Below are 124,053 nucleotides of genomic sequence, written 5' to 3' on the forward strand. Positions count from 1 at the left end.
TATTCGATGTACTAAAAGGTCCAAATGCACTATATCATAAACAACCGGCAATACTATTTGAAGCTTTCTTATGACATCAAAACCAATAATCAATCCAATCCAATTGGATTTTAAAATTTTCAATAAAATCTAATCTTATTAGATTAATTCAAAAAAATTAAATATTGGAAACTTCAATGGTTAACATCTTTATCCGTACTATAAAAATATGGATTCGAATCATGGACATAACAGATATTTGGGATAATTTGTAATTTTCAAAAAAACAAAATTGGATATTGGACTGTGTAGAATTGGTTCGGTTTTATTGGATTTGTTATAATTTGTATATCCCTAAAATGAACTAGAGCAACAGTATCCTTTCAGGATTAGGATTACGAGGACGTTTGATGCACAATCGCAGCAACCTCTTCACCACCCAAATGAAAAAGCGTAGAGTATGGAGAAACCCAACGATGCATAGCAGCCCAATCCATGCAACAAACAAATAAACAAAAATGTTCTGCAGCGAATTTCTTTTCTGATCCATAAGATGCAAGAACCAGTCCCTAATTTCCTCCTTGGGGAATACCGAGTCCTTAAGAATTTCAGTGGGTGTTACCAAAAACCAAGCTAGAACGAAAGTGAACGCCAAGAAAGTAAGAGTGACAAACATGGCAATTCTAAAAACCCACATAGAAATCCTGTTCTTCAATGGAAGTCCGCTAATCAGCAAAAGAATCACGCTGAGAGATGCAATGAAACATACAATATTGGCAACCATGAACAACTTATAACTGATCTTCGACCCACGGGCTAAGATTGCAGTGCCTGCTTGACATATATCTTGTGGGCTGCAATCGAAGGGATCAGTTTTAGTGTCTACATTTTGGTCCCAGATTCCACCTGGTGGGGTTATGGCGGTTTGGAATGTCATAGTGGAGATGACAGTTGCAACCACCATCATTGTCCCTCGTGACTCTTTCAACCAATCATCGCTTTTTATCCATTTACTCGCTTTCTTCTCAATTACGAACACTCCTCCTCCTCCTCCTGGTGAAGATCTTGATTGATGATGATGGTTGTTTTGATAATTGGATATTGATTGGTTTCTTTGTGTTCCGATGATGCCAGAATCCATGAAAAGGCGTTGGATTTTCAGGCTTGTGAAGTCTCTTTCAGAGTTCTCTGCAGTGTCAAAAGCTGTAAACCCTTTCTGATTCAACGTCTCTGCTTCTGCTGCTTTTATTACTGGAATTGACAGCAAGTATTTTATGGTCTGCTTGCACCAACTAGCAGTCAGTTTTACCAATTATTGTAAATTAGCAAGTGTGTGTATGTGTGTGTGTGTGTGTGTGTATATATATATATACATATTATGAAAACTCACTTATCTAGGATCCTGTACTAGTTCATAAACAGCTAACAAGCGCTTATAGGCGTCCTTATTAGCACTTGAAGGTGCTTATTTGTGCTTGGAGACTGTTTTTGGACTTTTAGTTCAAGATTGTAGATAAGAGGTGTATATGTATATATAAATATATATATAATAGTTGAGTAAGGAAACTTGCCTCAATTTGCTTCAGCATCACTGCTAAATGCAAAATAGTATTTCCACCATGATAGTCCTTCATGTTGAGAAACTCTTTGTTGTTATAACCCAATGATTCCACAAACACCTTCATAGCCTCCAATTGGTTATGTTGAACACACAAGTGAAGAATTGTTCCACCATCTGCGAGCTTCTTCGAAATCGATTTACGGTTTGCGCTGATTAGCAGTTGAATTACTGCAATACGGCCTCTCATAGCTGCATAATGAAGAGGGATCTTTTCTTCTTCATCTTTAGCCAAGCACATATCTTTATTAGCTTGCAATAACACTTTGACTATCTCTTTGTGGCCCTCAGCGGAGGCCAGGTGAAGTGGTGTGCGTTTGTGGGAATCCAACCCGGCAGCAAGTCTAGAGCCTTTGGATTTGTGAGCAACAAGTTGTTTGGTGAAATTAAGGTGGCCAAGCAAAGATGATATGTGTAAAGGGGTTTCATCAAATGGGGTAAGTGAAATCTTACTGAGGATTAATGGATCTTTTTGGATCAATGAATTCAAAGTGGATACACATCCTTCCATTGAAGCTTCATATAGCTTGGTCACTGTGTCATCCTCACCAGGCCTCATTTCCTTTCTTTCTTTCCTTTTTTTTTTTTTTTTTTTTCCCTTCTGCGCCAAGATTTTAATTCAATAAGAAATGCAATAAAGCTCCGATTCTGAATATGCATCAATTGCAAATTGTGTTTGTTCTCATAAATAATATGTAGGAATTTGAGAGGGAGGATACCTGATTAAGAAAAGTCAAAGTCGTTTGGGGAAAAAAAAAAAAAATCGAGAGAGAGAGAGAGAGAGAGAGAGAGAAAATTAACTAAGAAATAAAAAATTGGATACGCAAACAATAATTAAGTAGCAACGATGTGATAGAATACATATTAATATTTTCATTAAAAAAATGTGGCATTTATTATATATATTAAGGTTCGAGTATGAAGTTAGCTAGTAGCTTCATGAAAAGACGTTTTAAGATGCACTGAAGAATGATTCATTTTGAGATTTGACTCCTTGGCTGGTTAGCTTCCCTGAAAGTACATTTTTTTTTTTTTTTATTAAATCAATGTGCCATGGTGGCCTTTCTTTTTGGACTATAACTAATGTTGATGTCATGTGTAAGTTTGCCATACCTCAAACCCAAAAGCTTAGAGGGATATATCTATATATATGCATATATAGTTAGGCTAAAATAAAATTCATTTTAGTAGATAAGATTCATTATTGATAATTATTAGATTTTCATTGAAAAGATAATGTCCAACACATTGATAGAATATATACATGTATAAACTATTACCAGAAGGTGGGCGTATTGGTAACTCTCATTGAGTACAACACCAATGTGCTACAGCCACTTGATTTCAAAGAGAAACAAGGGAAGTTGAAGAATAAGACTCTGTTTGGCTTAAGCAAATTGCAATTGGTGGAAGTTTCTTAGATGATTTTTCCTAATAATGTTTGACAGTGTCAGTATTAGTGTGAGGTGGGTGAAAGGAAACAGACGATCTTTCAATTGTATGTCAACGCGTTCAAGGTGGAAATGCAACCTATTTCCGATATGACCATATGCTAGCAAATACTAAAAACAAGCATATTTTCATGTAAAATTTCTTAATGATGGTCAAGTACAGTCAACTAACTATCTTTTTTTTTTTTTTTTTAATTACAAAAATAGGGATATTAAATTTTCATCATGTCGAAATTTGAACCTTGAATATAAAATGTGTATTTTTAATGGTTTTATCACTCGTCTATACATATAAATACCTAAATTCAGGAACTTCCCCAATGTATTGGTATTTGGTAACGGCATGACTTCCATTATATCAATATAAGTACTCAAAACAGAGATTTTAATTTTAAGTGAAAAATAATGATGAATAAAGATTACTTGGTATTTTACATGGAATATATTGATGAGAAAACCAGGAAAGATACTACCCTTCCTAAATCATCACCTGTGAAAATGCTATGCCAATTAATGAAAAAATTGCAATATTTGCAGTCCATTTGGGATAATCTAATAGTAAAACCATTATTTTTCGATTCATAGTTCAAATCTTCGTCTCAATAATCCACTAGTAGACTTTGTTATTTCTAATATGAATGCGTTGATATTAATGTAAGGTATGCACAAGTGCTTTACTCTAGCTGTATTATCATGGTTTATTAACTCAACTCCAGTTAATCTAATCATTATTTTTGTTTATAGAAAAATATATCGAATGGAATAGAAGAGCCAGGGTGTGAGCTCTCTTGTTTTCGACAATTCTCAACAAGTTCCGACAAACTTCGAAACCATTCGAAAGCCTCCTTTTCCCTTGTTTTTCTTATTGATGAATCTACCTCTATTTTAAAAACTTGAATTCTAGCAAATATATTTCAGTTTCTATGTATAAAAATTAAGGTGCGGTTACTGTTATATATATATATATATATTGGAGAGTGATATCTTCCATTGCAGGTGATTTTCTGTCAAGAATGTCTGCATATATAAATATTCCCCTACTTGTTAGGCTTTGTCATTTCTGATATGAATGTTTGCATTTATAAATCAGAAAATCCGTCCAAGACATAACAAATGTCAAAGCTGTTTGAAAATGTCAAAGTTGGTTGAAAATGTAGAAAGAAGACCATAGTTGATGCTAAAGCATATTGACATGCTTAATGTAGTTGTTAGATCTAAGCAAAGCTGATGCTGAAGCTATTGGAGGAGCACAAATACATTGATTTTGAATCCTTAAAATGATCTGTATATATATTTCTCACTACTTTTTTAATGTATCTACTAATCTAAGCTAGCAGATATTGCTTCTAAAAAGTATAGTTCAGAGACTTCCATCACATTCTCTCTACTTTTCAAGTTTCATATTTCTTTTCAAGGCTAACAAACTAATAACTTGAATAAACTATTTGTTTAGATCTGAATTTAATAGTTATTACTATAATTATCTTACTTCTAATATTATAATTGTTGACCTGTCTAAAAGATCTACAGAATTAGAAGTCTGATAACACATTTTACACTTAATTTCCAAAAGTAACAACTAATTATATACATATAAATAAAACTAACATACTTGTAGCATTCAACCATATCTGGAAAGTACAAAAAGTTGATATCTTTCTTTTCTTGTTTTTATTTCTTTTATAGTTTTCAACTTAAACAAACAATCAAAACTAAAATCATATATACATATATATATATATATATATATATATATATATATATTCTTCTTCTTTTCTTTCTTTTTTTTTTTTTTTTTTGGGTACTTTGCCCTAGCCATACATTCCAAACATAAAACCTATAAAAACTTTCTTGCAAGCCAAACAATGCAGCGAAGTAGACAAATTGCAACAAAACCACCGAGCAAGCCAGGCCAAATGACAACAGCTACACCATGCTAACACAGTAGATATAAGTAAGCGCCATGAAAGTAAGAATAGTGGACACTGCAAATGTCAAAACCCACATGAAACGCTTGTTTCTGAGAGGCATCAACCACGAACAAGAGTATCACATTCAGAGAAGCAACGAAGCTCACCGAGTTGTATGTTATAAATTTTAGGAAACGTCTTGCGTGGTAAGCAAAAACTGATGTTCCAGCTTCACATATGGTTTCATTGCAATATGTACCTCCTTTTGTGGAATTGAATATATTTTCTTGCCAAACTCCACCTGGTGGGTTATTTGCAGCTTGGAAAGCAACTTGTGCTGTTACTGTAGCCACCACCATCAATGTGTTGTGCATCTCTGACCCATTCCAGTACTGGCGTTTCGCTTGAATTCCCTAAATACTGTCTGATCCATTTGGGCCACCATATCTGTTGCACATATCTGACCCATTCACCTCCTAGGAAATTGCTGGCATTGTTAGCTGTTAATAATGATTGGTTAATGGGGGAATACCATTTTGGAGGTCGCTTGCACTGCAATTGATACCAGCATTCATTAAAACTTGTCCAATTTCGATGCTTTTGAAGTCTCTTGGACTATGCTCTATAACGTCTAAGGCCGTAAAACCATTGGGATTCGAGGAATTTGCTGCTTCTGCCACTTTTGGTATTGTAAGCAAGAATCCTATAGTCTGCATAATTGTGTAATTAAGGAGAGAAAAAGGTTAAATTTAACTTTTCAAGCTTAACGTTTTTTTTTCCAAAATGTTTATATTCTTGAGCAATAATTAATACAAAGAAATTAAAAAACACGCCTCGATTTGCTTGAACATTGCAGCTAAATGCAACATTGTGTTTCCAGCAACCTCATCTTTTTGGCTGAGGAACTCTGCATTGTCACCCTGTGATTGAACCAACATATTGAGACATTCCAACTGGTTATATTTAACATATAAATGTAGAACCGTCTCTCCTCCATCCACGGGCATCAGAATTGATTCAGGACAACCACAGATGAGACTTTCCACTGCACCAACTCATCCTTTCATCACTGCATAATGCAGAGGAGCTCTGCCATGCTGGTCTCGGAACGTGCATAAATGGTGATTCAACCTCAACAAATTTTGGACAATTTCTTTGCAAACCCTCTGCGGCTGCTAAGTGGAGGGGTGTGCGTATGAAGATCTCCAATTCGGTAGCAAGTTTTGGTCTGACAGTGAGAAGGATTTGAGTGAAAGCAAGGTGGCCAAGCAAAGCTGAGATATGCAACGGAGTTTCAGTGAGGGAAGTAAGTGAAAGCTTATCAAGAATGAGAGGATCTCTTTGAATCAAAATGTTCAAAGTGGAAACACAACCCCACTGAGATGCCTCAAATAGTGCTGTTATATCATCCTCATAGGGCCTAATTTCCATGATTGCCCTTTTTTTTTTTTTTCTTTTTAATGGCTTCTTTTGGGATTATACTAATCTGCAGCTGTATATTTCACCTTATTCTATCCGCTTATATATATATATATATATATGAATGTGAGAATTGGCTTCTGGCATATGCTGATAGCCAAGTAATAATTATGAGAACAAATCTATTGCGTAGGTTCGAAGAGTTCCTCAGTGCTTTGAACGACATTAAAACCCTACCAAGCTCCCCCTTGACCATTCCCAGGTTGTGGTCCCCCCCTCCGGATGGTGTCATAAAGCTAAATTCAGATGCTTCTACTGGAAATGGTTTTGCAAGCCTGGGAGTGGTGGCAGGAATCATACTGGAACTATTGTTAAATTTCTAGTCACCAGGGAAAACATCGATTCTGCTGAAGCGGATGAAGCCACTGCGATTCTTCGAGTGATGTTGTTGGCCTTGGAAGCTGGTTATACGATCATCTGCTGCGAAAGTGACACAAAGCCATCGTCCAAAAGCTTAACAACCTGGGATGCTGTTCTGTTCACTGGACCACAGTTGGCTTCATCAATGAGATTCTAGACCTTTGCCCTATGTTCCAATCTATTACTTTTGCTTGGACTGCAAGAAATTGTAATCAGCTAGCTCATATAGCTTCGAAATGGGGTACCTCTAGTAATTGTTTTCTTCCTATTTCCCTTTTGTTAAACTCGAATATTTTTGTGAACACTTGGACTCAGGATTGTGGTTCCCTTTCTACATCCTGATCTGATAGGCAGCATGCTTTTACATGTGCGCTTGCCTTGTTTGTTTGCCTGCCTTTTTGGTTCATACAACACTCCTTTCAAGCCAAAAAAAAAAAAAAAAAAATTCCATTGCGTGTGGTCCTCTAAAATTAGAGTATCTAGTTTAGTTGGTACTTTTTTATATAATGGCCACATTGCTTGCTTGTTGTGAAGTAATTCTTGACATGTACCATTCGTCCTATTTCTTTTTGGAGTCTTTTATGTACTTTTCCCCAGTTGACATATCTACATCCTGTTCTACATTTTTTTTTTTTTTTTTTAAGATTTTGTTCTACTTTTGTACTACTCCGTTCAACGTATCATTTAAATTATTTTTTTCCTATTTGTTTTGAAATATTAATTTATTTACATCTTCCTGTATTGTATATTAAACAGCCTTTTTTCACTTTATTTCTAGAAAGAGCAACTAGATTAAATTATCAATACGCATCAGCATATAGAGATTAATTATTTATTAAATATATATTATAATAAATGGAGACACTTTTCTGCCCACGTTGGATATTCCTTGGTTGTTGCCACTTTGCAGGAAGATAAACAATTTGAAAATAATAAATAAATAAATGAATAAAAACGCATCTCAACTTGCAGTGAGCATGGTAGCTAAATGCAAGATTGAATTGCCACGGACACATTCTTTTTTAGCTGCGAAACTCCGCATTGTCACTCAGCTGATGCACCAATATCTTGAGACATTCAAACCTGTTATACTTTTGACACATAAAGGCACAACAGTATCCCCTCCATCAAGAAATATTAGAGTTGATTCCGGACAAACCAAACTTTTCCACAACCTCAGACTCATCCTCTCATCAGTGCATCTTCCTCTTCGTCATGAACCATGCAAACATGTTTATTTACCATTAGCAACTCTTTGACAGTTTCAGTGTATCCCTCGGCTGAAGCTAAGTTGAGGGCCGAGCATTTGAAAGCGTCAGAACTCTGTAAATGAAAGTGGGGTGCTAGAGTAAGAAGGATTTTAAGTGAAAGCAAGGTGGCCAAGCAAAGTTGATACAGGCAATGGAGTTTCAGCAAAAGTTTATTTGAGAATTAGTATTTTTGTACTAGTGCTCCTAAGTCTGAAACACATCCCCTATGAGATCCCTGGTAAAGTTTTATAATATCATCTTGCTTGGACACTATTTCCATATTTGATGTCTTAAGTCTTTTGCTTCTCAACATAAGCGAGGTGTGCTCAAATGTAAATAAAGAAATATTATTTCTTTTGCAATTGAGCGAATGATGATGCATTTAGATGCATATGATCTATTGCTTTTTGTCCATTAAAATGAGTATATTATTGCATTAAAATGCCATTGGAAAATAAATAAATAAATAGGTATAATTCTGATCTTGTACATATGAACAGAAAGTTTAGGGTAGTTTTTTTCCATTTACGACTCCAAAAAACAGTTCCCTTATTTTACTTCATCTTTTTGTCTATATTATTTTAGTTCTTATCAATTGCGCCATGGTACGATAACAGGGTCGCTGCTTATAAAACGATTTGCAATAAACACCAATTATATATTATTAATATATATATATATATATATATATATATAGACACACACATGAACAATTTTATACATTTGCAAAAAAGATATCTAATCCTATACAAAGGATCTTTATGCTGTTTCGGCCGTGACTATCCAAAATATACAATTAACAACGACCTCTTTTATTTATGGGAAAGAATGCTGCGAGTCCCACCAAAATTTTCAAGCAAATACAGCTATTCTCTCGAGTTCTGCATAAGCTCAAACCACTGCAAACAGGAAATGAAAATCACGAGAATTAAGAAACCGAGCTCAAGCACGCAAACAAAAACGTTTACACACCAAGGAAGAAAAATGTTACCTGTCTCAATAAATCAGCAAGGGTTCTGGGAAGTGCATCAATGTTTTTTAGAACAATGTAGTACGGGAAAGGAAAAGAATCCAAATACTTAGAGAATTTAATGTTACCCCCCTGAAAAGACGCTTCCTGGGGACCAAAAAAGACACATAAGAAAAAAATAAAAAATAAATAAATAATTCTGGAAGCAGATTTTATTTTGTTTGTTAAGGGAGTAGAACATATAAAGAGAATTACCATGAGATCCACAATAGACTCTTGTGGACTATCTAGAAGCAAAAAAGCAACCATACGCTTCCTACTTAAGACATCCCTAACACAGCGCTTCAAGCGTTCCTAAAACACATAAATTGGAAAAACAGAGAAAAAAAAATTAAAATTAAAATAAGAGAAAAAGGTTGCAGCTGCACTCAGGGAACCGTAAAGCCATGCAACAAGCATTTGCAATTACTAAAACAAAGTACCTTCTCATGGAATCGGCCATCTGCAATTATCAAAACAAGCTGCTCTAGTGGGTTCTGTCCGGATGGGAGTCTTGCTTTTGCAACTGCTGTATCCAGCTTTTTGTTCAGATATTTCAAGAGATCAACAACAGGTTCATCAGCAATGGTATTCTCTTGCTTGAATGTCAAACTAGAGATCATCTGCTCCAAAGACATTTCTCATCCAAATCAATTAACAGATCTTATAGGCCATATATATCAGGTGATAGGAAACAATACTAAACCAGTAAAACTAGATATTTGGGTCTCTGATGGCACCAACACTAGACAAACAATGACAACAATATTACAAGTAGAATGTACACCGAAACAGCAAAAAGAAGCAGGCTTTTGAAGCGTGCATTAGAATGGTAGTCAAACCTCCTCCTGTACCTGCACACTAATAGAATTAATTTGATATGACGATCACTAACCTTGATTCCAGCCTCTCCAGTAAAGGGCTGATCAAAATCATGAAGTAACCTTATATTGCCCTTCTTTCCGAAGCTTGCCACAGCCAGGTTTCCCATTTCTAGTTGAGACATGGCACGGCAAACTGTCACCAAAGCTTCAATAGCAACACCGCCACATCCACTTTCAGACATACTACGGGAATCATCAACTGCAATTACAACTTGATAATCTCGTTTGTTTGGTCGAGTCCGTCTCAGCCATATTTTATCTTTCCGGTAATTACTTGCTATATATGGAATCACCTAATAATTTTACAAACAGAAGAAAATTTAGTAACATGAAAAGAAAAGACCAAGTACAACTACAATACAGTTTTACATTGATTATATTGCCCTCACCTTCTTCATGCTTATTCGCTTCCCAGTCTTGTAATCACCTTGAAGCTTGCTGGCCATAGTTGGCTCCATAACAAGACGCAATTGTTCTGCCATTTCCTGAGACAACCTAGTTGTGAGCAGCTCGTACCTTCTCCAGAGTGCAGTAGCATCATTCACATAATTTGAATTATCCCCAGGATCCTGGGCCTTCCCTAAATCATTGTCATCTATGGAAAGCTTACTAAGCTGGTGTATGTCCTCCCTCAAGTAAGACTTCTTGACAGATACCAGACTATCTGAGAGGCCTCTTGAATCACCATCATCATTACTTGGAGTTTCTTCCAGTTCCTCATTAGGCAATTTATCTGGTTCAAAATTCATTTGGTCCTCAGTCTTATTTTTGCGAATTGAAGCACCACTTGTATGATGAGTTTCAGATCTTTGCTCCCCAATTTCAACCTTGGTGAGATCATCTCCATGTTCTGAAAGACCAGCTTCATTTGGCTTATTGTCACTGACATTTTTGTCAACCTGCTCAGACATTGCAGGTCCCAATGCTTGAGCTGTGCCCTTCTCAAATTCAGAAACATATCCAAATTCATTTGCATTCTCATCATCGATCTCAACCTGTTGTGTATCCATATCATCTGCTTGAATATCAACAGACACATTTACTCTTTCTTTCCACTCCTTCAGCGCATCACCGACGCTACGATAAGGATTTGGTTGGCTTTTCCTAACAGATGATGATTCAGGCTGAGGTAAGTGAGCTTCTGGTTGACCATCAATGTTTTTCCCAACATTTGCTGACTCAGATGCCATTATATCCAGCTCAGATGAATTGCTAGAAGGTAACCCTCTTGAAGGAGCAAGGCCATTATGGAAATCCTTGCTATTTTCAAAGTTCAACTCTGGTGCCACATTTCTCGGATCTGATGCTTGCAACTCATAATCTGGTTTTGTCACAGATTCTGAATTGAGCAAATCATCACGAACCAGGTCATCAGATCCTGGTTCAAAAACATCTCTTTTCGGTCCCATTAAATTAGGCTCATCATTCTCTTTACATTCAGTACGTGGTTCGTCCCCTTCGGGATTTGCATCCAGTTGATCTGTCCCTGGCTCAACCATGGTTTCATCATTAGGAGATGGCTTCTCTTCATCAAGATTTCCATCCCCAGCAGATTCATCCTGAACTTCAGGATTAACTTCTTCATCAGAATCTGCAGCCTCTTTTTCATCCAAGTCCATACCTTCTTCAGAACTTTGATTCATTTCATCAAGCTTTAAACCTGTAGAATCCACAAATGCTTCTTCTTTGTCCAGGTTCATATCTTCCAAATTCTCTCCATCATCAAGATCATCTGTGTTACCAATCTCACTATCTGATTTATCAAGTTCATGGGAATCAAGTTCTCCAGGTTCATCAGCTGCAACAGTGGAATCTTCCTTGGCTCTAAGCTCCCTAGAACTTGCATCCTTATCTGTAACAGAAGGCCCAGATTCATATTTCTCTTTCACATCATTGGGATTTTCATCTTCATTCTTATCCCAAAGTTTCTCATCAACTACTTGACCACTTTCTCCAGTTTCTCCAACGGCAGAGTCTAACTGCTCTTCCTCACCATCTTCATTTGTATCTTCTTCAGAGTCCTCACTAACACTAAAAGTATCAGCTGCAAAATCCTGCTCCATCTCTATACCTTTATCATTATTACTTGGGGCTTCACCTGAGGCATCTTTTTCTTCACCTTGCTGCAGATAAGATTATGACAATCACATGTCAAAATAATTTTGCGTAACATAACAAATTTGCAAATTTGATATAATCATGCTATACCTTTTCAGATGCCCCAAGTAGCTGATCTTCATCAGTTATCTGGTCACTTACATCATTCATTCCTGCACCTTCCCCCATACCTGTTCCCTCTGCATCTTGGGATAAATCAGGGGCAACATCATTGGCCTGGTCTTCAGCAGAGATACCAAACCCTTTTGAATAGAGAGAAGCTAAAATGCTTGCAAGTACATGGATCATCAAAGACACCTGCCAAAGTAGTAATATACAAGCTTCAGAAATCACAGCCACAGATAATTTTCAATTTCCCAACTCCACAAATTTTAAATACTAAGAAAGATAAAACATTAATGAATACTCCTTCATTAGTGAATACTCCTTCAGTGGAAAAGCGAGAACTTTATTTAGAATCTCCATGTTCAAGTCTCACAAATGATGGCATACCAGCCTTGTTCACAGTGAAAAGGTCTATACGTCATTATATGCATTCAATTCAATTAAAAATCTAGCTTTATAAAGGGTTCCATTTGATAGGGAATTATTTGTTTGTTTCTCAAAATGGAAAGCCTCAGTATAATTGTATCACTGCAGCATCTCCGGACTGCAATTGTGATTTCAATACTCATGATTGCAAGGTTAATAGGCTTTGATGGTAGATAAGATGCAAGATGGTGGCAGTGTTCATTAGGATATACAGATTTTGATTGATAAAACTAGCATAAGTATTTGGTTCACAATGAAGTCATAATGAAGATTTTAGTGGTTCCACCAGATCAGAGATATGAAGTGAATTACATTAACGATGAAGATTAAAATGGTTGACAAACACCAATAATGGCTAGATAGCAGTGTTTCCCGTGGAAAGTGTTCATGGTGTAGTGAGAATGCATCAGAGTAAAGAAAGAGTGACAAAGAAGAAAGGAAGAAGAAAAACAAATAAATAAAATAAACAGAATGCAGCATAATACACGCCTGATGTGGAGGATGAACCAACTTACTCTTTCATGCATGGCTAAAAATTCTTGCAGGAGGCCATCACTGAAGTCCAACAAGAGGCCCAGAAGCAAATTCAGATGATTAAAATGAACCCAAAATTGGCAAGAGATATCATCGCATTCGCTCACCAGTTTTTTCTAAACAAAGAACATTAGATCAAATATCAAGTATTTACACAGGATAACTGAGAGAACTAGACATTAATTAAGACTGTCAAAACTCACCGCACAAGAGACTGTTCTTAGAAGCTTATCGCATAAGTGTTCCAAGCTCAAATTTGTCACTAATGAGTCAAATAGGAATTCCCAAGATGTAATATTCCCTGCTGATTCATCTGATAGAACTTGACCATTACATGAACATAACTTTTGCATTGTTTCCAGAACATGCTCAAATGTGTTTTTAAAAGCCTCAACAAATTCAGTATTGAGATCAGAATAGATCCTGCAGCAGGCGCCTCCATCAAGTGTATCAAAAGAATATTCTTTTTCTTTCATCCTAGAACTAAACTCTTCTTCCACTAGTCTTGCCTGAAAATTTCCAAAAATTTAATGTCAAAAAATTCCCAGCTTATAAAAGCCTAATTCTGCTGGAAAATATTTGCATATAGCATAATTGTGAAATTGTGTAACTCATTCTCAGAATGTTTTAATTTAAGAATGACAAAATAACTGAAAATCACAAGACTTGAGAGTTTAACTGTATGGTAAACCAAAACATGCAGTACCTTGATGAATAAATCTTCAAAATGATTGAACAAAGCCTCTATTACAGAACTTTTATTAACATCCTGCTTGCGAAGAGAAAGGAAATGTTCCTTAAATTCCTTTATAACAAGGAAGTTTTGGGAAATCAATTCTTCCATTTCTTTTGAAACAACAAAAAGATGTGGAGGAGCAGCCAAATCAGTTATATCTCTATCTTGCCCAAGAAGATTATTATCCAATTGTTCCTGAGACAAAGTACACATGAATAGGAGAGCGATAGAACTGTATTTGAAGAAAAAGAAATGAAGGGCAAGAACTGCACCTTTGAATTCCAGAAGACTGGAAGAAACTTCTCAATCAAAGCAATGAACCTATTTGATGCGGCTTTGACGGTTTTACAAGTGCTCAAATGTGTAGTTTCAAATTTTTTAAGCAACACCAGTTCGTCATTTGAAATGGAATACAAACTATCAAATAATTGCTGCAACAATGAGAAAATCATTACTACCTCAATCCAGAAGTAGAAGAATCAAACATAATGTGAGATTCAAGATAACTTACCTTCTGCTGCCACATGCATTTAATGACACCATCTTGATTTTTGATAATAGAAAACTTGGCACCATTTCCATCATCGTAATTTGTGGAATTTGAATATAACAATTTGAGAATAGAAACACATTTCTTAAAGCGTTTCAAATTCTTAGAAAAAACAATAGCAGTAGCCTGTTGTTTCTGTTGTATTTCAACGAGATGGTGGAGAAAAGAACATGACCTATCAACCTACAAAGAAGTAAAAATTCTAGTGGTTTAACCAGGATGCTAAGAATCTTTGAATCCAGATAATCAAATTGAAAAGAAAGGGACCTTCAATTGAGAAAAATGAATTAAAACTACCTGTTCCCTCATAATATCTTTGTTACAGTTCAGGCAAATCTGCTGCAGAAGTAGCAGAGATGCTACACTCTTGAAGTAGTATTCGTTGGCTGTTGCCCATTGAGTAACCAATTTCCCAGAAGGGAAACTCAGCAATTTGTTGGGATCAGCAACATCAGAAGCCCCACACATCAATCTACTTTGCGTCAATGGCAAATGCCGCAAGTCATATGATGGCTGCAGGAACCACCATGATTTAATTTGATCCTACAACAGAGAAAGTCATTAAAGAGAAAGCTAAAATTATTCCACGTGGCAACATAAGAAATATATAATCTAGTGAACACGGAAGCTAACATCTAAGTTCATGATACCTTCATGTATATAGGCTTATGCCTAGACAATCCACTGCTTTCTAACAGCTTTAATAGGTCAGATAGGGCCCTCCTCTTTCCTTGGCTTTTCTTTTCATCCTTCCAGATTTCACCACAATCTAAAGCAGTCCTAAATATTCTCTCGACTTTGCACCAAACAGCCTGCCATTCAGCCTGGTAAAGAAGGCCACTAGAACGGGAAGCCATGTATTCTGTGAAGATATCTGTAACATCAAAATTTAAAATTAAATTTAAGTTGTTATGACTTCTTATGCTAAAACAGTTCCAGCACAGCAATAAAAGAATAAACATTTATAAGAACTCAGATAGGAAAGTAAAGCAAACTTCAGCACCTTTATAGTGTGAATATAGAACATCAAACTCAGTTGAGACATCAAGCTGGAAATTTCTCAGAGCACAATCTGAATTTTCTCTCCATTCAGGATACCACATAAACCTATACCAGATGGATGATGTAAAAATTCCATAATCATGCCTTTAATAAGAAAAAAGGGAAAACTTACCTGTCTTCATCATTGAGTAGTTTCTGATTAAAAGTAGCATCCATCATCCCAACATTTCTGTTCACAAAATCAATGAGGGACTCTTGACCATGTTGAGACTGAGGTTTGCTTCTTTTCAGCGCTGTTTCTTGATTAAGAAAAATCATTACAGGTTCTTGCAGAAGATCCTGCCCCAATAAAAATAATTGACATATAGATTAATAGTTTTTACATGTAATAATGTAGATTGAACACATAACTAAAAGATTTAAAAATGGTAACATATGACAAGGTCAGTGACCTTGGCCATGCAAAAAATCTGAAAGATAAATGAAAAAGAGCAACTTTGTGTACTTAATATCAGTCTCCATTCATTAAACACAATTTTGATCACATTGCTTTTGCATAACAAATTTATTGACCAATCCATAAATATAGGACTACTTGCCACGAACAGACAACACAAGGACATAATATATCCATTTTCCATACATTAATCCAGCAATCCCTATTGTAGATTTTCCACTGGCTTTATCACTAATCAGCTGGCTAAGACAAATCTAAATTAAAATATCCAAGCGTAGCTAAATTGGCCATCGATTCACCTAAATATATTACTAAATTTATAACTAATAAACCAAGTAGACCATATGTTTCTTACAGTGTACTTCTGTATGAGCTTCCTGAGTTTCTGCCTTTTCCTCTTAAAATTTTCAATGGACAAGAAACTCTCAGGACGTTCCCATGAACATAGTTTCAAAAGCTCCTTCAGTTCCCCCTCAATATTTCTTCTGCGAGTTTCTATGTGCTCCAAAGTTCTGAATAAAAGTACAGTACGAAAATGAATTATATTTTCTTTAAGGAAAAATGTTTAAAGCATTGCAAGCTAAAGGAACTCACGCTGGCAAAAACTGCACATAATACCCAAACACATTGTACAAGATCTTCAGATTCTCCGTCTCACAAGCACTGCATGAATTATTCAACATCAATAAACCTTATAAACCAAAATAGTTCCACATGCATAATAACAACTAAGAACTAACTATGAGAACATTTCACAGCTGTGCAGTTTAGGAACAAAAGATTAAGAATATATTATATTTCTTTCAGAAATAGACCGGAAAAAATACAGAGATGACTCCTAAAAGTACAATTTATATATCCTTTAACTCAAATATTGCATAGTATTTACATATCCTACCTCGAATAAAATTTCAGGCGGATACCCATGTTTATTTGACCAAGAAAAGCGAAAAGAAGTTCAAGGCGTTTTCTGAATTCACCAATGCTGGATGTGTAAATGAATTCCTCCAAACTGCAAGTAATAAGGTGTGTCAGACAATAACTTCAACCCCACCCCCACCCCCCAAACCAAAACCCAAAAAAAAAAAAAAAAAAAAACACTAAATATTCAAGCAAAACAGATATTTTGGGCATGCCTTAGAGTAGTAGATTCATTATACTCAGCTAAATCAGAAGAACATCGGTGTCGAAGAACTGAATAAAGAGGAAACCACAACTGAACAATAAAAGGGAAAAATGTCAATAGCAAACAAAAAGAACATAGTGCTTCTAGATTCAATAGTCTTGGAATATTAAAACCAATTAAGAGAACAGAATGATTTCATGCGACCAGTTCAAATTGATACTTTTGCATAGGCTGGATCCGCAACTGTAGTGCTATAGCATATGAAAAAAATTCACGTGGTAACTTCATTTATGAAATATGCTAGTTGCCTTCACTGATCCAAGGACGAAATTTGGGAAGTTCCATTGGAAAGAAACAGAGGATTTTCAAGAATTTCATAATATAAATTGCATTTGGGACTCTCCTAAAGATTATCCATGATATAAACAGAGGATTTTTTTCAAGCTCTTGGCTTCTTTTTCAGCATTGTCTCCTAAAGAATTAAAAGATTATCCATTTTTCATGATTAATTTATGTTCAAAAGATGTTCATGTTTGAAGGCAATCATTAGTTTTTGTTTCATGGCTGTTCTTTTGTTTTGCTTATGACCTTTGAGGAATTCACATCCTCTATTTATATACGGGGTATGGTTTTATATAAAGTTTTTTTCCCCCCTATAAAGAACGATATAAAAATCCAGAACTGATTTTACAACCATGAAGTTGACAAATAAATTCATGAATAGCTGAAACTAGTAATATAATATTAATCGTTCTTATATTAATACGAATTGAATAAATTTGCTTTCTGCAATGTTAATATACTCCAATACACAGACCCACGCTATTTTCTACCGCAGAAATTCTGAGCTTCCCCCAGAATGCCTTACCTCCAGAAGAACATTTAAAAATGACTTACCTTTCCAGCATTGATATCATACTGATCCTGCACCTCATCGAGCAAGGCTGGCCAAGACTCGAACTCCATCTTTTGCCATGATGACATCAGAGCAAGAATAGGCTCTAGTTGATCTATACGCCATAAGAGAAATTAATCACATAAAAAGAAGTACCAGAGATCCCCACATAGAGAAAATAGTAGTAAATATGATAGTAATAATAAAACATCCATCAAAGAAAAATTACCTGAGGCAGAAACTTTTGAGCCATTTTCTTGTGACACCCGAACACAGTTAACTAGAAAATGTAGTCCTGAGAGAACCTACACAGAAGGAAAAAGAAGTTTATATAATGTATATCTTAAAACCTTCAAAAGGAATAGATGTGCGTGCTTGTATGCATAGACAACCAGAAATATGATGTGAAAAGCTACCACAGAAATGTCCTTAAAAAGGAAAGACCCAGTTGAATGAATAAATTCACTAAGTTAAAGTTAGATTTGTTTGAAGATATAGTGTCAAATGTCAAATCCTTTTTTCCATCAATGATTATGTAAATCATTCCCTTTCCTTTTTTGATGAGAAGGCATTTTTCATTAAAAATAAATAGAAATTGAAGACCTAAAAAAAATTTTCTCAATAGAGACGGAAGTAATCACTACCTTCGCAAGAGGGGTGCTCAATGGCATATTCAAGAGCATCTCAATCACATTTGAGATTTTCAGGAGTCCATGATCATCTTCCCGCTCATTTAAAAGGGAATGAACACAATACTGAAGAGGAGCAAGCACTTTCACCATTTTAGACATCTCTGAAGCATTTGAATCCTAAGCAAAAGGAGAGGAAATAAGCTCAAATATGATCCAACCAAAACAAAATATTTTCATAATTGGACCCAAAGTTTTTAAAACCTTGTAAAAATTATATCTCTGTGATGACTTGCAAGATGAGATAAATTTCAACTCATGCTCCAGACAAAGTCGCAGTAAGTGCTCTGGTGCTAGTTGTGCATCCAAACCAGACAAGAATGACCCTCTGAAACCTGGAAAACCAAAAGGGGGAACAAGAAGGTAAATAGGTACAAATAACAAAGATCCATCAAGAAGATCCAAATGATCAAAAAAACCATCACCTTCAACCATCACTATCCCAAGCATATATGAATCAGTAAAGGAGAGTAATCTGTCCACATCAGAGATATGGAAAGAACCCTGTTGAGTTGAAACAATATATCAGCAAAGAAAATAGTATGATGTACAAAGGAACTGGTACACATGCATACAACGATATTTGAATGATTGCATGATACTAGGTAACATTGTTTATAATGTAAAAATATTAACTACCTAATAAAACAGCATTACCAAAAGTTCTCAATCCAAGATAAGACTTATTAAAAAGTTGACAACACATGCATAACATTTGAACTGCACATTTTAATTGTTTCACATTCTAGCCAGAAATTCATGGTTATACTACCAGTAATACGTACATTTTACCATCACACCACTGCTAGAACCAGAATCCCAGATAGTGTTACTCAGTTAGCACAACTATGGGTATAGCTGCTGCAGCCACTATTCTACAATTGCTCAATTTAAAATGCAATATTTCACACAGCCAGAGCATTGTGAATCAACAAGAGTTTCTACCAACAAGATAGTTATAACTCCTAAATCAGCAAATACAGGCTAATAGTAAGGACTTCAAACCAAAACATAAGCAATATACAGTAGTAAAAGTAGAAGTGAACGTTCAACAAACTTTACAGTCAACTTACAGTTAGAGAAAAACTATTTAACCCAAATAACTGGTTATGAATGTGGACCACACTATTCACAATTGATTCCTCCACAAGATTCCAATCTTCCTCTGAATTTTCTTGTTCCTTAGAAGCTTCCTCCTGAATGGATAAACATTTTGTCAGGATAAAAATAGGAGTCTAGAACAACAAAGGAAGGTCATGTACATTTGTATCTCAAACCATCAAACAGAAACTATAAAGACACATGCATTTTGCACTTTGAACAGTTTAAAGTATTACCATTACAGCATCTTCATCAACAGAGTGTAATTCCTTCCATTCCAAAAAATTCTCATTTGCTAATGATTTGCCAAGCATTGATATGTCGAGTTCAATAATGTTCTCAATCTCAAGTATACGAGGCCTAAATTTATACAGCTGAGAATCATAGTCTTCCTTCGTTTTCGCTTGAATCTTCATACGCATCCAGAAATTTGAAAATTCATGGAACATCATATCCAGGAGCTGATCAGAAAACATTATTAACCATCAGTAACAACATTATGAATTGTCAGATACCGGTAACAGCTAGTCACCATGGGAAGTCACATACCCTTAGGGATGCAGAATCTATCAGCCGTACATTAGCTACAGAATGTGCAATGCGAATAAGAAAATTCTTATATAGCGAAACTTTCAGCTGTCTATCAGAGACCTGCTACAAACAATTTGTATTTCAGTTAGAAAAAACGAAAAAAAAAAAGAATACCTTGCAACTCCATGTAGATTTGTATTTTAATCTACAGATTAAGAACAGAAAAAATTTTCCTTCTCATGAAAGACAATTTACCCTACAAAAAAATTTAAGAAGATGAAATGCATACCATTTTCTCAGTCATGACCTCACTTGAAAATGAGAACAACTTTTCAAGAAGATCAATATCCCCAACATCAAAGTTTGCAGCGATTTCTAGTTCACAAGAAGGAAATTCAGGCACCTCGCTATTCATGTTAACAGAAATGGTTTTTGATACAGATGCCCAGGGAAATCTCATAAATGAATAGATTGTTTCCTACAAGGTTCATTAAGTAATGAAAGTTAAAAAACATAGTTGAAATAAGTAACTTATTACAAACGAAAAGCATAAATGATGAACAGATGTCGCAAGAGTACCACAACAGCATTGATATTGTCCATCTTAAATCTAGATAAAATAGCTTTCTGCATCACGCTTGAAATAACCAGGGCCAAGCCTAATTTTATTTCATAAACCGCAACCTGAACTGGTTGAATAAAATCAATATAATCGGTGTACTTCTCTGCTAGTGTTTCAATGAAACTGGTAGCTATTTTCTGGAAAACAAAGACAGGAAGACAAATGAAAACTAATTTAGACAGCTTAATATGAAAACATGAAACATAAATGTTATCAATTATATGTTCAACAATGTTTTAATTGCTGAATAATTTTACCTGCCAGTTACAGCCTTCATCAAGAATCTGCTGTAAGCTCATTGCTTTGATGTTACCCCAAAGGAACTTTGAAAATTTAACTCGTCCAAGAAACTCATCGCATTCACTTTTCAAGGCCTTAAATTTCCCATGATCAGAGCGAAAAACCATCTAAGTGCAGGAAAAAACTTGCTGTTAGATTCATTATAAAAATAAAAATAAAAAACAATATAGGAAGAAAATATTCAAGCAAAAAACCATCCAAACACAAGAAAAGCCTTGCTTTTAGATTCATTGCAATGGTAATAGTAATAGTAACAGTAATAGTTATAGTAATAGTAATAATAATAGTGGAGAATATTCAATATAGAAACATAAAGGAAGAGCAACATTTCCATCCAGTACACTCCAACTTTCAAAAGAGTTTTCTTGCAAATCCTACATTTATTTTCTTGTTGACAACATTTCTATAGTAGTTCAAACCCTTCTCATGTAATTAGGAAAGCATGCGTACCAAGGTAAAAGTGTTGTTTGGCATCTTGTGCATGTAATGCTAAATACATATGAATTAAGCTTTCATCACTCACTACTACAGCAGATTCTGGACTGAGGATTATTAACAGTCAATAGTCCAAGACAAGAACGAAAATTAAAAAAAAAATACAAAAACAGACTGCCATTAATTGATCAAGTAGCATTTCATAACTACACTTTGCAGAAATAACAAATAATAACAAAATGCAAAAGAAAGTTATTACCTTCCGTTGCAGCCTTTTCTGTTCTTTTTCAAGGTTTTCCAATTCCTGTGCCCTTTGTTTATCAGCCTCACGTGTAGAAGTCCATCCTGCTAAATAGTCACATTCTTTACGCACCTACAAGAAATCATGTACAGAGCAATTAAGCCATATTAACTCACAAATAGAGAATTCTTGATCATGGAAACTAGTGAAAGAAGACATAATCGCGTGTATATTTGTATTACAGCTGATATATGCATATAATGGGATTTAAATTATCATAAGGAATTGAGTAAAAGAAATGCATAAATGGGAGGTACCTGCATTTCAAGTTTAAGCAAGGTTATCCTCTCTGCTAACCGTGTGTACTTGATATTGTATTTCATGGAAGGATCAAGATCACCACAGCCAAGCAAAAGGTTCAGACGTAAGCCCCCAAGGCACAACCAAACACGACCAAGACTTGACATGGGGTCTTTAAGGAAAAAAAAAAAAAAAAATTAAAAATACAGAGCCAAATCAGCATACTCAGTAGAAAATAGGCAAAAGTAAAAGAGAAAAGAGAATTGCCATGGAAATTTCTCGTAATGAAAGATCAGTTCCAGATTGATTAAATATCTTAATCCAAACAGAGCATATGTAGGCACACTTCTGAATTCCATAAATTTCAATTGTCTTAGCAAAATACTAAAATTCAAATCTATGAATATGTGAATAAAATATAAACAGCATACAAATATCTATAGCCCCTCAAGAAATATTGTGGATATTTCAACACATTCTTCCTAAGCAAAAAAGAGTTAAAGATATATAGTCACCAGTGGATGAGCAACGAAGATAGAGCTCCTCAAGCAGTGGCTCAATGAACATATCCACTGACTCTTTCAATCTTTGATGGCTTGATGACAAGATGAGGGATCTCATATGGTGCATGTTATCAAGCTTGACACTCTCTTTCTGTCAGAAATCACCAAAATAAAATATAAGAATAAAGCAATCGATGACACAGAACATGGGAAAACATTATAGAGTTTGGAAATTGAAGATTAGTAAATTTTTCTTTCAAATAAATTTATAATACACTTCAATAAAAGACCTCAATGTGATTTTACAAATGTTAAAACTACAGTAGAAATTTTTGCTGCTTATGTGAAGACTTTACATGTTCTACCTCCATCTATTCAAAAACCAAAACAGTAAATCGAGTAATCGCCTTCTGGGTGAGCAAACTGCCTTTGTTTTTAGGATAAAAGAAGGGAACCTTCTTTGGACTTGGGCAAACAATGGCCTTGCAGTTGACAATTTGGTTCAAAAGAAATGGAAGGCTAATCTTATGTCTAAAGGAAAAATAGAAGGCTATTTGAAAATAAGTTCCATGTGATATAAATAAGTTCATAGCAGCTAACTTTCCACCTAAAAGGAATTAAAGGGTACCCACTTTCATATTTTTATTCTCTATGTTAGAGGATTTCTCACCATCCATATTTATTATGCATAACAACAAATCTTTGTTTACTATCAAACACACACACACACACAGAGAGAGAGAGAGAGAGAGAGAGAGAGAGAGAGAGAGGAAGAAGAAGAAGAAGAAGAAGAAGAAGAAGAAAGGAATGAGCAAAATGTTTGTTCTAATATTATTGTCTTTTAAGTCTACGAGATGATCCACTAACATTCACTACAGTCCATCACATTCATCTTCAATATTCTGTACTAAAAATATGACATACCTCAACTGTATTTATCTGGAAATCACAAAGAATAGACTTGATTGTAGAAAATTTCTCAGCATCAAAAGCTTTCCGGTGAGCACTAATGATCTGAAAGTAGAAGAATACAGCAAGAATAAAAATACAAATTATAGATAAATTACATTAATCTTCACTTTATTTAGCTAGGGCTTTTTTGTATCTTCAAGAACTATAAAGATCTGCTAGTAAGTTATTTTTGTTGCAATCGTTAAGTTACCAATCATACCAAAAAGCTTAAACTGATAGGAAGTGGACACAACTATCTATACCAAGCTAACACATAACAAATATCAATTCTCCCCTTCACTATAGACCTGCCAATTAACAGACAATCAAATTGGGCCTTACATGTGTCAAAACAATTGCATAACACAAATTGGGTACCAAAAACACTAGACTGAATTTTTTCACAGGTCATACAGCTCTAATACCACGCTAAGCTACCACTAGTCCTGAAAACTTAAATGGAAAGGATGTGGACCCAATTATGTATGTCAAGCCAACATATAAGACATATCAACAGCAATATCATCCCACAAAATTTTTAAAATTTTTACCTGTAAACTTTCAAATGACAAATACAATCATAGTAAAGGAACATTTCCATACATCAAATCAACATGTAAAAAATTCAAAAATATGCATAGTGCAGACGATAGTACAGCAAAAAAAAAAAAAAAAAAAAGAGACTCGGAAAGAGGATGCTGTAATTTCTCAAAACTCAGCCATATAATAATGACTGAAAAACCTGCAAACAGAAGGTGGCTAAATGTACTTATCTGATAAAGAAATAATAACTTCACTACTACCTCAAAGAGCAACTAACCTGCTCAAAAAGATAGCAAGCAGCAGACAAAAGAAATGAAGGTAATTTTGCTCCAGGTGAAAGGCTGTGCCAAAGGTTTAATGATGCAACTCTAATCTTCAAAGATCCGACATGATAATCCTTAATAGCAATTGTATTTTGCCTGAGAGAAATTGTAAATATGTCATCAAAAAATGTCACATCCAAAATTTTTAACGATACAACGAAAATAAAGAAACAGACAAATACGTTAAGGACAAATGCAAACTGTTCTTAATTCTATATTTGCATGGTAACATTGGATAAGCTTTTAACTTTTTCCTAACTCTTCAATTTCCTTCCACGTTTCTGGGTTGTTTAACTTTTGGATGCGGAACATAATTTTTTTATTAAAATGAAATAATATAAAATCCATAAATGGAAACATATACTTTTTATTAAAATGAAATCCACAAATACAAAACATGATATAAACTATCCAACAGCGATGAGAACAGCGTAACTCATGTTCAATAGAGAAATGGTGAACCATTTAACCCTTTTGCCAGAAAAACAGAACATGAAGCATATGATCAACCTAGATCTCGAAATCTTCTGTCAAAAACTTTTCAGTTCCTTCTTTCTCATTGCTAATGAAATAACCATGAAGTGGTGGCATTTTTTTATTTTATTTTTTTTATCAGACACTCTGTTGACATCTAATAGCAACTAGAGAGGAATTTTTCATAATATAATGATGAATGCTATTCTATATCCATCAAACCAGGTTTTGGTTTAGAATATATAGAATACCACATTCAAATATCAAATTTGAAGCTAACTGTTAACATGAAAGACTCAGCAACCCTCTAAAAAAAGTGACCAACTTACAGCATCTGGAAATTAGTTGCCATCATCACAGGACAAACAAGCACATCAGGTACAGGAATATCATAACCTGGTTCCCTTGAGAAGTTCTGCGCACACAAAATAATAAAAAATGCAGTGTCAATACTGCAGTCTCAATATAGAAAACATGTACCCTTGCAACCAAACCAAAGTCTATCTCCATATATCGATACCTTGACAGACGCAGGGACATAAATCCATAAAGATTGATGCCATCTAAACCACATCTCAAGCAAAAAACTGGAGATTTTTCCATCCACTGTATACAACGAAATAAGTAAGCAACATTTAAAGTCAAAGGAGAAAAGCTTAAGATAGAATTGTATCTACCTGTATCTACTAGAGTCCATGCATCAAGTATCCACAATAGTTTCTGATGTGGCAAAAACATTTGGGGAGGTCTTGATGAGAAGGCCAAAGAGAAATTCAGAGCAGACTCCAGATGGGTAGATACATCACTTAATGCCTATTATAGAAATAGAAGTAAACAAATAATTAAATTATGCAACAAAAAAATGACAATATCAAGTGAAAAATACTATGGATGAAAAGAACAGACAAAAATAACAAAAGGAGGCAAAAACATGAAAACATATATGTTTAAAACAAAAGCAAGAATAGTGATCCACTTTAATCAATTCCACAACCAATTACCATGTTATTTGGAAGCCAAGATTGTAAGGAACACCTAACCATTGGCAAATTTTAACGTGGAAGTGAAAAACTATAAAAAATAAATAAATAAATATTAATAATAATAACAATAAAGTCAACAGATTGATTTTTTACATTCATAGTATAGTAGTGACGCATCTATATCAATAGACATAGAGAGTGGACCAATATAAGTATTAACCACATTGCAGTTTTTCTCTAAAAACACCTTAGCAAACAAATTGTAAGCATTCCATCAACAAAACATTTTTGGGTATTTAATACAATGAGACCAATGTATTCACTGCCAACTTTCAATCTATTCAGGCCAATAATGATAATTATTCATCTTCAAGACATCCTTTCTACTTTTTACACTTGCAAAATATAGCATACTATTTTACCCAGAAACTGTAGAAAAGATACAGGTAATTGACCATCCTAAGAACTCTCAACATAACATCTATTCCCCCTCAGTTAAGATAGCAAAGGCACACAGTGGGTATCCCTGGCCTCCACCAACCAATACAAAGGACGCTAACAAACCAATTCCAGCAAGTCTAAAAATAATCACTTTACATGACCTTTGGAAATTTTCAATTTTAAGCATCTTGCAAATTTAACATTCTAGGATACTGAGCTTAAAGATCAGTTATTTCAGATGTTCTAATACATTCAAACTTAAACTAGGGGAGAGAGAAATCATCACAACTAGCTATGTCATGAAAAATATCTATAATTATTTCATTCCAAAGAAAGTAAAATTATGTATAAGAACAATTTTCTGCCAAAATCCATGAGCTTACTTGCTGCAACCCTTTGGAATCAACCAAAACAACAGATGATAGCTTTTGAAGCAACTCCATATCCAGGGAGAAGCTCGTGATGTCAATTAAAGGAAGAGTCTCCTGCCAACTATCAAACCCAGACTTCTGACACAATGTTTCAGTAGAATAAGAGCAACAAGCAGATGAATTTGCTTCAGAAACAGCAAATTTGTCACACCCCAATTTTTTCTCCACACCACGTTTAACTTGTTTAAACCGCTTCTCCAGCTTCTGTAAAAAATAAAAAATATTTCTTACCTTCCATTAAATAAAGATTAAACAACTGACTGCAAGTGACAAAGGTGAGTACCTCATAAATGTCCTCCAACTGCTGAACAAGGACTTCTTCCTCATCATAACCAAATTTTCCTGTGATACTTGATAACATGGAAATACCTACAGAAAGTGTATTGTATAAATCATATTAGTGATATTGTCACCATAAGCCATATCATTTAAGTGCAGATGAAGAAAATGTGAAAAAAATACCTTCCAACACCAAAAAGCGAAATTCGGAATCAGAAGATGCAACAACTCCAATCATGCAATCATCTTCTGTTACAAATACATTGACAAAAAAAAACAATTTCTTTAAGGGAAACATCCAAACAAAAAATAACTCAACAACAATGAAAATGATTGAAAATACGTGAATAATCATACCAGTATCAGACAATTCTCTCTCTGATGGCCAAACCAACTCACAAAATTTCAAAAGCTGAAGCTGCTTCTTGAATAAACAAGCAGAAGAAGGCAAAACAGGGTGACCACCGTTAACCCAAAGCAAGGGCTTCTCCAAGTGAAAATTCAAAGAACAAACAGTGTCCAGATTCTTGCTATTCCTCTATACCACCAAAAACATAAATAAATAAACAAAGAGGAGATAAAAGTGATCAATCTTGGAGAATATTAAATACAGGTAATGCAGAGAAAATATCAGCTTACCAGCAGATTATCAACTGCTTCAGGAGAGAAGACCTTCAGTTTTGTGGCTTTCTTCAGCAGAGAGCGCCAAGAAATTAATAACTTCCCTGGGTCCGATGACATAACACCATTCCAAAACAATATGTGGTCCTCAAGAAGATCAGCATATAATTGAATGAGTGCATTGAATGATGAAGTCTCAACAAGCTTATTAAGCAATTCCTCCTCCAACAAACGCAGAGATGACAACACTGGTATAAAATGTTGAGCTTCCTCGCAATCATAATGCTTGCTTTCATCACTCCATTGTTGATAAGTAAGCTTTAACGGGCCTATACAGCTAATAGCATTCTGAAGAAACTTACAGTTCCTGTCATTTGCTTCAATCCCATCAACAAATTCAAGTGACAAAATCGGAATTGGATGCTTTTCAAAATCTACTTGGTAAAGCTGACGATAAATGTAAGTCAAATATTTCCAAATGGGATGCTCCACAACCAATTTAAATAAATCAAACACCTGAGCTAAGGGTTGCAATCGAGAACCAAACCACCTAAACCATAAAAAATAAAGCTCAAAATCACTTCCAGTGGCCTGTTCAATGGTCCAGTTAGCAGCAAACCATAACTTCTTTTTAGCCAATTCCAAGTCAAACCTTTCCCCAATGTTCAAATCCTTCATATTGAAAGCCTTAGGAAACATAATTTGATGTAACATCCTAATATCCATCAAATAATTCCCTGCAAAGCCACCAGCAGTTGAATCTTGGTACACTGAGCACCTGCTTAACTCATATGAAGCACATTGAGCTGCCAAGAACTCAAGATAGGAGCAATTTCGCTTCACACTAGTCTCTTTTGAGTAAAACACAAAATCCCTCAACTTCAGAGGCATTGGCCATCCTCCAGGCAAACATAAAGAGGATGCCAGTGATGAGCCAGATTCGGACAAACTCATCACTGACAAATAAGCATGTTTTACATGACTTATAGTACTGCCACCATCAGCCACACCTAAAGAAGAATAGTATATATGCTCCCAACTTGTTTGAAGGCTCCACAAAGGCTGATTGCCATTCATGATAAGTTGCTGGAACAACTGAACCCAGCGTGCAAGCTCAAGATACGTAATGGAAATATTAAAACGTAAGCCTTCTTCTCTGGCATAAATATGTGATTTGGCCATAGAATGTACCAATTTACCAAAAGGAATACCTGATAAAACAAGAAATCTTTTCACATCATTTAATGCAATGTCATCACAACTGTATCCACAACTATCATCCAGCAGCCAATTTGGCTGCATCAGAAATATTTCAACTCCTCTATTTCGCATTGCTCTAGAAACCTCACCATACTTTGGGTTCACTGTAAGGAACATTCGAAAATTTGGGTGTGGATGGAGAACAACAGGCTTCCCATCAACAATCCCACACTCATTAATCGTAATGGATCCAGATGGCTCCACCAAAGAGTTGATCCTATCAAGAACCTACATATAAAATTTAGTTTAAAAAAAAATTATGTATTGAAAACATCATGAAATGGAGATTTATAGTACAGCAGAAATAAAGGAAACGAAGTCACGGATTTAGAAAAATTCACGTACTGTTGGATTACAACAATTTGCATTTTCTAAAACAATCCACTCTCCACGTTCTACAGCCTTTATCAGCAGGCCTGTAATCCATTCAAACTTCACAGAAAATGACCTCTTCTCATGATCTTCTTGCAACTTCATAGTTGTCTTCACGATTTTATCCAGCTCTTTGCTTGACCAAGGTAGTGATAAATTGTTTTTCTCCTGAACCAGCTTTAGTTCTTGTATGATTTTAATTAACATGGAAAGAGAATCAACAAATCTCTTTCTATCATCCACATGCATAGAGGTAAAACATGAAACAAAATCATTATTCATGCTACACAGAAAGGCAAGCCATTTTGTCATAAAACCTTCTCCTTCACTCAAAAAAGGTTCCTTGAAAGTCTCAAGTTGCAAGCTGCAGTACTCATTAATGTAGCACTCAACTTGAGCAACAATAAAGCGAAATTTCCTAAAGGCATTATATTGCTCAAAGCATCCGAGTATTTCAGATATGTCAGTGCCAGATGAAAGATGTAATTCATTAATTACATTTCCAGTAAGCTGCGCCAGTAACCGTATCAATGAAGTCTTACCAGAAGATGCAGGACCAATCAGGATACACAACCATTCATGCTCTAAACACTGAGCAGCAGCTTCCAAACTATTACAAATTCCAGGCAAAATTTTTAGTGGACTGTTAGGAATTTTTGATGACTGCACATTGTTCCGTCTTATTGCAGTATTCCCAACTATAAAGTATTGGGAGTTTAGTTGAACTCGTGGATAAGGATTTATATAGGGTTTCTCCTCAAATATCTGCTCATAGAGTTGTAGCACCTGTCTGCGGTCAGATTCTGTACGCATTCTCTGAACATAAACAGTGTCAAGGAAGCAGTAGTTCTTCGACTTCTCTGGTGAACCTTAAAATATAAAATTGTGGACCAGCATTATCATCTAGAGTAAAGCTACTTGCAGGGCAAAGATTTTTTCCCTCCACACAAAAATTTAAAAAAATAATAATAAATAAATCGAGAAAAAAAAAAAAAATAGGATAGAGATCAAACCCTGTATGATTTGGCATGATCTAAATATATCTCTGAGATTAAACTCCCATGGAGAACCATCCTGCGCAAATTTGTGATAAAGCATGGTTTCTTCATACAATTGCTTGTTAAATAAAATTAACTTTGAGAGTAGAGGCCTAGAAATCGATGGATATTTTGTGCCACAAATGAAAAGATAATCATCCTGAACCAACTCATCCACATAAACCTGAAATGAATAAAGAGAAAAAAGGGCATTCATGAACTTGCAATTTAAATTTTGAGGCTATTATAGTACTTTATACAAATACCTTCGTAAAACGGTTCAGAAATGACTTTGGAAGGCCTTTCCTACCACCACCTTGATATGAAGGATTTTGACAAGCAAAAATTTTGAAAGATGATGGACACTTGAATGTATAACCCAGCTCTGGGATAAAGACCTCAGCTCGATGATCGAGAATAGCATTCAAACCCTATAAAGAGAATTCTTTTCACCGATTAGATTTTGCATTAAAAATTAAAACAAAACAAAAGAGGAATAAGCTAGCACAAAAATTATATATATATATATATAGAAATAAAATTAAAAATTAAAAATTAAAAAGAAAAAGAAGAAGAAGAAAACAGCAAAACAATTGTAGACAAGTAATTAGAAGGTTAATGAAAATGCCTCTAACACAGATTGTGGAGCAAGATTAAGTTCATCAAGCAAAACCCAACAGCCTTCCTTCAAGGCCTGCAAGTAGTACCAAATAATACAACTTGAGAAGTGAAACTCGCATACAAAATAAAAAATCAAAATTTCAGGATATGGACCTGTAGTAGGATCCCATCTGACCAAGCAAACTTTATTCCGTCCTCACTCTCAACAGGTAAGTCCGACCCCAACAAGTCCATTATATCAGTCTGCACCGTAAGCATCTTTTCAGTATTACTAGTTGCACAACAGGGCAGGGCAATGGAGTGAGAGAAGAAGATGAGTAGGGAAGGTGGGAGAGAGTGTATAAAAGAAATCAGACTAAAAATTAGCTGGACTAATAATTGAAATCACGAACCTGCTCAGACAAGTTTATCCTTACAACCTTATGACCAGAAAACTTGCCTAATGCAACAATTAAACTAGTTTTCCCGACACCTGGGCTACCTTCCAATAGAACTGGAACACATGAGCAAAATTAAGGAAGTCAAATATTGAGATTCCAGAATATATAAGCGGCAAAATTTTGAGCCAAACAAAACCATACAAAAGAAGCACCAACATCAAAGCATACCAGGCTTCGGAAGCTGCATAGCACGCAGCACACGCAATGCATTTCTGCAGGTAGTTGGTGCAAAAATTTCAAATTCTCCATCCTTGCAATTTTCACAACCTACAAAGATATAGTCGAAGTCACTGAATACGATTTTCACAACTTCTACACATAGCCAAAATCACTACCAGCTATTTAAGCAATAAAGCAAAAGTAAAAAGGTGTACTCCCATATCAATTAAAATTCCTTTTTTTCTTTTTCTTTTTTTTTTTTTTTTTGGGGGGAGAAACAACCTTTCATTGATAGCAAATCAATACGAAAGGTAAAGGAGAGCATAAGAAATCCTCAAACAGAAAAATCTGTTAAGAGATGCAACAGCAATAAAGACTATTAAGATCATGAGCTGCAACATAATTACCTTTCTCAATGTAGAATGGATCCACACCAAATATATTGTCACATTGCATCTTGTTGTCAAGTGAAGTATCCATAGACGTTTCAAGATCGCCCCAACCATAATTTTGCAATGTCGAATGTTTTGAGAACATCACATTTGCATCGCCAACCTGGGTTAGCAAAATATAAAGCATTATTAGTTCATCACTTCCATTGAAATATTAAACATGCAGATTTCACCCCACCTTTCCTTAATTCCAGATCTTAAGATATCCAAAGATGTGGCTTATGCGCTTACTCTCATATTCATTTATTTCCCTCAAATTTTAACATACATAAATAGAATAAATAATGCCAGTTTCTAAATACACGGGTCATAAAGAAATAATTTTACTAGAAAACATTAATGCAACCAGCACCCATTAGGCTTAGAGCATTCTCTGGGAAAAGATAGTAAAAGTAACAGTGACACATGCATCCATGAGAATGAAAGCTAAATATTGTTAAAATAAAAATAAAAATAAATAAATAAAAAACCTTAAGTTGTTCTAGGAAGAAGGACAAGCTACTCTTCCGCAGCTCTTCAGCGTCCCTTTTAGATATTCCAGTCCCTGAATAACACATAGGAGGAGAAAAATGGCAGGGAAGTTAAAAGACAACAACACACCTCAGAAGTTGAAGACAAATAGAACTAAGTACTTCAACTTAAGGAAGGTGAATAGCAAACATGATATAGCCCAAGAACATTATCTGCACCCAAATTTTGCTAACTCAAATTTTTCTAATTTCTCAAAGTTAAAAACTATTAAGTCAAAAAGTAAATATTAATAAACAAATATGTTAACTTCACTTTTCCTCCCTCTCAAAGCCTACTGTACCAAACGTTAACAATGAACCAACTATTTACTTTGCACACAAGGAAAAAGGAAGTTGAAAAAGCATAAGGCTACAATAGAAAAGCAAGAATTAGTAATTTAGTACAAGAAAGCATTATATGCAAATATACTCGATCTAACTGCCGCGGTTTTTGCCACATACTAAAACCTGCCACCATAAATCTACTTCTCTTCCTTTGACCTCAAGAAGAAGAAAACAAAAGATTTAACTGAAAGTTCTCTTCTATATAAAACAAGGACAACCCTCCAAAAGAATCCAAACATAGAAATGGCTTTAGATAATCAACATGGGATTAAAAAGACTTTCCACATCAATGAAACTAAATTTTGATGAAATAAAACAAATAATTGAAATATTAACATGCATGATACAACATATGATAATTACAGCAGCATTTCATACTCAAGTTGTGTGATAAATCAATAAGCACTAAATACAAATATTACGATAAGATGGTCATTTTATAGGGAGAGCAGTTAAAGCAAGAAACTTACCTAAACTTAGTCCATCAAGCAAAACAAGGAACATCCCATGAAGGACTGCATATTCAGGTCCTAATCTGCTCTCTGTTACATTAATAAAATCAATCCAAGACAGCAGATCTCTGACAGTAAGCATTCTACCTGTCTGTAGATGGCTGAACCACTGTAGAATGGTATATTAAAAAAATGTTCAGTGAAGCAACTAATGAGATCCTTAGGCAAAAACATACCAAAAATTTATAAGTGATCCACTAAAATATACATATACATTAAAAGCAAATGGAGGGACTTCAGCATTTTTCAACAACATCCAATTGAAAACCAAGAAATAGCATGTGGAATGTACTTAGACTGACATCCCATCATATTTAATAAACAAATAATATCAACCACAATCACAAAATAAAACTACAACGTAGAATCATGATACCCAGGAGGTGGAATAAGCAAACCAATTTGCACAATAACTTGGATTTTACTTCATAAACAAGTGAGAAAGAGAAAGGTGACGAAGGAAAACAGGAAAAAGATAAGAAAAAATTACAATACAAATGTTGTTTCAATAACTCTAGAAGCTATAAAGAACGCTAAGTTTATACCACAAATCAATTAGCATAATTATATATCAATACAAATAAATGATTAAAAAGAGAAAAAAAAAATCATCGAGACCAGTAATCACATTGTTGAATTAACCTGTCACCATCCTGTACTATATATACACATATAAACCAACAAATTGCAAAGTATAAATGAAGGATTGGAATAGAACATACCTCCCAAAAACTGAGCATGGGATCCACAATGTATGAGAGCTTTGGGGAGAACAATCTATAAATGTAAATAAAAGGAAAAATCAAGAGAGACAGTGATGACCTCATTTCCCTATCACCATAAAAATTTACTTCGTAATATTCAGATTAAGATACCTCCGTAAAGCAATACTTTTAAGCTCATTTGAATCATCAACAGGGGGAACCCATATCTCCGTAAACCGATTACGAAGAGCAGGAGATAATTCCTTCTTGCCAAAATCACCACCGGGATTCATCGTTCCAAGCAAAAAGAAATTAGGATGGGCAACAATCTTCTCCAGTTCAGAGCCTCCTTTCTCAGCCAATGACTACAAAAAGCAGATAAATGATAGCACAATACGTCAAAGGTGCACAGGTGATAACAGGCCATTATACCGAAAGAGATACAAATATATTTACATGGATTATATTTGTCCACATCTGTTCACATAACAGGAAGGAAAAAGCCTTAAACATTGAATATGTGTTGTTCTAAAGCTAGCAAATGCACATGTAAGGATACATATGTATGCCTACAAGTAGGCAAATATTTCTAAAAGCAAAAAGTCATCTTAACAAACACAAGGCAAGACACATAGGCAAAAGCCATTTGAGAATCTAGCTTCGTAACTACTATATAAATAAATAACCAAAGAGTCAACAAAAATTAAAAATAAATAAATAAATAACCATCATAAAAAAAACTAAACTATCATGTTTACCATCATAAACACATACAGTAACTCAGTTATCTTAAGTTAGCAATTTTAACTAAGTCCTAAAAGCCAACAACAAAAAAGCCAAATCATATCAGCATATATATTATCCACCTCAATGTCATTATCATTCTCATCCAACAGGTCTTTCTCAATCAACATGTCCGATAGAAGTCAGTGAAGCTATAAAGACAAAACTCCAAAGATGTAAAAATGTGAGAAGTGTCAAAAGCCCTATCTTCACATTCAAGTCTGCATGTTATTTTATTTTATTTTATTTAAACCTCAGGTTGCTCTTTGATCTTAATTTTAGATCAGTTTTTTTAAATAATTATAATAAACGAATAAGGCGCATATATCTCAACGTGTAAAATGCCTGCTACAAGCTGGTTGCACATATGCAATTACCAAATAGATGTATGCATTTTTAGAGTACAACATAATCTTCATTTCAAGCACTTTGTAGAATGCCCTTGGGCTTCACAGGAGTGCATTACCCAACAGTGTGCCTATGCTTTTTCAGTATGTCCAATCTAATTTCAAGAATAGAACCTCAAAACATTATTCCTCATGGTATACAGAAAAATAATACTATTTTGATACCCCCACGTGGCAATAAAATAACTAAATCCCACCAAATAACTAGAACAGCAAAGCTTTTTCAAGCTGCATAGCTGAAAACAGGTTCCTAATAAAAAAAATAATAACCCACCAGTGTTCTTTCTGGCTCCAAGACACTGTTCAGTCTTTCAAGTACACTATCATCAGCCAAGGAAATCTCATCTACCAGAAATAGATCACCATCTCTCATTGCTTGAACAAGGGGCCCATCTTGCCACATAAAAATAGTCTGCCACTTCTGGTGCAGCTCAGAGAGATTCGCCACCATAACTTCCAAAGTCCTCAGATCTTGATCAGTGACACCAGGACACGACACCCGATCCTTTTTGTATGTTTTCATCATTTCTTCCAGCATATACAATGTTGAAGAAGCTTGACTTATGTCTGAAGAAAGAGACTACAGCAAGAGAGAGGTATGAGAAAGCTAACAATATTATAAGGAATAGAATTTAACATCAAAGGGGCACTTACAAAATCTGGATGGAAATGGTCAAATGTGTCCAATGTCACAATTTCTTCAATTATTTTTTTAAAATCTAACATTAACCTCGACCTCTCTCGAATAGGATAAAAACCCTATAAAAGTGTCAAGCCTCGTTACTCCAAATAAACATTTAACATTTGCAGAATATAATACAGAAAGAGATAAACAACAAATAGAAGATAGATATATAACCCACCCCAAGAAAATCTGATGTTTCTGTGTACTGATGACAGTTTAAAATGTGTAACTTTGAACCCAAAAGAATACTTAGTAATTGACAGACAGTTGTCTTCCCTCCCCCTGTTTCACCAACAAGGAGTACAGGTTCCTGCACTCTATGGCAACGTTCCACGAGAAAGTACAACCTCTGCATACTTTTAGTCCAAATAACACTACATAGAAAATTATCATAATTGTGAGAAAAATGACAAGGAAGATGAGTTAAAACCCAAGGACCAAACGAAACCAATTGATCAAGCACATACTTTTTAGGACCGAACAGAACTTTATCGCCATTAGTGAAGTTGAAAACAGGATTTTGTCCAACTGATTCCTGAATAAAAAAATACAGCGCTTCAGGATACATTATTCTTTTTTTCTAGGACACAAAAGGTTTCATTTTAAAGACAACCTAAGCACGATGGCTTCATCTGCAGTACAGTATAATAAGTGCACTACTTGCTTAAGAAAATGAAATGTTAAGCAGAAGAAATTTTAATGCAAGGAATATTAAAATCATGCAACCCAGGTTTAAAATCATGCAACCCAGGGTTAATAATATAAGTGAAATAAAAAATAATAATAAAAAAATACAACTATACTAAGACACTTTTACCAATTTAGCTACCCCACTTTCCAAGCAAAGTAACATGCATTCAGAAAGTACCTGCTTGTACAGGTCATCTTTAAGAAGTTTAACACGGAGATGTTTCTCCAAAACTTCTTGTACAACATGTTTCTCGCCTTCATCGCGCAGCCTCTCTGCCAAGAGAAAATAACCATCTCTGGCCAGATCTTCATAAGACCTACCCTCGAGTTTTCTGAAACGATCAGCCCAACGGAACAAGTCACGCGGAGTTATGAACCCATGTTTTCCAGCAAATACTTTGCTTCTCTGCCTATTCAATTGCAACTCTTTCATGACTTCGACCATCTTCCTAGCATAACTTTCGGGTATCTTACACCTATTCTCTATTATAGTGCTCAACTCATCTTCAGGAATTTCATCTACATGAATCTCTATAAAACGATTGCGGAATGCTCGAGAAAGCATTTTACGCCCACCATAAAAAGTAGGTGGATTCTGAGTGGCAAAAAGCATAAAATCTGGATGTGGGCGAATAGTTTCCTGCAGCTCAGGCACAAAAAGTTCTCTGTTGTCATCCAATAATCGATTCAATGCTTCCAGCACATCAGATGGAGCCAAGTTAAGCTCATCCAGAACTATCCAATAGCCATTACGGATAGCCTTAACCAAAACACCTTCATGAAATACAAGCTTGCCACCAGCATCAGTTATGTAGGAACCAAGATATTCCTGCAGATCAGTGTGTTCATGATTATTGATCCGTACAAATTCATGACCTGTTATTGCTGCAAGATACCGAACAAGGCTAGTCTTCCCACTAGATGTAGGTCCCTGCAAGAGGACAGGATATTTTTTTATCCAAATGGCACGTGCCAGGCTACTTAGATGTTCCCTAACACTTCTAGTTAAGATATAATTATCTGTAAATTCATTAGAGGTACTTATAGAGTTTAAATAACCATCAAACGGTACATGACGTGGAATCTTCCCCCCCAACAAATACGATAATATCATTTGGTCCATTATCTTGGCACTCGGTCTATCCAACAAAGTCTGAAAAAACATGCAGAACCCATCGTATATGGCCTTTTGAAATCCGAAACTCCGTTCAGACTTCCTGGTATATTCTAGTGCCCGATAAAGAGACCTTAAACTATACTGTGGCTTCTGATTAGCTCCATCCTGCAGCCTTTCTTCGGAGTCTTTTTTCACTGCTTTGTAGAAACGCACAATTTTATTCACTAATTCCGAATCTGATTTGTTGTCACCCAAAAATTGATTAACAAATAGAGTTAGATCTTCATCATCTAATACATCATCTACGAAGTACTCAGTAAATCTGCTCCTTATAGAGAAGGGCAGATCCCTCTTTCCAGCATCAGTTGCAGGATTCATACAAGCAAATAAACGAAAATTAGGATGTCGACGTACATGACTAACATCCCCTCTTTCAACTAAACAAAGTGACCCACTCTCTCCTTCCAAAACACCAGTAACTCTCTGCAAGGTCTCTGGAGGAGCCAAATTCACTTCATCAAGCAAAATCCACTCACCATTTTTCAGAGCAGTTACAAATGCTCCTTCTACAAATGAAAATATCATTCCTGAAGAAGCAGCAATTTGCTGACGAGCAGTTTCAAGATTCAAAGAAAAGTTCTCCCAAGCTTTGATTTTTTCCTCCTCCAAAGGTTTCTTCCTCTTTTTTCCAGATACAGATCTTCCCTCTTCAACCGATCTCTGGAAAAAATCAAAACCTTTCTGAAATCCACGTAGTAACATTTTCCATTTCTTGTCAGTGAGATACTTTTGTAAGCGCGAAAGAAAATCAAAATTGGCCTGAAAAGCACAAGTCATTAGTACAAACTATACATAAACAAACTAGCAAGACAAAGATTTAAAAAAAGTAGAATACCTTGACAGAAAATGTCTTCGAGAATAAATCCTCAAACTCTTTATAAAGTGGAAAGCATATGAACTGAGCATCCATAGGCTTAAATCCCCCTAATAAATCGGCAACATCACTTTGTTGACTTAAGTTCTATAACAAAAAGAGAGACATTCAGGAAAATCCATCCCAAAAAAGATGTCTGAAATGTGCAAGTGCTATGACCAACCACAAAGTGTGATAGGGAAAAGACACATGGAAAAATGGATTGGAAAATAGATGGAGAGAAACAGTGACAGAACCTAAATAACATTACCAGAACAGTTAGTCTCTGACCAAGCCTCAAGGCAAGATCCTGTACAAGTGTGGTCTTCCCAGTACCAGTTTCTCCAACCAAGAGTACAGGCTCATTGCCCTTGACAGAAGCTGCTAATCTCTCAAGTAAATGAAGAGAACTACGAATCTCAACAAACGATTTCCTTTCAGTGTGTAACTGCAGAGACAGTAAATGAAAAATATTTAGAGAAAGGTGAAGCAAGGTTAAAGGTAAAATGCAACAATAACACAAGCTACACTAACAGTTGTTTGAGTGCGCTGGAGAGAAACTCGACCAATTCTTAATTCTGAAAGTAAATCCTGTATTCCACTTCAAACTATGAGAAATTAATTATACCACCTAATAAGTCAAACTGTCCAACAAACATAATTCTGGCAACAACTTCGACCTTAATTACAGGTTTATTAGGAGGATACAATGTCTCAGTAACAGTCGCTGGTACTGCCCACAACTTGGCAATTTCTTTCCTCATGGTCAAGCGATTCTCAGCAGAAATTGAAAATGCTGCAAATATATCCACAGCCTGAGATCAAAGACAAAAATCAGACCAAAACAAATAAGACATGTATTTGGATATTTCTCTTCAACTCCGCAAAAATGTATCAATGTATTATTTTCATTTTAATTGGAATGCAAAGCGTCCATTGTCTAATGGATAGGACGGAGGTCTTCTAAACCTTTGGTATAGGTTCAAATCCTACTGGACACAATTTATTTCCATGTATTTTTTTAGATTTCCATGTCAACGAATTGTTCTTTACTACCAATTATAATTATCGATCTATTTATTTTCTAGATTGTACTTTATAAAAATATGGATCTAGAAAAATTGCATAAAATAAAATATTACTGGCAACATAAACAATATGGTAGTTTTTAAAAATTACATACAAAAATTATTTTATTTTATTTCTACCGATTTCACCATAGCGGCTTGCTCGAAATCATAATAACCTATTTTTATTCAATCATCGAAATTAAAGGAAACAATTCAATGCAGTATATTTTAGGGGGAAAAAAAAGCACAGATCATCATATAACGCAAAGGATAGTTTAGTCAAACCTCTTGATAAATACAATCACACTCATAAGCCGACATTTCATTCCCAATAAAGCTAAAACCCATGCCCACTATACGCTTACACCATTTGAGGAGGTCCCTGCAATTGAAATCCAGAGAAGCAACTATGAAAATAAGAAGCTTCTATGTAAAAATTACAAAGCATAACACCTTTATGTACCTCAATGAAAACCTGCTTAGATAATTAGCAGAAGCAGAATTTCCAGGCTGAAATCCAGCATGCAGACTTAGAGCAGAGTTTACAATTCCATATGTTTCTGACAGAAGCATAACTGGTCAGTCATATTCAAAATATTATTAACTCAACTTCTTCTGAACGAGAAGTAAATTGTATAACACACCTATGAGTTTCTCAGCCAGAGGCTTTAGACTTGGATAGCACACTTCCACTATGTTTTGCAAGTCCTCTATGTTTGGAGGCCCAACCATCACTCTCCTCCAAAAACTAGAAAGTGAATTGCCTCCTGTCAAATTGACATTTACCATATCTTTAGCATATTTATATGACATGACTTTGTTAATGGGATTTCAACTCTATCGTTACAAGATAAAAGATGATCATACATAACAATGAAATATGTTTCTCACTGACTCAAGAGAAAAAATATCACAATGATGGCCATCAAATTGTGGAACCCTTAGATAACAGATTCATGTTCTCAAAAGGAGCGGGAAATATTGGTAACAGAAAGATTGAAATCCATTATAACAACAACCGACATGTTATTTTAGATATCCATACAACTCACAAGCATAACTGGCTCACAGCCAAGGAGCTGTTACTGCTCCAAGATGATTATCACCTCTGAACGGAAAGATGTTATCTAATTTATTTTGCTTTCTTTTTCTTTTAACTGTATTTAAGTATCCCTTATTAGTCTTTTCACCCAAAAATAGAAAAGGTCAACAACACGAGCCTTAAGAGGACAGGAACAACACTGAAGCAGGTGGAAAGTCCCAACATACTATCTGTGTAACTATAAGGGACCTATATCAACTTAGAAAAGCAGTTGCCAAAAGCGAGAATAATAACGGCAGCCACCCTGTTATGCTAGATAATGAAACAAACCTTCTGTTATGCTAGAAACATCAAGCTTAGAAGTTGAAATTGTAGAAAATAAACGAAAAGTTTCAGCCACCCTTATTTCCTGCAGATAAATTAAATGCTTCAATGAGCTTTCAAAAATATAAATCCAGTATAGATACAGAATGAGAAGACTCTATCTTAATCAAAACTAAGCAAAGAAGCAATAGCAACAGAGATCAAAAGTAAAATAAATAAACATCCACCATTAGGAGGAAGGTGGTAAAGCCTTTGAGAAACAAAATAGAACAAAGTTATCAAACAAAAAACAAATAAATAAGGCTTAAAAACGAATAAATAAACAACAGCCGCCTCTTTGTTTGATTTGCTTTTAGGGTATTGCAGATGAGTGAGTTCAATAATTTCAAGGAATGCAATAACAATAATATCTTTTCTTATTTATGTCTAAGAAAAATCAATTACCTCTCCATGCCCAGTTACAAATGAATTTGCACCCTCCAACAATGGTAATAAGATGGAATGCACATCAGACGGTGCTTTGTCAATATCCTCAAAGACAACCCAATAACCATGTAGAACAGCCTGTGGATAGGAAAATTTAAGTGTACAAGGTATCCTCTCCAGAGTATATGAACACCTAATGATTGGATAAAGAAAAAAACCTGTGTAAGAGACCCTGGTTGCCACCTGAATTCACCAGGCCGTTCCGTACAGACATAACTTCCAACTAATGTTTTACCATCAATTTGATCATCCATGTGAATTGATAGAACTGAAAATACAAAGGGGGAGAAAAACTCATTAAACGAAAAGATCCAACAGAAGAACATGAAACTCAAGAAAATGGTTTTAACACAAAGCACATGCACATGTACAGAACTTTTTAACGGACACAATGGAATATCCCTAAATCAGTTGGATGTAAAACCCATAAAAAAGCAAGAAATTTAATTCTATACCTTAGAAGTCTAAAATCTGTTTCTCATTATAAAATGCCCAAGTGTCATGCGTGTTAATTTCTGGATGATGGAAATGATTTGACAATTGTGCTGTTAGGTTCGTATGTTAGCAAAGACAACATAAAACAGTATTATTTTTGCAAGCAACTCCACCATCAAACACAACCACATGTGACAAAAGGTGCTTTTCTTTGCTTAATTTTCAATTTTTTTAAGCTTTTGCAATTGTTATTTAATTTTTTTTTTTTTTTTTTTAAAGAAAAAAGTCTAAGCTTTTGTAACATGTAAAACAGACATGCATCATACAATCTAATCAATATTAGTGTTATGCAGTTTTGCATATCAATTAAACATAAAATTTATAGGACAAGCTATTTGCAACATGAATTTTCTATAGATTTAAGAGACTTCAGCTACTAGGAATTTAGACAACATACTGAAAAAATTTATAGATATCTAGACAACTCAGATCAAGCTCAATTGTAAAAACTCAAGAAGTTAAATTTTCTACTTTAATAGCACACAAACTAGGCAAGCAAAGTCACATTAATTTATAAAAATAAATAAATCATGGGCACTCATTCGAAGAACAGAAAAGTTACTAGCAGTGAGAATATCCTAGAATTATTTGTAGACCTGCTTTTATTTTTTCTTCAGGTCAGCATTATAATCTGCTATTTTGAAGAGTCTATGCTTGGCCTTGAAAACAATTGAATAAAGTATAGAAAGATTTTGAAGATAAACAAACAAAGAAATTTCAAAAACGAATATATAAATAAAATCGCCGCAAGTACAAAACCAAATTTAGCAAACAAGAAATACCTTGGTTTCCACTATTCTGAGCTATGTTGCTAACAAGAGAAGATTTTCCACAACCAGTCGGACCGTACAAAAGAACTGGACACTTTTGACTAACAGCCAATAGCACCATTTCGAAGCTTTTCTTCACTGTTGATGTCAAAACAAATGGATTGCCAGATGACTCATAATCCCTATAGATACCAAGAAGGTTCAAATATTAAAGTCAGAAGTTAAAAAAAGCTGGGTGAACATGCATAGGCACAATTCAAGAAGGTTTAGATAGGTGTAGCCAAACTTTTATTAACCAGAATTAATCCACATTCAGGATATGAACACAAGCTTTTTGTTGAGAGAGAGAGAGAGAGAGAGAGAGAGAGAGAGAGGTAAGAACTGATTTGTTTTATAATAATCTACCATGTAGCATGCCGTTGACTCCGGATAGGTGGCTCCATATAAACAGATGAGAACATGGACGAAGAATGTAAACAACTTTTCAGATTTAAATCATAACTTCCATTCACAGAACCCGACTTATTTGGTTCCGACAATTCAATATACCAGCTAGCCTTCTCCAGTGCTACATCCTGACAGAAATCCTCCCAGCTGAAAATACCAAAAGCAGGATGAACATTGTCAAAACTACTGAACATCACTTAAATTGCTATAAAAAGGCATATGAGCAACAGGTGAAGAGAACCAACCGCAATAAACATGAAAATCCCTCTTCATCACTAATACCCAAGAATGTAGTGGTTCTATCACTCAAATTAAGAATGAGTGAGATTATCTGTATAACACACCATCTTATATCTACAATAACCTCCATATTGTTGGTACTGCTGCACAGACCAAAATTTGCACGCTGCTTTGAAAGGTCCAAGAAACAGGACCAATCCCAAAGTTTGAAGAAAGTATCAAATTGCAATAGGAGGAAGCGATAAGATGTTCGGACAGCAAGCAATAAATGACTCCAAACCTATTCCAAAAACCATAACATACATCGTAAAAAACAAGAAGTAATACTTATAAATGCGGTGGTCTTAGCTTGAAATGAAAGACAGCTTAACAAGAAAAACAATTGTTTTTGTTTTAATATGAAGGATGACTCCCACCAATTTCTCAGGATAGCACCTGCATTTTATTAACAAATGATGAATCGCTTGGTGAAAGATAGCAGGTTAACTACAAATAATCAGTGGTCAAACATACAAATGGCGATTATCTTGCACACGTTTGGAGTTACAGATTCTACCCTTCACCATTGTAAGTTCAAGACCACCTCTTCGTAGGTGAAGGATCTATTTTTAGGACTTTCTGTCACAAACATTTCCATAGCATTTCAAAAACTGACATTTTTCTTGCTCTTTTTATTTCAGTAATCGCTGGGAGCTTTACTCTGTAACTTAAATTAAGAAAACATTTCTGTTTTTTCAGAAAACAAGGTTAATCAAAAGAAAATTACAGGTCTGAAAATAACATGAACCAAAACGAAAAGCACAACTTATGTCACTATAAGCTTTAAAAAGGCGCCAACCGAAAGCATGTCTTCAGACCAAGGAGTGGCAAAAATCAGCTTAATGTGCCAAAAAATATGTAAATATGATCAATGTGAATGATGCAGGCAAGGGCACTGGCACTATTCTACATATTGAATTCATCAATTCATTTGGGGAAAAAAAAAAAAACCAACAAACAAACAAACGAACCAAAAAAAAAAAAAAAAAAAAAAAAAAAAAAAAAAAAGAGTAGATAATATGATACAAACAGAAGCACATGGAACTGGAATTACTACAAGTGCCTGTGAATTTAGGGAGACATAATAAAGGAGGAAGGGAGGGAATGGGGAGAGAAGTGTGGGTGACAGAAATTCGAAATGTAATTTGCTAGAAATATAACAAACCTTTTCACACAGCTCCGAAATTGTCTGTCTCAAAAGCAGGCGTCCAAACGGAGGTGGAGCATATTTGAAATAATTCAACACAGACCTATAAAAGGTTAAACAAACGTGTCTTACACAAATGCCAGCAAAATTTATTGAATCCAACCCTTTCCACTTTGCAATAATGTAGCACAGGTAAAACTCTCCACCAATTCAAGGAAGAATTCCATTTATACATAAATACATATAAATAAAATTATAAAATTTATATAGTCAAAAAGTTATGCAACCACAAATATATGCTCAGAGCAACATCAACATAATGGATCATTTTCTTCGCTTATGCATTCATATCCAACATCCAAATATATATACATATTATAACTTATAACCAATATGATATACCCCAATAAAAAAGGAGCCAAGTCAAGGGCACGACAGAAGGCCAGGCAAGCAAGCTCATGAAGATCCAAACCCTTTCCAACACCGTTGTAGAACTCAATAACTGAACTCTCATTTAAAATTCTGTCTTCTCCAAATTCCGCAACCGAGTCGTCGGAATTGAACCTTAAATTGGGTACAAACCGGAGCAACTCCACAGCTTTGTCCACAATCTGTGTGGCAATGGCTCTGAAGCAGCCAATCAACGGAATGGTGTAACTCGGTAGCAGGAACACATCCGCTACCGCTTTCACCACTTCCTCTTCCGTCACCGTGTCCCCCTATGTAACCGCCACACCAAAAAAAAAAAATAAATAAATAACAGGAAAAAAAAAATCACTTCGAAACCAAATATAATATATATATATATATTCAAAAAATAGAAGAAAAATTCATTCTTTTTCACAGTTTCTTTTGCTACCTTCTTGACAAGCGAGTCAAACCGCCGAAGAGATTGCAGGTTTGGGCAACGAGCAAGAAACCTTTCAAGAGCAGATTGTATACTGAAGCTTCCATCCATAGCCATTTGGAAAACACTGATACCTACAGTAACAACCTCAAAGTCCCGTAGTATTATATATATATATATATGAAGAAAAGGAAATTAATCAAAATTTTACAAATCCTAGCGATTCGGCTCAATCTGCAAATCAAAAAAATAAATAAAAATAAAAAATACAACACAAAATTAAGATACTATGTATTGCCTCTTAACAAAAGTTGATAAAATTCATATGAAAAACAACTAATTATATTCCAAAACGCAGTGTGTATTTTCTCTTTTTTAAATAGATATGGTATGAGAGCAGATTAAGAAAAACAGCGAAAGTTCCAGTCTTTTGAGAGCGTTTCGAAATGAGCCGTTGAGTAGTCCCTGTGACTGCCTCCTCCGAAGTTACTCTCGCAGGGTTTAGGGTTTAATGTTGGGGTTGGGACGGTATTTACATGTTGCTTTTGCCTTTATTTGAAATGCAAACGTCACTGTCACCGTCAAATGGTAAAAACCAAAGCACGTAGTGTATGTGGACTTTAATTATTACCTGAAAAAAAGCAAGTGGGTTTTAATTTTTATTTTAACAAACAATTTTTTATATTTCAAAAATATATATATATATATAAAAAAAAAACAAATATAATTTTTCTCTATAACCGGAAATTTTTTTCAGGGTTTTTGGAATGATCAAGGCGTTTTGGAACAAAATTTTTGGTATCTTGGATAAAGTAATAAAAATACGAATAATACTCTGACGTATTTATAAAATTTCCCAGAATTTAAATTTTGTGTAGGTATGTTATTGGTTTAGAATGAAAATTCTATATGTCCATTAGTAAATAATGAAATTCATGATTATATGGAAAATGAAAAATAACTAAATAAATGTGATATATCATATATGTATTGACGAAAATAATGTGTAATATTAAAACAATCTTCAAAAAAAATGTTTTAAGAAATAATACATTATTATGGATAAAAGAAAAACGATACATTATTAGTTTTACTAAAAGCACCTAGTATGCTTTTATTACCCTCTAATAAGGAGCTTAATTCTTTTCAAAAAAAAAATAATAATAAGGAGCCTAATTATTATTATTATTATTATTATAATTTTGGCAATACTGTTAAAAATAGTTTTGAGTCATGTTTAAAACGTATCGAAGGAGAAATCTCAATAAATACCTTTTTTTACTTTTTCAAAGAGAAATCTAAATATTCCCTTCCACCCTACCTTGATGGCCCATTTGATTAAAGCCCATTTGAAATGCAAGAGTAAAATGGGCTACTTCAGATTATAATAGATTTAGACAAACTCGATCGGAAAAGACTTCAATTAACCCAGTTCAGTGTAATCGTGAACATCAAACAGATCCTAAAAGATCAGAACTCGAATATCAAGTTCAAGGGGAAAAGGAAAACGTTTTGAAATAAAAAAGGAGCTTAAAAAACAAGAAAATTAGGATTGCCTTAATGAAGATAATTAGGATTGTTAGGATTGTCTTAATGTTTAACAGCATGAGCAACACAAGAAACGCAAGAATAATATTTGTTGATTAAGAATTTTCCAAGTACTCGTGTCTTAAATAAAGAGCCATAAACAGAAGAAAAGCCTACGTACAAATTAGTATATTATACATCAACTTAGGTACAAGAGACATTAGCCGAAAAAAAAATAAGGCTACTGTCACAATTCTGCAATCAAAATGGTAAGAAACAGACCCCAAAACCAAAAACAGAAAAAATTAAAAAAATAAAAATAAAAAATAAAAAAACGTCAAATATTACAACTTTGGTAAAGCCCTGCTTGTAGAGATGCCTAACTCAGAACTTAAAATGCAAACAAATTTTGAATAACAATGAACCCTTACACAGCACAGACTAGCCTGGGAAGGATATGGCACACAATATACACATTGAACAAGAGGAAATGATGTATATTTACAGGTGAGGAAGTGGAAAAGAGAGTTTGCAAGACCAATCAATCATTCGAGCGCTGTAACAAAAAAGTGAAGCCTGAGTTTTCTCGAATGAGAGGTGGAGGATCAATATCAATGACTTCCATTCGGTCTGTCGACTTGGAAATGTCATCCACAGAAAATGGGATGCTGCATTTGGCAAAAACATGGCAATGTCATGCACAACGTGATATCAAATGCATGCAGTTTTGGGAATGGTTACCTTGAGTCATCATCCAACAGGAAAGAACTGCTTGCAGGATTGTTCGAGTCCTCAGTCATCATAACTCTCATACTTGAAATAACCTGCAAAAGTAAGGGATTTAGAGTGAGATTTAGTTTCCATATCCAGAAGGCCATCAAAGGAATTTGAAGATATACACAATTCAAATAATTACTAAGCATCCACTTACCTCTGAAGATACACTGCGTGTGCCATATTTGTCATCCCAGTACATTGTACTGATTCTGTATAATTGCTGTATGCTGAGCACCTGAAACAAGCAGTGAGGAATACATGAGCACCCAGATGTGTGTGCGTGTGTGTGTGTGTGTGTGTGTGTGTGTGTGTGTGAGAGAGAGAGAGAGAGAGAGAGAGAGAGAGAGAGAGTTGAGTTACTGGGCAAAGATCATTTGTAATCTCCTTTAAAGATTTTTTGGGCTTCTGATGTATGACCTGATTGAGTAGGGAAAAAAGGCTATATAAGCAGCACCTGGGAAATTGACGACAATATAAAAAAAGAAAGACCAGATAAATGATCATACCAGGAAGCCAACAGCTTGTCTGATATGCTTCAGTTCATCCCATGCAGAGCCTACAAACTGAAATTTAAACCAAGTATTAAACCTTGTCCAATATAAAGAGAAACGAAAAACCAGAAACAATTCAACCGAGCACCTCCTCAGTTGCACCATGACACCAGTGTTCCAACTCAGCCAACCCTGCTTTGACATACTCCCCATTGCTGAATGAACAACATTCACGCCGCAGGAGGAGGCTGCAGATACAAAATTAAAATGACCACCAAATGTAGCCTGAGATACTGCATGGTTAAAGCAAAGATGGACTGCCAGAAACAAAAGGGTGTTTTTACCTGTTAAATAGCTGAACATTGATGAATGAAAATATCTGAGTGAACACTTTGCAGACCAAAAATGAAGGGACCTGGAAGGCGACAATATTGTTCAGAGTTTGGCTGTGTATTAAAGGAAATGATAGTATATAAGGCACAAATATTTAAAAGTTATGCTCACAAAATTGGCCCTCATTGTCTTCAAGTAGTTATTTAGGCTTTTCACTATGCTTTGCCAATGAGCAATTAAAGCTTGTTGAACCACAGCATTAGCTTGTGAACGCCCCTTCACCATACTAGCCCGGGATGTCCTAGGTGCCTTCATTGTAATAGAAGAACGAAAAAATCATTAACCAAACAAGGATAACATAGCACAAGTTATAGTAGTAATATACAGCTAGTAACTCTACATCGTTTTTCAGACTATTTCTCAGGACAGAGGTAACTAGTTGACATATTAGATAAGAAATTATACAAAAAGGTAGTCTAAGTAGTGCACTGGCCAACAATAGCATCCTTTTCAAGTGGAAAAGATTTGTTGGTAACTTAAAAGGAAAAAAAAAAAAAATGAAAATAACTTATTGATGTATTATATTATAGCATTGCAGTTACCTGGATGCATAAACCAAGCAATGGGGAGATTTCTTTTTTCAAATTATCTCTTATCATTCCATACATCTTCTCAACGAATGCTGTAAGTTGCTGTTTAAAAAGCAAAGCAGGATATTTGGCTTCAACTTGTCGGACTTCATCTGGTCCACCAAGTATCCGACCACTGAGAAAAGAGAAGCCAGCACTTTGGGGAGATGCTCGAAGACCCTAAAGTTGATATCAATCATAGAAGAGAAAATAAACTTGATTGGAAACAGCATGGACAAGGTACATGTTCAAATAAAATAAAGATTTCTATCTTACTTGAGACATCCTCCCAAAAAGAGAAGATGACATTCTTCGACGCAGTGGAGTTAAGCTAGCTGCTCCAGTTGCTTTCAGTGTGCGTTGAAGGAGCAAAAGCAATGTGGATGAATTAGACAACCAGTAAGATAATACATCACCATTATCCTGGACCTTCAGTAGAGTAAATCACACATCAGTAACAGCTTAAAGAAATGCATTTTACCATAATTTCAACTAGCTGATTTCTGACCTCTTTTCAATCATAAATCATAAAAAACTAAAGTAAAACCCATAAAGTCAAGTTTAAAACAAAATAATGACCTATGAATACCTCTAGTGCTGCGCCTATAGTTTGAATGACACGGTCAAAAATACTGGTTCTTTCGGCCTCAAACGAACTCCAGTGCAGAAGGCATTTATATATCAGACAAGCAGCCACTGGCCTACCCCCAGAGAAACCTAAATCTTGTGAAATACACTTTATAAGCAGGTCCTGGTTCTCCTGCACCAAGATAGATCTCAGTTAAAACCCAAATACTAACATAATTAAATTCCATCCCATTAAAAAATTTTAGCTACACCCACTTTGAAATGGAAAAAAAAAAATTGTTACATCTCAAATGAAAATCGGGCACCTACATGTGTCCTATATAATCACTAAGAACTATTTACCTGTTGCTTCTCATTAAGAGATTTTTGGGGCGTTTCTTCAATTTCAGGTGCATGAGAATTACTTACAGATATCATTGAATCCTGAAACATTCAAAAGATGATGAAAAACAGACTGAAAATTAACCTCAAGATGACATGTGTTATAGCTGCAGTTTCATCTTACCGATGCTTTCCTCATTACACCATTGTGAACAATCCCATTCTCTGGAGTCCTCTGCATTTTGTTAAAACAGGTAAATGTGTATTTTCCTTATTCGGTACAATGATTTAAAAACTATACCATTAAAATCTGTTGTATTACAAACATAAACTTTTCATAATATTGAACCTGAATGATGGTTGTCTTCGGTCTCACTGATAAAGTTTTTCCAGTTGGTGATATGGCAAGTGCTTGTTGTCGTAGTACTTGATTCTCCGATTCCAAATTGGATAGCTTCTCTTCAAACCTAATCACAGGTAGGAGAAATAATTTGGAACAATTCAATATTTTGCTAGTTTTTTATATAATACAATAAACAGCATTCTGCAACTTGAAAGGCTCTTTGCTCATACATGACATATTTCTGCCCCAAGTTTTAAATCATAGATCCATTATAAGCTTCAGAGTGGAAGCAAATATACTACATATATATCTATCTATCTATATATATATATATATATATATATATGTATATGTGTGTGTGTGTGTGTGTGTGTGTATATATATCATCCATATTGTTCAAGAGCAAGAACCACTGGTAAGATAATTTGCATGGTAACATTACTATTCCATAATGCATGCTTGATTTCAAACCTCTGTGCTGAATCTTGAAGCCGATATACATTCTTCTCTGCAGCTTCAAGCTTTCTAGACAATTCCTCATTCTTGGCCTGCTCAGTAGCATAAGCTTGCTTTGCATCTTCAGCTTTTTGTGTTTCTGACATTAGCAATGCCTATACAAGTGGGGAAAAGGCTCCATCATACATGATGCCCATAGATGAATAATTTATGATGCTAACAATAGTCAGCCCGAAAAACATGCAAAAATCCGTTTTTGTTATCAGAAGCATCAATTGCTATATCTTTGGATTCATACTCATTTTGATGGCATATATCGTCTCTTTCTTGCTCAGAGCAATCATAATAAGGACAGAATACTCTTCTGATGGATTTTGTATCATATGAGGTGTTTAATGGGGTATTAATTATAACTTAGGATTTCCTAGTTCTCGTATAGTTTCCTTATTGGTTTGGACTGCCATTGTAAATAAGCCATATTATCACTCTGTTTTTCACTTTCATGCACTGAGACATTCTCGAGACAAATAACGTTTCATTTTCTCTCACAACCGAACATGTGAAGAAAATTTTATCCTTTCATTTTTTCCTTCCCTACTGGATTCTAAACTCCAAACATAATGTTATGCAGACTGTAGTTATCTCCTAAATAGTAGCAGCTCTACCTTCAGCCTCTCAACTTCAGCTGTCAAGAAGTCTAGCTTTTCTGTATCTTGTATTATAACAGGAGTCTCCTTAATGACTGGAGGTGCTTCTTCTATAGCTTTCCGTGCTGCCTCTCGTTCTTTAGCGACCAAGAGGTTTGCTTGTTCTACTCGCAATTGCAACGTCTGCAATGCATCCTCCAACTTGAAAATTTCTTGGGCTTTTGCGTCCTCAAGATCAGTCTATTTTCCAGAAACAACATTAACTCAGACTAATTAAGGGCCTCATCATAAAAAGAAACTGTACAAAATAAACTAATAGTACACATTGTAAACTATTAATACACATAAATATTCAAAAAGTACAAATTTTTTAATTTGTAAATTTCTCTTTTTGAATATCTCAGTGGCCAAAAGATGGAAAAGAAGAATTGCTACCCTTAATCGCTTTTCCAATTGCAAACGCCATGTAAGTTCCTCTACTCGCTTTTCTAATTTGTCCTTTGCTTCTTTAAGAGCCCCTGTTTCCTTTGCAGCCTATTTTAATTTGAGCCAAAGGTCAGCAATTGCCCTAGTTTCTCCTAGACAACCATAAACCAGATTGCATTAAGTAGAACAAAAACGAAATATCAAAAATACCATTTTGAGCTTCCTGAGCTCTCTTCTAGCTAGTCTGCATCTCCAGCCACACTGAGAAACAACTATAGCCTTTTGAAGACTCTTATAGTATGAATAATCTCGGTGACAGCGCCAATGTGCCTGCAAACCGCCCATGAACGTAGTTATCAAGAAAACAATTTCCACAGTTTTAATAAATACAAATTCATAAAGGTGCTTGTACCTACAAAGAACAATTACCAGTACAAAGTCATTTCTCTTCTTAAACTAATTAATAAAGAAACCATTCTGGGGAAAAATGGAAAAAGCAGGACAAAAATAAGTCTATCATCGCATCATTGCAAACTGGGGGTACCTGGATGCATATGGCAGCTTTAGTTTGCTTCCGGGATCTGAATTCATTACGTGCATCCATTGCCCTTAAGCCAGTCTGCAACATAATTGCGGATGACCGCAGAGATAAGTAGGATTTCATGGCACTGTATCGCTTGAAATACTTCTGGATCTTCAGGGCTGAAGCTTCTCGTTTCATTTGCTGATACAGTTTGCAGGCCATTTTACCTACAATAAATTGGAGAAGACACACGAGTCTCAGGCCAGGTAAACAAGTCAGAAAAACACAATGATTTAAGCAACCTACTCTAACAAATTATGATTTTTAAACAACTGCATTCTTAGACATTTTCTGACCTCAATTCTCCATCATTTGCTTTTACTTTTCATGTTTTGTTTGGGCATATAAATTATTCACTTTTCATCAATGCTAGGCTTTTGCATATAGAGCATTTACATTTTAAGCAAAGAAGAACATACAAAAGTAATCAGAATCTTCATCTGGCTTGAATAATTAGCACATAATTATTCAAATACCCAACTCAGTCAGATATTAGCACATAATTATTATTCATTCTTTTCTGCTTTTAGCAAAATCATGTAAATTGAACTTTCATGAACTTTAACATGGCTTCAAGTTCTCATACTTTTCCATTAACAAGTTTTCCAGAGAATGATTCAATGATATACTCTTACTTCTTATTCCCAAAAGAGAAGAGGAAAAAAAAAATTGTAAGAAAAACTAAAAACAACCACCAGCAGAGGTATTTGAGATAAAGGATACCTCGCCAATGAGATTGGAACATAATAGCAGCTTTGCGCAATGAGATGAACTCTTTACGAGCAATAAATGTACGAATTTGTCGTTGGATAGTTCTAGCAGCATTTCCAAGCAGTTCTGTTCTTCTAGCATCCAACTCAGCCATCTGACCGGCTCTTAGAAAAACTTTTGACTTGCCTATCTGCAACATTACATAAGTAATTGATAGACAATCTACAAAGAAAAATAAAGCAAGTATAGCTCCATTAAATGTACAAGAAAACGTAAAGAAAGTCATAAAATGTTTCACAATAAAATGCAATACCAGTGCTGTGCAATTATATGAACTCCTTAAAATCTCACTAAAGGTAAAGCTATGAAAAGACAGGTATTATTGGAAATAAGTAGACTAAAAGAATTTAGGTATGAACATTGGATTAAACAAAATGAATATTTGTGACTTAAGGAAACAGATCCAACCATACACATCAAACCAACACACTACACCCCTTTTACCCAAGATGGAAGTAAGCAGGATTAAACAGAATGGCAGAAAAAAAAGAGACAATTTTCTTCCCAAAGTGAAATAGCCAGAAGCTTAGACATTAAAACAATAAAAAATTACCTGGTATCCTTTCAATCCCCTTTTATCAAGAATCATCTGGCAAGCCACCTTATCATCATAACTATAGAGACATGGAAAGTATCATCATTACCATCTATATCAACTAGAACAATATGTACAACAAAAATCCAAGAAAAGAATTTCAGTCTTCAGTGTGTATTAGGCAAAATAAAACTTACTTTCCTTCTAAAACTTCTGGAGACAGAACAGCAAAACGATTTAGAAAATCATAAAACATGCGTCTGGTAGGATATCCAGCACAGCTGATCCTGATAGCTTCAAGAACACCCTAAAAGAAATTAAGTCAGTACTCGAAAACAATGGTAGCTCTATTTTAACGAGAAATATGACATACCAATCTAGATATGATTGTTAACCAAGTTATACTCACACCACATCTTAATTGTTGAATGATATTGGAATTTTCGAATATTGCAGGTTTGAGGACATTGTTTGGTTTTACACATCTGATGTAGTGAGGTTCTGTTGCACTTAAGGTCTCCATCAAAGACTGAAGTTGTAGCTGTCAATGAATGGAAGTTGATTTATCAAAAACTTTTTTCCATAATCTGTGATCAAAATGAAAAAAAATATTGAAGATTTGACTGCATAAAATTACAGTTGAAAAAGTTGAAGGTTAAGCCTATTAGACCATTATCATCACATATATAAGAAGAAAACCAACGTGTATTTTAGACTGAGCCACTGCCATATCACAGTTCACACATTAGACTCATTGAAACTAAAAGATTGAGTATATCAAACATGCAATAACCTTAAATCGTGATCCAATGGAAGAAAATTTGGATGACTTTGAAGATTCTTCTGGAAGTGGGGGAAAGAGACCAGCTACAAATGAGCATTCTGAAGCAGTCAGCAAAGCTTGATGTTCTGCCACAACATAATCTTTGTTTTTGTCCAGAAATTGATTGGCTTGATAAGTTACCTTTGAAAAGGAAAAAGATATTAGAAACTAATAAATTGCGTTATCCTTTCACAGTGAAATAAGTCAAGCCTACCTCCCCTGCATAGTGAGATATTGTAAAATCAGTCCGAGAAAGCTTTGGTTTGATAAAACGTTTTTGGTTTTTAAATGTCTGGTACAACTTCTGTGCAAAGGTTTCATGAGTAGACTTGGGAAACATGCTGTAACCAACAATCAGATAAATATTAAAGTGGAGTAAGAAACTACAGTTGGCCAGATTTATGAGTAAAATTGAATTCAAATACATGGAACCATTATCAAGATAGGCAATCAGAAAACAATATTTAAGACGAAAGGCAGCTTACCAGGCTTCATCTAATAGTGCAATAATCCCTCCAGGTTTCTGTAAAAGATTAAATTACTTAGTTTATATGACAAATGCACGACCAAGAGGATGAATGGAGGACTAACATATGTAGGAACATCAAATCAGAATATGCATATGCTAGTCCAACTTCCACAAATAAAGTCTTTAGAGCTGCAAGGAAAGGGGAAACCACAAAATGCTACTTTCAATAGATTGCATAAGGCAACAGCTGCAGACCTTTTCAATTAGATCCAGGACATCTTGGTTGTCAACAAACTCAATATAGCTCCAATTTATCTCTTCTTTGGTGTATTCTTCCTGCTCCATTTTAAACACGTGCTGCAATAATGTAATCACAAAAATCAGTATTCAATATACCTCCAAAGTTTGACACCAAATGCATTGATTAAATAACTAACCTGATTGAAGTGTTGTTGTAATTTTTCATTTGTAAAATTGATGCAGAACTGCTCAAAACTGATTCATAAAATGAACTTAGCCACAGAACCAAAAAAAATATATATATATGGTTACATTCATATCCTGAGTTTACTTTTTTCTTGTTTTTATCATTTCAAGGAAGAAATTTGTACTGAGACACTACATTTATGATTAAAATAGAGAATCTCTTTGTAGAAGCACAAGCATGGTCACCCCACTTTCCAATGACATAATAAGTTTAATCAGTGGCATAAAGCATACCTATTGCACTTAAAACTTTCAAAACCATAGATATCAAGAACTCCAATTATTGACTTTGAGTGTGGATCCTGCCCAATTGAAACGTTAATATTTTCTACAAGCCTGAAAATGATATAGTAAGATGTTATAATCTTACACATGCAACATTTATAATAGATTAAATGAAAATTCATTTAAGTTAGCTATCAGGGAGGAGGAAATTAGTTTAATCAGCCTTTACCAATCAAATAAGCGAGAATATATTGTCTTAGCTAATGCATCCCTGCTTGCAATTGCATTATCAGGATCGAGGGTTTTAGTGATAACTTCTTCTGGTGTCACCATTACTCGCTTAATTAGGGCATCTTCCAAGCTCTGGGCATCACACCTATACAATATTTTTGTTTGAAACTTTAGTATAAGAAATAGACATACATAAGGAAATGGAAAGGTAGAAGAAACATACCTAAGAAGCTCTGCAGTCATATTAAGATGGAATCTAGATTTCTCATCCTTAATCACTGAGGAATCTATTTCCTTTCCTTTGGCAAAATTAACATTGCCAAGGTGAAGAATTGCAGCTATAACCCTGAATATTGACTCCTGGAAAAAATTGCACATGCTCAGAATCTGATTAAATCATATAAAAATAAAATAAAAATAAAAATAAAGAAAAGAGAAGAACAACCAAGCTCATCAAATCACAAGAAGACTTGCCTGTTCTTGCTCACTGATTCCAACTATGTCCATAGCCCTTCTGGTTGCAAGATATTCATGAGCATCATTTACCCCATCCAGCTCATAACAATTTGATTGATTCAGATAGTGAAACGATTTAGGGCTTCCCAGCTTATATTTATCAATATCCTGCATCCATTTGAAGCAAGATAAACATCAAATCAAAATTGTTAATTTTGCAGCAGTGATCAAACAAATTAAACACTAACTTAAGAACAACAATGCCAAATAACCTCAGCTGGTGCGGCACAAAGAAGGTAGAAACAATGGTAGTTTCTCTCTGGATCAGAAATTTGGCAAACACGAGACCTTTCAAGCAAATAAGTTCTAATAGCTGCCCCAGATATCATTCCATTCTTGTCAAATTGGATTTCAACAAATTTCCCAAAACGACTATGCAGCATTGCCACAATGATGTAAAAGAGATATTCCATATAAGAACACATTCAACTAAGATTCAATGAGGAAAACAACATTACGAACTTAAACATACCTTGAGTTGTTATTCCTAATTGTTTTGGCATTGCCAAATGCTTCAAGAACTGGGTTGGACTGCAATATTCAGCCCCAAAAAAGTTACTATGGATCCTAATCATGCACATTTAATTTTCAGATGCAAATCAAGCGTATAATTTTGGAATTCAGAAATGCATTATGACAAAGGATAACTTCATCTTACCTCCAGAACTTGTTGTTCAACTGTTCTTCCTTCCACTCCAGAGCGACCACCCAAGTAGGCAAGATATCTCATGAGCATCTTCGTTGTCTCAGTTTTACCAGCACCACTTTCTCCACTTACCAGAATTGAATTGCTTTTCCCTTCATTAATCATGGCCCTATTTTCACAAGACTCAACACATCAACAAGAAGACAACAAAAGAAAACAGTCGAAAAATCTGAGAGATAAATCTTAATTTCACCTGTATGCAGCATCTCCAACTGCAAAAACATGAGGACTTAGCTCCCCAAGATCAGCTCCTTTATATTGCTCCATCATGTGAGTGTCATAGAGATGGGGCAATCGTTGAAATGGATTAACTGCTATCAATATATTCCCCGTGTATGTCTACAAAGGTAATGTACAAGAATTGACATCAAAAGAATGGTTCCATAACTTATTCATATGTCTTAGAAGGGCAACAAAAAGTAATTTAACTTACGTAGATTTCATTAAGCTCATATCTAGCGGCCAAGTTTTGTAGAACTCCAGGTTCATGCAAATATGAAAGCTTTGTCATGTCATCTACACCTCCAGGAGGAGCCTCAGTATCCTTTGGAAAGACATTCAATGTATTCCTGACAACCTATGCAAAGCCAGCAAATTCATCAAAACCCTAGAACCATATTAGTAGGCATAAGGCTTGAAGTCAAAAAGCATGAGAGGAAATAGCGTACATGTTCATCAACAAAATTTGAGTGATATTTTATTTTTCAACAACAAATTATAATTTCTGTATTCTCCGAGATATTTATTTTGTTACTACTTAACAGAAATAATAAGCTTCGCAAACCTTTGGTGCAACACCATTCAAGAAGAAGCTTGGTATGAAAAAGAATCCAGTTTTCATTAGAAATCCAAAGCAAAGAGGGTTCTAAAAAAATAACGAAAAGGGAACGTTCTCCTCATAGTACTGTAAAATTGGTAGCCAATTTGTCAAAATTTTCACAAATTGAAGTACTACGAGACTAGCTCATCTACTAAGTCTAGAAAAGGCAGAGAATAATTTATTAATTAACGATAAATCCAATGCTAGAAACCAATACCAGAAACTTAATAAACGCAGTTTTACTTTTCCATATGGTACTGACAGTATAAGATGCTCACATTTGTTTCTAGCATTAGGTTGTTGATAAGAAAGCTAAACTAATATCAGAACAGAAAAGGCAAAAAGTAATCCATTATAATACCTCATTTATGCCATAAATATACTCAAAATTTTAACTTACAGAAGGAAAAACTCAGATTCCACTAGCAAAAAAAGTTCTCACATAGAAATATATAGGAACTGGTGGAGGAAAGAGCATACCGTTTTTCCATTTGTAGTATTAACATGAACCTCTTGACCTTTGACCCGTATAACTTCTCCATCGATCCATGCCAGAAGAGGATCTTCAACCCACACATGAGAACCTACAACTATGTTAACTGGTGCTGCCTGCACATACAATTATCAAACACTAAGGTCAAAACAATCAACTTTGAATTATCCAAGTCATGATTATGATTAACTTTTCTTGAGGATGAAAACACATGAAAAATTATTAATTATGATGCTTGTATCATGTTAGGAAGACCAGTAAAAACATTAGCCTTAAAATAAGCAAGAAATGCACATTGACTGTGACAAAGTTCAATAAGTAACATGCCATGTATATCAGCAACTTGATAGACTATTTATTAAGTTCACTAAAGCAATTCAACATTAAGAGACTATTAACTGTCGAATATTTGAGCAAGAAATATTAAAAATGCAAGTTAAAGTTGGCGGTTCTATTAGATTCAACCAGCAAGTTGGAAAAGCTGGTGGTTCTATTAGTTATAACTCCAATCTAAGATAGTTCACTTAGTTAATACACCAACACAGAAACTGACAGTAGTGAATTATAGTAAGAGCAGCTAGAGTTCAGAGGCTTTTGCATCAAAAACAGTAGCTCACATTGCCATGAAATCCGCTAAAATAAGGTCTATCATTCAGATTAACAATGTCACTAAAAGGGTTTTTGGCTCCAGTTTTATTTTTCTTATTCAAGGTTCAAATTAGACTTTCTTCCTCAGGGTACATTGAAACCTCTCCAAAAGAGTAGGCATGGCAATTAACTAACTTGTAAAGGAACAAGCCGAATTTCATTAAGCTTTTGTCGAAGAATATTCTCTGGTAATCAAAATTACATATATTTATTATTGCAAAACATAAAAGAGAAAAAAATTTTAACAACTAAAATCCAACCAAGCTTCAAAAGTCCATCCAAAGAGTTGGAAACACAGAGAGAGATGAATATGATAACAAAGAATGAAAATGAATAATTAAAAAAAAAAAGAAAAAAAACAACAAAACAAAACAAAAAAGTAAGAATCGAATTTACCATTGATGACCCTCAACTCATCCAATACATGAGAGAGACTAGAGAGAAGGAAAAAAAAAAAAAAAATGGCTCCAGAATCTCCAACAGATCAAAAACGATAATCAGATTCAATAGCTTTTAAACCTCCCAAAGAATCTATAATATTTAAATAATAAAAAAAAAAAAGCACCCCAACAAACTTTTCCCCTTCAAAGCTCCCTCAATCAAACCCTCTCTCTCTCTCTCTCTCTCTCTTCCAACTAAGCTTTGTGCTTAGCTTTTTATACTTTTTTCCCAAACTCAATCTCTGTTTCACTCTCTCTCTCTCTCTCTAAAGTTTTGTTTTCTCGCTCTTTTCAAATTTTTTTGCTTTCGAGCTTTTTTTTTTTTTTTTTTTACGTTAATTTGTCTCTTTCTCTTTGGGTAGCTGAAAGGAAAAGAAAAAAAGAGTTGGAATTTCCTTTTCTTATCTATCTAATCAATCATACATACTATAAACGAAAAAGAAAAGCTTTTGGGGATTTAATTTGAGTTTGGGTCAGCCGCAGAGGTACACTTTGTTCTTGTAGGGACAATGACAATGGAGATCATCCACACGCTCACACTTTCTTTCTTTCTTTTTTTTTTCTTTTTTTTTTTTTTTTTTCACTCTCTGAAACTTAAAATGGACGACGCCATTTGAACCTCCTCATCATCATTGACTAATTACACCTAAAACCTTCAACGGGTTTCTTTCCCTCCGTTTTGAAGTTGGACTGCTTTTTCGTTTTATTTACAGAATCACCCTTTTCCTTTGTTTTTTTTTTTTTTTTTTTTTCAAATTTTCGAATTCATAAATTATATTATTTTCCTTGCAATATATATAATTATTATTACACAAATAATTATTTGACAATTAACCTTGTCAAGCAAAATCTCAATAAAGGCTTTTTTTTTTCCATGTTGGCGATGATTACTTAAATCCTGCTTATACTATTATCTTCTTTTCTTTTTTTTTTTGTTTGGTATGGGTATTCTTTGTAAATGACACCAGCTTTTAATATGCATTAGACAAAATATAATCAAATTTTACAAATAGAAAGATGAGAAGGCACGGTTATTCAATTAAATATGATGTTTTTAATAAATTGTTATAAAATAATCAGAATTTCTAATAATAATACAAAAAATAAAAAATATATTTTAATTATTAGTTTTCTCCCCCATATTTTTAACTCACAATTTTTTGATTTGCATAATTGAAATATATATATTTATAATAAAAATTGGTAAAATTATAAAGAAAATCTAAAGAATTGTAAGTAAAACGGTAAAATAAAATAATAGATTTGGAAATTTTTAAAACTATAAAACAGGTTTCTATAAATTTTTGTTTTGTTAATTACGACAAGAAAATGGCATCTCTGTTATTAAACACGATAATTTAGGCCTTTCGACGGAGCAAGTTCTACAACCTTTCACGACAAGACAAAGGGATATCCGCCAATGTTTGCTGGATTTATGAATATTTAAAAATTTTCAAAAATAATAATAATAATAATAAATAAATAAACTAATAAATAAATGTATTTTATAACTGGACGAAATTATCATGGCAGAGCCCCCACGTGACGGGAAAGGTGAAGGACCAACGGCATGGAAACTGAACATTTTCTTACTTTGAAGGAAATGTTAAAATAATACAAAAACCATCAAATATATTTCAGAAATTCATAGATTAATATGACCAAAATCAAAATAATATATAAAACAATTATAGATATATATATATATATATATATTGAATAATAATAAAGTAAAACAGAAAAGTTTAAGAATAATTAAATCAAAAAGACATGAAGAAAAGAGAGTTTTACTTGGTACGTGTCAAAACTTTTGAAAGGGAATATTTTTCCGGTACTCATTTTTTTTTTTTTTCTTTTAAGTTATTTTCTCAACAGCAATCAGAGTCATATCAAACATTCAACTTAGGATAACCAAGCTTTTAGACTCGCGTGGGAGCTCTGTAGCTAGCACACCACAATCCGGCCAAATGGAAGCTGGGGGCATAGCAAAAAAAAAAAAAAAAAAAGAAAAGAAAAGAAAGGATAACCAAGCTTTATTTTTACTTTTTATATTTTGGGTAAATGGATAGGCAAGCTTTGCTCTTATTGCAGTTATCATGAGTTTTGGACGGAGTCACATAAGCCTTTCTTCTATTTGATATTGGAAATAAATAAATTAATCCAAGTAGCATCCCTCTTGCCAGAGGGAAAAAGTAAAAACACGTACTAGAAATCTTTTCCATTGTGCATAAATACTGCATAACTGGCTAAATCCATGTTTTAAGCCCAAAAAAAAAAAAAACACCGGCTAAATCCATGTAAATTATAGTACAGGCAGTAATTAAATTTCTGTAAATTGATTTTTACGGTTTTATCAAAACATATTTAGAGGGAAAGGTATCCATACCATTTTACCATTTTATAAGGTAAGTAATTCGTTTGGGACTTTATAATCCAATAGTCTAGACTATTCATATAAGATATTGTTCATTTTGGATCCAGTCCGCACGATTTTGTTAAAAACTATCTCAAAGGAAAAGTATCCACACCATTTTATAAGACATGCTTCATTTCTCTTTCCAACCGATATACGACTTCACAGTTAGTGTTTTGTTAGTAATAAAAAAATTGAAATGTACAAGTAGTTAAATTTATTTGTGTTTTAAAATTGTGAGTAAATTTGTCTTTGACAAAATATATATAATTAGTTTTCTAGAAAAATTTGTTAACCAAAATTTCGATCACCAACAAATTAGCATTGCTTCATTTGTTTTTACCCCCATGATTATAGAACATTATTAATTTATATCCATTAACATATTACCATATCAGATACCATATTATTTAGTTTAAATTTTTGATGAAGTTTCTAGTCCTTATAACATTACTGCTTTTTCTTTAATAATTTTAGATTCATCAAATTTGCTAATCAAAATTTTGATTACCAATGAGATGACGTTGTTTATTAGTTTCTATTTCGATGATTATATGAGATACTATTAATTTACATTTACTAACAAATGATCAAGTCAAATGCCATATCATTTAATTTATAATTTTGGTGAGGTTTTGCATTATTGTTTTTTTTTTTTTTCCAAAAATAACTTTCCATCCAACTTTCCTTGTTTTCTAAGAATTTAATTTTTATGAATCCATATTTTCACATTTATAAAAACTTTCTACAAAAATTAAACTTTTCGAAGAACCAAATTGAAGGATTTTACCCAAGCATTTGTTTTTATAAGTGTCTGTTTAGTAATGTAATGCTTTTTTTTTTTTTTCTTTTTATTGATGAATATATAAAGCCAAACTTTAGTTACTAGATAACTGTCAAAATTTTCAAGTAATTCAAAAGTGACATTAATTTTGAAGAAATCATTCACCTCTCGAATTATTCTAGTATTAAGGATCAAATTCCTTGTTTATCATATTTTATTTTTATAAATGTTAATTTCATATTTGATAAATGAATTTTGTTATGAGTGGTTTTTTTCACAATTCTAAAATAACTTTTTACAGTTACATTCTATATACACTACTACATAAATATATAAAAAATATAAAATTACTTAATATAATATTATTTATTCTTAAAATATTTATAATTTATACTATCTAAAAATTATATATCTCTTATAAATAAATTTTTTTTTATAATTTTAAAATAACTATATAAGTCTCTCATTAAAATACTTTTATTTTCTTCTTTCATATTATGAATTAGGGTTGATTTTTTTTTTCCTCACTTTTTTAATGACATAAAAGGTTATTTATTTGAAACCAAAAAACCAATAAACAATAGAGGGTAATGGTAATTAGGTGCTTGGTAGTATACTTCTGAACAATTTTGAAAATGTTCAATCGTATACTATTGAACGTTTTAAAATAGTTCAGTTCTGTACTATTTTTTGAACTTGTTTTTCTTATACAATGTTTGGTCGTAAACTTTTAAACATCTTTAAAATTCTCAGTTTTGTACTTTTGAACTTTTTAAAAATTGTTAGAGTTATATTTTTGAACATATTGAAACTTGTAATTTATTATTTTGGAATGTTCAACCCTAAATTTCTGTATATATTCAAGATGTTCGATTATGAACTTGTGAACATATTTGGAATATTTGAATTTGTTTAACCCAACAATTTTGTAATTTTTTTGTAAAGTATATTTTTAGATGGTTCGACTGTAAACTTTTGTTAAACTTTGATGTTGTTTAATTGTAAGCTTTTCAAGTTGTTTTATTGTAAATTTTTGTATAATTGAAAATGTTCGATTGTAAGCTTCTGAACATATTAAATATCTGTTTATAATGTATAGTATTTAATATTTGTATATACACAATGTTAATAGATAAAAGCTAAACATCTTAATAATGTTCAGATGAACGCTTCTAAACAATTAAAAAATATTCAGTTTTAAATTTTCAAATAAAAGACGAGTTTTAATATACCATATTAAATATAAGAGTGTTGCTCCGATATGATCGTTGGTAAACAATAGAAAAAAAAATCTAAACTAAAGTAATCATTATAAAATAAAAAAATAAAATAAAAACTAAATACATCTTACTGTTTTATATTTTTGAGCTTTTATAATTTGTGAATAATTGTTGTATCTGTAATCTTAATTTTTAATGGAATATAAGTTAGATGGATATATATAATATATTATTTGAAAGGAAGAATGAGACTGTATAAAAAAATTATTTAAACAAATTTAGTTAACAACTATCTTTAATAATAATTTTCAATGAAAATAAAAATATAAATCAATAATAAAACTGTATAAAATCCAAATGATAGTGCACTTAGAAGTTTTCTTTTGCTATTTATCATCAAACCAAAAGGGTCCATAACAAAAATATCATATGCCAAGCAAAAAAATAAAAAATAAAAAATCAAATGCTATTTGAATTTAATTATATTTTGGCTTTTTATATTGAAAACTGGAAAATGATCCATTCTGGGTGAAATAACATATCGGCCAAAGAAAATAAAAATAAAAATAAAAAATAAAAAATAAAAAATAAAATAAAAATAAAGGTTAAATGATCAATATAGATACGTACTAGTGTTGTTGCACATGGCAACACACAACTCCATTAAACCCCGGCTTTATAAGGACCAAACTCTAACTTGTACGCCTTTCTATCTTTCACCTAAAACCCATCCACTTCAACAGTTCCAACTTTCTTCTTCTTCTCTCTCCAATCTCCAATGGCTTCCTCTCTTTTCCAGCCCCACCATATCTCTGTCAAACCCAAAGCACCCACTCCTCCACTCCCATCAACCAAACCCCATTTCTTCACCATCAGAGCTGATGCTTCTTCTTCCAACTCTCCATCCCCACCACCACCGCTTGTCTCAAAGCCTCGCCGCACAGAAGAAAACATCAGGGACGAAGCCCGCCGCCACAAGACCACGCACACCCACCACTTCTCCGCCAGATACGTCCCATTCAACGCCGACCCTTCTTCCATCGAATCCTACTCTCTCGACGAGATCGTCTACCGATCCCAATCCGGCGGCCTCCTCGACGTCCAGCACGACATTGCGGCGCTCAAGAACTACGACGGCAAGTACTGGCGAGACCTTTTCGAGTCCCGCATCGGCAAGACCACCTGGCCTTACGGTTCCGGTGTGTGGAGCAAGAAGGAGTGGGTGCTGCCCGAGATCGACGGTGACGACATCGTCAGCGCTTTCGAAGGGAATTCCAATCTCTTCTGGGCTGAGCGTTACGGCAAGAAGTTTCTCGGCATGAACGATTTGTGGGTCAAGCACTGTGGGATTAGCCACACGGGTAGTTTTAAGGACTTGGGTATGACCGTTCTGGTTAGCCAAGTCAATCGTCTCCGGAAAATGAACCGTCCAGTCGTCGGCGTCGGCTGCGCATCGACCGGCGACACCTCTGCCGCCTTGTCGGCCTACTGCGCTTCCGCCGGTATCCCATCCATCGTCTTCTTGCCGTCCAATCGGATATCACTTGCCCAACTTGTCCAGCCCATCGCCAATGGTGCTTTCGTGCTGAGCATCGACACCGATTTCGATGGATGTATGCAACTGATCCGAGAAGTTACAGCTGAGCTCCCGATTTACTTGGCAAATTCGTTGAACAGTTTGAGGCTGGAAGGTCAGAAAACCGCAGCGATTGAGATTTTGCAGCAGTTTGATTGGGAAGTACCCGATTGGGTTATAGTACCAGGAGGCAATCTTGGAAATATCTATGCTTTCTACAAAGGGTTCCAAATGTGCAAAGAATTAGGACTGGTTGATAGGATTCCAAGACTTGTTTGTGCTCAAGCAGCAAATGCCAACCCTTTGTATTTGCATTACAAATCAGGGTGGTCGGATTTCAAGCCTGTGAAAGCCAACACCACTTTTGCTTCGGCAATTCAAATTGGTGATCCGGTTTCCATAGACAGAGCAGTGTATGCGCTCAAGAATTCAAATGGGATTGTGGAGGAAGCTACAGAGGAGGAGTTGATGGATGCCATGGCTCAGGCTGACTCGACTGGCATGTTCATTTGCCCTCACACTGGTGTTGCATTGTCAGCTCTGATTAAGCTCAGGAACAGTGGGGTCATAGCGCCCACCGACCGGACCGTGGTGGTGAGCACGGCTCATGGGTTGAAATTTACAGATTCAAAGGTTAATTATCACTCCAAAGAGATCAAGGATATGGCTTGCAGATTTGCCAACCCACCTGTGCAAGTTAAGGCTGATTTTGGGTCTGTTATGGATGTTTTGAAGAAGTATTTGTTGAGTAAGGCTCATTAGACTTTAATTACGGGGCGAATATAAGTTTTGCTTATTGTACTCTGATTCGGTGATTTGGGCTTTGGTGGTGTTCTTTGATTGCACTTTTGCGTCTCTGCTTGAAATGTAGGTTACTGGTTTAGTTTGTAGTAGTATTTAGAATTGAATTGAGAAGGGAGCCATTTGTAATACATCAATTCCAATTTTGAACAAGTTTTATTATCTTCCGAATTCGACGACAAATTTTAATGGGGAACTTTTAGGTCCAAGTGTTCACTCTTGCATGCTGGTGTATGCTGAAAGTTTATGCTTTTTTCCATTCTCCCTTTGTTCTTGATTTCTTGGCTTTATTTGGTATTCATTTGTTAGTAGAATAAAAAGGTCACCAAGCACAATTGAAATATGAAAATATGACTGGATGTTCTTCTAGATTTTTGGCTTGCATTTAATATGAGAGTAGCTTCCTGATCTTATTCTTGAATTGTATCAAAAGACAAATTACTTTAGTGGCTCAGAACTTCTAATTTTCTGTTTCCTTTGCAACCATGTGTATGGAAATTAGTGAGCTATGAAGTAGAATGGATTTTCCTAATGATTGACATCTGCTACAAGGGAGAATTAGTTTGCCTAATAAATATGTTTTTGTTGGAAATACTTGCTATTTTGTATATTCTCTTTAATACACCCAGAAAGAATTTCAGATAATGTTTAGCTAGTGACTCTGAGTCCCTGACCAGCTCACTTGAAAATGAAATCCACTCTGAGGATCACTCATTCTTGAAGTTTCTCATATTTTCAATTGTAACTTGCATATCCACTGGTGGGAGGGAAAATTAAAAAAAAAAAAAAAGAAAAAAGAAAAAAAAGAAAGTTATCAGAAGGATACAAGTTTGCAGGATGCACTTTGGTTTAGAAGTAGGAGTTTGCCTTTAGAAATGTACAGGCAAATAACTTGGTGTGTAAAAGGAGTTTTCCAGCTCCGTGGATAGTTTTTTGATTGAGTGTTAATTTGTATCTTGAACTTAAAGTTATTTTATCTGTCCTGAATTGAAAGAATTCTCTTCTGTCCCTCTAGTTTTACTGCATGGCAGAAAAATTGGTGATCTGGGGCTACAAATTCAACAATGAGAATGCTTGAAATAAATGCAAAGGATCAAGATCCCACTTTCATGGGTTCAGAAAACTAAAGAAGTTCAGAATATTTACTTTTCTATATGTGATCCCAGCTCCCGAAAGTTTGGAACAAGTCAGCTTTTGGATTTTGGAATAAGTCAGCTTTTGGATTGTTCTTATTGGTTTGGGTGCATATTAGCTTACTTGAGCATACTGCCAAGTTCTCGCATCTTCTGTATGTGATGATGTTGCAACCCTCAATTATTAGCATAAAAATATAAAAAATAATAAATGATTAGAAAAAAAATCCCTATCGGAGTAGACCAATCTAACAATATTTTTTGAAATTTCAGGTTGATTTTCAAGAGTAATTTGCATAAATGTACCGTGTTAAGGTTGATTTGGTTGGTTTACTGAATTCCTGAGGGTGACTAGAACCTAACATTGAGGGATAAGAGCAAACACTTTTTTGGATACCACAACACTCGGTGTTTTGCACAATTGAATACCAAAATCGACACTCTTACATACTTCACTGACACGAAGGCATGATATACTAGTTTCCCTTTCATTTGTGGACTTTCTGAATTGACCTCAAGTTTCAAGTCTATGGCGTGGTTCACTTTTTTCTTAAGCTTTGTTTGACCCACTTTCTAATAGTAGCATTGTTGGTCCACATTACTTGAATTTCTTACATGAAAAATCAATCCAGGTTGGAATATAATATCTCTCTCGCTAGCCAGAACCACACACTTAGAAAGGGAGGAAGAAACAAAGCATTACTTGAATTTCTTACATGAAAAATCAATCCAGATTGGAATATAATATCTCTCTCGCAAACTAAAACCACACACTTAGAAAGGGAGGAAGAAACAAAGCATGGAGCAATTCAAAGGCCTGACAAGGTTGCCCAAGTTTGCCATCCCACAACGTTATGATCTCCATTTGAAACTTGATCTCTCTGCATGCACGTTCTCTGGCACCGAACTGATCGACTTGAACATCATTCAAGTCACTAAGTTTCTTGTCTTGAACGCTCTTGAACTCCATGTTCATAAAGTTTGGTTTACCAACTCGCACAACCAGGTAAACTGAATTCTGGCGATAATAGGCTGTCGGTTTGGTTTAAGAGTTATGATGGGTTTTCTTTTTCTTTTCTTTTGTTTTCCTTCACAGTTTTCCATTTATTGTTTCTGCAGCAGTTTCTACCAACTGAACTTGTTTTGGATGGGGATGATGAAATTCTTGTGTTGGCGTTTGATGAAGCGCTTAGTGTTGGTGATGGGGTTCTGGGGATTGAGTTTTCTGGGGCCCTTAATGAATATTTGAGGGGATTATATAGATGGTACTTTCTTTTTAAATTTGCAGTGTCCATTTCTCTGAACAGAAACCATTTTTTTTTCTGGGGGAATTTTAAAGTTTTATCTTCTTGGTGAAATTTAAAAAAGGGAAAAAGAAATAATTCAGTTCTGATGGATTATTTTCCAATAGCTAACACGATAAATTCCGAAAGCTTTTTGAGATTTGGAAGTCCTGTTAAGATAAAAGGAGCCTTAGCAGGTATACCTGGTCTGTAGCTCAGAAATTTTGAGAAAACAAGAAAAATTTGAAAGTTAAGTTAGTATCAAGAAAAGAGTTGACCAAAATAAACCTCCACTTAAATGAGCTAAAGAAAAGAACTTGGTTTATGAGCAGGGTATTGATTTTGAAAGAAACAAATTAGATCTTTAAGTGTGCTTTTGTCTGAGTTTCCTGGGGTGCTATATAAAACCCAACATACAAAATTTTCAGGGTAGCTGTATTTGCAAATCCATGAATTTTATCTTTAAATTTACAGTACTTTTATGGATGGAGGAGAGAAGAAAAATATGGCAGTGACTCAATTTGAAGCTGTAGATGCAAGGCGATGCTTTCCATGCTGGGATGAACCTGCTCTCAAGGTATGTACATTTAATTTTATAGATTCTGTTTACCAAAAAAAAACTTTAAAGTTGATATAGTTAACCAATTCATTCTGCAATAAAAAGTGATGTACGATGCATTTGTTTGTAATTCTAAGTTTGCTTAAGAATTGAGAATCATTCTTCGTATCTCTGACACTATCTAATACATTCTCGACAGGCCACCTTCAAGATAACACTTGATGTACCATCAGAGCTTGTGGCATTATCCAACATGCCAGTTATTAATGAAAAACATGATGGAAACATAAAGACTGTATATTTCGAGGAGACTCCTATCATGTCAACTTATCTGGTTGGCATTGTGGTTGGTCGTTTCGATTATATTGAAGATACAGCAGCTGATGGTATGCATACAGAACCACAAGATTGTTCACTAACTTTTAGTAATTTTCTTATGCTGTGATATGTATTTATGGAACTTTTGATGCAGGGGTTAAGGTTCGGGTACATTGCCCTGTTGGAAAGAGTGATAAAGGGGAGTTTGCTTTACATGTTGCTGTTAAGACACTTGATTATTTTACGAAGTAAATAATTTGTACTCTTTTATCTTTTATTCTGACTTGTGAGGAATGAGAAGCGCATTTTATGTACTTCACAGTCTTCTGGATATTTGAATTAGAAACAAGATTCATTGAATCCATCATCATGTCGTAACAAACAAACAACATGAAAGAAAGAACTGAAACAGGACAAGTAACAAACAATATGGAAGACAAAGCTGGCACCACTTTCTCAATTGATATTTCTTAACAAATTAGTTTTAACTCTACCATCAAATCAGAAGTAGATCTTGACGCTTACTTATGAAACACTTGGATTTCCTCCCTACCCTATTTGTATCCCATATTATCCAAAGATTTCTCTGGAGTGTAGGCGGCGAGTGATTATAAAAATACTGCTTAATCTTGTCAAATGAGCATTTTTTTTAATCTTTCTGGTGCTGATACTAGTTAATCTGGCACTCTGATGTTATTTTAGGTACTTCTCAATGCCTTACTCACTTCCCAAACTTGATATGGTTGGGGTTCCTGAATTTTCTGCTGGAGCTATGGAGAATTATGGTTTGATCACATACCGTGAAAATGAACTGCTTTACGATCATTTACATTCCCCAGTGTCTAGAAAACAAAGAGTGAGTTAAAATCTTCTCTCAGCTTTACTTTCTTCATTACTTAAAAATGTTTTCCGCAAGATCAAGCATATACTGCCTCCATGGAAATGGAAATTGCGGCATGGTTTATTATTTCTTTATTACAAACTATCATTATACGAGAAGGGAAGAATGGTTTATTCTTGTTCTTATCTATTTCAAGCATGAGAAATCCGATAAAAAAAAAAAAAAAATTGTTTTTTTGGTCAGCTTGTAACTGTTGTAGCACATGAAGTAGCTCATCAATGGTTTGGCAACCTGGTAACTATGGAATGGTGGACTCACCTATGGCTCAACGAGGGTTTTGCAACATGGGTAATTTCAACCTTTCTTCATTTTAGCTTTCACTGAATGGTGTCTTTCATTGTTTAGTCTTACAGAATTATGCCCATACAGAGTGGCCCTTAAACCATCTATACCACGATTTCTTTATCTCCCATCTGAGACATCTAATTCACATTTATTTTCTACATATTTCCAGATAAGTTATATGGCAACTGACATATTGTTTCCCGAGTGGAAAATATGGACAAAATATCTTGGATATTCAACTGAAGGGCTAAGTATGGATGCACTAGAAATATCACACCCAATTGAGGTAACGGTTTTCAATTCTTGAGCTAAACTCACAGTTCTTTCTTTAACTATGCTGAGTAAACAGTATATCTCGATGCAATGAGTGTGAGAGTGAAGGAGATTAAGGTGATAAGTGATAAATATACTTGGTACTTTTGCTCCAACAATCAAATGTAAATATTTACCAATTTTTGAAGTCTTAAGTCTTGACCTCCAACTTCAATAGTTCAACCCACCAAGATAGCCATATGCTTTCTAAAGCCATATGTTTCGTTTTCCTCTTATATTATCACTGGTCTATTTCAGGTAGAGATAGATCATGCTCGTTCAGTTGTTGAAATCTTTGATGCTATCAGCTATGAAAAAGGATCTGCTGTTATTAGAATGCTGCAAAGTTATCTTGGAGACGAAATATTTCAGGTATGAGTTTTGATTGCATAAACTTTTATGGTGGTTGATTTTTTACTCAACTTCATCTTTATACTTAGTTTATTTATCTCTAGTTTATTTATCTCTTTAATTGTATGATATTTATCTCTTTAATTGTATGAGTCTATTTTCAAACAGAAATCTTTAAGTTCATACATAAAAAGACATGCTGAAAAAAATACGAAAACAGAAGATTTATGGAGCATTCTTTCGGAGGAATCTGGTGTCGATGTTAGCTCAATGATGGATGTTTGGACAAAGAAAAAAGGATACCCTGTTATTTCTGTTAAAATCAATGATAATATTTTGGAATTTGAGCAGGTAATATTGATTATGCCAATTTTCATACATGTAAGATTAGCATTATAAATTTCATCTTTGCAGTCAAGATTTTTGTTATCTGAGCACATCTAACAGAGGTCACTTTTTGCAGTCACAGTTTCAATTATCCGGGGAAAATGGTGATGGACAATGGATTGTTCCAATAACCATGTCTGTTGGTTCATACCACAGAAGCAAGAATTTCCTTCTTGAAACGAAGTTAGGAAAAGTGGATATATCTGATCTAATTCCTTCTCATCCTGGCAATTCAAGCCCATTTAATGAAAAGAACAAAGAAAACTTTGCTGATCAATTATGGATCAAAGTTAATATTGAGCAAAGTGGTTTCTATAGAGTAAATTATGAAAATGAGCTTAATTTTCGTTTGAGGAATGCAATAGAGAACAACCTCTTGTCAGCATCAGATAAATTTGGTACATACCAGTTCACTTGTTAATTCATTTCTGTTGATTCTATACCATTACAATGTTCCAGAATCTGAACTGATTTTTTCTCCTTTAGGCATTTTGGATGATGCATATGCTCTTTGTCTGGCTTGCAAACAACCACTGTCAGCATTAGTTTCCTTGATGAACGTATACAGAAAGGAGATGGATTATGTCGTTTTATCAAGACTGATTGAGGTAAGGATTACTTTGACTTGTCTTGGTAAATCAACTCAACCATTCACAATATATATTTTTAACTGGTATCTGTGACAGATTTGTTACGATATTATGGCGGTCTCAAGCGATGCCATCCCAGATTCAGCAAATGAGCTGAATCAATTTTTTATCAATCTTCTCCTGTTTCCAGCACGGTAAGAAGAATCACTTTATTGATATGGCAATGTCCTTATCGATATCAACTAATTCATTTGTTTGCAGGATATTATTGGAACATAGTTGCTCATGATAAAATATTATTGTGAAGATGAGCTTGTAAAAGTTTACAAAGACAGTTTCTTAGTTAGGGATTTGTATGCTAAAGAACCAAGCAAATAAACTTTTTTTTAGAAATTTACCTTGAAATTTGAACTTGAAAGGAAGCAAATTCTTTTAGTCTCGGTGGTATGTCAATCACGTAGTTATTATTCTATCCTAATTGTTATATAGTTAAGTAGGGAAGCTTTGTTCTTTGCACTTGAAAATGTAATTTTGTAAATGTTATTCGATGCAGAAAATTAGGGTGGGAATCAGTACCTGGAGAGAGCAACTTAAATGCACTTTTGAGGGGAGAAGTGTTGAGGGCCTTGGCTACTTTCGACCATGATAAAACTCATGAAGAGGCATTATACCGATTTCAGTCATTGTTGAATGACAAGAATACACCACTTGTATCAGCTGACACAAGCAGGGTAATTAAACTCCATGAGTATGTCTCACTTCTGGCTCTTATTATACGCCTTTCAAAATTGATATGAAAAAGTTGCGTATTTTTTACTGCATGCAGGCTCTTTATATTGCAATTATGAGGAATTCTAGCACCTCAAATAGGAAAGGGTATGAATCCCTATTAAAAATTTATAGAGAAAGCGATTCAGTGCAAGTGAAGGAAGGAATTCTGCGTAAGTTTTAGTAACATTTGATCTGAAATTAAGCTACTTGCTTTCCCTTATCCCCTCTATATTCCTGTGTAAAAGAAAACCTTACAGTTTTTGTTAAATGTTTTGTCATTGTACAGGTTGTCTGGCAACTTCTCCAGACCCGGATATAGTGGTAGAGGTTTTGAACTTCCTTTTATCAGATGAGGTACTTTATTTTCTTTCTAGGGAATGGAATTTAAAAAGCCTTATTCTCTTGGCCAGTTCTAAACTTGCTTAACTTGTACTTGTTTTCAGGTCCGCTTTCAGGATATTAATTATGGACTTGCCGGGTTAAATGAGGAATGCTGTGAAGTAGCATGGAAGTGGATGAAGGTATGGAGTTCCAGGAAAACATATATTATCAATGTCATATAAGCCTATAAGGAATATGGCTGTGAAGTCATATGGGATAGGGATTGGATTGGACATATAGGAATCATGAAGTCCCTCCTATAAATTTTAATATGCAGTAAGAAAATCATATGGATTTGGTGATGATTTGCAGGAGAACTGGGACCTGATCTTGGCCAAATATGGTGTTGAAATGCTACTCGCCAATTTCATCAATTGCATAGTAGCTCTGGTATGTGACATTTATCTGATTCACTGATTTGACTATCTTCCATGGAAATATGTTATAGTTGTTTATTTATTTATTATTATTATTTGGCAGTTTTGCAGCAATGAAAAGGCTGATGAGGTAGAAGCATTTTTTGAAAGCCGCACATATCCTTCAATTGCTAGAACTTTGAAACGAGCCCTTGAACGAATCCGAATCAAAGCAAGGTGGGTTGAAAACATAAAGCAAGACCAATCTCTTCATCAGCTTCTCTGCCAATTAGCAACCACAAAATCGTAGCTGCTTACTATGATTTTTGACGTTTGAATATGTTACTTGTAATAATTTGTGTAATAATAACTTCTGAACATTGCTTTTCTAAATTCAACCTTGTGTTACCATAAACCGGTCCCAGCCCTGTAATCCTTGTATTTACTCGGTGATAGACATAATTCTGTTTACTTCTAAGTTTAGTTAAAAGAATAAAAAAAAAAAAATTGGAACTATATAATAAATACCCACCTAAATTTTCGTTTGTCCATTATTTATATGATTCCCAAACTCTTCCTTAATATTCACTCCACTATTAACAACATTGAAATTAATTAAAAGAGACAAAATTCCTGGCTGAAAACACAAATGGTTCTCAATCACGGCAAAACATCTTGAAGCAAAGCCAATCTCTTCAACAATAAGCCAAGACAATTATCTTATGAAGAAAATGACGGCTTATTTCTATTTTTTATTTTTTTTATGTAAATTTCAACGACACAGTTTGAACTTACAAAACAAGAACAAGAACATGTTACTTGAAGAATATCTAATACATGCACCGCAAATTATGGAGGTGTATACTAGTGGGAAACATATTACATGTAAAAACAAGTCTGCCTTAGTAGACCATGAATGATAGATTCCCAACCTGTTGTCGTTCTGCTAAAAGCAACCAAGTTTGGTCAACAAACCTATCTATCAAATTATGGAATCCTAATAAAAGGTCCATTCAATGTTTCAATGTTCCTCACCTCTTAGGACAATAACTATAATGGTAAATCCCACATAAAAAATAATAAGAATAAATATAATTTTATTGATATTTTTATTTGTCACAAATAAGAAAAGTTAAAAAAAAAAAAAAACTTAGCTAACCTTGTGCTCTGTTATATTACTCTGTTTTTTCATCATTACTTTTATTCAGATAAATGAATACTACCCCGCGTGAGTGCACAAACATACAGACTAGTTTGCATTGGAAAAAGCTTGAATCCACAGAAACAAAAACAAAATGTATCACAGATTCTTACATATATCTTTTTATTTCTATATTATTAATATAATATTTAAAAAAAAAAAATCTTCGAAACCACAGACAATTTACATCCAAACTCTGACAATCATAAACATCAAAAACCCCAACGCAGACATTTTATAAAAAAGCATTTCCCTAACTACTAAAAGAATAAAATAATTTCCCAAATGCATAATCAAATAAAAAAAAAAAAAAAAAACAAATTCCCATGAACCTGTCACTTATGAAAGTCTGTGCAAGTTAGTCCAAAATGAACAAACAAATTTTTTTTTTTTTTTTTGGTCTAAATTAAACGGACTTCAAGTTTGGGCCTAGTCCTTGTATAGGTGCGGGGTTGGGCTTCATTGTGGGCCAAGAGTGGACTTCCTCTCTTTTGCAGAATTCATCTTCTCCAACTTCAAACCAGCTCTAAACCTTGCAATGAAAGTGTCAGCTTTGCTGTCCACATCCGGGCTCGGACAGAACATGGCCGTCGAAGATTCTCCGACTTCCATTGCAGCGCCATTTCTAGCCAACGGACTCGTTTCCATGCTTCCCGAATCCTCGCTGTCATCCAAATCCGGCGACCCACTGCGCGAGCTATTATTGCTATTTATCCTTACGAAATCACCATGCCTAACAAACTTCCACGCTGGCATTTTAAACGGCGGCGGAGGTGGCGGCGGCGGTATCGGAATGAGCGGCGATTCGTTACCTCGATTCACATTATCATATTCCACACCAATGGAGCTGGTACCTATGGACGTCGTCGTAGTCTCCGGTAGTGGAAATCTACGGGCTCTGATTGGGCTGCTGGGTTTGGTTTTCGAAGCACTCACCATCGACGTGTGTTTTCGCGATGGTGGCGGCGGCTGTGACGGTGGCTGTGGCTGTGAAATTGATTTCTTGGTTTTACCTTTCTTTGAAGAGAACAGGTTGTGGAAGGCTGAAGAAGGAGGCGGCGGCGGCGGCGGCGATGGAGCCCGTGAAGGCGGTGCGGTTAATAGCAAAGAAGAAGAAGAAGAAGAAGAAGGAACAGAGCTCATAATAATGGCGTCGAAGTTTTCGACACTCTTTTGTCTCTGCTTCTTCTTCTTCCTCCTAAGCGACGATATCAAGAATTCCTTGCTCACCACTCCTCTCTTCTTCTCGTTCTTCCCACTACTCTTTCGCTCCGTTTCCTCATACACGGAAATCGGCGCCGGTGGAGGAGTCTGAATCGGAATCGGAATGGCAGATGGTGGCGGGTAGGAAATCTCGACGATGGCCTCAAAGTCCGTACCAGTACTAATCCTTTCGTTTTCTCCAAGAGCTTCGTCGCTTCGCTTTGGTTTACGCTTAACACCGACCTTCTTCGATGGCTGCGGTGGAGTCACCGGCCGAGGAGGTGAAGCCTGCCGCGGCGGCGGCGTCTCCGGTGGAGAAGAAGACGACTGAGATGGCGGTGCAGGCTGCGAATAAGAACCTTCCTCTCTCAAATTACGATCGACTACTGCTTCTTGTTCGGGTTCAGGTTCTTGCGGCCATGGCCGGCGATGATGGAGGCCCTGATCGGCGTGGTAACTGTTCACATGGATATCATCGTAGGATCGCCACCGATCATCTCGAGAAGCCCAATTAGATTCTTGACGCAGATCAGGGTATGAACTGCTGCTTCTCAACCTGGTCATATAAGCCGTGCGATCTGAATACTGATTCTCATACCACTGACGTGGTGTTGATGGGTTTGACTTGGAAGCACCTGAACCAGCAATTGAAACACTTTGATCTTCGTAAGAATTCGTATTCTCATTGCTATTTCTGCTTAGAAATCCACAAACAATGGCGAAGAGCACAAGGACAAGATTGAGAGAGTCCCAGCTCTTCTTCACCAACTGGGGTCTAAAAACATGGGAAGTGAAAGAAAGAAGAGTAGGAATTATGATGAAAATGAATACAAGTGCTATAACCAGTAAGACTGCAACAAGAGCACTGGAGTTGAGGAAAATAGAAGTTGAACGGCGGAGGAGATGCCGGCGGCGGCGGTGGTCAACTTGCCGGAGAGTATCATTGGTTTGTAACCAAAATGGTGGTAACATATTTTCCTCTTCTTCCATGGTTTTTTGAGAGATGGGTTGCTTTTGCTTTTGGACAAGGGTGTGAGAGCTTTTTGGAAATGCTTTTGTTTTTGTTTTTGTGCTTTTGCCTGTTTGCCTTTTTTTTTTTTTTTGAGAGCTTCTAATACGCTTTTGCTTATTATATTATGGAAACTTTCGTATTTATAAGATTAAGAGAATAATACTAAATTATTGGAAATGGAGAAAAATACTTGTTTAAGTTGTAAAATGATTAATTATGTACCATTTTTTTTTATTATTATATCTTCTTTCAAATTTTCTTTTTAAAACTTTTTATTTTCATAATTTATATTAAAGAAGAAAAAAAATAAATTAATTAAAGTAAGAAAAAAAACAAGGTTTGCGCGTCACATGGTGCTTTCTTTTGGCTGTCATTCAAGAATGACAGCATGATTGTGTGCTAGACATTTGCCGTAAACCATGTGCTATTTTCAATTTTTCGGCTTTGTTTGTAATTTTAAGTTAAATTGTTGACCTTTTTTTTTTTTTTCATTTTCCAAATAATAATAGATAAGGAGACCATGGACGGACACTAAATATCAAGGTTCTTTTTTCTATTTTTTTTGTCCGTTTTCAATAAAATCATTAGGAAGTAAATTTTCTTTATCCAATAAACTCCCTTTGTCCAATCAACAATAATAATGAAAAAAGGAAAGATAAAAACCTTACAAATGTGACCACAAACCAAATGATTGGTGATAAAGTAAAAAAACGATGCACTTTGTTGCTTTCTGTCTTTATGGGCGGTGCTAAAAGTAAAAAAACATGCACACTCTACGATTATTTTAAAACCTTTGTAAAATCAATCTAAATGGTTTAATAGTGTTTACCAAATTATAAGAATCAAAACCAATAATCCAATTTAGATTTTTTTATTTATTATTCTTTCAATATTTATATTAACCGGGTTTGACATAATGTGGGTCTTGTTATTTTTCAAGTTGAATTTTTTTAAAAAAATAAATAAAATTTAAAAAATGTAGCAAAATAAAACATGTGGGTTTCGGTGCAAATGTATTGGAATAATAAGAAAGCTAGTCATGGTCATGCATTCCGCGTATGACAATTAAATAAGTTTCCAAAAACTGTTTAGATTTAATCTATTAAATTAGTGGCTTTGGATTTATTGAAGGGCCATCAAGTAATAGACAAAGTTGGTACAACCTTACACAAATTAAGCAAAACACGTTTCTTTCAATTTGTTATATGTCCCTATCAAATGTTTCTTTTTGCATCGTTCTCTCAACTCAACAGCTTTGTTTTTTATTTGTAATTTTTTAGAATATGAAAATTAGAGAATACTGTATAATGCTTTGGCTGCAAGTCATTAATCTATTAGACTTTTTTAATTATAAAACATTCATCAAATGTCTTAATTCTACTTAACGTTTAATTTTCTTTTACATTTACATTTTAATTTTTTATTATTATAGTTTTTTTCCCCCCTCATATCAGGGTTTCTATGATTTTATATACAAGTATTTATTGTAACTTATTATAAAATTCTTTTCCAAATCATAACTTATAGAGGGAACTACAGCTTGCAGGGCATTGGTTTAGACTTTGTCAACTTGCTTTAAAAAAAGAAAAAAAAAAGGAATTATTATTCTCATTCCTAGTTTTATCAAGTCAGGAAGCTGAATGTGGATGGATTTCTGGAGATCTCTCTAAAAAAGACATAGTTAGCTAAAGGAAAAAAAAAAAAAAAAAAAACAATCATCATGCCTTTCATCATCTTCATCATCTCTATTGTATATCAAAATGCTGGAGAGAAAATTCAGGACACGACATAAGTATCACAGAGTCATCCAAACTTGATTGTATCAGTATAATATAAAATTAAAAAAAAAAAAAATTTGTTTGCCAGACTGGGATTCCAAGCTCACGTGGCTTTTCAATCCTAACAAGTTTCTTGAAAGAAAAGAATCCCAAATATCAAACAATTTTTTAGGGGTTAATTCCAAAAAGTATATCAAAAACTTTAAAATGAACAGGCCATTATAAAAGGTTAAAAAGGATGTGGGTGATGAAAGCTAAGCTGGTTTTTGGTCTACTTTGATGTTGCAACAAGTGTTTAGTGATTATTAACCGGATAATATTGAATGCTTTATCGCTTACAAGGTTGAGAAGTGTTATTTTTCAATAGCTTTTACATCCATTCATCATTTGGGCAAAGGTTGTGCTTGGTGAAAGCCAAGATGGTTTAGGTGCAGTGGAAAATTAGGTTTATTAACATCAAAGCTAACTTTTTATTTTAATTCTTGTTTAATTCTTTTCATATAGTACGAAAAAGTGTATCATCTTGAAGTAGTTGTCTGCCAGTGTCTTAAATCTTTTTTTGCCTTTTGTCTTAACTATTTGGATATAAAGCCTTTATAAATATTTTGTCTCAGTACACATATAGTATCTTATCTAATAACTTTTTTGTGTCGTTTTGCAAGCTGGAATAGGGAGACTGAATCGATGGTATACGAGAATTTTAATACAGACAGATTATGCGTTTTTAAGGAATAATTTACGAAGTAAAAGGCAGACAAATTCTTTTTCTCTATATACCAGACTTAACAGTATGTCTCAGAGTACATTCCAAACTTGTCCAAATAGAATTTAGTTTCACTTTCATCACTGTATCTTTTGATATGCCCTTTGTATTTGTCTCAGTGGGTGCATAGAATCTACAGCTACTTTGCTAATTTAAACACAGACCATAATAGGTTTTTTTTTTTTTTTTTTTTTTTTTTTTTGCTGCCTAAAATTACCTTCAAGGAATTCTTTGGATTTCTTTGAAATACATGTGAATCTCTTTGAAATACATGTTGTATTGGACTTGTACAATACCATTTCTGAACATCTTTCCTTGGTTTCCTAAACTATCATCTGCCATAAACATGCATTTCCCACTTAATGGGACCCAAGCAATTGAATGCTTACATTCAATAGTCTGTATTATAAACAATTTTAGAAAGATATACAGAAAATGGTTTACTTTTCAGATAGCCGAACATTCTGTACCGCACTAGTTTACAGGAAGGAGGCTAAATTTAACCATCAGCTTAAGCTTTCTCGAGGAAGCTGACATGGGACAAGTGAAGTGAGGTGGCCTCTTATTTACAAGGATCGTAGAAGAATAACAACTACTGTAATCAACACAGCGATTGTGCATATCAAGGCCTGCAACATCGCGCAGCATTTTGGGATTAAGCCAAGAAGACAGAGAATACATACCATTCAATAAATTACTGGAAATTAACTAAAAACTAGTAGTCCTGTGCCAATTTCTGCAAATACCAATCACTAACATACATGGTCATAATTTTATAGATATTATGTCCTTAGAGTGAAGACGGTAGTACTTTTTAGAAAACAGTCTCTGGCTATAATAGAAGATTAATGCTATGCTATGCCAAGGATGCACTTCATCTAAAACATTGAACTCTGACTGGTAATTCAAGTACATAGACTGAAGTTGCTAGCAAATTATACCCAATAGACTGAGGATGTAAACTGTTATCTACAAAGAGCGGCTCTAAATCAATGTTTACTTCCTTACGGACAAATGGGAAACAGTAAATTCCAGAGGGGATGAGGAAATAGATAACCATGCACCCGATATATATGTGAAAAACTTGTCAAAGCATGTTGAAAGGAAAAGGAAAAACACATCATTTTCCTGCTTGTGAATTTATGTCTGGTAGCTCATGTACTCTAGTTGGTAGTGTGGATAGGTAGAAGCGGAATGATATAACCCACAGATAACGACCATATCTCACTTACATGATACCACAATCTGAGCTTATGGTGTTAATATCTTGCCAAAAGAAAAGGTCATTATCATTTATCTCAAATCACACTAAATTGTAAAACCAATCAATTGTTGCAGATAGAAAAGATAATACTAAAGAGGCTATAACAACAAAAAGACTAAGGAAAGTTCCAATTATCAAATGCTTACAGCTATCGCAGAAGCAGCTAGTCCAGATCGCTCCCTCGGGTCTCTTCTGTAGTAGTTCCCAAAGTAGAGAATGGTGGCATAGTACCACATAAAGGGGCACACAAATCCAAGTAGAAGACTGCAAAAGAAGGTGCAACCATATAATACAGAGAGAGAGAGAGAGAGAGAGAGAGAGAGAGAGAGAGAGAGAGAGAGAGAGAGAGAGAGAGAGAGAGTGGTTAGAGATAGATAGAGAAACTTACGAAAACCATCCAATACCACAGCCAAAACAAGGAAGTGGTTGGTCAAACTTTCCCAACTGTGGGTCCTCTTGATCTAGAATAGGAACATACTGACCATTTCTATGATCCACTACATCTGTTGAAAGTCCTGTTTTCATTAAAAAAAATCAACTTCAGAAACTGATCCAGTTACATTTTGCTTTGAATGAAGACATAACTTTGATAGATGTACTCAGTTAAAATATATTACTAATCAACCAGATGGCATAAGCGCTTTGCATATCTGTTTCACCAATTAAGCAAATGACTTAACTAAAAGTACAAAGCAATCAAATCCTTCAAGATTTTGGGCTGGTTCGTTTTTCAACTAAAAAGAACCTCCCGAAGTTCATATTTTATCATTTAACTTCAAATGAAATCATGAAAATGCACAATTAATTCCTGGTCTAATGATTTGAAAATAATTACTGAATTTACATGGTGAAGCATTTTTAGTAATAACTACAGTTTGCAGACTGATAGATGTTGTTGAGTACATCTACATTTAAAATCATTCTAATGCGTCAAAAATGCAAAAGAGATATTGTTGAGTACAGATTTTCTTTTTAACTTAATCATCATTGATAATCAACAAAAACTAAAAACCAAAAAAATTTCAAAGAGTAAAGTCCATTCCACAGTAAATGACAAATAAAGTAGTAATGCAGAATAAGTCAAGTACTCTGATCCATGTGTCCCATAGACAGATCAATAAGTTGATATCCCCAGCTTTCCTTTCTGCCTTTTATACACCTGTTGAATGAAATATGCATTTTATTATTAACATGTGACGAAAGGTTCATATTAGGATTATAAAAAGCCTATGGTGGATTTTTTATCGAAGGTTATTTCATCAAAGACCGTTTTTGAGGTTCATCCAAATCAAAATATGAGTCTTGATTTAAAATGCATAAAGGATAGAGACTAAAGTGCAGGTAAACATAAAAGGGAAGAAACCAAAGCTAATAATTTACTATGTTGGGTAGTTAAATGTTCCAACAAAGAGCACATTGTGTCATCTAATAAATGCTACCAAGTTGCATGTAACATGATGCCACCCCCACTCTTATGAAATGTAAAAGCATCCTTCATCATTTAAGTAATGTTCAACAACACATATTTTTACCTACTTCTATCATGCTAAATCTTAAAAAACCAATAAGAAAACAAGGTTCTCGATCAAGGGAAACACCATCTAACAGGAGGTGATTAATAAAGAACTTGCCCAAATTACAGGTATTGCCACTCTGCAGAGAACATGAATGTAGGGGAAAATAGCATACTTATAAGAATCCAGAATCAAAGGAAAGTTAGCTTAGTTTTCAACTTAACACAAAATTTGTTTCCTCTAAAGATGATCCCCAATCACATTTTTACAAGACTGCCTAACAATGCAAGCATTATCTGTAATCAGAAAGAAAATTTTTTGCACAAACAATAAAATAACCATCACCATTTAGTGTGTTCAAAGTGCACAATTTTGTTAAACCTAGCAAAGCTCCATAAGGAGAATCCTTACAGCACTGATATTATTGCTGACAGCACAATCAATTATATCCTAACTAATCACTTGTCAGCAAAGGATTTGAGAAATATTAAAATCACCAATTTTATCAAGGTAAATGAAAGCTGAATGCATCACATAAGTGGAATCAAAATCCTGTTTTTAACAAACATCTTCTCTAGAAGTGCTGGAGAGTGGAGAAACAGTGATTTTGACAAAGAAGGCATAAGGCAAGAGTTAAAAACCCTAAAGTTGCAAGGTTTCCATTTCCCTTTTGAAAAATCATCTGCTACCTATCAGTAATGATGATCTGGTTCAACTTACCCTACTTAGCGATAAAGACAACAGAACCCTAACAAAATCCAACAAGGACAAATCAAGATTTCATGTATAAAAAAAGCCAAAGTAAAACATGAGCATGAATCAAACAAAAATGCATACTCAATTAAAAGTAGTAGAAATTAAATACATGTTGCTTATGAGAAAAGAGAATGATACAGAGTTTAGAAATATAAGCTTTATTAATTTATTAACGCTACTATAATTCCTACAAAACCCAAAATCTTACCATTGGAAACTAAATTCAGAACAGTGGTGCAGTCATAGATCGTTTTGAGAGTTTTTCTATTATGCCTTTTTGGTCTGCGCAGAGTTTCTGATCTAACAGACCCACAAAATCCTTCCTTTCCACTGAAAAAAGGAATAATATGAATTTGCAAAACACATAGCAAAGCATATCAAATGAATCGAAGTCCCAACAAAGAAGAAACGAATTACATAAGATTTCACCAAATGCAAAACCATACAGTGTCGGGAATGGAATTCAAGGATTTCTGACGGACCCATTAAAAAAAAAAAAAAACGCAAGTGAAAAATCAGTTTAAAAAAAATTACTCTTACCAAGAATGCCTAAAGCAAAATGAGTACAAACAAGAAAAAAAACCACACAAATATACCTTATAAAATCAATAAAAAAATCAGTTAATTTTACCAAAAATGCCTGTAAACTAAAACAAAAACACTCAGGCAGTGATTGAAACTAAAACCCACCTCCAAATTTACAATTTTTATTACAAAAACAAAGAAAGATTGAGAAAGCAATGAGAGTTCAAGAATCTTTACCTGTAAAGAAAGAATAGAAGGAAGAGTAACGGAGAGCTTAAGATAGAAGAAGCAACTTCTTCGTGAGAAGTGCTTTTTCCCAAAGCCAAGGAAGAGCTGATGAGACTGAATGAAGAAAGTTATCTTATTTACAAGAAAGAAAATGTTTCCCTTTTTCACTATTTAAGCACCGGAACGTTTCCTTCCCTCCATTAATAAATAAAAATCAACCTGAAATCAAACAGAGGAAGAGAAATCATCTTCTGTTTCTTCCTTTCATTCTCTCTCTATCACTTCTCGCCTCTTACTAAGTCAGGAACTTTACTACCATGTGGCCAAGACAATTTTATGTTATCACCATCTAAGGAAACGGCAGGTCAAAATACAAGAAAAGCTTAAGAAAATCTGAGAATTTCCAATTAAGATTTCTTATTAGAAATATTATAAAAAGAATTTTGAATTTTCTTTACAAGATAATTGTTAAAATAAAATCACTGATATATTTTAATATGGTATCTCATTTTGTTTAATATATAAGTGTATATATATATATATATTTTCTTCTTAAAAGTTAAAACTAACATCACCAATATATATTAAAATTATCATCTATTGATTTTTGGCTTGCCTAATACTCAAATAGATAATTTGTATAAATAATGAGATTTAAATTGCATTTTCTTTTATCATAGATTGCATTTTTTTTTTTTGAAAACATTAATAAAAATAAAAATATAGACATTTATATTTGTATTAATCTTTTTATTTTGGAGAGATTATACAGCACATTATGTGTATATGCCTGTCTATGTAATCTGATTATGAGGGCTCACATTCCATGTGAAAGGAGGATACTGGTTGGTTTTTATTTTGGTCCCAAAAAAATAAGTTTGTCGTGTCCTAAGTCAAACGACAGGGTAGTCAGGGAAACGGCGTCGGTTTGAAGGGGAAAGAAAAAAAAGAAAAAAAGAAAAAGAAAAAGAAAAACAATACTAATAACAACAATAATAATAGGAAAAAACCAAAAGGAAGGGTTTTTCACCTTCTGCAGCATAACCAGCTGATAAACCCTAAATCTCAAAGCTCAAGCTCCCAAGTTCCTACCAATGGATTCTGACGAAGAAGACACCAAATCCCAAATGATGTTAGACCATCCAGAACCCAAATCCCCAACCAAAAAGAAGAAGAAGAAGAAGAAGACGAAGGAGAAGAAGGAGAAAGAGGAAGCGCCAGAGGTCCAAGCCACCATCCAAGTCCTCCAAGACCATTCAGACAGAGCTCCGCCATTGGTGGGATATTTTCCATCTGGGTTTGACCCCGAAGAGAGTGCACGCACTGGCGAATCTAGTTCAACGAGGGTTAGGGTCTTGAGGAACATGGAAAAGCCAAAAAGGCTTCAAGTGGTTGTGACTCCACCTGGGTCGAAGGTGGATTTCGTCGGAACCAATTATTCTGGAGAGGCCGAGGCTGGGCAGCAGCATTGTAATTATGCGCTTGGGGTTCTTGATAAAGAAACCCAGACGTTGAAGATTGTGCCTATTGCTTCGAATAAGGTAATTTTAGAAGGAAAAACTTTTTTTTTTTTGTTTTAGTGGGAAAATGAGTGGATGTTTTGCTTTTTGCTTACTTGGGTTTATGTTTATGGTTTGTTTGATTTGTGAAGAACATAGGAATTATTTTAATATTCTTAGGGGAAGATAAAGTTCAATTTTTAAATTTTGTTGGTTGGGTTGCTTTTTGATAGTAAATTGTTTGTTTTGTTATCCCCATCAAAGGTTATTGATATCCTTCCAGTTTTGATTGCAATATTGGAAAGTGATGATATTTCTTAGTTAGAAATAGGGAAAAAAGAAGAAGTTTCGGTGTTCCAGGACGTTAGAAACTTACAAAAATATGCATGACAATTTTATGACATTAACTAAGGATTAAGGACTTACTGGAGTGAAGGTTTTTGTTTTTACTATCATTACCAATTTATTTATTTGCTGAAAAGTGCTTGAAGTTTGGAATTCTTGGGACTGGTGAATATAAAGGATCTCTATTTGATAAGATTATAGTTGAAAGGAAAAGAAACAAGAAGAAAGGAAAATATTGAATTAATATTTTTGCAATATGAGTTGCTAAAAAGAAAAGTTAATGAAATGCCTGAAATATGTCGTATCTGGGATAGAGTAGATATCCAGTTGCTTTTTTATTTCCTTGCCAATAATTGTAACATAATATGGAATTTGAAATCCCTCATTCACATGTACATTTTTCTGCAGTAGCAGTTGTCTTTCATGTTAAAATATAGATTATTTTTAGGTTTGGAGAAGTTATTTATGAATTTTATTTTGAATATTCATGATCAAGTTGCTAGTTTCGGTGCCTTACATTGAATGCCATTCTCCAGATATTTAGATTAGAACCAAAAGTTGGAGGCTTGGACTTCTCTAACAAGGAGCCTGAAAATTCAGCAGTGGAAGAGCTCTCTGCACAACAGAAGACTGAAAAAATGAGAGATAAACTTACTAATCTTTATGGAACAAAGAAATCAAGAAAGGAGGTAATACCTCACTACTTGTTGAGTTGGAATTTGGGTATAATACTTTTTGGAGCCGATATAAGTTCAACTTAATGAGAAGGATTAGCTTATTGAAGTGAAATTTCATGTGTCATTGCAGGTTATTAAGATAAACTCTCTGAAGCAAGCTGATGATCCTGATTCTTTGAACGATCTAGATAAGCAAATAAAAAAAGTTGTGGTAAACAAGGATGCTCTTGAAAGTACTGATGCTCATACTGCTCGCAATATCCCACCACATAATACTTCTGCCACATCTCCGGAGGAGGCTTATCCACTGGACAAGATCATCCTTAAAGGAGAGTGGAGTTTCCTTGAAGACATTTATAAATTTCTGCAGGGGGGAAGGGAAGTATCATCGAATACTTACCCGACCTTCATTTCCAACAGAATCTATAAACTGAGAGACATTCAGGTATGAGTTCAGGGCAGTCTTAAAGTGTGACTGGAAGCATCTGTTAAATGAATTTCTATTTTGATGCATCTTTAAGCATGGCATAAAGGAACCAACCAACCCCCCCCCCCCCGGGGCCAAAAAAAAAAAAACAAAACAAAAAGCAGAGAGGCAGAGTAGAGACATGAAACAATGATATTTGATATGATGTGTTCAAAGCTTTACGGTATACCCCTATTTTCTTTTTATTTTTTCTTGGTCAAAAACTGAATGATTTTTGTTTTCATGTTCCTAATTTTAGGATGAAGTGGAGAAGAAGAAGCTATCATGCATATTCTCATATATAACCCATCTTATAAAGTTCAAAGATCTGCATAATATGGATAATCGTAAATCCGCAAAGCGCCATAACTTTCCAAGCATTCTACATCAAAAGTTTTCAACCTTGTTTGGAGAGGAAAAAATTATGTCACCAGAAAAACATGATCTTCTCGTTAGCTATGTCTTGGTGCTGACGCTATATGCAGATGAATTCCGAACAGATTTTTCAGATATAGCCAAGGACTTGAGAATGAATACAATACAGTTGAGAACTCATTATGAACATTTGGGTTGCAAGATCTCACGCCAAAACAATATATCATTCGCTATTCTTCCTGTCCCTCTCCAATTCCCACAGACAAGGCCGAAGAGGAGGCGGCGATAGATTGATCCAGCTCATTGTTCTCGTATGAAAGCATATGGAAAATTGATTCTGGAAAGATGATTATCCTTTGATATTACAAATTGTCTACTTTCCATAAATCGCTTAGCAAACTGGTATTTTTACAGCAGTCTGGCTTCCTGTTTACTTATCATAAACAACATTTTGATCCTTGAATTAACAGTATTTTTCCTAAGTGATCATTCTTTGGTTGTTTCTTGTGTATAGTGAAGTAAAGGCAAGATATTTCTGTGTGTAAAATGCCCTGTGTGAATGAGCATTTACAGAATCAAATTAATATTTGGTTGCTAAAACGTTGTTCTCATCTCATACTGAATTCAATTTAGTGGAAGTAGGCCTTCTCATTGTGCCGCCTCCTAAGGTATCCAAACCAATGACGTTTGTGGCAAAATATTGAGCCTCTCTTGCTTCTCACCAGAACTTGCATTTTACTCGCTTTTGTTTTCCTCCCAAGTATTTCAATTAACAATATCTTTGTCATTTTTTACTCGTGTTTTTATAGGGGGTTCATTTAAATTTTCTACCACCTTCGAACACTTGATGATTTATCTTTTTGCCTATGATAAATTAGGACAATTCAGATAGATTTAGTAGCCCCAGAAATAACAAAAAGAAAGTGCTAGATGGTTAAAATATTTATGTTAAAAAAAGAAAAAAAAAAAAATGGAACCTACTAAAAGGAAATCCAACAAGAAGAAAGGCAACATATTTTGAAACTCAGAGGTACAAGTACATAAAATTTACAGAACCTTGGGAGTTCTCTCACCTAAATCTGTAGTAACACAAATTTGACAACAACAACTCAGCAATCATGGTTCATGATGCATAGACCAAAAACACAGATGCCATTCCCATATGACAGTTGCTTGTTATATATATAGTACACATGGATTTCTATACTTGAACACACATTGAGCCCACGAGAAAAACGAATGGACTTTTAGCTATATATCAATTAGATATCGCTTTTTTCTAGTATATAGGGTGCAGCTTACTTAAATTGGAATATGGGTGAACCTTCGTCCTTCAGGATTTGCTTTTGAACTTTCTTTGAGCTTTCAAATCCACCACTATCACCGATATGTTGTCCTTGCTTCCCTTTTGGAGGGCAAGCATAGAGAGGTAGTCTGCTGCCGATTGCGCTGCTAGATCAACTCCTGAACCCCTTTCTGCAGGAGATGTAATCCCATTCTTTTTGTGCCATAACAGAATACGTTTTCGAGCAACTTCACAAACTTCCTCATTTGTCATGACATCCCATAAACCGTCACTTGCTAAGATAAGGCATTCATCGTCTCTGGCTCGTGGAACGAACATGACCTCTGGCTCTGGAATAATCCACGGTTTCAAATATCTATCGCCTATATGACAATTGAGAGAGAGTTCAATTCAAGAAGCTTTAGCATTTATAGAGATAAAATACTAGTCAGCAGAATTGCAATCCATTTTTCAACTGAACAGCAAAGGAATCCAACACATGTATACTGTTATATTCTGTAAATGAAATTTGATAATTCCCATCAACAGATTTTAGCTATTGACTTCATAATTCGTTGAAACAGAATGAGATTATATTGACTCGAAACTTATCAGAATTATGTCTCACTTTGAGGAAATTCGCCACATTTTAATGTCTACATGCTCTTCCACAAATCACACTACAGACCATTCCTTGGTCTTCCTTTCTTGTGCATGCACAAAAAGTTTTCCATGTAACATCAAAACATTCCAAGATGAGAATAAACAAAGACATACCAATGGACCTTGACATGGCAAGAACCCCGAATACACGATGTCCATTCCACTGTATGACCTTACCCCCAGATGCCTCGATCCTTGCATATTCATCCTCTCTATTAGGCTGTAGATTTAACAAAATTAAGAGAGAGCAGAGAAAAAAGTAAGGACAGGGAGATTAGTTTACAAAAAGAAGTGCTTTGGTTCTCAATAGTGTAAATACGGTCAAACAAGAACTGCTTACTTTATGATCAACTGATAATGCTATGGCTTCTTTGCCACGGCATAGCACTGCTCTTGAATCACCACAGTTTGCAACTATAACATGTGATGAACAGACCAAGGCAACCACAGCTGTAGACCCAACAGTTTCTGGGGCAACAGGCTCAAATGTATCAGAAACATCTCCATCACTTTTATCAATTCCTCTACTAACTTTTCCTCCAATCTCATCATCCACCTTCAGAAAGCAATCAGTGAAGACTTTCTGCCACTGCACTTGCTGATTTCCTCCCACATTTCCATCACTTGAATCATCTTTAATGATTCCAATCTCTTCACTCAAAGCCAAGTGGATGCGCTCGCGACAATAGTTAGCAACCTGCAACAGACTCCTCCCCAAACAAGTTAACAAAATCAGCATTCTAAACTGCAAAGATACCTCAGTAGCTTAGCTCTAATTGTTTGTAAACATGTTGGGGGAAAAAATAATAATTTGTTTAATGGAGAAAGCAATACACAACCTTTACAATACATGCAGAAACATTCATGATTACAACTCTTTGAAGCATTAAAAGCTATTATAAAGTTGGAACGTTGAAACATGCCTTACAAATTCAAGCTAATAAACGCAAATTCCAGAAAAGAAGCATGTGTTGCCATTACTGAGTTTTTAGAATAGCTTAGTGTTCAAAATATTTACGTAAACCTTCACAGAATATATTTAATAGTTTCAAATCCCTTAACCGGACATTATAAAATCACACAAGGTCACATACACATGAATCCACAATAAGCATATACCAATTTGTGAAAATAAGAAGACAAATTATAATAAATAAAACCCGAATTATTTCACAAACTAGAGATCTAAGGAAGTTTGGAGTTAGATTTCTAACTCAAATAAAACAAAATGAACATCCGGGAGGAGAGATATACCTGGGAACCCCCATGTCCATCATAAACGCCATAGAAATGACTGGTTATGTGGGTCAAACTTTCGCTTATGCTATCTATCACATGATTCCCATTGAGCATTTTGATAGGAATTTTCATACATCTAGGCACAGTAGCAATTGCATCTTCCATTTCTGGTCTTCTTCCACAAATAGATACAGAACCCCAAAGTGGAATACAGTCCAGCTCAAAGACACTCCGGGCCACTTTACCAACATTCTTCTCCCTATGGGACTGGAAAACCACTGTTGAGGCCACTAGTTCAGACTTATCAGATATCTCTGAAACAGGACTTACTGCTGCTACAATGACATCACCAGAAGGCACCTGACCGATACTTGATTCTACCAAGATGATAGCCTTGGCAACAATCTGACCATCGCCGACACCTCCAATCTCCACAACATCTGGTAAGCTTATTCCAGACTCCACATCCAGAGCTAGCAACTCTTCATTAGTAATTCTGTTAGTGTCAGCCTCAACTGATAAAACTTCATCTTCCTCACTATCATGAACAATACCATCATCACCGACCATACAACTATTTCCATTTTCTGGCAACATTGGAAACAAATCAGGCCGTCCACTGTTATCTTCTTGTGCTGAAATTGTCACTATTCTAACGGCATTCTTTGCCTCATTGCTACTTGCGTTGGAAATAGACTCTGCAGACACCAACTTTGAAGAATCCAATGGCAAATTTCCTGTGTCTGCTAACAGCTTGAGGCGTGCGAATTCAACGTGGGTTGCAATTCCAGATTTATCACACACAGAATTGCCTAAACTAAGCGTCACTGCAACAGCCGGAGACATCTCTTCCATCAAGTCCCTTCTATCTCTACCATTAAGCAATTACAACTCAAGCTTCTATGAAGTTTGGAGGTTGAAGCAACAACTATTCCTTTACAAGATATGTCACTGACCCACCTATCCTTCTACAACAACAATTTTAACCCAACACAAATTACAGCACCAGGAACAAATAAAAAAGAAGTGTCAGGTGAACCTTAGCCAAGCGAAATAGGGTAATCAGATCCAGTGACCAGCAATGGATCTGTCCTGAATCCTTCTAATTATAGAAAGTTCAAGCTTTCACATGTAATTTCTTTTACTCTTTAAGACTCTAGAGTTAACAAAATTCCCCTCCCTCTGGCAAAGAATCAACCACAGAATACCGAAATCCTATCTACAGCACCAAACCTTAAATATACTCATGCTCAAATGAAAACGACTGCAATTCAATCCTTTTATCTATTAATCCAGAAATAGAAAAGCAAAAAGGGTCATGTGAAAGAACCTAGGAAAAAAGGAAAACCAACCTTAATGATCACAAGAAAACCCTAAAAAGGTCAAGCCTTTCCCACACATAGCTTGGCTTCCCTGGATCTGACGCAACCCAACTCAGCACTTGAAACATGGGTCTCCTCCTTTCTTCTTCTTCTTTTTTCAATGAAAACCCAACCCAAATTAACAACCACCATCACAAACGGCTACATGGGATAAAAACACCATCTTGGTTTTGGTAATACATGGTGATCTTGGTAATCCCTCAACACAACAAGAAAAAATACAACAAAAAAAGATAAAATCTTTAAGGGCACTACAGCTTACCCACATGAGAAAACGAGAGGAACTTTTGAGCTAGAGAAAAATATGGCCAAAGAAGGCCCTCTTTCCCTTAGATTTTTTGTTTTTCTGTTTCTTTGATTCTTGGGGGGCTTGATGGGTGAAGAGAGAGGGAAAGAGAGAGTTTATTTGCTTTTTACAAGGCACTCCTTTTTAAGACACGTATACAAGTAATTATCTTACATCATTAAAAGCTCTGTGCGACAGAAAATGCTTAGCTTTGGACACTGCTTACAAGAAGACAACTACCCCCTGGGATTTTTCATGAGACAAACTTTGAGGTTAGACACGTGTCCCTCGTACTCGATTACCATCCTCAAATGATGTCGTCTCTCTCTTTCTCCATTCCAAGATTATTGCCAACTTTCATTTTCTATATTCCTGTCCCTACTTTTGCTAAAAGAGTGGTCTTTTGGCACCGCAAAAATTTCTAGTTACACAGCTTTTATATTTAAAAATACCAAAAACCCTTTTTAACTTTTTTCTTTTAAATATTTTAACTTTTTTTTTTTCCATGTTTGTCTCTGTAACATACTTCGAACTGATCATCAAAAACCATTGCTAAACTTGTTTTTTTCCAATTTTCTTTTCTCGGCTGAGACTATTAGGCCATATATTATTGTTCATCTCCTCCTCATCATCATTATCGTCGTCTTCCTCCTCATTGTCATCTTTATCTTCTATAAACAGTATTAATATTACGGCTAAAATAAAGAAAAGTGTTGATTTTGTTGCTGTTATTAAATGCTAATGGTTCTAAGTTGGACTGATTATATTTGGTTTCCTAATAGCTGTCAAATCCAAAATTGACTTGATTTAAAAAAAAATATATTATACTGTATATCTTTTAAATTTCTCTTAATTATAATAAATAGTTTTATGAATTTATAAAAATATAACATGAAGATATCCAATTATCATTAAAAAATATCTAAAAAATATACAGTCTAAAAAATGTACAGTATAATATATACCCTTTAAAAGAAATTGCCTGTCACCGCTCTTCCCAATGATTGCCGCAGGCTGAAGAAGATGAAAAGAAAAAATAAAATTGCGTTAGAAAATGTAAGAGGAAAAGAAGAAAAAATTGAAGGACATTTTAGTAATTTAATAAATTTGGGATGTGTGCCTGGCAATTCTGGTAGTGTAGAAAGCACCCCTCTTGCTGAAAATATCTCTCTTTTTCATTCCATATCTAAAAATTATTTTTTTTATAATTTAAATTTTAAACAATTTGAGTGATAATATATTATTATTATTAAAAGACAAATATATGTTTATATATGGAAATAAAAAATTAATATATTAATGTGAAAATGGAAATTTAATATTGAAATAAATAGGTTGTTTTTTGATAGAAGAAATAAATAGGTTGTTGCTATAATAAGTAATAACTCATAATTATAGAATTTGACTAAGTTACCCAAAAGTATAATGAAACTATTAATGCTTGATGTTTAGTAGAAAGTCAAAATGATACCAAATTCCATTAAAAAAAGAGTTGGGTTTTGAGCTAAGTCTCAAAAGCAGCCAAGGATCAGCCGTTTGTTTCTTGGGATCGTCTCATTTGGGCTCGTTACCAAGGACCAAAATTAAGCAAAAAGCCCAAAAGTACTTCCTGTCGCAATTTTCTCTTTCTAATTTTCTTTTGGGAAACCATAAAAAATACTCATCTCTCTTGTTTTCAATAATTTTCCTAACCTTTTCTTTTTTTTATTTAATAAATTATGCAAAATATCTTTATTATACCATGTAAATAAATCCATAAAAAACGGTTTTGATTTGCAGTTTTCATTATTTTCAATAATTAACACTTGTAGTTTTATGGATTTATTTTATTTTGATGATAATCTTCATTTTTTAAATAATTAGAGAAAAAAATATGTAAAAGAATGGAAAAATATGGGACCCTCTTCAATGAGGATGGGGCGTGTTGCCTTCACCCTCGAATTGACTTTGTTGTTGTTGGTTTTTTTTTTTTTCTTTATTTTATTTTTAATATTTTTTTCTAATCATTTACAAATAAAAATAAAAATTATCATGAAAGTAAAAAAATCCAATAATATTATTTACAAAACTCAATTAACAAATTTATAAATTTTGAAGCGTACCAATTTTTAACTAAAAAAAATTTCCTTTCATGAATGTCCGAATATATATATATATATATATAAAATATAAAACACCTTAAATATCGTTATTCAGAAATCAAAATACTAAAGCTATAAGTATCAATTATGCAAATTATATTGTTCAATTTTTTTGGTAAGATTCCACAATAATGATGATCCATTTTTTGTGGGTTTATTTGTATTATATAATGAGGATATTTTGGATAATTTATTAGGTAAAATAAGTGGAAGGCGAACAAATTATTAGAAATAAGAGAGATGAACTTTGATCTCTATTTTGACTGAGGGATGAATATTTTTGTGTTTTCCCTTTTCTTTTTCTTTTGTTTTCTTCAGTCCCAAGGTTCAATTATTACCAAGAACCATTGCTAAGATGCCGTTATTAAAATCTTAATAAATTCCAACAATTTTTTTTTTTTTTGGTGTGTGTGTGTTTTTATTTTATTTTATTTTATTTTTTTGTGCATACTAAAAAGTTTTGTGTTACTTTAATAGTGAAAGGTGTTTTTAAATGCAAAAAATATAGTTAAGAAAATTAAAATTGTAGATATATCTTAAGAATTGATTTTTCCCCCAATATGTAAATGCAAATAATGGTCTTTTTTTTTTTTTTAAAGTCAAATACTGGTCTTTGTAACGTGTTTGAATTTAAGAATTATAACTATATTTACAAAATTTATTCTTTATGAAAACAATTTTTTTTTTTTTACTTTTTGTTTTTCTATAGAAAAATACAGAAAAAAAAAAAACAATTTTCTTTTCTTAGTAAATCCCATAACTTACCTCTAAAAATAGTAGCAAGAATAGCAAACAGAAATCCTATATGTATTAATTCTCACATGCATCAGCCTGATCGGAAAATTAGTCAAAATCCTTATCATTATGACAAAATAATTTTAATTTTTACAGATATAATTCTAAAAGTGTACAACTTTCTAGATTGATTTTCAGTTGGAACTAATTGCTTTGAAAATTTACAATGTACAAGTAAATAAAGAAAAAAACAAAAAAAAGAATTCATCCAATTTATCTAAAGGATAATTTGCAGTTAAAACTAATTACCCCTTAAATTTGAAACTAAAAAAATCAAAGAAAAAAAAATTCAGAGAATGAAAGTTGCAAGTATGAGGAGGAGCTTTTCTGGGTTGGTTATGTCTGGTCTTCATGTCCATGTCATCAACCATACAATACAATAAATTCCAATTTCTCATCCAAGTAACCAAGTTTAGCAAAAACATTTACAATCACGTAAAGCTCCCGGTTCTCTCAACATTAATATTCCATTTACTGCTTTTGGTTTCCTGAAGAACTCCGGCCGGCAACCACCTAACTCAGCCGGTGACGGTGAGTGTGTGAGGATGGAGAATTCAGGAATAACCCTGGTTGCCATTGATAAAGACAAGAACAGCCAACATGCTGTGAAATGGGCAGTGGATAATCTTATGTACAACAAGAGAAACTCTGATTGCATCCTCATTCATGTCCGTAACCAAAGTTTGCATCCCCGTAGGTATCTGTCTCTGCTTCATTTTCATCATTATGGTGATCATCATGATCATTATGATGGATCATTATTATATATATCATGGCCATCACCGTGAGAACACCAATACCTATATATCTATTATGTAAAATTTTGCTATGGTGGAGGACGTGATCCACATTATAGTGCAGGAGATCAATGTTTGTGGGATGAAAAAAAATCGTTGTCACCCATGCTATGGTGGAGGGATTGACACCCATTAAAACAGAGTTGTCTATATTCATATGCATATGTGCCGTATCGCATTAATTGTTCTTCAATAACTAGATATATAGTGGAATTAATTTGTGTTTGATTATCAGAGTATAAATTTTGTTTGGTTTGAATTTGTGTAGAGGATATTGATACAGTCCCTAAAGAAGGTCGTCCACCAACTGAAGCTGAGTTGAAACTCTTCTTCCTACCTTACAGAGGATATTGTGCCAGAAAAGGGGTCAGTAGTATATATTTTTACCTTTTTCGTTGTAATTTTATATTCATCAACTTCATTTTATATATATATATATATATATATGTATGGATATAGATAAAATAATAATAATAATAATAAATAATCTAAGTGAATGACATGGCAATTTTCTTAATTATTTGACAATTAATGGGGATTTCAGGTCAATGCAAAGGAAGTGGTCCTCCATGACATTGATGTTCCAAGTGCACTTGTTGATTATGTTTTTAACAACCCCTTGATCACCAATATTGTAGTTGGTGCTTCCAACCGCAGTTCTCTTATGAGGTCTCTCTATCCCTATGCAAAATATATTTACACAACTACATATATGTATATTTGTATAGTCTCCTCTATGCTCTCTCTTTTTTATCAATTGCTTGTTGTTCTCTCTTTTTTTTTTCTTTTTTTTTGTGTTTCCTGGCAGTGCAGAAAGTTCAGAGAATCAGATGTGCCAACGAGCATGCTAAAATCGGCACCAGAATCATGTAATGTGTATGTTATATCAAAAGGAAAAGTTCAAACTTCACGATCAGTACACCGACTTCAATCGATTAGAAGTGGTGCATCTACTTCTCATAGGCAACGTTCTCAAAATTCACAGCTTCCCCAGAGTCCTACTACTGATGTCACAGATTATTCTACCACCAGCAGGTACAATCTTTAGAGGTTTCAACCTTGGCTTAAATGGAAATCTCACTAAATTTTCAAGAATCAAACTTTATTTTTGACAAAGAAAATCATGGTGGTCAGAGGAAAAGAAGTAACTTCTTGCTAGATATATCATGATGACTTGAATTCGCTTGGCTTTGGTTGTTATCACAGAGCATCTAGTAATGGAAGTAACAACAGTAGGGGTTCTTCAGATGGAATGTGTTTGGATAGAAATGGTTCCATAACAAATTCACCAAGACTATCAATCAACAGTTCATCATCAGGAGGTTCATCCATTGGAAACACCTCACCAAAAGCCGGTGCCATCTCCCAAACAATTGACCCTGAAAATTTAGATTTGTCTCCAAAGAGTTCCTCCCCAAGGTCTCCAGTAAATGTAAGTACACCATGATCAAATTCAGTCCAGTCTATCATATTTTACCGTGTAGAGGTTGTCCAATAGGTTTTTAGATTCCAACGCTCAAAATCTTTATTTAAAAAAAAAAAAAAATGTTTTCATTCAAACATTCTTCAGATTTTCACTTGCTTTCCATGCTTGTTTGTCTTTCAAGATTGGCTGAAATTTAAGATGATGCAACTTAACAAAGAAACATGAAACGTGTCGCGAGTTTCTATGATGATTTTACGTGCCAATTTATGTATCTAAGTTGCCATGATTTAAGACATACAAAGTAAAATTAAAGTTTTCGATAGAATATGGTAATACTAATTTAAATGCATGTCCATTGAAATGGCTCACCTGAGAGCAGGCCTTGGAGGCCGAGATGAGGAGGTTAAAACTCGAATTGAAACACACCATGGAGATGTATAACTCAGCTTGCAAAGAAGCTCTAGCAGCTAAACGGAGAGTAAGATCATTTTATATGTTGATTTGACAATCTTAATCTAGTCCCTTGCTTTTTGGAATCTTAAAACCGGTACTTGTTTTATCCAGGCAGAGGAGTATCAGCAATTGAAGTCGGAAGAAGAACGAAAGTTAGAGGAAGCCAGGCTTGCAGAAGAGGCTGCAATGGCTTCAATAGAAGAGGAGAAGCAGAAAACCAAAGCTGCAATGGAAGCAGCACAGATGGCACAACGACTAGCAGATATAGAGTCCAAGAAGAGAAAAATAGCCGAAATCAAAGCCAAGCAGGAGGAAGAAGATAAGAATAGAGCAATGAATTCTAAAATACAGAATAGTTCCATGTACAGGAGATACAACATACAAGAGATTGAAGTTGCTACTGATTACTTTAAAGAGACAAATAAAATTGGTGAAGGCGGATATGGCCCTGTTTTTAGGGGCTTGCTTGATCACACCCCTGTTGCTATCAAGGTCTTGAGGCCAGACATATCACAGGGCCTCAAACAATTTCAACAAGAGGTAATAAATCTTCTTTTGTCCCATTTTAGAAGAAAGCAGAGATGCCGTGTTTGAGTTTCACTTTCTTTTGTTGCCATGAAATGGACAATGGTTCTTCTGCCTTTGCAGGTTGAGATTCTTAGTTGCATAAGGCATCCCCACATGGTTATCTTAGTTGGTGCCTGCCCAGAATATGGATGCCTTGTGTATGAGTACATGGATAATGGCAGCTTAGAAGACAGGCTCTTCCGAAAGGATGAAAGTCCTCCAATACCATTGAGAACCCGTTTCAAAATAGCTTCTGAAATAGCCACTGCCCTTCTTTTCCTTCACCAGAGAAGACCAGAGCCCCTAGTTCATCGTGATCTCAAGCCGGCGAACATTCTCTTGGACCAACATTATGTGAGCAAGATCAGTGATGTTGGACTAGCCCGGCTTGTTCCACCATCTGTAGCTGATAATGTCACTCAATATAGACTAACAGCGGCTGCTGGTACATTCTGTTACATTGATCCAGAGTATCAACAAACAGGAATGCTTGGTGTGAAATCGGATATATATTCATTGGGAGTGATACTGTTACAGATCATTACAGCAAAGCCTCCAATGGGTCTGTCCCACCGTGTTGGTGAGGCCATTGAAAAAGGTAAATTCTCAGAGATGCTTGATCCAGCACTGGAGGATTGGCCTATTGAAGATGCTTTAGCATTGGCTAAATTGGGTTTAAAGTGTTGTGAGCTGAGGAAGAAGGATAGACCAGACCTAAGTACGGTCATCTTGCCAGAGCTAAACCGGTTAAGAGACCTTGGGATGCAGAGTGAGGCCAGTTCAAGTGACAATAACAAAGTTATTCCCCGACACCATCGTTATGGTTCAGATCCAGGGGTAAGCTTAACCACACACCGATGCTAGTCACAAACAAAGACATTAATATATAAACCAAAGTAGTGTTTTCATGTACTAAAATTCTGAAATTCGCTTCTTGCTATTCTTTGCTCTCTCTCTCTCTCTCTCTCTCTCTCTATATATATATATATATATATGTATGTATATATATATATATATGCACCTCATATTAGGCCCTTGCCTACTAAATGATCTCTTGTTTTTGTTATTTCTGCTCTAGCCCAATGCATGATTTTAGTAGTTTACAATCCTATATATAATCTCTAAAACACGTAGAGATCCATCTTCAACATTCAGTGGTTAGAACGTAGAGAGTTTTTCAGATTTTTCCTGAGATACTTTTTCAATGGTACCGTTTATTATGTATAATCAGGAAGGAAATGACAAAGAATGCTAATGTGGAAAATGGAAAATATTCAACGTAGATAATCGTAAGAAGGAGGTGGCGGCGCTTAAACTCTATGATTGGACTATGGAATATTGCGGATCATTCCCAGCAGAAGGCAAGTCTCTTGCCACCTAAACCAAAAGAAGATAGGAAATCAAACAAGGAGCATACAGAAGGGTGTTGGTCGTTTATAAGATGTTCTCCTCCAAAAGGACCAAAACCAAGAACTCCTTTAAAGAGATACATGTCTTTTTCATGAAGAAATTGGAACTTGTTGCAGTACATATTGTCCTTGTGAACTTCATGAAAGATATTCTATGTATAGTGTTGTTCTGTAATTTTAATGAGTTTTATATAATCAATGATTCTTCTATTTTTGTAAAAACCTACTTTCTTATTATGAAAAATACTGTCAGTCACATTTATAAAATCAAGGAAGGAGGAAACAAAAGGCTGGTTAGGAAAGAAAAGAGATCTAGTTTCTTTCTTATAAATTTTTCTGAGCATGAGATGGGTTTCTGAATTTCATATGTGCCAATATTATTTGAATTGAATTATTTTTGATAATCCATTGGATCCAAAACCTTCAAGTGAACAACTCTTAAATATGATAAACCATCTTCAATATGTGTCATTATGAATAACCTTAATTTTTTTTTGGCATTTTGGTAGAGGAGTAGAGGAGATTCCTCAGTACTAAAGAGTATGTCTTTATACAAAATTTGAACAACAATTTGGGAGTCAGAACTCTAAGCATGATTCCTTTAGGATACTCTGGAACTTCATTTACTTTCTTGAGGACAATATTTTTAGCGATTCTAAAGGAAATCCCCATGAATAAGAGGGCTGTACCCTGCTCCATCTACGTCCAGTCTTGTTCAGGTTATTGAGAACTTGGAAAGTAATTGTGAACTACAAAAGAATATAACCATATTAGCAACTGCACATACCCATTCATGGTCAGTTTGCGAGAGCGACTGTGAATCTGTCTGCATTTTGTGTTCATGTTCCCAATGTTGAAGCCAGCTCTTAAAAACAAGTTTGACAAGAAATCTTCAGATAAAACGAATACTGGCAAAATATAGATGAGCAGTTAGACAACGAACTCTGAAAGATGCTGCTTCTGTAATCCTCAAGCACTACATGATCAGTACAGCCTACTTACATTTACAGTGCCATCCCTTCGCACATAGAAGTCCTCATCAATCATTTGATCTTTTTTTTGTAACTTCACCTGGAAACTGTAGCTGAAAAAATCAAAGAAAATGTTTGGCTTTGCTTATTCAATTGATGTGTAATGGTTTGTATTACGGTTCGTTTATTATGACATTGATCCAGGTTCGTAACAGTTGAGCTATAATGTGATTGATATCTCTACATATATATATATATATATATATATATATCAGTTTGCTTCTCTAACTGTACTTTATGCATGCTGAATATATTCTCGGGGAAGAAAAATTTTGGGAAGGAAAGTTGTAATTTACAATAATACTATGTTGTCATCATGATATTTTTCTGTGAAATCATTATGATGTTGGAATTTTCTCAGGAGTGAAGGAAAATGAAGAACTATTTTGAAAATAAAGTTTCCAACTTTTGAAGTTATTTGTTTGTTTGCCAAAATTTAGACAACAAGGGATTGAAAAATTTAGTTTTAGAAAATTGCGCTGTTGCATGCCACGGTACATGCACTGCAGAGAAGGGAAAACTAAAAACTAGGCCATTATAAATTTTTTTGTTTTCATTTTCATTTGGTTTTCTTTTGTTTAAGCTTTTTACTTTCGTGTACTTTTCAATAAGTTCTTCCACTTATCAAGACCCGTCAATATATACACACACACACACACACACACACACACATATGTACTAACACAAATAAAATAAAAATAAAATAAAAATAACAATCCTGAGACACTCAATATGTGATGTAGTAAGAAATATGAGGGGACTCTGGGGATAATTGTAGGAATATCTAAGGTTGATACAATTGGTAATAGTGTTAAAATCTTTCTTTTGATCTTCTATGGTTGAGCTTGTTATATGCCTGTAAAACTAGTCTTGGTCTGCTTGGATACAATTCAAATTTTCGTCCTGAGGATTGTTTAGTGCAAATGAGCCAAACTTATGCTGAACTATTTCTTTTTCCACCTTGTGTCTAGAGGTGACTTGGGGACTGGAGCTCATGCTCCAGTAATCTTGAGCTAGAGCTTGAAAACATGGGAATTCTACAAAGCTCAACTTGGCTTGACTTCATGATCGTGTAGGATAATGACCTCACAATTGGGAAATAGCTAAGCTTGACATGAGTTGCACAATCCTAGCTAATATCTAGGTTTGGAATTTAGACTTGGCACTAATATTTAATAAAGAGCTTTACTAGAATCTCAAACTGGAGCCAAGCTCAATAATCTTTTTTTGTGACCGGAGCCATTTGACTGTCGGGCCATTGAAATTGAATTCATCTTATTATCTCATATATATTGTGAGAATGATGATGCATTTATGGACCTATAATGGCTGTTTCTACACTCTTTTAGGTTCATCTATGGATAACTTCAGGGCATTGTATTAGTACATGTGCCTTTTGGATTTGTCATGCTGAATATTGAAATTTGCCAGAGTCATAAGGAAGCACTTGAACGATCTTTTTTATTTTTTATTTTTTTTATGTTCATTACGATGGTGAAAATTCCATTTCACAACAAAGATTTACTTATTGGTAAGATGCATTAATGTGCCTTTGTTATAGGTCTGTTGATGACTTTGTACTAGTATTTAATAACTAAAATTTCCAAATTCTCTGATATGAAAGAGTACTTGTTTAGTGGATAAACTATATCCTTTTAGGGAATTGCCCAAATCAGCATTGAAGCAGCTGCCTCCACACCACTGCCCCACGCTTTCTCCACCATTCTCTCTACTCATCTCCCGTAGATGATTATGGTTCTGCCCTAATTGATTATTTACTTATATGTTATTACATCTTAAGTTCTAGTTATAATGCGACACTTCATATTTATAAATTTCGAAATAATATATTTAAATTTTATTTCGGAGATAGAAAATAGAATAAAATAAAAAGATAGAAGATCTTGATTTCATAATCAAGTTAGCAACAGTGAAACTAAATTTCTCCTTAAATCAAGGTGGAAAGTTACAAGCTAATGCATATTTCAAACAACAAAATTGAACAATAATAATAAATTAAAACGAGAGAGAGAGAGAGAGAGAGAGAGAGAGAGAGAAAGATCACTACAAGGCACAAGGGTTTGGTTTTACCTGTGTCCTGAACACGAAAGTTACACGGCAGGTAATTCTTAAAGTTACAAGCAAATGCATCTTTCAAGCAAAATAAAATAATAATGTGATGTCAATAATAATAATAAAAATATAGTTATTTTGAATAAGTTACTTTATAAAGGAATATTTTATTTGGATCTCTTTTTTTTTTTGTTTTAATTACAGTTACATTTATATTCTGAAAAAATTTCCATTAACCTTTTATTAGAAAATGTTTACCAATTAAAAGCTAGAATTGTATTTTTATAATATTATTTAATTAAATATTAATTTTTAATTTTTTTTAAAGTTAACTTGTAAAAAAAACTAATAAATAAGATTATTATATAAAAACAAAAGGAGTTATGTTATAAATTTTTAAAAAATAATTATATTAAAACTAATAAAATCAAAATGAAAATTTTCATGCATCTTGTAATTGCAAGCAAAAGCGTCTTTTAAGTAATAATAATAATAATGAAATATATATATATATATATATATATTTTGTTATAAATCACGGATGTATAATTCAATTATATACAATTTATCACATATAAATAATGAATTACATATTAATCGGGAATGTCTTCTTTTTTTTTCTTCGTCTTCTTCTTCTTCTTCTTCTTCTTTCTTTTTTATTTTTTATTTTTTATTTTTTTTTTCTGGGCTAAAATTTAGTCGGGAATGTATATTATATACAAAATAAAATAGGGGAGGATCCATTTAAGCGTGTAGCTGGCTTGCATGTCGGGCTCTAGGATTGAGAACTTCGTTAATCAATAGCCACGTGTCTTCAACGCTCATTTCAAACATGTCCATTAATAATTAATGTACATATTATGGTAAATTAATATTGCTCATGACATTCAAAATATGCCCTTTATTACAACTTGATTTATAATTCTGTTTGATATAATTTGGAAAACTCAAAACTAATTTTTAAAGTTAAAGTTATTTTTGAAGGTATTTTGTTAATTTTTAAAAACAAATATTTTAGATTTTTAGAAATATTTTTAATTAAAATTAATGGAGAATGATTTTTTTGAAAAAGCAATTCTGATTTAGAACAGAACATGTATATCTATGTATTTAGCTAAAACATAATAATTCAGATAAGGAAAAAAGAAATATTATTAATAATTAATCAAACGTCCCACAGGGAAATTAACTTCAGGATATAACAAAAATCTTTTAATTAAATAGCAGTATATAATAAGCTCATATTAACATGAAGTTGTGAAATTGGGAGGGCATCATTGCCACGGTCCTTTATTCTTTTACGGGTATTTTAATGTTTTTGTTATTGCATTTTCTGTTTTACTCTAATAAGTTTTAAAATTAGCACCTTTTTAACAAAGTCTTCCATCATGACTGGAGAACTAATAAAAGCAACTTTAAGTGGAACCTATGAAAAGAAGAAAATGTAAAACTTAAAGCAAAAGGAAGAATAAGAGCAAAAATGTGAATTCCGATGGAAGAGCAAAAAGCAACCGTGACAATAACGCCATCCTATATGAAATTAATTGAATTATATATACATATACTGTAATAATTAACAAAAGCATGCGGAACATGCAATTGATGCATAACAACATTTTATGTAATATTAATTCGAATAATTAAACCAGCAATCCATATATATATCATATGATTCTAATAATTATTAGCATCGATCCTGGAAAAACATTCTCGGGCTAAGCATGCATATATGTTTTGGCATATGTAATAATATTGAACCCACCATGTCTACATCTGGAGGATGGACCAAATTAATTATTGACTCATCTCTATGTATCTTGTTTTCTTTCTCTTTATTTATTTATGATACATCTACATTTTTTTCTTTCTGGTATACATAGCATTGCTTCTCACAAGTGAACCATTGCAAAAGAAAATAAAGAAAACAGACCGGTGGGTGGGACCGGGACGACTAGATAACCTAGCAGTTGGTGAGTGAGTGGCCCTCAGATTGGGGTAATTTCCATTTCAGTCCCTAATGGAATACCGATAATAATATTTGTGGGTTTCGAAAACTACCTTTAAACATTAACTAAAAAATTGGGTAAACTTCATTTATTTATTTAATTTTGCCACAATTATACTTCGATCACACATTTTTAGAAAATCATTCTTAACTTCTTTTTAAATTTTTTATATTTATCAAAATAGTTTTATTTGTCAATTTTTACTAGCTAAAGATTAAAACAAAAAAAAAAAGAAGGTTAAAAATCAACATTTTATAATTGAATAATATTGTGAAAATATAATTATGAAATTAAACTATTTAAAATTAACTTGTCAAAAACTTATAGATAGGTTTAAGTGATGATTTTTCAAAATATATATAGAATCAAAATTTAATTAAGATAATACTAAAAGAATTTAGAATGAAATATTTCCTTAAAAAATAAAAAAAGTTTTGGTCTAGGCTGGCTACAAAAAGGTGTAAGTAGCCTCTTTGATGCTCTCAAAGCTTATATATATATATATATATATAGCCCCACTCTTGTAGAGGAAGTTACCCATAAAATGATGGATGACATGCGTTCCATAACATGTTGCAATGCAACATAAATTACATGTACCACAATGCATGTTGCCCACCACTCGATAAGACTTCCGACAATAACAATTTTATATATGTGTATATGGACATATAATTGTTTGCAGTATTACCACCATATCCTTGTGCATTCTATAATGGTTTCCTTAAAAAATAAAAAAAAGTTTTAGTCTTGACTCTTGGCAGACTATCTCAGTTTACAAGAACGTGTAAGTAGCCTTTTGATGCTCTCAAAATTTATATATATATAGCCCCACTCCTATGGAGGGAAGTTGCCCATTGATGGTTTCCTAGAAAAATAAAAACGTTTAGGTCTTGGCAGGTCACTATCTCAATTTACGAGAACGTGTAAGTACTGCCCACCACTCAATGAGACTTCCCACAATAGCAATATATATATATATATATATAGTATGGACACATAATTGTTTACAGTATTAGATAGTTGTGCAGAGGCCACAATATATATATCCTTGTACATTCTATAATGAGAACGAGAGTAAACCGTGATCAGCTGATGTGATCTAATTAACTAAGCTTAACTGTGTTCTCAGGGTACAGTTAGCAGTAATACTTGTGCAGGTAAGTAAAACCTAAACCCATGTGCTAGTGCGGGTCACTATCTCCTTATATTTTGTAATTATGAGCGAAATCAGTAGTAAACCCTACAAAAGTTCTTCACGAGGCTTATAATTAAATTTGCAGCAATAATATTACTTTGTGCAGGTCACCATACACATCTCCTTTTTCCGTAATAATGACTATTGCGAAGAGGAAACGTAAAGCTTATTCAGAAGGCAGGAGACGTGGATTCGCGTAAAGGGAGAAGGTGCCGGATATCGAACCGGAAAGGAAAATGAGAGGTATTCGGATGCTTACCCAGATTCTGAAAGAGATGTAGAGACTGAAGAGGATAACTTCTCCTCTGATGAAGATCAGAGTAGTGCTGACGAAGAAGAGGATGTTGTAGACGAAGATGAAGGAAGTATAATAGAGCAAGAGTATGACAGGGGTTACCAAGATGGCTATGCATCTGGTAAAAGAAAAGGATATAATAAAGGTTATATAGTGGGTCGCATAAGAGCTAGGAAAGACCGCGAATTTGAAGAGGACAATGCACGTCCTTCGGATCCAAGTGACGATAGCGATGATGATGATTAGTAGCTCAGCAGCTGTAGCTAGTAGCTATCTATAATCTATGCTTGTCTTATTTACTCGGTTGTTTAGTTTGCTATTTATGTTTTAAAGTCTAGTTTGTTTAATTAGGTTCCGTAGTTATATATGTTATAGCTCTTTTGCCAGCTGGGACGTTGATTAGATCAACACAGTTTGTTCCTAAGTAAAGTATTTACGTTAATGTTTACGTTTTATTATATATATATATGTATATATAATATGTTATGGCATTTTTAGTTTCTGCTTACTGCTTTGTATATGTTTCATGTTTTGTGCGTACGGATCCGCTTAGTCTTTGTCTGCATTGTGAAGACACCTCACTCCACTTCAGGCCCTCAGACAGTTTTTGGGCCAATAAAAGAGCATAGCGTGAACCATCATTGACCCACCCACGTTTTGAGGAATTTCAACAGCTAGAGAGTCTTGAGATGAACTCTGATCTTTCTAAATAATGGGAATATTAGTGGCGTCTGATCTGAGATATAATTAATTTTCATTCCTTTTAGAATCATTATTATGCTTTTCTTTTTCTCCTCAATTGATTGGGTTTTGATTTGAATGTTGAATTGAAACAAGTTCCACTTCGTGTTTTTTTATTTTTTTATTTTTTTTTTAATTTTTATTTTTAAAACTTATGAAAGAAACAAGCTAGCCATATATACGTTAATTAGTTGAGTTATTTGATCACTTAGATAATTAATTACCGTATGATCCCAAATATAGCATTTTGTGATTCATTGGTAAATCTACTTTGATTCTCTATCAACCAATAATGTGGGGCGCACAAACAATATCATTGTGCGGGGATGCGGTTTGCCAAGCTGGGGCAAACAAAGCCGCCCGGCCCCCTACCGGATTAGGAATGCGAAGGCCTTTCCTTTGAAAGAAAGGAGACCTTTCGAAATCGAAGGAAGCTATTGTATATATATAATTCCTCCTGGGAATCTTAGGTTTATTGTGAGTTATTCGAGACAGATACTCTTTCTTCCTGACCTATTTGACTCTCTGGCTACAGTTATTTAGGTGGTATCCCGAGATTGAAGAGATCGAATTCCTCCCGGGAACACACGAAACAAAGATATGAACTAGGTAAATAGAAATGGAAAAGAGATGTTTCCAATTCATCAAAATCAGATTAAACTAGCTCGACCAGCGTCCCAGGAAGCTTAGCGAACGACTAACGAGTTCTCAAGCAAGAATTTTAAACTAAACAGGCTATGAACGACCCCTGATTAATCCTGCTCCAGATGCCAGTGGACTCGTCGATCAACCAGTGAAGGGAATAGAAGCATAGGTATAGGCAAAGGTAAGAGGGATGAGAGAGCAGGCGTGGGGGAAAAGGCGAGCAAAGCAAGCCCTAGAAATCGACAGGGTATAAATTTCTCTCCTTCGGTATAGGCTATCCTGGCTTGTTAGGTCCCAATAATCTAGAGGATACAAGCTTCTTAAGGCTGAGTTGGAAAGCTTTGTTTGTAGAGTTTCTTTCAGTTCAAGTCTTGAATCATTTGGCAAAATTTGGGAAGGAGAAAGACTATAGGGCTAAGAGGAGCTTGACATATATGATTAGTTTGATAGGAAGATTGGGCCCACCCCATCTCCTACTGCATTCCCATTCCGAATTCTAGAGTTTGATTCCTCATTCCCTTTTCCGTCATAAATTCGAAGAGGACCCTTTTTTAGTTGTGCCTCTTCCAAGTTCTTACCCCACCTCCTCGAAATAGACAGGAAGGGTTATAGGTAATAGCCTCTTTGGGTTAGAAATAAAGATTTTGAGGAGTTTGATAGGTCAAAGGTTTCTTAAGGTAAAGGACTTCAACTTCGCAGGGTATGATTAAAAGCTCTCACCAGGATTATGTTTCCAAGTCGATTGAATCCACATTTCCCTCTTTGTGATAGCTGAGAAGCGTTCTAAATACTTTTCGACGAGGAGGGCAAAAGATTGAATTGAATTGAATACCTAGGGAGAGTAAGTACCATTCCATAGCTTGATCAGTAAGGCTTCTTGGGAATAGTCTGTTCATAAGACTTTCATCATGAGCCACTTCAGCACATTAGGCGGGTGGGCATAAAAAGGTTTCTCGTGCGTAAGGGGATCCCCCTTTTTGCTATGTAGGTTCAACTACCTTTTGATGTGGGCCCTCCCATTCCTTCCAAATCTAAGGATCATAGGGTTGAGGACCTCTTCTTTTAAAAAAGATGCTATGTGGGCAAGTCGATCAAAGTCAGAGCGTGGAGGGAATGTTTACAGTTGTTGTAGTATGACTTTTCATTTCCTGTTTGGTCTTTCAATAAGTAGTCAGCTGTCCTCGTTCTCCTCTTTTCATTGCCCTATTGAGTAAGGGTCTGTGTTTGCAAAAATGTTGAGCCGACGGGGCCAGGTACCAGTAGTGACAATGGCAAAGGGGGGGAGCTGGACACTAGTTGTGCTAGTGGAATGACCCAATGGGACCTAGTCAGCATGACAAAGCACTCTCCGAGGGCATGGAATGTCTAATTTTTCGGTCAGAAGCTTGACAGTAATGTCTCTGTTAGATTCTCCGGTCGAAATCCGAAAAAACTCCATTCAATTCTTGATGGAAACGGAGTTTTGCGAATTCTCCCTGGAACTGGAAGATCATTTCGAGATCTTCGAACATATTCGAGGGTTCAATGTGACTATTATCACTTTGGCCAACACACAAGATGAGACTTCACCACCGTGGAGTAGTTTTTTGCAAAAAGATGAGGGGAAAAGTCAATAAGATGTCGGAGAAGCGAAATATACGAGATCACAAACGTAGATTGCTCGCGACTAAATATGAATTGAGACGAAATTGTTAAAGCCTTTTGTAAAAATCTCGATCTTCCTAGTGATATGTGGGACAAACATCGTTATAAGTTGTCCAAGTTGCCAAGAAAAAGTTCCCTTGCACAAGTAAGAAACCGATGTATTTCCATAGGTCGCCCTCATTCCGTATATGAGTTCTTTCAAATTTCTCGTATCGTTTTTCATGTATTAGCATCTCGAGGTCCTTTGATATATGTATTCTATTAATGTGCTCAAGCATGTGAAGAAAGCAACAAGCGAGAAAAGCCATTTACTAATAACATAGAAAGGTTTGAAACAAACCTATCTTACTAATAATAAGAAAGGGGCAAGCTAAAACCTACTCCTAACAAGTAGCTGAGTTTGGCTTTCGGGGCTACCTACTTTAGAGCTTATGTAATATATAAAGAAGAGCCCTCTTAGGGCCTTTTTGTTTAAAGGCCTCTCGCCTTTTTGAATAGAAGGAAGTGGGATAGCGGAGATGATTTTGGTAAACGAATGCATGAGCTGAGGCTCCCATGTCCCGCCGACCCTCCGAAAAAGAAAGGTTGTAAAACGGCTTATAGGAAGTCAAAAGCAAGCAGAGTCAAAGGCAGGTCAAACTCACATAAGTAGAGGGGGAGACACATTCATGAAAAGCGAGAAGTCGTGCCATGGGGGACTGACCAACTATGAATAGATCTTACTTTCGAGTAAGAATATGAACATCTATAAGTCCGTATCGTGGGTCTACTTGTTACAAAAGGCGAACATCCCCATTCCAAAACATTCACATAGGTCCTCAAGCGGGCAAAGGGGACAAAAATACTTTATTTACCTTTACAATATTCCAGAATGTATCATGGCCCTATCTATTCATCTTTTTATTAAAAAAAAAAAAAAGAGTGACGCATCTCTCCGGGGCCGGGGGAACAAATAGGTGTGGGGAAGACGAGCCCTCTCCCGTTGCTGTTCCCGGACTACCCATCCCTTCCTTCCCCTTCAACCCCGGCCTGGTGAGGTCTGATGAGATTAGATCTCACGAACAAAGTGAAGTGATAGGAAGAGAAGACTGTTGGCAGAAGATCTCTATTCATTACACCCCCTTGTAAGGGGAAAACAGAAGTGTGCCCCTGCGCACCAACTGAAGGAAGGAGCTTTTGAAGCTTACCTTATTATTAGAGAAAGGGGAAAGAAAGGGTTCCAAACAAACCTATCTTACTAATAATAAGAAAGGGGCAAGCCATAACCTACTCCTAACAAGTAGCTGGATCGAAGTAGAACATTCTCCATCCGCCCACCAGTAGTAGAAGGGGTTCGATTCCCGTTATACGCGATGTGGTGAAAAAGACTTTTTCAACAAGATAGGCCTTGCCCGCATTAAGATTTAAAACTTGTCTACTTTCAGGAAATGTTCGGAACAGAGAACTTACAATAATACAATGCCGCATTCTCCGAAGATTGAGGAACAAAAAGAGATCTATTAAGAGAAAGATTTATCCGAGAGAAAATCTTAACAGTTACATCCAATCACAAACTACACGAAAGTTGCCCCTTTTTCATGGGGATTTACCCACCACAGAGATGCACAGAGGAACAGAATGAACTTCATATATCCCTTTTCCACTCAATTTAGAAACAAGATCGGACTTTATCCCAGTTTGTCTCCATTTTTGTGAAACTATTCCTTAAGCAAGGCAGCCGATAAGTCATCGAAGGGTTTTTGTGAATAATGGAATGGTAAGCATTACTCATTTGAAAGTCTCCCACGGTGATCTAATATCTTTTCAAGAAAATGACGTGAGAATCCGCAGTGAAGAAATAAGGAGATCTTTCTATATCAAAATATCAGTTGAAAAAATAATAGGAAAATTCCTGGATCACCCAGTAAGAATGTGAAGAAGAACCAAAACAGAATGGTTCCACCTACTCAAAACTAAGAGGGGTTACCGCCTACTACTAAAATCCCATTTTTTGCAACAGTTGCGTTCTTCTATGCAAGAAGAAGATTTAGAAAGAACAAAGAAGTTTGGATATGAAAAAGTATGCTTAGGCAGTTCCTTCGCTGAGCACAACAGAATGAAGAGGAATTTGTATCCTTTCAAATTCCTGTTCTTATCGAAGAGAAGGAACGAGAATAATCGAAATCTTCCTACTCGAAGAAGAAGTCCTATAGTTTACAACTCTTCTTTATATAGTAATTCGACCTATTGCTCTGCATCCCCCCATCAGTTTACTATGAAGAGAAGAATCAAAAGGATTGAACTACCTACTCATTATTCGGAGGTGAATTATAGAACACCAAAAGCTATGGTGTCTTATGGACCTAACATAGGTCACATCCCTCACGACATAAGATTGAAAGATCTAAACCTTCTTCTTTGGAGCGGAAATGAACATGGCCAAAACATATAAAGATCGGCGTAGTCACTCATAGGGACATATCTATTCGGATAGAGGATAGTCTAGATCGATTCATAGATGGATTTCTATCCATATAGATAGGTATCTCCGTGGATAGAGATAAAGATATGGATCTATCTAGATCTTGATTCACTATTTCCATTTTTTTTTCTTTTTCTTGATTCTGATTGATTGCCTTTTTTTTTTTTACGATAAGTTTTAAATCGGCAAGGAAACATCGTTTTTCAATTATTACTTGCTGGGTCGGAGCGTAGACGAGTGAGTAGAGCCCAGGAAACAAGGAAGCCCGTCATAGAGCAGTCAATTAGAAGTAGAAGACTGCTGGCCTGAGAGAAGGCGGCCTCTCCCGGGAAACATGGCCCAATTTCTCTTCTTTCTTTTTTTTTTTTTTTTCGGGTTTCTTTATTTTATTTTTTTCAGGGGCCTAGAACGCTTAAAAAGTGGGGGAGAAGCAAGCCGAACCTCTGATCGACCTGGACACATAAAAAATTCTCAGCGTCGAAAGATATTTTATTTTCCGTAAGTAACTCAGTGAGTGCTTTCTAAGGCTTGGAAGAAGAAAATGAAATACGAACAACCGCGCTGGTCGTAATAGATCGACTTTCATGCTAGTTCTTGATCCAGCATGAAAGTTCCATTTCAGGGAAGGAAGATGTACCATGATAATTTCTGTTTTGTCGAACCCTGCTTTGGTCTCTGGTTTGATGGTTGCACGTGCTAAAAATCCGGTACATTTCATTTTGTTTCCCATTCTAGTCTTTCGCGACAAACAACCTCATATTTGAGTTATTTGATCACTTAGATAATTAATTACCGTATGATCATCAAAGCATTATATACGTTAATTAACATATTTATATATGAAATTAGGAGTCTATACGCTTGAGAAATACATAAATTATTCCCTGATCAGCAATCTCAGCTTGATCCCAAATATAGTCGTCTGCGACTGCAAGATTCCCTAGAAAAGAAGTCCATAAAAACAGTAATATAATGGATAGCAAACAACTAACGCAAGCCTACTCAACTAATCTCATAAGTAAACGCCTGGTCACATCGCAACTAATAGACTACTACTACTAGACTAGACTAGTAGTTGAGTGCTCCTTGTTGTTCGGATCTTGATCGGGCCCCACTGATTTGTTTTCGATCGGAGCATCAAGCAACGCAACCTGATTCTACTTGACTAAGCCCCGTGCTCGTCCAAGGAGGGAGTTTGCTTTACCCAACTCCCTTTTTGATAACAAGGCAGAAATCCCCGACCTGACATTCATTAGTTTCAAATGAAGAATGAAGAGTGCCCTGCCCCAGCAAGCACCTACTCCTATCAAAATGAAAAGCGTGACTTTACTAAACAAGCAAGAAAAGCCCTTTACTAATAAAATAGAAAGGGCTTTTCTCGCTTGTTGCTTTCTTCGCATGCTTGAGCGCATTAATAGAATACATATATCAAATTTCCTTGAGTTTTCAATAACTAAAGCGCTAACGAGAAAGAAAACAGATGTGCTAACACGCAGCTCAGTCATTTTCTTTGTTCTATAGTAAGGGGCCTTTTTAATAAGGCTCACGTAGGGGCGCTCACACGTTTTTTGGCTTCCCTAAAATCGAATATTTTGAAGTTGGTAAAGACCCACCCATTGTTTCAGTCAGAATGAGTCCCCGGAACCTCGGGACATTGGCTTCTGCCAACAGTGGACTATTAAGGATCGCATCCCACGCATATTCCACATTATAGCCCGCAACTAATTCAGCTTCCGCTTCTGGGAGATTAAACAGAGCTCAATTAGTTTCTGCTAGACGAGAAATAAAGAACATAACCAATACAGGGAACAAAGGAATATCGGACCATATCTGCTTTTGCGCCAAGACAATCTCACTCGAATTACGGGGACCTACACATATTAGTACAGTATACCGGGGGCCAAAACCACACGTGCAAGTTTCCCTGCATGTGGCTTGTCCTTGCTTTCCGAGGCATTGTCTGTGACTCAACATGGGAAGAAAAGGGCAAAACTGCACACTTTCATGTTTAGAGCATTGTCCGAGTGAATAGGCAGCGCCTACCAAGCAAAGCTTTCTTGAAGAGGCTAGGCTGGTTCCTTTTCAGTGCCCGCCTTTTTTTTATTTAGATGTTGGGGCAAGGCAAGCCCCAGGAAAGTATAGGTTGGCTCCCAGCTCCATCTCAGCTGGCATCCGGCTCTCGAAGGGGTGGGGTCCTAGAGCGAACTACTCATTGCTGTGTTACCCCACCCCAACCCAAGGAAAGGCCTTTGGTGAGGAGCATTGTTTTGAGGGAGGGAAAGCGTGGTTGACAAGCCACTTCGAGGAGGCGACTGGACTGGAGTGCTTTCATCAAATGATGCATGTGGGCTGGGCCATTCCTATCCTAAGGGGTGGCAAGCTTTAGAGAGTAGGGGCGAGGTCTCCATACTACAGAAGGCCGTAAGCAGTGGCTCAACGGAGATGGTTCGAATCAAGCGAAACCAAAGGCATTTGTTGGCACCCGAGATGCTAAGGACCGAAGACTTTTGGGACATGGAACAGTACTTTAAGGCTGTTCGTGCCCCTTTTTTTGACGACCAAGTCACAATGGCAACAATGTCTCTCTCTAGGGATGTGAAGCTGTGGTGGCGGACGCGATATGAGGACGTGCTTGCTGGAGGGCCGTTTCGAGATCAACGCCTGGGAGGAACTTAATAGGGAGCTCAAGCAAAGAAAGGTAAGAATAGATTGGATCGATCAAGACAGGTAGCTATGTAGTTAGTTATTCCTATTCACCTAGTGGGAAGGGCTACTATGGAACTAAGAGAATAGATAGAGCGATAACCTCAACCAATATATGCGCTTTTGTTATCCGCTCTTAGTTTGTAGTTTCTTTTTTAGTTCTCTCTTGCTTTCTTTATGGGTCTTCCCAGGCCGTTAGATCAAGATAAGAATGGAATTAGATAGATGTCTTCTTCTTTACTGAGGGAGTAGGTATGGGGCACCCTTACTTTTGGAATGGGTTACCTTAGGCATTAGCTAACTAATCCAGTATGTTCGCTATCGAATAGCCTAGGTAGGATAGATAGAAAGTCTTTCTTATTGTGATGCTCTGGCTTACCTTCCTCCTATACCAGTCAGTTAATAAGGCCTGTAAGCTTCTTGGTTTCACTTGCTAGTCATAGATTGAACCATTCTCTGATTTACTCTAGACCTACGAGCCCTCCTTCTCTTAAGGGCAGTGAAAGCCATCTGATATAGGGCTTTCTCCTATAATCAGTCTCTCGATAAGAAGCTTTCTTTTGATCCTATGGGGTTAATTTAATCTCGTCTTCTTGAAGAATTACGGATTCCTAAACCTAGTAAAGGAAAGCGATTTTACTCTAATTGCATTAATCAGTTGGATGAGAGTGAGAATAGAAAGGAAGTCGGGAGGAAGAATGGAATATAGCATTACATCTAGAGTACAATGCGGAAGTCGAAGCCTTTTTTTCGTAAACCCCTACTCCTGTGCCCCTCAATCCCATATCTACTACTTAGTCAACCCCTTAACTACCTAGATATCTTAGAATAACCCTGCTCTCTGATCGACGTATTAAAGTATGCATCTCTAGGGATATAGGAAGCTGGGAGAGGATTCTAAACAATTTTATCAAGCGGAACAACAAGAATAGAAAGATAAATACCTTTCTTAGCTAGCCTAGCGTGCTATAAACCTACAGGGAACAACAGCCAGATAGAAGACATTTTATTCTTTTATATCCCTCTTTTCTTAGTAGCTCCTTTTTCTAGGGGTCTAATGGTCGTAGATCACCTTCTTGTGACTATGTTGAAGAATTCTTTCCCTCCCTTTGAGTTCTCTAGGGTAAGGTCCTCTTGAATGGATTACTAGTTCCTTCCTTCCCAATCAATGCTAACTCTATTCTCCTCTCTTATAATTTAGGGGATTTCCTCATTCCACATACAGCTCTCAAAAGAGAAAGAGGTAGCAGTTAAAGTAAGGAAGTTAATGGGCAGTCCTCACAGTTTCCCTATCCCACTGCCAAAAAGAAGACAGCAACAATCTAGCTACTCGGACAAACTTTCTCAGGAAATACCATTCTATTAGTTAGGAAGTAAGCCCGGATAGCAAGCTGCCTAAAAGCTTTTAGGCTATAAATGGTATTCTTCTACTGGTAGATGCATACAATGTACATTAAAGAACAAGTTGCTCGATAGGTATCTTTAAGCCACTCCTCTCCTTTTGCTCGCTCTCCGACTACCAATAATAAGACAGCTACATTCTTATCTATCCTATCTTTTATAAATCTAAAGCCAGTAAGCATTTCGAGTGGATGCAAACAAGAAGTTATAAGACGTATTTCAGTAACAGAATAGTAAAGAAGTGAAAGGTCGTTCAAGATGTGATGTTGCAAGCCCCAATCAGAGAAGAAGAGCAAGGCTAAAACAGCATTTCTAAGAATTCCTTCTGCTTGAAACGAAAGCAGATTGGACACTTTTCCGCTGACTTCAGCTTACTGCCTTGACCCTACCTAGGCCTCACATCTTCTTCTTGAATGGTGGATGAAAGAGTTCATGAGCTTGATGGCACTTGTTCGGCTGCTCCTGGAATGAAAAATTCTTATCGAAGCACTTTTTTCTTCAACTGGCCTACCAAAGAAGGCAACTAGCCTGGCAAAAAGAATCAACTGCAACTGGATTGACCTTGTCTGAGAGGTCTCCTAAGCTAAGACAGGCTTTTTCATTGGACAGCTCGAGAGGAAGAAAGAGGTATTTCAGCTGTCTATCTTTGCCAACGTCAAGGTAGACTGATGGGGAATGCTAGATAGGAGATATAGTACAGGGGACTGAGGGAAAGTACAAGCTTGAGAGCTGGCAGTAAAGACTTGGCTGTCAAAATTCATTTGCTTGAAAGACTTTTTTTACTGACATTGGAAATAAACCTGGAAACATCCTTTGGTAAGGTATAATCAAGAAAACCACCTGGCACGACATCAAAACAAAAGAAATTTTCACTTCAACTGTAACTAAAACCCCCAATATTATTTTAGCTATTGAAGCTGCAACTAGCTCATTTGCCCTAAACTGATTATCGGAGAAACGAAGTAAAAGAGACTCCTACTATCCAGAGACTGATATACTGTCTTGCCTCACTATCACTGGGAACTTCAAGATCGGCTTTCTCACAGACAGGATTGCTACCAGGATTTGAATCAAAGGAGATTATTAAAGGCTTTCTTACTCACTGGCTTGCTCGAACTTTTACCTGAACAAGAACCTCAAAAGAGGTTTCGCTTGCAACCACTTACTGGAAAGACTTGCCTTATCCATATCCCTTGTTTTCTGGATTTCCTTTGCCAGATTTCCTTTCAAAAGTACTGCTTGTCCTATTAGTCCGTTAGATCGCATGGACAGAACTCCTAATTCCTAATTAATGGCTGGCAGGTAATGGGAAATGAATGGAATGGCATTGGCTTATGGGGCACTCCCTCTTAATGGATTAAGAGAACTGGCCTCATCCCACAGCAAAGGAAGAAAGAGGCTTACTCACAGAAAATATCCCAACTGGCTGGGAAAAAGAAGAGAAGGCGAAGCTATTCCCCAGGATTGGCTTGAATGCTGTCGACTGGAGTTTGCACTCTGCCGCTTGTGAGAGTCTGCAATCATGTGACCCGGCTTGCTTCTTGCATGGCATATGATCTTGGACATGTCTCATTGGCCTGATGCACCAGCAGAGCTTCCAGATTTCAGATTCTGACCATAAGGTCGATGCCCTGAAGCATGTTCAGCCGCAAGAACCTGATCTGAAGCACCCTGCGTAATAGAGGTCAATTCATAAAAGGGGAAAGGAACACTAAAGGAAAATAAATAATTCAGTTAAAAGCGAATAAGTCGAAGTTTTGTTTTAAATCGAAGAAGTCAAGTTCCATGGGCCAAATCAAATAAGGATTTTTAGTAGGCGAAGTCAGTTTAGTAGTCTTAGTAGGTTCCGTAGAGCTCAATAGTGGAGTGCATCAGTTCAGGAATCAAGCCTTTGAATCTAATAGGGCAGGGCCTAGAAAGAGAGTAAGTAGCGAAAGGTGGTGGAGACATTTAATATCCAATCCAAGAGCCCTACTAACCTGAAGTGATTTAGAAAGTTTCTTCTTTATCGATGGTGATTGCTCATGGTATCCATAGCATTGCTTCTAAGCTTAGACTACCACCAGAAAAATTTCCCAAAGATAATGAAAGAATCCCGGAAAAAACTTGCTCACGTTCAATCATAGGGGCACTCCCAAAGGCAGGACTGGCGTCTTGAGATCCTAATTGCCATGGTTCTGCTGCATCACAAGGAGCAATTGTGAGGAATAGCCATTCTAAAGCAATCATTTTGTTTGGTGCATTCTTTGACTGCTCTGCTTTCCCCCAAAAATGAAGAGAGACTTTTTCTTGCTCTCCCAATTCAGGAAGACGGAAATCGCCGGTTGGGCTAGTCCAACCAAGAAAGACATGGGAATTTTTGGCATTGCTGGGGCTAAGTAAAGCTTAAGTCGAGTTAAGTAAAGACTGGCTACCTATAAAAAAAAATCTTCCACTGCACACTTTCTATATATTTGCTTTCATTATTGGCTTATGAAAATGAAAAAAGAAAATGAAATTGTGTACAATTCGTTTACGTTATTACATTCGGTTGATCCTAGCAACGAGCTTCATGTTGGTAGAGAGGGGTGTTTTGTTTCCTTAGCTACTTATCCACATTTTTTCCAGTTACACTAACGAAATCGCGACTTCCTGAAGAATGTGAACTTTTATATATAATCTATAGAATAGAACAGCATATTTGGTGAAACAGAGAGCGGTTCGGTCAGAAGCAGCTACCACACTCTCAATCCAATGAACAAGCACATAAGCAAGACGAATCGATTTCTCTTTCCGTATTAAACTAAAGCAAAAAAAAAGAGGCTAAAGCGCATACATATAGAGAGGTGCAAATGACAGATGTGCCAAATTATATATATATATATATATATAATACTTACCAGAATCAACCAGCGGTATTTGAATCAACCAGCGGTACGAATGACTTTCTTTAATTATATACCTTTCTTAATAAGAAGAATACGTTCTAGTAACTTCTAACTTTATTCAATCAACTGCCTGGAATGCAAATCCTTCCCTATTTTGAAAACGAACTAGAAATGGGTTTACCTATCTAGTGGAATATCCTGACTATACCCTAATCTCCACCCATCCTTTGCCTTGCCACCGCTTCCTCAAAGACCAAGTATTACCAATTCCCATCGAGAAAGCAAGCAATCTCCACTAGAACGGGAATAGCACTCAAAGTCACATCAATAGGAAAGGACAGTGTGGCATACTATATATATACGATGAATGTGCAGCTAGGAGAGCAGCTACTTCTGAACTTTCTAACTTCAGTTGGCTGACTGGTACTGGCTTTCAACCATTATCCTTGGCATGCGTGCTATTGGCCTGCCTACTGAACTCCTAAGAAACTTCTTGCATTGCACGTAGGGAAGATGCGTATCCTTTCTAAAGGAATGCCTCAGGGCATAGCAAAAAAGGTAGGACTAGTTCTTCTTCAATTGCGAAAACAGCTGACTGCGTATTCCCTTTCAGAATCAAATGCCCTCTGTGCCTTCTTGCTAAACGCCCTGCTGTTTGAAGAAAAGTAGCTTCGATATTGGTTCAAATCCAATTCGTGAGATGTCAGAGCGGCTATAATAAATGCAACGCAAGGGAGGAAAGTTAAACTCAGGGAATGGAGGAAAGGGCTGACTTTCAATGGACACCACCAACCTCAGACCATTTCCACCACAAAACAATGGATCAAACTCGAGCAGTCGTTTTGTAATAAAATGACTTGGCCGAAACCGCCACTACTAGCTATATGCTAGCTTACAAGCTCGATCTCATCTCGTGTTCCTTTTTCACAATTCAATAAACCCCATGTTTTTTATTAAAACAGGATTTCCTTTCCTCTAATTCAATATCCCATGAGAATAGAGTAGCTAACGCTCATTATGCTGAATTCGGAGTTACCACATACATTCGCCTCTGTACATTAAAGATACTAGAAAAAGGCCAATGAGCACTATTGGGTACAGCCAGATGGACCCACCACTACTATAAAAGGGCAGAGCGAAACTCTTTCACGACAAAAAGCAAGGAGCACTTTAATGCACATGGCAATTCCAATCAGATTCATCCAGATCAGTAGAAAAGGCGATGAAAGCCATTCCACTGCCGGTTAAAAGCTCTCGTGTCACCTTCTTGCTCTAGGACAGCTAATGATGGCAGTCGAAGCGTCCAGCACAAATACATGCACGATTCACGACCAGAAGTCCCCTTCTTCCATTCGTTAACTCACGAGCCTCGGCCGCTACCTTGAGACATCACATTTTTGATAGGTTTCTTGAAATTCATTGGTCGGAACCAGCTCACTTTCCTCCTTGGCTCCACGTATTGAGGAACGACTAGCCCACATCATGAAGTTATCAGTTCTGACCTAGCTGTTCTACTCGTCCTCGTCTCGCTCAATGTAACCGATTAATAGAGCAGGTTACTGAGCAAGAAAGAGATAAGGGTTTTTTCTTCTTCACGCTACCTTCCACTGCTATGGCATACATGAACTAAGTAGCTACGCAATCAACAGAAAGTTAGTGACTTGGGGATCGAGGGAATTTCTTGGTAGTAGCCTAGGCAGGATAGCTAGAAAGTCTCTCTTATTGTGATGCTCTAGCTTAGTGTGATTAAACTGCGAATCGAGTCAGGCATAAGAAGTCCAGCTCTAGGCTTTAAAGGCTTTAGCAGCTTTATTTTAGGAAAGAAAGATCCCAAGCTTATGCTGAATCGAGATAGCAAGCTACCTTGGTCTTCTGTAAGTTCCAAGATTTAGATCAAGGGCTTTAGCAGTTCTACGAGGCTAATTCAATTCAGTCTTGTGAAGCTGTGAAATCTTCCCAACCTCTGCTTCATATAGCTTGTGTGCCGTGAGTAGGTTTCCTCTTTTTGTTGGAAATTCCACTACAATAGAGAAAATAATTTGCTTAGGTAACCAGAAAGAAGAAAGAAGAAGAATGTACTAAAGTCATCAGGTACAATTTCATCATCCTAAGCTAACTCACCGCACTCAGTCCAGTCTATGGGCCCTTAGCCCAAGGATAGAGACAGGGCTAATGCTTCGATCATACTAGATTACGAGGCTTACCGAACTATCGAAACCGTAACTCAAAGAGAGAATTCATACTATAAGGAAAGGAATAAGGTAATCCAATCAGTAGAATGCTGCTTTTCGTACTATCGGTTGTTCATATTTAAGCATGAGTTCGTTCAGAGTCGGCAAAGGGAATCAGAGAAAGGGCAGTTTAGTCAACAATCATGACCATAAGGGAACATTTGTTCACTTTCTAGGTACCCCCGAATCTACTAGTCATTGCCTTTGAGCTGGGAAATTACCTGGAGTTGGCTATTCCTGATTCAGCAAAAGAAAAAAAGACAAGTAAACCCCTGGTAATTACAGGATGATCTTTCACCACGAGAACGAATGTCGAGGGAGCTACCAATATGGAAAAGAGAGAATGGTAGTCACGCATGCGGGAAAGACTCAAAATGAAAGCAAGCAACTAATAGACTTCGCGAACCCCTGACAGTACTCTATCTCGCACATAGACTACTGACGAAAACAATACATACTAGCCATACGAGTTTGGTTCACCTGCACTGATAGCCGCTTAGCAACTAAGCCCTAATAGACTAAAATAAACCAATAGCTGAAAACCAATACTAAGCCCCTTGCTAATGTCGTCTAATTTCCTTCTCTTCTGTACTTTTTGCTTTCCCTGACCCTTTATCTTCTTCTTCCTAACCTAGTCTACCTACACTAGATTACAGGCTATAGCGGGATTCATAACCTGACTGAGTTGGTGACTCCTATAGTACAACCAAAGGCTGGTTGGTTAGTTTGTTCATACAGCGCTTGACTTGCTCGCTGGAATATAGGCTTAGCTTGAGAGCCAGTTTGCAAAAGATCCCAATCCTACCGATAGATCTAAGGCTAGAGGGGTTGCTGGTTTATGAAATGAAACTTACACTCTCAACTTACTTTAGATAAATATGGGAGTAGGAACCTATAGCTGGTAGGGGTTTAGGCTTAGCTTTCTATCTCCTTCCTTACTCATTAGCTTATGGATTAGAGAGATTAGCTGACTAGTTACTTGGTGGACTCAAGACTTCTACTACTTGCTCTATCCTTGCTAGCTTACTAACTCTTGTTCTAGCTCCTACTCCTGGCAAAAGGCTGACTCATGTGATTACTTTATCCTATCACTATTTATCCAAGGGCAAAAGGCTAGGGTGACTCTATCAAGGGTTAGCAGACGAAGACTATTATGCCATAAGATCTTGAAGCTGCTTCTTTGTCTTTGTCTTCTCGTCTGATCTTCTTCTCCTTGGTCGCCCCTTCCTTAAATACTTCTTGAGGGGGAAAGATGTACCGATTGAAGAGTTAAAGTACCCCATAAAGTTTTTCAAATCAGATGGAGATGGCTTCTAATAAGTTGGTGATTAGCCTTATTGTTCCAAGCTCGGCTAGTAGTAGCCCGGAAAGCAAAACCTTAGTATCTGAAATTCTTTCTCAGTCAATATATATCAAGATCGAAAACCTTAAGTGGATTTCCTTTATCAGCAGGTTGAAGGGGGGGCCCCCGGAGAAGAGACCATGAATAAAGACAACAAGAGAATAGAATTAAATGAAACAAAAGGATTAAATACTAAAGGATAATAGGAGAGATAAGAGATAAAGATAGATTGCAAATAGAATGAAATTAGAAGCAGACAAAGAAGCAAAAAGAATAACTAGAAGAAACCACTTAGAGGAGATGTAGTGAATAGATCGAGCCGCTCCACTTAGAATACGATGATTTGGGGCTACTACTGCCCTAATAGTGGAGCCGTCCCCATTGGGGAGAGGGGAAGGCTGGGAGGATACGCCTACCTCCGCTGGAACCAAATTGGAATTGGGTTTCTGATAGAGTACGGTGCTGCCAGCAAGCTTCATGCTCTCTCGAGGAATGGGGTCGGTCCCCGAGTGTGGGTTTAAGCATGTAGGTGGTGAACGAGGAGTTTGACTTGCATGTGTTAAGGGTATAACTTGCTCCTAAATTCTTGGGTGGGGCTCTATCAGTCGGCTTGCCAATCAACTGACCCGCTTTCCGGTGTCAACTGTGGAACTTCCACTATTCTCGCGAAAAAAAGACCTAATCTTCGTTTTTAAAAGCCTGTTCCAACGAGCTTTGCTATTTAAGAGAAGGGAAAGAACTTCTCCGTCATAGACTGCCGAAGGTACCTTCTTAGAGGGTTTTTTCTTTTCTTTTATCTTTCTTTTTAATTGCCTTCACTTACTATAAAAATTTTCACTCTATTCTCCCCCAATCTAAACTTTGTTTTAAAGAAAACGAGGTACGTTTCGTTCGTGCCTTTTGATTCTCAAGACAAAATGGAAAAAAAATCCCTTTCTATTTTTATTGAGATTGAAAAGGTGGTTCAAGGGAAGGGGTGAATGTAGATACATTTTGATTCTTTTTTTTTTCGTTCTCTTCGATAAAGCATTAAGCCCCTTTTTACGCATTTTTATTTGAGAGTTTCTTAATAGATAAATAATCCTTTTTTA

At 35.3% G+C, this 124,053-nt stretch overlaps 11 protein-coding genes and 2 pseudogenes across 16 annotated transcripts; 6 read left to right on the plus strand and 7 right to left on the minus strand.

The window, feature by feature from the left end:
• Positions 1-286: 286 nt before the first annotated feature.
• Positions 287-2,340, minus strand: LOC107435714 (ankyrin repeat-containing protein BDA1-like). Its single transcript, XM_016047344.4, has 2 exons — positions 1,551-2,340; positions 287-1,258 (listed from the first exon to the last, which is right to left on the minus strand). Exons 1-2 carry the CDS (start codon positions 2,154-2,156, stop codon positions 344-346), a joined length of 1,521 nt encoding a protein of 506 aa, XP_015902830.3. The 5' UTR covers positions 2,157-2,340; the 3' UTR covers positions 287-343.
• Positions 2,341-4,974: 2,634 nt separating this feature from the next.
• Positions 4,975-6,389, minus strand: LOC132800512 (ankyrin repeat-containing protein BDA1-like). The gene is made up of 4 exons (XM_060814421.1): positions 6,090-6,389; positions 5,792-5,878; positions 5,524-5,668; positions 4,975-5,033 (listed from the first exon to the last, which is right to left on the minus strand). Exons 1-4 carry the CDS (start codon positions 6,387-6,389, stop codon positions 4,975-4,977), a joined length of 591 nt encoding a protein of 196 aa, XP_060670404.1.
• A 2,302-nt stretch (positions 6,390-8,691) lies between these two features.
• LOC107435581 (midasin) lies at positions 8,692-46,091 on the minus strand. 4 transcript variants are annotated; one of them, XM_048467736.2, is made up of 77 exons: positions 45,583-46,091; positions 45,126-45,442; positions 44,742-44,826; positions 43,543-43,817; positions 43,256-43,444; positions 42,863-43,032; positions 41,744-41,853; positions 41,544-41,663; positions 41,106-41,184; positions 40,378-40,500; positions 40,197-40,293; positions 40,019-40,115; positions 39,344-39,478; positions 39,198-39,254; positions 38,935-39,111; positions 38,646-38,771; positions 36,812-38,569; positions 36,411-36,478; positions 36,122-36,317; positions 35,913-36,017; positions 35,533-35,838; positions 34,240-34,433; positions 34,087-34,141; positions 33,323-33,473; positions 32,469-32,542; positions 31,954-32,101; positions 31,556-31,654; positions 31,340-31,440; positions 31,101-31,190; positions 30,955-31,020; positions 30,593-30,757; positions 30,303-30,510; positions 29,263-30,149; positions 27,676-29,145; positions 27,394-27,574; positions 27,220-27,285; positions 27,041-27,126; positions 26,710-26,961; positions 25,580-25,715; positions 25,423-25,508; positions 25,232-25,317; positions 24,383-24,524; positions 23,536-23,625; positions 22,624-22,762; positions 22,126-22,280; positions 21,827-21,940; positions 21,090-21,239; positions 20,790-20,969; positions 20,500-20,688; positions 20,229-20,333; positions 19,916-20,140; positions 19,652-19,774; positions 19,004-19,082; positions 18,783-18,913; positions 18,534-18,698; positions 18,119-18,194; positions 17,892-18,004; positions 17,005-17,084; positions 16,767-16,880; positions 16,463-16,531; positions 16,224-16,380; positions 15,584-15,750; positions 15,413-15,516; positions 15,060-15,283; positions 14,707-14,952; positions 14,371-14,592; positions 14,132-14,290; positions 13,830-14,054; positions 13,327-13,632; positions 13,105-13,239; positions 12,149-12,355; positions 10,330-12,063; positions 9,952-10,233; positions 9,500-9,679; positions 9,273-9,371; positions 9,039-9,164; positions 8,692-8,946 (listed from the first exon to the last, which is right to left on the minus strand). In XM_048467736.2, exons 1-77 carry the CDS (start codon positions 45,685-45,687, stop codon positions 8,914-8,916), a joined length of 16,341 nt encoding a protein of 5,446 aa, XP_048323693.2. In that variant the 5' UTR covers positions 45,688-46,091; the 3' UTR covers positions 8,692-8,913. The 4 variants fall into 4 exon arrangements, with proteins under 4 accessions (XP_048323693.2, XP_048323692.2, XP_048323691.2 ...); XM_048467735.2 differs by having other exon boundaries at positions 27,220-27,282; positions 29,263-30,158; XM_048467734.2 differs by having other exon boundaries at positions 20,229-20,330; positions 29,263-30,158.
• A 1,104-nt stretch (positions 46,092-47,195) lies between these two features.
• Positions 47,196-60,461, minus strand: LOC107435750 (myosin-17). Its single transcript, XM_016047378.4, has 39 exons — positions 59,811-60,461; positions 58,754-58,882; positions 57,887-58,030; positions 57,647-57,792; positions 57,406-57,562; positions 57,220-57,278; positions 56,960-57,119; positions 56,706-56,855; positions 56,455-56,591; positions 56,230-56,376; positions 56,010-56,111; positions 55,727-55,784; positions 55,545-55,646; positions 55,306-55,343; positions 55,035-55,161; positions 54,791-54,961; positions 54,407-54,538; positions 54,195-54,304; positions 54,016-54,076; positions 53,415-53,592; positions 52,653-52,858; positions 52,319-52,438; positions 52,118-52,216; positions 51,701-51,922; positions 51,051-51,190; positions 50,586-50,703; positions 50,421-50,471; positions 50,258-50,338; positions 49,917-50,087; positions 49,604-49,756; positions 49,301-49,507; positions 48,870-49,007; positions 48,710-48,780; positions 48,514-48,613; positions 48,381-48,437; positions 48,235-48,291; positions 48,029-48,109; positions 47,839-47,921; positions 47,196-47,765 (listed from the first exon to the last, which is right to left on the minus strand). The coding sequence occupies exons 1-39, from the start codon at positions 59,811-59,813 to the stop codon at positions 47,639-47,641; spliced, it is 4,593 nt and encodes a 1,530-aa protein (XP_015902864.2). The 5' UTR covers positions 59,814-60,461; the 3' UTR covers positions 47,196-47,638.
• A 4,504-nt stretch (positions 60,462-64,965) lies between these two features.
• Positions 64,966-66,870, plus strand: LOC107435796 (threonine synthase, chloroplastic-like). The gene has a single exon (XM_016047428.4). The coding sequence runs from the start codon at positions 65,050-65,052 to the stop codon at positions 66,607-66,609; it is 1,560 nt and encodes a 519-aa protein (XP_015902914.3). The 5' UTR covers positions 64,966-65,049; the 3' UTR covers positions 66,610-66,870.
• A 1,300-nt stretch (positions 66,871-68,170) lies between these two features.
• LOC107435783 (aminopeptidase M1) lies at positions 68,171-74,829 on the plus strand. 2 transcript variants are annotated; one of them, XM_016047421.4, is made up of 19 exons: positions 68,171-68,787; positions 68,904-69,046; positions 69,539-69,641; positions 69,823-70,009; positions 70,096-70,189; positions 70,644-70,797; positions 71,026-71,130; positions 71,297-71,413; positions 71,698-71,811; positions 71,959-72,141; positions 72,254-72,575; positions 72,664-72,785; positions 72,864-72,961; positions 73,321-73,498; positions 73,594-73,708; positions 73,825-73,892; positions 73,982-74,059; positions 74,232-74,309; positions 74,400-74,829. In XM_016047421.4, the coding sequence occupies exons 1-19, from the start codon at positions 68,581-68,583 to the stop codon at positions 74,583-74,585; spliced, it is 2,652 nt and encodes an 883-aa protein (XP_015902907.2). In that variant the 5' UTR covers positions 68,171-68,580; the 3' UTR covers positions 74,586-74,829. The 2 variants fall into 2 exon arrangements, with proteins under 2 accessions (XP_015902907.2, XP_015902899.2); XM_016047413.4 differs by having other exon boundaries at positions 68,174-68,787; positions 68,901-69,046.
• A 744-nt stretch (positions 74,830-75,573) lies between these two features.
• LOC107410099 (uncharacterized) lies at positions 75,574-77,809 on the minus strand. The gene has a single exon (XM_016017508.3). The coding sequence runs from the start codon at positions 77,667-77,669 to the stop codon at positions 75,936-75,938; it is 1,734 nt and encodes a 577-aa protein (XP_015872994.2). The 5' UTR covers positions 77,670-77,809; the 3' UTR covers positions 75,574-75,935.
• A 2,636-nt stretch (positions 77,810-80,445) lies between these two features.
• On the minus strand, positions 80,446-84,964 carry LOC107435704 (large ribosomal subunit protein eL20z). 2 transcript variants are annotated; one of them, XM_016047333.4, is made up of 6 exons: positions 84,529-84,958; positions 83,975-84,096; positions 82,585-82,655; positions 81,885-82,011; positions 81,643-81,760; positions 80,446-80,861 (listed from the first exon to the last, which is right to left on the minus strand). In XM_016047333.4, exons 3-6 carry the CDS (start codon positions 82,601-82,603, stop codon positions 80,799-80,801), a joined length of 327 nt encoding a protein of 108 aa, XP_015902819.1. In that variant the 5' UTR covers positions 82,604-82,655; positions 83,975-84,096; positions 84,529-84,958; the 3' UTR covers positions 80,446-80,798. The 2 variants fall into 2 exon arrangements, with proteins under 2 accessions (XP_015902819.1, XP_024927588.1); XM_025071820.3 differs by lacking the exon at positions 83,975-84,096 and having other exon boundaries at positions 84,529-84,964.
• Positions 84,965-85,503: 539 nt separating this feature from the next.
• On the plus strand, positions 85,504-88,363 carry LOC107435768 (DNA-directed RNA polymerase I subunit rpa49). Its single transcript, XM_016047398.3, has 4 exons — positions 85,504-86,060; positions 86,900-87,052; positions 87,171-87,485; positions 87,766-88,363. Exons 1-4 carry the CDS (start codon positions 85,614-85,616, stop codon positions 88,168-88,170), a joined length of 1,320 nt encoding a protein of 439 aa, XP_015902884.1. The 5' UTR covers positions 85,504-85,613; the 3' UTR covers positions 88,171-88,363.
• A 509-nt stretch (positions 88,364-88,872) lies between these two features.
• Positions 88,873-92,953, minus strand: LOC107435757 (protein phosphatase 2C 16). The gene is made up of 4 exons (XM_016047386.4): positions 91,084-92,953; positions 90,170-90,526; positions 89,944-90,049; positions 88,873-89,549 (listed from the first exon to the last, which is right to left on the minus strand). The coding sequence occupies exons 1-4, from the start codon at positions 91,921-91,923 to the stop codon at positions 89,215-89,217; spliced, it is 1,638 nt and encodes a 545-aa protein (XP_015902872.1). The 5' UTR covers positions 91,924-92,953; the 3' UTR covers positions 88,873-89,214.
• Positions 92,954-95,764: 2,811 nt separating this feature from the next.
• On the plus strand, positions 95,765-100,561 carry LOC107435552 (U-box domain-containing protein 34-like). Its single transcript, XM_048468611.2, has 9 exons — positions 95,765-96,344; positions 96,738-96,835; positions 97,014-97,138; positions 97,283-97,504; positions 97,676-97,901; positions 98,275-98,373; positions 98,460-98,888; positions 98,997-99,752; positions 100,147-100,561. Exons 1-9 carry the CDS (start codon positions 96,218-96,220, stop codon positions 100,168-100,170), a joined length of 2,106 nt encoding a protein of 701 aa, XP_048324568.2. The 5' UTR covers positions 95,765-96,217; the 3' UTR covers positions 100,171-100,561.
• A 6,208-nt stretch (positions 100,562-106,769) lies between these two features.
• On the plus strand, positions 106,770-110,222 carry LOC132800513 (uncharacterized; annotated as a pseudogene).
• A 1,087-nt stretch (positions 110,223-111,309) lies between these two features.
• On the plus strand, positions 111,310-112,779 carry LOC125418915 (small ribosomal subunit protein uS4m-like; annotated as a pseudogene).
• Positions 112,780-124,053: the final 11,274 nt, after the last annotated feature.

Source organism: Ziziphus jujuba, chromosome 1, assembly GCF_031755915.1.
Source record: "Ziziphus jujuba cultivar Dongzao chromosome 1, ASM3175591v1".
NCBI classification, from domain to species: Eukaryota; Viridiplantae; Streptophyta; class Magnoliopsida; order Rosales; family Rhamnaceae; genus Ziziphus; species Ziziphus jujuba.

Coding starts and splice junctions, on each gene's coding strand:
- LOC107435714 (XM_016047344.4), bottom strand. CDS start 2,156: ATGAGGCCTGGTGAGGATGACACAGTGACCAAGCTATATGAAGCTTCA. Junction 1,259..1,550: donor TGATGCTGAAGCAAATTGAG/GCAAGTTTCCTT, acceptor TGGTGCAAGCAG/ACCATAAAATACTTGCTGTC.
- LOC132800512 (XM_060814421.1), bottom strand. CDS start 6,389: ATGGAAATTAGGCCCTATGAGGATGATATAACAGCACTATTTGAGGCA. Junction 5,879..6,089: donor ATTGTCCAAAATTTGTTGAG/GTTGAATCACCA, acceptor GTTCAATCACAG/GGTGACAATGCAGAGTTCCT. Junction 5,669..5,791: donor CAATGTTCAAGCAAATCGAG/GCGTGTTTTTTA, acceptor ACAATTATGCAG/ACTATAGGATTCTTGCTTAC.
- LOC107435581 (XM_048467733.2), bottom strand. CDS start 45,687: ATGGCTATGGATGGAAGCTTCAGTATACAATCTGCTCTTGAAAGGTTT. Junction 33,474..34,086: donor CCATGCTCAGTTTTTGGGAG/GTATGTTCTATT, acceptor ACCATTCTACAG/TGGTTCAGCCATCTACAGAC. Junction 29,146..29,262: donor CAAATTGTTGTAATCCAACA/GTACGTGAATTT, acceptor TTTTATATGTAG/GTTCTTGATAGGATCAACTC.
- LOC107435750 (XM_016047378.4), bottom strand. Junction 57,120..57,219: donor ATTAGGAATAACAACTCAAG/GTATGTTTAAGT, acceptor AATGCTGCATAG/TCGTTTTGGGAAATTTGTTG. Junction 54,305..54,406: donor TTCAACAATTAAGATGTGGT/GTGAGTATAACT, acceptor AATTTCTTTTAG/GGTGTTCTTGAAGCTATCAG.
- LOC107435796 (XM_016047428.4), top strand. CDS start 65,050: ATGGCTTCCTCTCTTTTCCAGCCCCACCATATCTCTGTCAAACCCAAA.
- LOC107435783 (XM_016047413.4), top strand. CDS start 68,581: ATGGAGCAATTCAAAGGCCTGACAAGGTTGCCCAAGTTTGCCATCCCA. Junction 71,812..71,958: donor TTGGAGACGAAATATTTCAG/GTATGAGTTTTG, acceptor ATTTTCAAACAG/AAATCTTTAAGTTCATACAT. Junction 72,142..72,253: donor ATATTTTGGAATTTGAGCAG/GTAATATTGATT, acceptor CACTTTTTGCAG/TCACAGTTTCAATTATCCGG.
- LOC107410099 (XM_016017508.3), bottom strand. CDS start 77,669: ATGGAAGAAGAGGAAAATATGTTACCACCATTTTGGTTACAAACCAAT.
- LOC107435704 (XM_025071820.3), bottom strand. Junction 81,761..81,884: donor TGTGGTATTGGATGGTTTTC/GTAAGTTTCTCT, acceptor CTTCTTTTGCAG/TCTTCTACTTGGATTTGTGT. Junction 80,862..81,642: donor TAGCTGCTTCTGCGATAGCT/GTAAGCATTTGA, acceptor GCGATGTTGCAG/GCCTTGATATGCACAATCGC.
- LOC107435768 (XM_016047398.3), top strand. CDS start 85,614: ATGGATTCTGACGAAGAAGACACCAAATCCCAAATGATGTTAGACCAT. Junction 86,061..86,899: donor TGCCTATTGCTTCGAATAAG/GTAATTTTAGAA, acceptor GCCATTCTCCAG/ATATTTAGATTAGAACCAAA. Junction 87,486..87,765: donor ATAAACTGAGAGACATTCAG/GTATGAGTTCAG, acceptor TCCTAATTTTAG/GATGAAGTGGAGAAGAAGAA.
- LOC107435757 (XM_016047386.4), bottom strand. CDS start 91,923: ATGGAAGAGATGTCTCCGGCTGTTGCAGTGACGCTTAGTTTAGGCAAT. Junction 90,050..90,169: donor CATTATCAGTTGATCATAAA/GTAAGCAGTTCT, acceptor TTAAATCTACAG/CCTAATAGAGAGGATGAATA. Junction 89,550..89,943: donor TGCCATGTCAAGGTCCATTG/GTATGTCTTTGT, acceptor ATTGTCATATAG/GCGATAGATATTTGAAACCG.
- LOC107435552 (XM_048468611.2), top strand. CDS start 96,218: ATGGAGAATTCAGGAATAACCCTGGTTGCCATTGATAAAGACAAGAAC. Junction 96,345..96,737: donor TTGCATCCTCATTCATGTCC/GTAACCAAAGTT, acceptor GAATTTGTGTAG/AGGATATTGATACAGTCCCT. Junction 99,753..100,146: donor GTTATGGTTCAGATCCAGGG/GTAAGCTTAACC, acceptor ATGTATAATCAG/GAAGGAAATGACAAAGAATG.